Raw genomic sequence first — 144,179 nt, 5'->3', positions numbered from 1 at the left:
TTAGTCAGCTGGGAGATGAATAAGAGCCAAACTTGAACAAGCAAACATTTGCCTTCTTCTCCACAATACAGCTATTTCACTTTGCATGGCTGAAGACATAAATCTCTCTTCAGTGGCAAGCAAACAGTTTCAGATACATGGCACTAGCTAGACGTCACAGGACATCAGCTGGATACTTGTGACCCTGAGTGTTCAAGAAAAAAGCTACAATCCATCTTAAAACAACAGAAAAGACAACAATTTTATAATGCTTCAGCAGCAAATAATAAAAAGCTGTAATTCTTTCTCTGATCTGGTCTCTGACTAAATATCAGCTTTAAAAATGACTTCCTACATGTTGTTCTGCACACAACAGGAATTATAGTTACTGATTGTAACAACCAATTGTTGCAGGGCAAGTAAAGAAATAGGGGTTTCAAGGAGGTATAAAGCAATTTAACTTCTATTGATGCCTTTATGGGATGACAGGGAATATTTCAAAAGATATCCCATGAGGGTTTAAAGAAATAAGGATTCTTTTGATATTTTCTTGATGAAGGAATTAAAAATTCTGTATCTTTTTGGCTGTCTCATGTCATAAAGGATAAGAGTGGGAAACAATATTCTGGATCTTGATCTTTGTCTTCGGACAGTATGATTCAGGAAATGTGAAGCTGTTGCAGTTCCTTGCTCTTAGACTCACAGCAAGATGTCTTTCATCTGTTTTAATTCCAATATTTCCTAGAGGTCGTTTATTCAATGCCCTAAGTACAATTGAGCAACAGTGCCTCAGTCAGCTCACAGCATGAAGCAATAATTTGAAGAGGTATGCAGTAGTCTTCCAATTCTTGCATGTTAGCTAGGTCAGTGCATGTACAGGTACTTTGGCATGATTTGGCTGGTAAAACTTGGACATCCATGTTAGTGATTACTTTTCTGAATTCTGTGGGAGAGAAACCTGAGTCTATAAGTCAGAAGTGAGCCCACAAGGAGGTTTCCCAGGTGTAGATGACATGTTTTGCAGTATGTATGCAAAAACCACTTAGTCCATTCACATAGGAAGGAAATCATGGGTCATGCAGTGCTGCTTGACTGAGGAGGGAAGGGGAAAAAACAGACTTCTCAGTGTCGTTATTGCTCCAAATCTCTGTGGTAAGCTGCATTTGAGTTTAGAAAGGCAGGTCCTGTGCTACCTTGTGCTTTGTGAAGCAGGAGGTGTGTCAGGAGGCATTTTCTGTAGGATGACAGTATGGAGAAGATCACTGGATGACATGAGTGTAATGGAGTCCTACCTAAGGGAAGGGTGCCTTCAACCAAGCTGCTCTACAAAACTCTAAGAACAAATGGAGATACATGCTCAGCTTGAGCACCTCAGAGTAGTCAGGAGGATCTCTCATTAAAAGCAACAGTCCAGGCATTGTCCCACTTCCCAAATAAACATTTCAAGTCTTTTGCTATAAGCCTCTTAACCTAAATAACCAGGAGTAGGGAGAAGGGTTGTGGATGTAAGGAATAGTTGAGGATTTGGCTTTGAGCATGTCTAGGACATGACATTGTCACTGTGTTCCTGAGGCATATATCTATGTACTTCCCTACCTCTCCCAGTTTTAGGCAAGAGAAGAGGTGAAGTAGAAGCATAAAAACAGCTGCCTGAGGAATACATCAAGAATCAAATTTCATCTTATTTTTTCTTAAACTGAGATTCGCTTGGTAACCATGCAGAAGAATTTTAACTAAAGTAGGATTGTTTCTAGTACTTGCTTTTTAACTTTCACTTATTTACAAGATATTCATTGCAAAGGATCTGCCCTAAGCAACCAGACCCTCTGTTGTTATAAATAGTCAGTTGCAAAAATGTCCAGGAGGAGAAAGCAGATGGTATGTCCAGGAGTATAACGCAATATATACTGTGATCCACTTACTGTGTCTTCCCAAACTGTAGGTGAGATACTGTGTGAGCATCTGTTAGAGATGTGGGAGGGGAGACAGCGTGAAATGAAATGGATTAATAAAAACACAGAGAAAAGTACACAAAAATGTTTTCTGGTAATGAGAATATAAAAACCTCAGCAGCTCCCTTGTACCAAACATAATGCTCCCCTTTGTATGCGCAGTACATAAAACAGCTCTCCCCTGCCTTTGGGGCTTCCTGCTGCCAAATGCACAAGCTCTAATGCTGTGCTTTCGCATCAGGAAAGAATAAGTGGCCCAGAGACATTGCTGGGGTGTTGAATCCAGGCCGACATATACGTTAGGCCATATACTCTTGTGTTTTCCAAGTGTTTGCATTTGGATTTGTTAGCTGCTGCAACTCTTTCTGACCTTTGTGCATTTAAACTTTACTCAGACATCCACTGGCAACTGCATCCACTTACCTCTTGTGGTAACTTTGCTGCCTCTTTGAATGCTCTTTTGGAATCTGCTGGTCTGGAAAAGATGGATTCTTTTGCACTGACAATGATCTTCAAGCAAAGTGTATGCAAATTCCCCACATTTTGCTTTTACAGAACCGTGAGAATATTCTCTGATTTCAGCACAAGGCACAGGGACATGCAGGGTATAGTAAAAGGCAGAGTTGATAGAAGAGGGTGATAAAGATATTCCTGTATTAAGATATCTTTCCATTAAGCTGTATTTCAAAGAAATTGAAAGGCAGTGTTGCCTTCTCCTCTGTTGAGGAAGAATCATTTTTCTTTGCATCTTCTTAGTCACTACAGTATGTAGGTAGCTTCAATGTTTTATCTGGAAACATTACTGGCTTTGAATTGCACAAAGCAGTATTCACCTGCAACAGAAAGAGGTTCTAAATCAAAATCCTAATTATCACTTGAACAACTCTCTATGGAGACTATGGTCTTATCTGAATAAGAAAGCTGAAATCTATGTGATTTTGGAAATTAAAAATATAAAATAAGAAGTACTGTAGTCTCCCTTTCAATTCAAAATCTTAAATCTTAAAATACAGCTCAGCTCTGGAAAACAACTCTGTCAGTGCAATTGTAGGATTCCACAGGCACTGAGTTTCATTGACAAACAGATTTTTTTTTTTTTTTTTTTTTTTTTTTTTCATTTTTGTAAGTTGTCATCCTCTGTACAGATACTTTGATATGGATTTGTGGTAAGAATTAACTATTCCCTCATTGTCCTGCTATCAACAAGTGACATCCCAGGAGCCAAATGACCAGCTGCAGTGTAGTGCCCCAGGGACATCCCAGTCTTCTTTGCATTGACAAATCAAGGACACATCCACAGACTGTAACTGTCACAGAGTTACCTCAGATCTGCATGACCAAAGCTTAGGGAAGAATCCTTGGTGGTATCTGAGAGGTTGGAATGCAGCTTGTTGGCGTTTGAAACATTTGGCCTGCAAGATCAGGAAGACTGAGAAAGTAAACGTCTCATAGATGAAAGACAAGGAAGATCTTCCATGGAGATGGAAGATGGAAGTGAATGAGGTAACTTTGTACTAAATATTTTCACCACTGAGTTGCCCTTTAAGCTAAAGCTTGAAGAAAATGCCAGTTTCAGAAGTGTGTGAAACCTGGCTGCTTGCTGTACATGAATTATAGTGCAAGCTATGGTTATGTGATTTCCTGTCATTGTTTCCTACTGCATTCAGAGCAAAGTCAACAGAAATTAGCTTTCATTGCCTATTTTCAAATTAAGAACTGCTTAATCCCCATCCTCCTATAATTTATGAAGAAATTGTGTATAATAGCTTAGAAGTTATCAGTCATCATTTATGAAGAAATTGTGTATAATAGCTTAGAAGTTACAGTCATCATACATGTTACCACATACAATGGGCAAAATTAGACCTAAAATTAAAAATAAAAGTTTATATGATTTATGGTGTATTTGCATGTCTTACTTCCATTTCTTGGTGGAAAGAATAGACCTCAAAATAGCTGCTGCATATTTCAAATTAGGTTTTAGGGGTTTTTTTGAAACTTCCACCTGAACTGATTAAAATACTATGTTCTCAAAACATACAATCTTTTCATGGAGGGAAATTAGTTCAGAATTAAGCACAAAAAACCACACATGCACAAAGAAACAGCCAGTATGCAATTCGCACTTTAGCTCTTCCCAAACATCAAAGAGAAAAGTCTTCCCTCAAATACTGATTGTGCCACTTTAAAAATGCATCTTGGATTCTTCATGAAGGAATGTGGTTTGAGCAGAGTCAAGCACATGGTATAAATTGTTTTCTTTAACTAGCTGGGTTATGAGCTCAACTATCAGGACATGGTCTTAATTGGCTATCAGATTAAGTTCATGCAATCAAATAAATGCAATCCTTGACACTAACACAAAGAAAACTCTTAACCACTTACCCATTACTCTACTGATCTTGTTACAGATGAGCTCTCCGCATAATTCTTGCTAAAAACACATCAGTCTGAAAAAGGAGGTGGGATATGTGTCTTATTTCCACTGTGCTTATGGCAAAATTCGGAGTTACTTTTGGGAAGAGATAGGTAAAAACTTAATCACATTTATTTTAAGAAAGAAAAATGCATGGGATATTGAAGTAACCAGATGTCAGGGATATTTTAAATCCCGATTCAAGAAAAGTCTTCATTGCTACTAACATATGCACTACTAGCTGTGGGATCAAAGAACTCAAATGCTATAAACAGTATATTTCAGGAGCCTAATTTAACCTCACTTTCTTTTTTAATGAAATTATCAGATTTAGTGCAAAAATTTTATCTGAAAAGTAATTACAGCAGATTCCAGCTTTTATCGTGTGTAATTAATTACTCTTTAACATGCAGCCAAACACAAGCAAAGTTGCACATACCGAGATCTGCACTCTACTCCGCAGCGGTGTGTAGCAGCTAGAAGCCAGATACAATAGGCAAGGTGAGATCTGTGAAGAGCAATATAGATTAATTACACATTGGCATAGATTCATTCAAGACACACCAGTTCAGATCCAGAGAAGTGAGGTTCTGATTAGGAAAGAAAATTAACTGGAGTGTTTTATGTAAAACTTCCTTCTCTTTGACCACGTTTATGGATATTCAGTATTTCCCAGTAATATTTCAGTATTTCCCAGGCCTTGCAGACACTCTGGGGGATTTCGTTGAGCCAGATGGGAATGACAGCAGCAAATGAAGAATGCTTGGGTAGAAAGTAGTAAGCTTCAGTTTTATAACTTTGTGAGGAATGATAGAGGAGGTAAATGAACAGAAGTGGGATTGGATGAGATCTCAGCAGGCCGCTCACTAGGACTTAAAATGATGGAACAGATATAAAGGTAGGATTAGGGACAAGGAGAAAAAGGGTGAGAATAAAGGTTGAAAAGCAGCCAGCATCAGAAGTGTTTTAGAGGCACTGAAATAAATACATGAATAGGAAATAGATCCGTAAGACGGAGGAAGATGTGAAAGAAACTGTGTGTGAACATGATCAACAGAAGACAACTATTTCATTGTTGAAATTTGCAAGTTGCATGTGGAGAATGAAGTATTAGCAACAAAAAAAAAAAAAAAAAAAAAAAAAAAAAAAAAAAGAAAAGAAAAGAAAAGAAAAGAAAAGAAAAGAAATGGAAATATCATCAGAAAATCTTAACAGCTAAAAAGCTAACTACATGTATCTTATTTTAACAACCTACAAAGCATTTGTCATGATATTTTCAATAAATTACTAGAAATATTTCAGCTGGTCCATTTCATTTGTTTTTGAGTCAGAGGATAAAAGTATGGCAAAATTCCCATTGATTTTAATAATGGCAGAATTTCCCTTTTGATTCCACACTCACAGTTCAATAGCTACCTTAATTACCACACACTTGCATGTTATGCAAGAACATGCTTTTAAAAAGTATGAAGCAGCTTTTCCCAAAGTGCATCTTTCTGGAGAATTTGTCCAACTATGAGATGGATGGGTGTGTGTTGCATTGGCTCAGTGGTAGGGCTTAAAGGGCTGTAGTGAATGATGCTACATCTCACTGGTGACTGATCCCTAGAGATCCTCTTCAGTGTTAATTCTAGGGTCAGTTTTCAGCATTTTTATCAATGACCTGGATGCAAGAATGGAATATTTCCTTGGCTTTTCTGATGATACTAAACTAGGAGGTGCTGTTGACTCCCTCAGGAGATGAGAGGTGTTGCAAAAGGTTTTAGTTAGATTGGAGTATTGGGCCATCAGCAGTGGCATGAAGTTCAACATAGCAAAATCCTGGGTGCTGCACCTGAGATGGATGGAATGAATACTGGACACAGGCATAGACTGAGAGGTGAGTGGCTGGAGGGCAGCTCAGCAGAGGGGGACTTGCAGGTGGATTTTAAGTTCCTTGAAAGCATCCAGAGGAGGCACCAAAGCTGTTAAGAAGACTGGAAGGCATATCCTGTGAGGAGGGACTGAGGACACTTGGGCTGTGCAGTCTGGAGAAAAGAAGGCCCAGAGGTGACTTCATGGCTCTCTGCAGCTCCCTGAGAAGGCAAAGCAGAGGGAGGTGCTGGGCTCTGCCCCTGGTCACTGATGGCAGGATGGGAACAACACAAACCTATGACAGGATAAGGTCAGACTCAGCACTGGGAAACATTTCTGTACCGTGATGATAGTCAGACACTAGAACAGGCTTCCCAGAGAGGTGGCTGATTCCCTGTGCCTCTCAGTGTTCAAAAGACATTTGATGTCTTTTTAAAGCATTAATGTGCTTTAACTTTTGGTTAGCCTTAAGTGGTCAGGCAGTTGGACTCAGTGATCATTATAGATCCCTTTTGATTAAACTATTCTATTCTATTCTGTACTGTTTTTCCTGACAGACATCTGTAGGAATTACAGAACTCAAATTTTGTAAACATGCAAACATACCTTCATTTTACTTCCAGTAGTAGTGAAAACAATTGAATCAGCAAGCTACTCCTATTAGTGAAGATAAGCATATGCATGCACAAGTGTTGTAGGACTGGGTTGAAATTATGTAATTGCTGTATCTGATACAACATCACTGCTTACTTTCAGATCTGATTACACTTTTTTTTTTTTTTGTCTGAATGATGAAAGCTTGTGCCATTTAACTCCTGACTTGGGTGCAATTCTCAGCAATATCAGTTATACAAATGCCTTTTATCAACTTCTTCAGCTTTCTGTTTTCCTGTGAATGTTTCTGCTGTGCCATAGGAAACATGTGAGATATTTCAAATGTAGGTTTTCTGCCAGCTGGTGATTTATTCCATTGATTACATTGTCATGTAATGGGAAGAGGCAAACCATTTTAACTGCTCATATAAACTGCAGTGGTGAGCTGGATTCTTATTTAATACAATAAATTTAGTTGCTGCCTTGTACAAGTTGTCTAATTCACTCTACACATTACTGCTACAGTACATTACATTCACTTTGATCCCATACAGTATATTTGTACAATAATGGTGGCCACTAACTTGTGTTTGTCTAAATAATTCAGGGGAAGGGAAGCATATGCAATTTGCTGCTGAGCGATTTTGTTTATCTGTCCTAATTCGATGCCAAATAGATATTTTATATATTAAAAACAAAGTATAATCCTTGTCTTGGTTTACAAAGGTTATGTTTTGTTGATGTTTGTGTTTCTTACATTTTAATACACTTTAAAGTAAGACTTTTCTAAACAATATCAGAAATTAGCACTATGTTGATCCACAAACAGTAAAATAATGGCTTAAAATTTTGCTTTAAAGATTTTCAAGGTCTTTGTTCCAGTTATCCTCTAGATGTTTAAATGGATATTTTGGGAAGACAGGTTCAAAAGGCACAACATGGTTGAGAGTGTGAGGTTACTGATAAGAAAAAGAGTATTTCATTTTGTTTTCCTAAAATTTAAGGTTGTCAGAGACCAGTATAAGTTGCCAAGATCTCTGATCAGTATGAGCTAGCATAGGTAAGGAAATCACAAGCTATTGAATTACCTGTCATTTGAACTCTTACATGAACGCTTTTACCCTGTCACTTTTGCAAAGCAAAACAGTTTAATTGAGGAGTGGAAACTCACCAAACCATAATGAAAACCTTTGTCTTCTTCCAAGTGAAAGCCTCTAACTGGGCCAGGAAAATCTGCGATCCAAAAGCTCAGAACAGGAATGATCCTAGATTTTTGAAGTCCCATCTTTATCATTGCAAAGCAGAGGGCCTAGGGTCTGAGTCTGTTGTGGGGTTACTGAGCTACCACCACCTATTGCAGTGCTGTGAGGCTTGTGAGCTGTAAGTTACCTATAGACTTAAATGCTTGAAATCTTTGCACTCATGGCTGAAGGTGGAAATTCCTTTCCAGGAAAGAGGGTTGCAAGAGGGTTAAGAAATAAGATTGTGCTACCTGTAGAAAAAGTAGGAGGCACTGCATTTTTGCCAGGTCTCCTTCTGCAGTTTTCTGTAGATATTCCCAGGCTGATCACTTTTTATTTGTGCAGGGAAAGTAGCCTGCAGTATTTCTGTTCATTTAAACAAACAAACAAACAAATTAAAAAATTAAAAAAAGGAAAAAGGAAAAAAAAATGAAAGAAGGAAAAGAAAATGAAAGAAGGAAAAGAAAATGAAAGAAGGAAAAGAGGAAAAGGAAAAAAAAAAAAAAAAAAAGAAGAGAAAAAACTAAAGTATTCTTATTTGTAGGCACCATTCCTCTAGGCTCTGGTCAGGCACCAGCCAATCATCTTGCAACCCTGAGAATGCTTTGAGTGCTTTTTTTTGCTTTTTTTTTGCTTTTTTTTTTTTTTAATCTAAACAAGGCGATTTCCCTCCTCCTCCCCTTTGTCTGATACTTTACTGCACATTACATTATTTAGAAAAATGTCACTGGAGGAACACTCTGTGTGGTCTCATAAAATATTAACGACTCCTGAAAGAAAACTTGAAATCAAGATGCTCTTTCATGCTGGGTTATGTACTCCCTTTTGTTGGCTATTTTTTTTTTTTTTTCCTTTTCTTTCACACAATATGAATTTCTTCAACCTACTTCTTATATTTTTCATATTTCTTTGGAGGGAGAAGGGGCTTCAGGGAACAAATGATGTAATGCTGATGGTAATAAAGAAGTGACCTGTCTGCTGCAACACCTTCTACAGATACCAAACAAAAGTCATGTGCAGTCATATTTTTATAGGCTAATGCTGATGAACAAGAAAAGTGAAGGAGGAGAAGGAAATAAAAAGCCAGAATAAGCTGGTTTCAAAGTCAAACACGGATGTTTGGCAATGATTGATTTAGTGTTTAAAAATATATCTGGAGAGACAACAACTGGCTGTAATTCTTCTAAGGAGTGGCAAAGAAAAGAAAAAAAAAAAAAGAAAAAAGAAAAAAAAGAAAAAGAAAAAAAAGGAAAAGAAAAAAAAGGAAAAAGGCACCTGCCAAAAAATCACCATGTAAATCGAAAAGCAGTCTGCATGGGGGAAAAATAATCTGACCAAAAACTACGAGAAGGTAAATCTTCCCATAGTAAAGGCCTATACATTTAGAGGTGGATGGCAGTCCTGAGTAAAGAATACCGACATTTTAAGTGAAACATTTGCTGGCAAAGTGGCCGTCGAAAGTGGTTATTGAATGTCTTACGTGAGAGCAAATTGTAGACTAGAGGTCTTTCTTATATTTTGTAGCAAAGCCAGCTTCCATTGATACCACCTTGATGTCAGCCCCTTTCTGCAGCCATTTGTAAAAAGGCTTGTGATGCGAGATTGACGACTTAAATACTTCATCAATCAATGCTTTAGCCAATGTGTTCTTCAGTGATTGGTGGAAAATTCAAGTAATCCATCTTACCCCATCAACCTTGTTCTTTATTCTCTTCAGGTATTTTCATTTTTTTCCCCCTTCTTTATTTGTTCACTTTCACTACAATTTGAAAGAAACTCCAGGCCAGAAGGGAAAGGCCTGCTGCTGTCTTTGAAAACCTAATTGTTGCAGTAAAACACTTTGGTGCAAAGTGCAACTGAATTAACTGAACTTTTAATGATCCTAGAGGTGGTCCTGGTGCATGTGGACCAGCAAAGCATAGGGTAAGGCTGCAATATGTGCCATTCTGTCAAATTAAATATGTCAAACATCCTGAATCATTTATATAATCAACAATAAGGCGCTTATTTCTGGTGAATTAATCTGCTAAGTAGCTTTAAGGAAAGAAATAGGTATGATACAAAGCTAAACAGCAAGTGTAAGGAAACAAAAAAGGGTTTAGGTTATTCATTTTGGCATAATGGAAGGACATCCTTTGCTCAGAGAGTGAATATCCTTTGCTTGTGTGTGAATATTTATGTTGATATCTAGTACTCCTAATTTTAATCTCAATAAGGATTTAAAATCTTAACTGTCTGCTGGAAATTTTAGTATAAATTATAAAGCCACGGCATCAATAGGCTTTATTCATCTGGATTTTGCTTTTGCATCTAACGGAAAAGGTTTCTAACAAAGGAACAACTCTCCCCCTTCTTTTTTTATCCCAGTTATAAGTGATGGTTTCCTGAAATATATTATTATTATAGAGACAAGTACTAAATCACAAATACATCCTGACTCAGAGGAATGTGTTTTTAAAGGCTTAAGGTTGTGAAGCATTTATGAATCTACTTAGTTTTAGGAATAGGTGTAGTTCATTTATCTGTGCTGAACCTAATAGTGTTTGAGTTTAGAATTTGTTTTTGTGGAAGATAAAATTAAACTATATTTAGGGAAATACTCCCATACATTTTTTTAAAATTGTAGTGAAAACAATTTAAGAATATTTTATAAAATATATTTATTTGTCTTCAAGCACGTGGAAGACATCTCAAACATTGTCTTTCCAGTAAGAAATTTTATTGCATGTTTTTAAAGTACTTTTGACTGGATTTTAATTCAGATACTGGCGAACATGCTGACAGAGAACCATAAGCTTCTAATACTGATATCTGGTTTATTTCGGGCTTCATGAACAGCTTTTCATTGATCACTGTCTTAATCTCATTAGTTTTAGTGTAACTGTAGTCAAAAGTGAGAAAGCAAGTGGAAAAGAATCTAAACTACACTGGCTAATGGAAAACCTAAGTAAGCCTCTCGTTAAGAAAAACAAGAAAGAGAGAACTAAAAAAGAACTAAGAACTACAAAAGGAAAGAGTGAGAACCAAGAAATAAAACTTTTTCTCTGGATTTACATTAAAATGCTGTGCAGTCAATCAGTGTTCAGCATGGTATTGCTGCATCATTAAGTGTCCATATTTTTATGCAGTTTTTAGTGTTGAAATGCCAAAGTAGTCCCAGAAGCTCAAAGCAAAATAGAACAAAATTTTTCATGATATATCTTTACTCTTTATCAGGACAGTGACAGAAATTGGGCCAGGTGGGGAAGTGACTACTCATCTTCCACACATTTCGCCTTTCATTTCAAAGCTCTTGATGCACTGATGTTCTAAGTTCATGTTTAAGAGACACTTGATACTCTTTTGCCTGAATAAAAGCAGATTTCTTTGTGTGTATTTGTGTGTTCATAAATGAGCTGCTTGGTGAATCATTCCTGTCATTAGAAGGTAGATAAACTGCAGGGAGGGAACAAAGTCATCATTTCTACCTCTGTGAAAATGATGGGGGTTTTTTAATTATTAAAATGCAATTATTTCCATTATTGATGAGCGTGATACTCAGGACAGCATCAATACAAACTGTCCAGGACACACACTCACTTGGATCTCAGGCTGGTCTGGCTGCAATAGAGTATTGATGCCAGTGTTTGTTTCACTTCTAATTCACATAATGGATGAGGACTTAAATACAATCCATGGCAAATTAGTACCTAGGAGATTGGATTTATTTATTTATTTATTTAATGCGTTTATTTTTGTTACATGTGAGCCTTTCCGTGATATCAAAGCAGGAGACTTTCTGTATTAGGGCAACTAAAGAGCACCAGAATTTGAAACATAAAATCTTCTTAATATTTGAGGTGTGCTTTCTGGGCCCTATGAAATTTGCCACCAATACAGGTGTCAAGTTGCTTTCTAGCCTCTGTATTTTTCTCACTGCTTCAGTTTCTCATTGTTTCAATTTCCCCCTATAATATGTGCTAAATAAATGTATGCATGCATACATTCATTCATACATACACAAACTTTTGAACATATAAATACATGTGCGAATGTTTTCATTTTCCAAAAATTTCTTGCTGCTTGTGTCACATTGTGCTTGCAAATCACACTGACAGACTGGCACTCTTCAGAGTTTGGCTTTGTGAACAGAAGTGTCACTTCATTCGCTTGGACTTGAGAATGCCATGTTTTACAGTCTGCTTTGCTTGGTTTCTGTGGGAAGCAAAACCTGGGCCATTAGAGTAGAAGAGGCTGACATCTTCTTTGCTGCATCCTCTTTCCAGGTAGCTGTAGAGGGTGATGGGGTCTCTTTCTTCAGCCTCCTCTTCTCCAGAATAAAAAACCCTTGTTCCCTCAATCACTGAGTAAAGGGGGATGTTCAACAATTTAGTTGCACTGTCTACACTATTTCTGATACAAGCCAGGATGCCACTGGCCTTCTTGGTCACCTGGATACATTGCTGGCTCATGTTCAGCCATCTGTTGACTGACACCTCCAGGTCTTTTTCTGATAGGCAACTTTTTAGCCACTCTTCCCATAACCCGTAACACTACATTTAGATTTTATGATGCAAGTGCAGCACCCAAAACTTAGCCTTGTTGAGTATCATACAATTGCATGCGGACTATTGATCCAGTCCAGAACCTGCTGTAGGGCCTTTCTACACTCAAGCAGATCAACATTCCCCCCCAGTCTGATGTCACTATCAAACTTATTTAGGATGAACGCAATCTCCTCATCAAGATCATTGATAAAAATATTAAAGAAAACTGATCCCAGTACTGAGTCCTAGGGAATGCAACTGGTGACTGTTGACCAAGCAGATTTAACTCAGTTCATGTTACCTTATGCTTGGACATACATAAATCTAGTTTTTTTACCCAGAAAACTGTATATCTGTTCAAATCACGAGTAGACAGTTCCTCTGGGAGAAAATTGTATCAAATGCTTTGCAAAAATCCAAGTAAACACTATCTGCTGTATTTCTTCTGTCTGCTAAGCATGTCATCTTATCATAAAAAAAAAATCAAGTTAGTCAAGTCATTGCCTTTCATAAATCCACGCTCATGTAAAAAATGATATGGCATAAGGAAAGAGCCTCAAGATTTGCAGGCTTAGATTGCATATCAGGGAAAAAAATATTTCTGGAAGAAGTAGTTAGTCATAGGAACAGGTTGCCAAGGTGGAGTCACCATCCTTGAAGATATTTAAAAAATGAGGGAATGTAGAGCTTAGGGAGATGCGTTAGGGGTAGACCTGGCAGTGCTAGGTTAGTAATTGGATTTGATGATTTTAAGGATCTTTTCCAACCTAAATGATTTTGTGACTATATTCTAAAAATGGCTGATAAAAAGGTTCCCTTCCAAATAAACTGAATTCTATAGGCCTTTTCATTTTGCAACAAAACTTAGCTTCTGTGCTTATACTTTAAGAACTGTAATTCCTCTCTTGAAGAAATTACATCTGCTGATTCATACAGGCACTCAATATAAGCAAAATAATATTATAAAAAAGCAACCAAATAAACACCTTCCAATCAAACAAATTCAGTTTTTCTTCCTTAAATAGCTCTATGCCCATTTATGCTTTCTACTAAAAGCTGAAAATATCATCTGTACATAAGCAATGATAAATACTGTTTTTAACCAAAAACCTGATGTAGGCAGGTTTTCTTATAGACAGGGGATTTGGTTAAATGCACAAAAGCAACTGAGCAAAACAACCAGTACAATACTGTATATCAAGAGTAATTAAAAGCCTTCATTTAAAATGTGACAACCAAATCATTTTATATTAGAGAGAGAAACCCCTATCGACATTTGAAAATAATGAATAAACAGAATGTCAATTCACTAACATTTGCTATTTAGGCTTTGATGCATACTCTTAGCTCTAAAATCTGCTCCTGGATACACACAGGAAATTCCTATTGAAGTCAGTTGGAGTTGTTTATGTGTAGTTGGCAGCGAATTTTGGCCCTCTGACATTTTTTTAGTGTTCATTTAAGAGAGTACAGACTAGCATAAGCATCAGTTTAACCCTCTGTTTGAAGAAATTGCTCTCAATGGATCCAAACCTCACTGCTGTGGCCCATTCTCTTAGTGCAGATCAAACCAGATCAGTTTCTGTACCACTCAGACAGAAGTGGCAATGCAGTTGATGCATAAACTGCTTGTCTAGGAACGCATTAATGATACAAACAGATAAACTAGCGGGTTGAATTCATCCTCTCTATCACTACAAAGTTTAATCTACTTGTAGACGTAATACAGATATACGCCATCTCACAACAAAGCGGTACAAACATGGATGAGTCAGGGACTCAAAAGATAAGTAAGAGAAGCAGATCTGAGAGGCAGTGAGTGCATTTTCTGTAGGTATTCCAACTCACCTTTCTCTAAGGAACCTCCTTAGACTTCAGCTCTGCCTTTCACTTGCCACCTTGCCAATCCCCAGTTCAGCTCCTCTCCCTTCCTCTCACATCTTGGTCTGCACAGCCCTGAGAAAGAGACTTCGGTTTTCAGGTCTTCAGCTTGCTCCTCCAGTGAACTGGCAAAATGTAACTGTGAATGGCAGGGCTGCCCATGGATGATGAGTAGCTCTTTATGAGCTTAATGAAATATTGGTAGAAGAAGCAAAACCTTTAAGCAGCTCCAGGCCCTCAAGGTGCAGGTTCTCTGCTTGGAAAGCTGCTCATCTGGGTCAATATGGATGTTTGCATCCATCACAGCAGAAAAATAGCTAGAGAGCAATGGTTGTGCCTGCAGGTCATAAGAATTCTTCATTATCACTGCAGATGATCGAAATAATGCAGTGCATAGAAACTAAGTCACAGTACTGAATTTACATAGGAGCAAGGAGAACTGTGGAGACTGGTTTTAGTTTTTAGTTCTGCCTCTACTCTGTGCACCTCTTATTTGAAATGATGGTTTGTTTTTTTCTCCACTCGCTAATACACTTGAATACATTTTGTACTACATGTTTTCCCTTACAATTCTCCTTGTTACATTCCCAACAAACATATCCATACTGTTTGGCAGTATAAGAAGCAAAGGAAGCAGCCCAGCATTTGGTGTGCAATTAGTAATCATCCCTTCCCCTTATAAAGCAATAGGGGTTTTCCCAGCCAGGACACCCACATACATTCTTTCTGTGCTTGGGATTCTTCATTTACCTAAGCCTCTCAAGACTGATGTTTGATGATGAGCCATATGTATATGTGTATGCATATGTCCGTGTTTCATGTTCTGCCTGAACATCACAGCAGTGCAAAGCACTACAACACTGTGAACACTGCTGGATATGAGAGATCCAAAGAGAAAATGAGAGCTACTTTGAGCTCACTCACATAGAAGACCTCTCCATGCCTTCCTTCTTCATTTGGAATCTAAGATTTTAAACATAATACAACAATGATTTGCTCACCAGAACCAGGATTGTGGTTGTATTAGTAGGGGTAAATGCTTCTTCATAAATGTTTTTTACTTTAGTCTCAGTTTTAAGGCATGAAAAAGAGCTCTGTTTCTCACTATGTGGGGTCTCACCTGTGAGGAATTTATTTTTAAATAATTCTCTGATAAAAAATCATACAATTTTCATGGTAGTACTTTAATTGGTGTTAATTTCTATACACCCAAAGCAAACCACTAAAATACCATGTGAATATTCTTTTTTAGATTTCTTTTTCTGATTTTTAACTTCTATGTTTTAACAAGTACTAGCCAATAACAGATTTGCCGTTAGATTTAATGGATAAATTCACAGTTTCAAACTGTTTTTATGACATCTAGCTACACCAAGGTGGAAATTCTACTGGTAAAACAGCAATTTTAGTACTGCATTTACAGCCAAAAACATTTTTGTCACTCCTAAATTGACAAATTTCAATTGCTGCTTATTGGTAAAACCAATTTTTTAAATTACACAGTAAGAACATAACAGTATCTGTCACTGTGTAATTAAGTCCCTTAAACTGTTTGCTATATATAGAAATACTGTATTACAAAGTGTTAGCTACTGTTAAAAAATTACCAATTACATTTATAGGGAAAACCATTAAATTGATTTACAGCACAGCAGTTAATTCACTGTGCTTGTGATAAAACTGCTAATATGACACAAAACTTAGTTTACAGTTTGATTCTGCAAACTTAGGAAAATTATAAACAGAGGTACAAAAAAGCTAATGAACATCTGAAATACTTTTATTACTCTTCTGCTGGAGAGACAGTTTGCTGTTTTCTAGCACAAAGCAATTCCTTCAATACACTTTGAAAAGAGTTAAAGAGAGTCTGACTGTTCTTTCAAGGATCCAGACCAATTTGAGGCCAAAATGTACTTTGATTTCTAAATTAATGTCTAGTACTGCCTCTCTGGTCTTGACCTCATAAATGTGGATGGTGAGGTGGTGTGTGTCAGCATACAATGCATTTACTATCAGCATGTTTTAATTTTTTAACGTCTTCTTTCACAGTTAATAATGAATATGTGAACTTCTCAAAGAACATTACTTCTGATGTTGAATAGTTTAAAGTATCAGAACCGAAGACACAGCTTATATGTTGAGGTGTCAAGGTTCTGTTAAAATGTAAAAAAATTATTTTCCACTGCATCCTGTCTTCAACATCCTAATGTAATCCACAAATGTTTACCATTTATGTATACTGCACACACACACAGAAACAAACAAAAAAACAGCAGAGCAATCTGACATTAATTTTAGCCATAGTAAAACGAAAATGAGTGCAATTTAAAAAAATAGTACCATAAAATAACAAAGTAAATACGTATCTCAGCATTTGCATTTTGTTTTCTTTTAGACATCCTCATTCTTGAGTCATCCCTTAGACAAGAAATCATCATCAGCTTTTTGGAAATCTGTTATCTAAAGTGAGAGAGTTCTAAGCCTTGTTGGTGAATTCAAGCCCTTCCTACAGTCAAGGGGAAAATCACACTTGTTTCATCCTGATCTAGAGTTATTTTAAATGTAATGTTGTTTTTTTGTTTTGTTTTGTTTTGTTTTTAAAGCCATGGACACATTAGAAGAAATGTATATGCAAATGTGTGAGCAACTGCACATTTTTATTAATGGACATTTAGCCCACTGTTTACAGTGATGACTTCTCACTTCTGAGCAAATAGGAAAACGAATCTCCCCCTTACATAATTAGAATACACCAGGACTCAGGGTTCACAGCTGAGGAGTAAAGAAGGGCAAGAAATAAATATTTGGCTGTCTTTATACAAAGAGAATCAATCAAGTATTGTTGATGTACAAGCTTCCTTATTTTCCAAAAGCACTTCAATTTTTTTAGGCATTTGTTCAGTATAAACTTGAAGTTAAAGAAAAAAATCAAACAATTTGATGAATACTGAAGTTTTTCTTACCTGTCCAAATCATTCATCAGAATGAGAGGAAAACCTCCACGACCTGATCCCTCATATATAAATGCAGTATTGCAATTTCTGGACAACAGAAACTTCATATTAATAAAATCTAATTAGAGACCAGACTGTAGATACATGTCTAGTTTTGAATGACATGTACAAAAGAGAATGGATCAGCTGGGAAAAATGTCATAATTCTGTCCTTTATTGGCAGAATGACCCATTTTACTCAAGGCAAAACCATGCTGAGAGTTGTCCTTTTCCCAGTGCTCTGGGATATGGCTCTCCTACAGGCAGTTTGAAGCAAAAGGAAATGACTCATTTGAAATCCAGATACTTCTCAACAAAACTTACAATACTCTGAAAGACAAAGGATAATTATGAGGACCGTGGCAGTGGCTGACAAGATCAGTTTTCAAAACCAAAAGCCATTAGCTGAATTGTTAAAACTGAAGAAAACAAGGTGTGGTAAATTTTGACTTTTTGCTGTCAATCATTTCCTTCTACATATGAGATAGTACGTATACGATGTGGGTGATATAGCAGCATCGTTAATAAATGAAGCTGGTTGAAATTTTCTGTACTGAGCCAGGAATAAAAACACCACAATCAGAAGAGGTCAGCCCCCACAGAAACAGCAAATTATTGTTGATCAAAATACAAAATTAATTTTTCTAGCTCTGGAATGACGACGCATTCAGATTTTAAATGAAAAGGTAATAAAATAATTTCACTGCCTTCAGAACCCCAAGACTGGCAGTAACATAACATAAATGTGAAAAGAGTATGGTCACTTCATTTCAAATTCTGCCTATTTTACAGCGTAAAAGTTAACAGCTATGTGTGAGACAGTTGATTTTCTTGTGTAAATCATTTGCTACTGGCATCAGTCTTTAATTCAATGAGCAATATTAATTTGCTTGTGTTTCTCTACATTTCCTCAGTATGGATTATATTTTTGCATATTATCTTTATTTTCAACAAAAGAGAGAATAAAACCCTGATATTTTACGTTTTTTGAAATCCAAAAGTGGGACTCAGCATTTTTGTCATAGTTTTACCTTTAAGGCATGACATGTGAGTTAGTCACTGACTTAAACAATTCACGTAGTTTCAATAATATAACTTTAGATCATTCTCTTCATGAAATATGGAAAGTATTACAATTTAGCAAGCTTTATCTTATCAATTAATAAGCCTTCTTGTGCCTGCTTATTTTACTATAAAATTTTAAGCCAGAAATCATTGTGACAAGTTAATGATCTTGAGTTTAATGTTTAAACTGGGACGTTACTTGGGTCACAGTATGAATGAAAACAAAAATCTTTTTATAAACTTCCTCCCTTTTGGTGCACACAGCATTTCCCATTCTGTGCCTCTGTGGGTGTCAGCTGGTCCTTGGCAGTAGAAGACATGTTCTTGCATTCTCAGACTCCATGGTTGTCATCTATAGTGAGGAGAACAGTTAATAAAGTACAATAGCAGTGAGTTCTTCACCAGCTACACACATTTGTTGATACACTGTCCTGAAGGGTTTGTGATTTCACTCATTAGTTATGCAGCAAAAAATCTGAATCCTTTCAAGCATTACAAATGTCAGCTCTAACAGAAGCACAAGAGCTTAAAAATGGATCAAAGCTGACTTTTCTGGCTCCTGGTCTGCCTCACAAAATTCCTGATTTGTGTATGTATGAATGAACACAAAATAGGAAGACACAAGTTTTAACAAGAGAACTTAACCTTTTGCTTTCACTTAGTTAGGAAAAAAAAAAAGATAGACAAAAAATTAAGGTCTATCCCGTGTAGACAAAAAAAATCTGTAGTATGGGAGCTCAAGAAATTCAGAGATTTTTACATGCATGCATAATTTTATTTCCAATATGGTTTTAATATGATAATTTTGATCTAATGAGGAGCTTTTTCCATTATTTTTTTTTCTCCTTTTTCTAGTTAGCATTCAAATCAGAGCACCAGTGACGCAGCATCCTTTTCAGATACATTATTAGCTTTGCTCATAGTATCATGTCTTGGGTCATATCTCCTCATGCTCCTAAAGCTGTAGCTGCTGGCTGTTGCCTCTTTGCAGAGACTGCCTGGAAGCCCCAGAGGAAGCCCGGAAGCCCTGTATACATCCTCTCACTGAATCAGTGTGAATGAAGGATGTGAGGAAAGGAAGCTGCATAGCATCACTTCTGAGAAATCACCTCCTCCCGTATTTTCTGAGCGTGGGCACAAATGAGGAGACGCTCCAGTCACACTGATTTCTACACGTCAACGCCTTTTCCTTTGCACATGCTGACTAGCTCCTTTTTGATCTTTGTGCATTTCACTTCCACTCTAATATGTCACATAATATTAACAGACATAATTAACTGAGAAGTTGATCCTGCTCCCATTCAGGACAAGAGGAATTGGGCTTTGAGTGAAAAGGGGAGGAATAAGAGTTGGTAGGGTCAAAGGTCATCCAGTTTAAAGAAATTTATCTAGGTTCACTTTAAAAACCACATAAATCTTTCTCTCTTCACACTGGGGACAGACAGCTAGGGAAGTAAAAGGGTGGCAAAAGATATGCAGACAGTTTTTCATCTGGAAGCAAATGTAAAAAGAAGAGAAGCCCCTCTCATTTTATTTTTTTGCCTATTTCTATCACTTTTTGTTTTTCATTTCCCCTGTGAGGTGTAGAAGGGAAGGAAATAAATCAGCTTGTATTCAGACTACAATTATTGCAAACTTGCAAAGATCAGAAGTGCCCAACAGACTCCTACAAAAACCTTCTTGGGCAGTTACATTGCAACACATTCTGTTGTGTTACAGCATGTTCATTCATCATATGGTCAAACACCAGGTACTGAAGCTCATATGCCAGATGCATATCCCAGCAGTTTATCTGCATTTCAGAAAGGTTACTGTGGAAGATACATCCCCATCATTGCCACTGGAGAATAACCAATGTGTATCTACTTTCCACTCCCACCACACGTACAGAAAAGCAACTGCATCATGATGAGGGAGCTTACCTTTTAATAACTTGATGGTTGCACATTTGGTCATGTGAAGGTACAGGGAGAGCATGCACCTTCAAAGAAAGGTCACCAAAGGAAGTTCACTTCCAAAAATGTTGTCTGGCCCAGAACTTAGCCATTCAGAATCTGTAGGACTCCCAGAAAAAGCTAGGAAGATCCAATGACACTTGTGTTTACAGACCACAGACAAAAAATTGTGAGTGTCCCCTCTTGGAGCAGCTCAATCAGCTGTAGCTTAGAAGATGAAATATTGTCAAAAGGTTTATGCACTCTAGTCACCTACCACAGCATAGGACAATCTAGTTTATATTCCAAGAAAGAAAAGTCATAAGAAAGACTGATGCTTCCATGACTTCTTCTATGCTCCCTGCCCCTTTCTATTTGTGCAGAGTTTATACAGGACAAACTAATTATTTCCTTCCTCAAAACAGCTTTCATGTCACCTCAACCATCCTTCCACTGATGGAAAGCTGAAACAGAGCAACTGTAAAGACAAAGCCTTTGATGTCAGTGCAAAGGAACTTTGGCTAGTGAGCATTTTTCATATATATAATTTGGTATTTGAAGAATCCTTTGACAGATTCATGATGCATGAACAGATGCATGAAAGATGAAAGTTTAAAAATATATTAAAAGACTTTGTTTTATGTTCCAGGCTGGTTTCTATTCAGTTTACATCTACTTAGTGTTTTATTTAATAGTGGGGACTGAAATAATAATACAAAATATTATTACAACAGAAATCTAAAGTAAATTTTTGTCTTATAGATAGATATCCATGGATAACACCAGTAGGAAAGAGCAAGAACACCCCATTTACTATGCTATTAATATTAGAGTGATTAGGATACAACTGTTAAACTTCATTGCTTTGATTTAGATTTTAGAACTTGACAGAAGGTGTAACCCCTTTTCTGCAACACAGTCCACAGTCTGCAAAAAGGGTATTTATGTCCAGTGGTATTTGTCAGTACTGGTGGTCAAGGAGCTGTGGAAACTGCTGCTGTCTGAATTTTTCCTTCAGAATTTCTTGGCACTTAAAAAGTTTCAACCTTGTCACGTTTTCAAGGCTACTGTAGGATGGTATCAGTATATACTTCTTAAGTCTGCCAGAGGAAGATGCTGATTATTGTAAAAGGGAAACATTTTCTTGATGTCGGGGTGATGTGGAGGGAAAGAAGGAGCTAAGGGTCATGGTTTAGCACTAAAATGGCTGCCAGGCTTATAATGGCAAGTACTAAGGAACTCCAGTGTGTAATATATATATTTCTTTTTCTGACAGGATGTGCACAATATAATTACACTCTCTTGCCGTTGGTTATTTTATTTGAGCCATGCTGTTTAAATCAACCTTTCCTGTGATTTAACTGGGATTTTTTCCTGGCAGTAATTTCAGTTCTTTTTAAAGGAAATTCAAATATAATATAATAGTATAAAATAATTAAGTAAATATATGGTCTATTTCACCAGGAAGAGAGAGATGTTCATATGCTGTGGAGCCAGAAAAAGTAAATGCTTATTCCTGGATATTTTTTTTTTTTCCCTTATGTGTGTTTGTGTGTGTGTGTATGAGAATACATATCAAAACATAAAACCTTCTGTACTTTCGAAAGAATATACAGTTATGAAGGAAAATAAGGAAATTGATCCTTCTGGTAGGTTCAACTCTGAACCAGCTGCAGTACATTCCAAAAGAATACTTGATGCTAGTTTGTAAGTCTAGCAAGCACTCCGAGTGCTATAAAACAGCAACAAAAAAGTAAAACTTCTGTTTGTTCACTGAGGGTTAGGGCTTCTGTCTCATGGTCATATCCCTCAGAGCTGACGTTAGGATAATGGATCCTGCTGTAGGCCTGACATCAGGAAAAAGTTGCTGGTGCAGAAGCGCAACGGCACTGACAGGCATTGGCCAAGATCTGTGTCTTGACCTTTTTTTTCACTTGTCTGAAAGGTGTTTTATTTGTAGGATGGGACCAGTCAAATTTCAGCACCTTAAGTCCACACTATGAACTTCCTTCTCTAATTCCTTAATTTTGGTTCCTGCTCCTGCATTTTCTTTCTCTGTATCAAATCGTTCAAACAGCCAATACAGAGTTTGAGCTCTGTTCTTAAAGAAACACATATTTCAGCTGATATAAGGCCAATTTCTGTTACAGAAACACAAGAAAAATACTCCCAAACAGGTAGGAAGGTGCTTCTGAGATAACCACGATCTTTTGGTAAAAGTGATCCCATTTCCCCTCAGCTATGTCCTAAATTATAACTCATATATGTATGATAAGAGCATAAGGCAGGAATTTTGCCTATGAATTAGGCAGGGAAGTTAAATGTGGAGAAGAAAAAGGAAGGATTGCCTACCTCACCTTTCGCAGACAATGGCACTTTTGTCATTTTGCCTGTGCCTTAAATAGACTAGATTCAGTAGCTTTGAATTCATGACATTCCTTCTCACACCGCTCTCCAGCTCATAATAAGCTAGTAGCTTAGCAGTCTTTTTTTTCCCTTTTTTTTTTTTTCCTTTTTTCTTTTTTTTTTTTTTTTAAATTGGCTAGGAAGGCAGGCAAGCTTTACAACCAAAACAATCAATTTCAAGCTGCCGAACCCAATCAGGCCAGTTTGAGAGTGACCCTTTAAATTGAGTGTGAAATTGGGAGATGGAGCTCCCCTTTCCTTCTGCAGAGCTGGTGGAGAAACCATCACTTCCTTTTGTAAGTGGGTGCATTAATAGTTGTGCTGTTCTTGCAGACATTATGTGCTAACAAAACTATGTGTGCCTGGTTCTGTAGCAGGTTACAGGGGAAAAACAAAGCAAAGGCCATCTGGCTCCACCAGTTAGTATGTATAATGTCCAGATACTAATGCTTAATGCACTTGTAAATATAAGTTTTCTCTCTCTCAGGGTCTGATTTTAATTTGGGTAATATTCCTGTTAATAATAACATCTAATTACAACATCCATTAAAAGTTAGTAACATTAATTTAACAGGGAGAAAATCTAATAGAGTTCTTAGAGTGGCACTGGCATTTTTCCATTAAATTAATGTTACAAACTTTTAAAAGGATGTCTTAAATAGACATCATTAGTGGTGGGAATATTAAACAAATTAAACTCAGACCTTTAATATGAGGTGGGAGCCTATTTATGAATCCGAGTAAAGGTGTCTGCTATGCCTTTCAACCTATTTAAAATGTTCAACAGGAAGCATAAGTTTGTGCAAAATTCACGGTACCTAAGTTTCTTCACAGTAAAGGATCAAATGAAAGTCTTTTTTTTTTTTTTTTTATCTTTTTTTTTTTTTTTTTTAACAGTATCTCTTTTGCTGGCCGTGTGGTCTACACATTACTTGCCTGACTGCTGCTGTTTTTCTTCTCAACAGTGACCCTTCTGGCCTATTAAGTTTCCTCCTTTGGGTTATTTTTGTTGTTGTTGTTGTTTAAAGAGTGGGATCATGAATCCAAAGGATGAACGGTCCCTCCTACTGCTAGGCAAAAGCCTTGATGGTTTTGAAACAGATTCCTGGGTTGGGCTGAAGAGGGACAGATTGATTCAGGGATGCATAGATTTTAAAATGCTTACCGTAGTTTAAATTCATATTGCATCTGCAGTAAGATAAGCTACACAGTTAAAACATGATCCTGCTTAGACAAGCCAATGAAACTGTTAAATAGATTAATTTTTTAAAGGTAGCCTTTGGTTTACTACGGGTAGAACATTTTCTATGTGAAACACTGGATTGCAGACTCTTTTACTCTTGAGGTGACAATGAAAGGAAGAGCTACAAATGAGAGAAGTTAGATGCTTAATGTAATACTGGGAAACGATCAGCATGTGACAGTCTATGTTGTGCTCCATGTATAACACAAACATTATCTACTGTTAAATGCTTCAGTACAAATACAACAAAATTTAATGAAACAGCAGTGAGAGCAAAAAGAGTGGAGCAGTGCAGCATGGTCAGACTCAGCAAGCTGTAACAAATGCAAATCCACAAATTTTTAGAGGTTTTTAAGCAGACAGCAGCAAATACACTTACACTCAGAGTGTCTGGAATAGATACCAGGATAGGCTCTATCCATGAGCAGCTAGTGTTTGACTTCACTGAGCTTGTGCTACTCTTCTGACTGCATACTGTCAGAAATATATTTAGAGAGATCCGATCTACTGTAAATACTAAGATGGGCGTGCATTCAAGCTTACAATTACTCACAACTCATTGTATAGTACATTAGGCAAAAGGCTAAACAATCTGTTGTTTTCACATTTGCCTTGATATACAGGTATGCTTCTCCTTTTCGCATTTGCCTGCGACCTTTCAATCTGTGAATTTATAAACTGGTTGAAGCAGGTGTACTTGAGGTTCCCATGAATAAACCCTGCCCTACTGGATTCCAGTCATCCCTAAACTGGTGTAGACAGGATGGTGCAATCCTCTCCCAAACCAGGCCCATGCAGACCCAGAACTTGGATGTGAACTTGTGTCCAACGGTTCTGTTGGATTTCAGGGCTCATGAGCACTACTTAATGGTACATCTGCATTTTTACCTTTCTCAGGCAGCCTTGGTGTTATCTTCCACTCACAGGGCTGACACACATGGATTTTCTGGGGCTCACAAGTACTTGCCTGGACACTGAGCCTTTAAGGAGCAGAGGTGGCTTTGCATCACCATCCCAAGAGCATTTTGCTCATGAAACACAGCCAACAAACATGAAAAACTGAGGAAACAACAGTCACCTAACCTCATTGACTTCAGTGTTTATTAATAATAATTACTTGGAGGTGGGAGAGCTGTCTGGAATTGAATCCCTATTCCTGCAAGCCAGATTGTTCACCACTCAAAGCTCAACAATATTTGACAAGTCTTAATTAAAAGTAATGTGGTTTCATTTTTCTTAAAAAAAAAAAAAAAAAAAAAAGGGAGAGAGAGAGAGGATGAAGACTAAAGATTTAGAAGTAAATCAGTATGTTATATAAGGAGAAATAAAATATTAGTTTAATTTGGAAGTATTAAAAGTTAAGGAAAATATAGGAAAAAACAAATGCACTGGGTTATGGAATAATCATGTTTTGATGCTGCTGGGTAAATTGAATGACAAATTGTAACAGTGAGCTTCCAAATGGATTTATTTTTAATCCTTTTGGTATCTATTTGGTTACACTTTTCAGATGAGATGAGAAAAGAGGTTTTACATTACTCGACTGCTGAAATACTCCAGTGTCCAAGTAGTTTAGTGATACTGTTTGAAAGAGGAAAAAAAGCCTAGTATGCCATTAAACAGATTGGTTTTCTTCTTTTGTTCCACAATAAGCTGCTGTTAGTTGGGAAAATATACAGCCATTTGTATCGTTCTACAGCCAGAAATTTAAGCAGTGATTATATAGTGCAACTTTATAAACAATACAGGGTCTCAAAAAGACTGTAGAAACTTATGTTACCTAAAGTGATTAGATTGTCATTACAGAGATATTAGAAAAAAAAAAAAAAACAAAACATTTTACAGTGTTGAGGAGAGACTCTTAAAACAGGAGAAAGAAAAAGAAAAAAAAATCCATAAACCAACAAGAATCAAAAAAAGACAAGAACATTTTGTTCCTGAGCTTTCTCCTATTATTCTTTGGACTAAATCATCAGGCAATTTCAATGCTACTAATTTTAAAAATTGAAGGCTGATAAAGTAAAATGTGCAACCTTTGTAAGTGCTGTTGTTTGCTTTTATGATTCCCCTTTTTACTCCCAGACATTACCTAAAAATGATTCAGCGTGATCTTCTATGTTCATGGTCGCACACATTCACACGTAACTTCAATGTGCCTGTGAGACATAAAGAATGATGAATAAAATCCCTAAAAACAACCAGTAAACAACCACCTATTCAATTCTCCCTCACCCAGGTTTTTCACAGTGTACTAAAGGCATTACTATTGGCTGAGGTACTCAACAACTTCTTTCCCTCAGCCTCTGAGAGGATGGAATGTGAGGACTAGGGGAGCAAAGTCTCTCCCTCTGCAAGCAAAGATCAGGTTTGCAACCATCTGAGGAACCTGAACATCCATAATTTTATGGGTCCCAATGAGATGCATTCCAGAGTGAGAGAAGTGACTAATGGAGTCACCAAGCCTCTCCTGATGACATTTGAAAAGTCTTGACAGTTCAGGTGAATGCCCTGGTGACTGGGAAAAAGGCAGCATTACACCCATTTTTAAGGAGGGCAAATCCAGGAAGGACCTTGTCAAGCTGCAGATTCCTTCCAAGCCTGATACCTGAGAGTGCATCCACTCCAGGTACAGTCACTGTTCAAGACCTGCCTGGATGCCGACCTGTGCAACCTGCTGTAGGGAACCTGCTTTGGCAGGGGGGTTGGACACGATGATCTCTGGAGGTCCCTTCCAACCCCTACAATTCTGTGATTCTGTGATAAGGTATATAGTAAACTCTGCTTTGAAATGAGAAGGTAAAAAGTGAGAAGTAGAAAGGTAACTTCCTTGACTGAGCCTAGCAGGGAGCTGCAGAAATGTCCTTGGTCTGGCCTTTCTTCTTCTTACTTCTTTTTTAAAGGGAGAAAGAGCGCAAAGGCAATCCAGTGAGACTGCACTTAAGGCCTAACAATGTAATGACAGCCTTTGGAAACAGCTGTGCAAGAAGACCAACAGATTTATCAGGTATGGTGTGGTCTTACTGCAGGTCTGCCTCAGTGAAATGGTTTAAGCTCTTTTACAGCTGCTTAACCTAGGGGAGAATGGGAAGGGGCAGAGAGAGGCTGGGAATTTCACTATCAGAGGCTGCAACACTCTGCTCTCCCATGAGAATACTCCTGGAGTCTGATCTGTTTAGCAATGCAAGAGATAGCTTGTCTATTAAAGCCAAACAAAGGGTATAGAAAAAAGATAACCTGCCTGAATACAGCTTATTTGGTGGAATTTACACATTTCTGTAAATGAATTAAATTGCTAGGTACCGAAGTGATGTATCTCAGCAAAACCCATTCATTGGAAACCAGAAACAAACATAAACTTCCAGCCAAATTCTCCAGACCTTATTTAGTGATTATTTAGTCTAAGCTCCCAGCAACTTACATGGAAATTTTGCCTGAATAAAAACTGTTGGATTTGGTTCACTGTGAGAAGGTAAAGACCACAGCCATATATATCTTCACAAATTCTCTCTCTCTCTCTTTTTTTTTTTTGATCTTGAAGCATTTAATGAGGATTTTTTTTTTTTCCTTCTCTCTTTCTTTTTTTTTTTTTTTTTTTAATTTCTTAACTAACAGAAATTCCTGTAGGGTAGTTGAGAACGTTCCATTGCATCCATTCTTTACAGCCCATCCATTTCCAGTGAAGCTCAGATTCCACAGATTGCAATAGCAAATCTTTTAGCTTTAGCAAGGTCCTGACTTTTATTCTTACATCTGAAGCAGATTAGAGGAATGGCTGATCACTGTTTACAATGCGTAAAGCAGAGGAGTTTGCCATGAGTGCTGTTCTTTTCCTCTGATGCTATGAGGTATCAAACAGAAAAAATTCTGGCGTCTCAGAGGTACTCAACTCTGAAGTTTTGTAGACTATTGCCTGCATTGCCTTTTCCTCTGGGTGTAAGACCAGACTCCCTGAATGCAAGCTTTCATTCACCCATGATTTAGAAACTTCACCAACTGCTACCAGTAACCAAACTCTTGGCATTTATGCTACTGCTGCCAGGCCTGGGACAATATCATGCTTTAATCCTTTCAAGATAGTAAATATCATACTGAATTTATTATTATTTTTTTTCCTTTGGACATACACACTTTTAATGTTGTTTTTTCCTCCATGTACATCCTGATGCTATGAAAACGATAGCGTCTTCATGGCAGCTGGAAGTCACTTATTGAGTCCAAACACAAATCCTTTCCTCTTAGTTCCAGAAGAATTAAGATTTAACTCATAGCATTTTTCCTAGTAGCCACAAGGATGTTCAAGGACACGTGCCCAAATTCACTTTTCACCAGCTAATATATGTTTGAATGCAATACAATGAAGCCATAAAACCATGTCAGTTTCTGTAACAGTTCAGAAAAATGCAAGAAATGAAAATCTGAAAGCTTTCTGTGAGGCATGTCATTTATTAAAGTTGCTATAGAATGAATTCCAATATTACAATCTAGATCAACAGTAGCAGTACTGAAATACAACTAAAACAGTAATTAGTATGGTTATCATTCTTATTATTTTGACAGAAAACTTCTGTGTATGGAAAACACTAATTGTTTCTCCTTGCTTATATTAAGACACCAAAAAATTCCTGTCAGTCTCATTATTAGCGTTAAATAGAATTTTTTGACAGCAGTTTCTGTGGGAGATATTGGAAGTCAGATGATACCCTGACAATAATTTCATTTTCTTGGAAAATAAATTTAAAAGAGAGAGAGGAAGAGAGAGAGAAAAAAAATATGAAAAAATATATAAGATAGCATCATCAAGTATTTAAGAGAAATACATATACCATATTGCTGATGGAGGAAGGAAGCCAGCAGCCTTATTGGAGATTAACTTAGAAATACAGATTTTGGCTATTTTAACAGTAAGAAATGCACGTGTAAAAGAATCGTTGTGTTTGAATGACAGAGGGACAGATCTAAGTCTCCATCAAGCCAGACCTATAGAAATCACTGAGAAAAAATCAACACAAAAATGTTTGGTGCCTGCACTGTGAAATTCAGTATTTAGAGCCTCTATTGGAGGATAATTCCTTGAGAGTTGAAAAGAAAACAGAGCAGAGAAACAGATTCCTGAATCAATACTGGAAATCAGTACTAGAGAATATGATGAAAAGCTAAAATGCTTCGTACTTGTTATGAGTACCTTGTGCTCCATGGTAGCTATATTTTATCTTCTGAACAGGCAGATTATTATCACCTATTTATTGAAAATCAGGAACATAAGGCTTGTCCCTTTGTAGTCATACTGAAGACAATGCCCTTTCCTTTCAGGTTACCTCAAATACTGCTTATGTAGTGCTTGCTATGAATTAATTTCAGATTTTAATGCTTTGTTTTTCAAAAGAAAGGAGGTAGGAATTTTGTAAGTCAGATAACTTTCTTTTTTTTTATTTTTGTTTGTTTTTGCTTTGTTTTGTTTATATGTATACTGGAAATTTCCTATATTTTGCATTGTTCATATTTTTAGACAAAATTCTCCAAACTTACTATATGTTTAGTTGAGATACATGCTTCCCAGTTATCAGAGACTGATTTTTACAAGAAATAACAGTAGATGTGACAAATCATGCAGCAATCATAAGAATTTTTCTTCTTTTATGTAAATGTGGTGACCAGAGTGCTCTGTTGAGTGTTCTCAGAAAGGTCATTGAGGGCAAGAGATGATATAAACAGTCATCTAAGAGCTTGGCAAATCAATCATAATTAACATTCAGAGATACTTCCTGCATGCAAAGCCCCCAGAGGGAAAGGTCACTGGAGGGGATCACTGGACAACGTGAAGACATGGGAGCAAACAGGTTTCCTCTCTCCGGGCCTCCCTTTGGATTGATCAGTTTCTGCACTCACTTTCATTGCCATCTGATGCTGGAGCTGCTTGGGGTGCTGTGGGGAGGGAGTGGGCAGGTTAGATGCATAATTCCTCAATCTATGAACTGTGCAAACCTTCACACTTCTGTCATGTCAAAATATACTCTGGATATTGTATGTCTGGATATAGTATGATAGTGCAACAGCTAGGTGGTAGTCTGTTTCCTTCCTTTACAAAGCCACAGATATTTTGTTTCAAGACACCAAGGATACTAAAGGCTAGAACAACCCCATGATGTGTAACAGTGCTGATAACCTCAGGCTTAGGCTCTGAGAGGCACGAACAGAAATGGGAAACAGAGTACTCTGCCATTGCGAAATTTGGCTGCAGCTCCATACTTTTATGTTCCAGTGAAGGCTGCAGTCCTTTGGGGGGGACCTATGTGAGAGAGAAACGTGCACATACCTACAGCATTCAAGAGGTAAATATGCCTGGAAACAGATCCACCTTCACAAAGAGTGTATTTCCAGCATCCTCAGGTCGTGTGGCAGTCTAACTGAGCATGACAGGAAGAATGAATGTGACACACTTAGTCCTCACTGATGTGAAGAGTGCAACCCAGATTCACGAAATCCACGTGTTTCAATACACAACAGGCCTTCTCTGTAGATCATCATTTAACATTTATCACAGGACCAAAACCACAGGCTAGATCTTTAGATTAATCACCAACTTCCACACAGTTTAGATCTGACAGAAAAGTACAATACAGCCAATATGACAGAGACATTTTTAAATTTGTGGTTCCAGTAAGTCAATTATTTAAAGTTTCTTCTACACAAGAAATTACTTTTAAAAAAAAATTATTTTAATACACTTAAACCCCAAAAATATGATAAACAATATGTTGCTATTACTAGAAAAGCTGGAAGCCCAGGGGCTGCTGTGATAGGTGCCTGCCATATGCATAGTGACAATTAATCTGTTCCTACTGCATCTTACAGACCCAGCTGTTTAAATTTAGGTGACCAGCTTCGTAGCGACAACACCTGAGCACAGACCACTGTGATATTGCTTTGTCTTGTCCCTTGTCAACTCAAACCCTGATTAGGTTCAGTTCCACATGCATCCAAATCTAGGCTGTGGATATAACCTGCATTCCTGCCTCCACTTCAAGGCTTTTGCCCTTATTACTGGAAAACTGTGCAAATAGCTGGGGGATGTCTATTGCAGCAGCAAACAATAGCTGTTTTATGGAAAACTGGCATTTCCTCTTAGCTAGACATTGTGAAGATGGCTGGCATTAATTCATAAATGTGGATTTCCATGAACTAGTTGAATGTCTAGAATTTGATCATGGACTGAAATGCAATATTTTGCTTCAGAAAAATTTATATTGAATATGATTATCTTGGAATATATGCTATGTAGTATAGCAAATGGGAGGAAAAAAAAGTGCTTGACAACAGAATTAACATTATTCTGATAACAGTTCTTATACTACATGCTCCTGATTCTGTTCTGTCATTTCCTTCTACGAGCTTCATGTTGAACTCAGTGATTATTCTGAATGTATGTATTTCACAAATCAAGCCAAGTTCCACTTAGATTCTGAACAGAAATACGCTTACTATGTAACAAACCCAATGAATGCATAACCAATTTAAATGCAATTTAAACACTATTATAAGGGTGAAGCATAATTAATTTTAAAATCATATTTAAGTGTTTTTTAGTTTGTGATCTCCTGCCTCATTTAACGTGAAGAGAACACCACTAAATCATTTACTTTGCACATAGGGGAAGCTTACTTTCTACTCAAGTATTTAGCATTTTTATTCCTTTTTGTTTTGTTTCAAAACCGAAGATTTTTCACTGTTGCCATGATTACATCGTAAACTGTTTAAAAGCCCATGTTAACAAAAGAATCCTGAAGGAATGCTGAAGCTCTGACTCACATCAGTTTAACAGCTTTGTCAAATTTCTCTAGCTTGAATCATAGAGCAACAGAATCGGAGAATATCCTGAATTGGAAGGGGCCCACAAAAATCAGTGAGTCCAACCAACTCCTCGCTCCACACAGCACCACTCAAAACTCATACTCTGTATCTGAGATTGTCCAAATTCTTCTGGAACTCCGATACTCTTGGAGCTGTGACAACAGCATCAGGGAGCCTGTTCCATTGCCCAACCACCTTCTGGTACAGAATCTTTTGTAAAACCCAGGCAGATCCTCCCCTGACACTCTATGCTGTTCCCTCAAGTCCTATCCATGTTACCAAAGAGAAGACATCAGCACCTGCCCCTTCAATCCTCTCCCGAAAAAGATGTAAAAACTGCCATGAAACCTCCCTTCAGTCTCCTGTTCTCTGGGTTGAATAAACCAACTGACCTCAGCTGCTCCTCCTATGTCTTTCCCTCTTGACCCTTCACCATCTTCATAGTCCTCCTTTGGGTGCTCTTGCATTTAATATACCTCCCAGTCCTGTTCCCAAGTGATTTATGAAGACACTAAAGAGAAAGAGTCCTGGCCCAAATTGAAGCCCTACTGAAATCCACTAACAAATAATCATTAGCCTGATGTAAACTCATTTACTATGAGTTTTTAAGCCTGACTTGTCATCCAATTGTTCACCAATTACTTTTTTTTTTTTTTCCTGGCTCAAATCTGGCTAGTTGTGGGTCCCTTTTGGAGCAGCTGGAGCTGGCTCTGATCGGACATGGGGCAACTGCTCACAGAGTCCACCTCTTGTGGCTACTCCACTGCCAAAACATTGAGTCATGAAGCCAATGAAGCCATTACACAGGCATTTGATGAAGTAGCATTGCAACACAGTCACATAAGCGGATCTAGTAGCTGTAAACAAGTAGAAGCTGGAAGGTTACAACTACACAGATGAAGCCTTAGCATTCTTTCACTGGCTCATGAGTACCATACTCATTTGTATAGCAAGCACCACCAACTACTTAAGCTTAGATACAAAGCACATAAGCACATATACAACTTGCCATGTAAACTAGCATTCAACCATGATGCAGTTTAAGCAGAAACATTGAGAAAAAATTTTTGAATAAGACAAACACTTTTCTGGATTGAGTCTTCAGGGTACATTTTGTCCTAGGATAAAAAGCACTGGACAGCTTAAAAGACATACATGAACAGAAGTTGCTAGTTTCTGATGTGTTGTAGTTCAGCTGTCTCACAAAATTTATCACATGTGATAATTGTCATTTAAACATTATAATATACTATAAGACAGTAAAAATAGTAGTAGTAGTACTTCCTCATACTTGGAACACATCCACAGGAACAGGGCCATATAGAATAGAGTCTTTCTTTACATGAATTCAGATTATGTAATATAATGATGGAGAGGAATGCTTGTGCCACTTTTGCCAGTTCTGAGCAAAGAACTACTTAGATGGGTAAATTAGTCCACAAAAAGAATACAGTTATAGCAAAAATACATCTGATATCTTACACTGCGTTGCACAGTGCACCAGACATAATATAATAAATGTTTGTACAAAGACAAACAAGCTTTAGCTGCAACAATTGAGCAAATGATAAATAGTAGCAAGTTCTCAGAAATAATGGTAAGAAAGGATTTTTTGCATAACAGGTACTCAAAGTGATGCCACAAGAAATGGCGTTGCTATTTGAATCCAGGCAATTGTCATGAAGTGGTATCTAAAGTAATAACTGTATATTGTTTTCCAGCATAATTCAACCTTATAATGCTTAATAAGATACAGACCTTATAGGCAGATTTTGGAAACATCTTTGTGTCTTGCTGAGCTCTGTGAGGAACAAAAGAACACAGAGAGAATGATCCCACTAATGTGTACCCTACACATTATACCCTATGTGCTTCTTTTTAAATATTCCACTGTACTTATTGTGGTTTAACAGGGCAGGAAGCTAACCATCACAAGTGCTTGCTTACTCTGTTTCAGGGAGGTGGGAGAGAGAACTGAAAAAAGAAAAAAATCAAGAACTCATGCATTAAGGACAGTTTAAATAGAGAGAAAAGACAAAACAAAATGAAACAAACAACAGCAAACAAACAAAACAAACAAGAAAACCAACAACAAAGTAAGCAAACAACACAATTGCTCACCACCTGCTTGCTGATGCCCAGCCAGCCCACAAACAGTCCACAAAAGTAGCAGCTCCTCAACTAAACTTGTTTTATGGCTGAGCATGACATCATATGGTATGGAATATCCTTTGGCGTGTTTGGTCAGTCATCTTTTTCTGCTCCTTCACAGCTTCTTTTATAACTCTTGCCTCCTCATTGACAGAACAGCACAAGAAGCCAAAGTCCTTCAGTTAGAGTAAGCACTGCTCAACAACACTTTAAACATTGTCAACATTATTTTCATCTTAAATCAAAAGCACAGCAGCATGCTAGCTACTAGGAAGAAAATTAATTCTACCCCAGACAAAACTAGGACACTATGATAATAAAAACAATCCATAGCAGTTAAACAAACAAACAAACAAACCAAAACAAACAAAAACACACAAAATTGTTCTTTTCAAAGAGGATGTCTGCACCACAACACAGAACATAATATTACTACCTTAAAAAATTCGGTCAACAGTTTCTTTTATTGTAATACACCTTACTGGGAATATTAACGAAAAAATCAAAATTGCTGTCCTGAATTGGCTGAACAAAATAAGATTTCTAAGACCCTTACATAGGGACACATATACCTGCAAATTCTGGCAATCCACCTTCTGTTTGTAGATGTTGCTTACTGCAATATATATGCAACACTGAATAAACCTCTTTGAAAATAATCAACAAACACACCAAGCCTTGCTCCTGCCCCTGCTCCTGCTCCTGCTCAATCTGTGGGCACTTTTCAAGATTCTCTTCTTGTTATTACTCAACAGTACTCACTATGATCAGTGAGTATCATCTTTTTCAGCTTCTCTCTAAATCTAAAACGACTTTTATTTATTTATTTTTTTTAATGAACCTGGAAGAAGAAACAAAATAATGAAAGAAGAAAAACCAAAGTAATGAAAAAGATCTGTAGAGCCTATTAGGAAACAGTTGGCCATAATGGAGATATTTCCTGGTCAGATGTGTGGCTTGGTCAACAAATGAAAATCCTGTAAAACACAAAGGAAAGGAGAGGTGGAGAAAGACAAGCTTTAAGCACAAGCAGGAAAGTGACATTACCTATGTTCAGTCAGGCCATTTGCAGAATATTCTGCTAAATCTACTTCAAGAGGAGTCTGATCAATTTGAAATGGTTCAGAAAAGAGCCATAAAAAATTAAGGTCTGGAAAACAAAATCAGGCTATTCCATAGAGATTTTAAACAACAAAGGTGTTCGACTAATAAAATAACCATAATCCCAGTGATGCAAGTGAGCCTCTGAGTCTTCCATCAACTCAAATTGCTAGTAGTTCCCTAAATTAGTATCAGGTTAATTGCTGGCACAGAAACAACTTCTGCAATGCACTGAACATGGATGGATCACCCTTCATAGCTGGATGGCACACGCAGCACAGGGATATACAGTGCTCAAGTCAAATAGGGATGAAACTCAACTACACCATTACTTCTATTCCTTTATTTCCACAAGTAACAGTTTGAATGACATTAGCTTTCTCACTGAAATGAGATTGTTACACAGGATTCGTGTCCTTATTCTGTCTTGAATAGCATATTTGTTTGTTTGTTTGTTTGTGGGATAAGAGAGGGGCATAAAGGGTTAGAGGGGAGTTGCACATGCAGCATTTGTACTAATTATCTCATTCAATACTGTGTACATGCCTGGGTTAAACATCTACATACACACAACGTCTATAGAGTAAACTTTTTCATTTACATGCACTATATTAAATTGCACATGAAAGTGTAGATTACGTGTTTTATGTAACAATCTGCTTTATTCTTCTGAGTTGATGAGAACTCAGAAGAAAAGCCTATGCAAAATTAGAAGTATATGTATGCTGCTACTGAAATGAACTTTTGCATAAACATATGTTTTCACTCACTGGGATCTGAGACATTGTCTTTATATATTAAATTTTGAAAAATAAATGTGTGTAAATTTAAGGATTTTTTTAAATACATGTTTGTATGGTAAATACATTTATGTACAAAATCATTCAGAAAGTTCAGATCATATGAAATTTGCAGGTGAGGTATCATCCACACCACAAGGAATGGTGTTTTCCTACACTACCTTCTTTATTTTCCTTCTGAATGATTTCCATATCACACAATTGATAGAAAAATAAGATTTTTTTGGGGGGGGGGAAAAAGGAGTTAATAAATGCTTTAAAATTTCCCAGTTTCTACGCCTGTTCTTAACTCAAGGCAATGTGGAAGCAATAGATTTCTATTATTTAATTTGTTATGTGTGTAGTTTCAAAACCTGAAACTTTTACTCTGTTCTCAGTAATTATTGGCCACCTTGGAGTCCTGTTGTGTCAGATTACAGTGTGGAATACCCATTTCTCAGGAAACCACCATTCCTCCCTCAGAAGGGGCCACTCACTGAAAATCCCTTCACAGGCTGCTACAAAAGCTTTTCTGCCATTCTTCTTCACAATAATATATATTTTACCCTTCTGAGATGAAAAGACGAAGGGGCTCAAGCTAAGAAAAGTTGACCAGGAGGCTGGTGACAGCAGTCATTTGAGATCCTTTCAGAGATGCTCTCAAGCATAAATATTTAATCTCCTTCGTTCCCCCTAGTGTGAATAATTTTTTTCCCCTTCAAGTATCAAAAAAAAAGTTATTGAAATGCATATAACCCTGATATTTGATCCATGGCCTTTAAGGGTCAAACACACACTGACCAAGCTCTTAAAGCCTGCAGAACTTTCAGGTGGTCAGTTTGCACACACCAGCTCATCAATCAAGCAATAATCAGCAGGACAAATGGGGAAGATGCTAGTACAGACTACTTAAAAGGCCTGGGCAGCTGGTCCACTTCAAGAGTCCCCTTTATAACATTTCAGCCTTTAACCCTCCGTGTTTTGAACAGAATTAAGTACACTCATTAGTTCTAATAGTTTATCCCCAAATCTGTTTGCATTAGCAAACAAAACTCTGTTCTTCGACATTCCTGTTCTAACATTAGGATTTCTTCTTCTCTGTTACAAAGTGCCTTGGAAACACTTCACCAAATTTGGTTTTCATTTAAGGCATGCCACATGTTCCTTCCCCCAGCCCAGTCTTGTCTTTATAATAACTAAATTGGTAGATGCTGAAGACAGAAAAAGACACATCTATCCTAAAGAACTTGCCCATCACAGAAACAGATTACAATAAAGCCAAAATAAAAATAAAAATGTTGATTTCTACATGTCATGAACTGGGCTAGTACTTGTTTGCTTGGGCTATTGTCTGGAAATTTTGGTGATTAAGCTTTCAGTAATTTGGAAATGCTGATCACATCTGTTTATCAAGTAATTTGAAATGATTGTTCTTAGCTGTGCAATAGAATAGGGTGAATTGGTTGGCAGCACAAAGTCTGAAATAATTCTGTCTCTCACCAAGGAACAAGCAAAACTGACAACCTCCTCCACTCCCAGTATGTCATAATTAGAAATTAGAGCTGCATCAAACTGTTTGCTACAGCTGTAAACTCCAGCAAAAGAAAAAAACCCTCAAAAACTATCTGTCATTTACCTAATAGGCTTCCCATTTACTGCAAGCATGCTGAAATCAAGGATGGGACTTCGGAACAGGCAGAGAGCATCATATTTCCAATACTCTCTTGAGGTTAAAAGCCTACTTTAAAGTACCTTTCATTCTTTCCTCATTACATTTAAGAGTAAAATGCAAAAAACTCTTGCAATATAGAAATGAAAATATGGTGGATACTTTTGTTTCTAATGCTGAAAGCAGACAATGGAAGCAGACCTGAAAAATGCAGTCTGGGAAAAAGTAAACCATAGAAATAACAGAAGGACTCAAAAATGGAAGCTAAGATGAACTTCAGAATTCAATTTCCTTCTGAAATCAAGTTAGTATATTATGGATGACCTTTTTTTTTTGCTTTTGTTTTCGTTTTTGCTTTTATTTTGGAGGGTTTTTGAGTATTCAGTGCTTAAAGGGAGCTAATAGACAAGATGAAGACCAACTACATGCTCTGATAGTGATAGGACTAAAAGAGAGTGGTTGAGATTAGGAGAGAATTCTTTGTGCAAAAGGTGGTGAGTTACTGGAGCAGGTCGCTCAGGGAAGCTATGGATGCCCCATCACTGGAGATGCTCAAAGCCAGGTTGGATGGGACTGCCTAAAGGCCTTGAAACACATAGATTAGATATGAACACATATTAGAACACACAGATTAAAATCTTAGTAAGATTTTAAATAGTAGTAAAAAGATTCCAGATATTGGGTGTTAATTACAAATATTATTCAATTCTTAACACAGCCAATGGAAAGATTTCAGAGCAGGTTAGCTTGACTCAAAACTCTCTCAATTTTGGCTTGAGAATGGAGGTACTCTAGGGCTCATTCCCAAAGGGCAGACATAGAACCCAACTGGCTCTGCAAACTTAATATTATGGTTGTTTAGTTGGTTCATGTACAGCTCCCACAAATCACTTCTGACATGAAATTAAAGCTTTCTTGTCATTATTTGAGTTATTTGTTTATTTGTTGTTAGGCTTTGTTCGTTGACTTTTTAAAAAGTTTTGAGAGAAACAAGTAGGGAAACTTTAGATTCCCAAAATTGTAGCTTGTAAGTGTTATAGACATGTAAAATATCAAGAAGCTACTTGATATCTTTTATACTGTTTATGAAATAAAAAATTAGTACTTGTGCTTATCTGGAGTATTTGTGTTGCTTAGAAGAAATGTGTTGGTTAAAATTTGAGTGCAAGGATGATGAGATCTAACATTGCTAATAGAACTGTGGTAATAAAAATGCTGAAGTAAGTTTTCAAGAGTGATTTATGTCGGCCATACAGTTTGATTAATGAAAATGTATGAAGAGATGTGAAGAAAAAGTATGAAAGATGTGAAGAGAGCAGGTTATTAACATTTTCCCCAGTGCAAATGTATTTAAGGTCTCATTCTTTGCTAAAACTTATGAAAAAACAAAAACAAAAACAAAAACATGCAGCAATCTGAAGTGTTCACTGCACACTGAGTTTAGTCATAAAGAATATTATCCTATGCCTGTGTTTCCACTGAAGTTAACTAAACTCTAGAAACCAACCAGCAGAGATTACAATTTTTTGACTAGGAGCTATTTTACTTTCTGAAATAGGATGACTAAGACCTTACTGAGTCAGTCTGAATCCATTACCAAGTGATGCTTCAAGAGTGAAATATGCTACAGAAAAAATATTCTGTCATTACAGCTAGATGTAACAGGTGACCTTACAGGCACAGAATGAGGTGGCAGGCATGTGAAATTTGTGTCACTGTCAAGCTGTTTGTAAACCAGGCCCACAGCCCAGGGGCCCAGCTTTGCAAATGTACACATAATCAAACGGAAAGGAGGTAAAGGCAGGGGGTAGGAAGAAGGGTAAATATCCCTCTTTTCCTGTCACTTCTATTTGAGGATCCTCAGTAACTTTTCTGCTTCTAGCTGACTAGAGAATTAGGAATCCAAATCTGCAAAGTAAAATGCAAAGCTGTACCTGTGCTACTGCTGTGCAAGATGCAGAGCCTGCCAGTTGCCCAGGTGTCTTACTTCAGGTGAGCCAGGACAATTCCTTAAAGAGATGTCCAAAGAAAAGTAAGGCAACTAGTGGATTAAGTCCAAAAACTGGACAGCCTTGCTGGACATTAGCCATGCTACATGACACATCAGTAGATTACTTGGACTCTACAGCTTGTGCAAATCTTTCAGGAAACAGGGACTGTCCAACATGCTGATTTTCTTCCCAGAGTTTTCATCACTGTGCTGAAAGCTGAATATTACCCGTGACACCCTTGTCCAAGTCATGCAATCATCATTATGAAACCTTCTATGATAATAAAGTGAATTGCAGTAAGATTTCCTCATGGCACTTCTTTTGTCTGATATGACTTGTGAATAGACAAAATACAGTAGTTCTCTATAGTAGTTTTCCTGCTATTTAAAGAAAGATCCAGCACTTTAACTACAGACTCTACAAAACAGCATAATTCTAGGTCTTATCTGTATACGTATCATTTTAGCTAAGGTAATGAAACACGACCCATATCTGTAAATACAGATCATCTTGAGTGAGATCACGTGGCATGTGCAGGACTAGGAGATCAGGCCCAGCCAGCATGGGTTCATGAAAAGCATGTCTTGCTTAACCAACCTCATCTCTTTCTATGATCAAGTGACTTGCATGGTGGAAGAGGGAAAGGCTGTTGACATAGTCTACCTGGACTTCAGCAAAGCCTTTGACACTGCCTCCACTGCATTCTCCTGGAAAACTTGTCAGTCCATGGCTTGGACAAGTACATTCTTTGCAGAGTAAAGAACCAGCTGGAGAGCTGAGCCCAAAGAGTGGTGGTGAATAGAATTAAATCCAGATGGCACTTAGTCACCAGTAGTGTTCCCCAGGGATTGGCATGGGAGTCCATCCTATTCAGTGTCTTCATTAATGACTTGGATGAGGGGATTGAGTGCACCCTCAGAAGTTTTGCAAATGACACCAAGTCAGGAGGAAGCATTGGATAGGCGGGATCACTGGCTGAGGCCAGTGGGAAGAAGTTCAACAAGATCAAGTGCTGGGTTCTGCACTTTGACCACAACAACCTAAGACAAGAAGACAGGCTTGGGACAGAGTGACTGGATGATGTTATGGAAGAAAAGGTCCTGGGGTATTAGTTAATGCTTGGCTAAACGTGATCCAGCAGTGTGCCTAGGTAGACAAGAAGGCCAATGACATCCTGATTTGTAAAAGAAATACGTCCACCAGTGGGAGCAGGGAGGTGATACACTCAGTAGAGGTAAAGCCACACCTCAAGTACTGAGTTCAGTTTCAGGCTCCTCAGTACAAGAAAGTCATTGAGTCCCTGGAGCAAGTTCAGAGAAGAGCAATGAAGCTGGTGAGGGATCAGGAGCACACCTCTTATGAGAAGAAGCAGAGGGAACTGAGATTGTTCATTTGGAGAAGGGGAGATATTACAGCTTTCTGCAACTACTTGAAAGGAGGTTGTAGTGAGGTGGTGTCAGCCTTTTTTCCTGCATAATTAACCATAGGACTAGAAAGAATGGCCTCAAATTGTGCTAAGGGAGGTTTCAGGTTGGATATTTGGAAAAATTTAATCTCTGAGAGAGTGGTCAGGCACAGGAATGGTCTCCACAGGGGGGTGTTTGAGTGACTTTCTTGAGATGTTCAATAAACATTTAGATGTTGTGCTGAGGGACACAGTTTAGTGGAGAAATATTGATGGTAGATAAGACAGTTGGAATGGTTAATCTTAGAGGTCTTTTCCAACACTGGTGATTCTATGATTCTATATCAATAATGATACTTCTGTGTGAGTATAAAGCAGGGGAAGTAACAAGTTGTGATTTAGTCCATATTTTTCATGTTACGTGCCATACATTTAAAATCCTTACTCCACCTTACACAAATAGCTCACACATTAATGTAGTCTAGTTATATTTGTCTCATTCAGTTTCAAATCCTTGACCTACCAATTTTTAAGGTATTCTCCTGAAGTTTTAATCTTGAAATTTTCACTGATACAAGGGGAAATTTTGGATGATGTACAACAATCAGGCACTAAAAGATTGGCTGCAGATTGATTTTGTTGTTTGTTTTGTTTTTCAATTTTCATTTTTCAAATGACTTTCCAGAAACATGTATGTTTTTCCTTGTGTGTTTTACTTCTCCTACTTCTACTGTCTTTATGGACAGAGGAGTTTGCTCAAAAAAAGCTTTTTAAACTACACTTACTACTGGGCTTTGTTCCTTCTCTTCACCTCCCAGACACCAGAGAAATACACTCCAGTGCTTGAGATTGGGATTTCCTATTCATCCTGATTAAAACAATGCCAGTAAAGTTTCCCCCACCAAACCATGCGCCTGTTTTGAAGAGGCAGCAGCCACCGGCTCTGGTTTTGTTGAGGAAGAAAAGAGGGCATCGCAGCTGTAAGGCAACACAGACGTGTGAAATGGGTTTCACACGCTGCTCAGCTACCAGTGGGGTGGCCATGTATGATTCAGTCAGCGTTAAGTCAAGAAAAGGAAAAGCCTTCAAAGCCACGCCAGCCATCACCTCTTACAAACCCTAAGTACCCCTTTTGACTGCAGTTGCTTTGCTGAAAATAACACATTTAGTCATTTGTCATAATTATAAGAGTCCCAATGACAAGGAATGCAGGCCCGCCTTTTAGCACTGCCAAGCCTGTTATAATGCAGCCAGCGGGGGACTGCTGCTGTGAGCAAATCACAGCCTCAGTGCCAGTTAAATTCCAGCCGAAAGGTCATACGTGACCTTTGTGAGCAGTTCATCGCAGATGATTGATCTGCTCGCAACAAAACTAATAATTACACAGCTCTTCATTTCCATTTATCTTCGTAACATCAGGTTTACCCCAGTGTGAAGGATCCAGACCATGGCGGAGTAAATTGGTGAACCAGAAACCTACTAAAACCCCACAGGTACAACTCAGACCTTCTCTGCCCCACAGCCTCCCCCCTGCATTAACTTTTTCCTCTTTAAGATCTGTCATAATTCCCCAAAACAAATGTTTTCCTCCAGGTCTGTGTGTTATTTCAATATTTCCATTTTGCACCTTCAAGTGTAATCTGTGAAACTCAACCAAACTCGTCTTGTTTGCTGTCTCCAGCCATTCTCAGTGTGCAAGATAGCGTTATAGCATGCTTCTGTGACTCAAAAATCTCAGTTTTATTAGATATATTCATTTAAACAGCTTTTCAATAAGAAGAACATAAATATATATATTTTTTGTCTTCTCAGTTTCCTAGGCTCCTCAAAAACTTTCCAACAAAACGAGTGCGGAATCTTTAAAAAGTGAGGATGCAAAACTCCTGCAGGGACTTCAGGGTTTGCCAAAAAACCTCAACAGGAAAATGTGTGCCCCACTTAAATGTGGGAAGGGATGTGTCAAGGTGACAGAGGGTCGAAGGCTCTTTTGAGGGTGTACGTATGAAGAACACCCACGTAACACGGACTTATCCCTAAATGACCCCAGCCAGCAAATGAGAAGATATCAACACATGGGTTCTATGTAAATGAAGTACTATTGAGCATCCCAGTGCAGCTGATATAGAGGAAAAATGTAATCGCATATTCACACACAGGTACAAATTTAAACCTAAGCAAGGGCTGCAGGATATGTTTACCACATTTTGAAATGCTTGTTCTCAGCTGATGGCTAAAGCCAAACCAACAATTTGCTACTAGGGTGCCCTTCTCCTATATACTTTACAAAACAAGAAGAAGAAGGAGGAAGGTACACAGATCAACTAAGAAAGAAAAGAGTTCTAGTAAACAATTTATCTGTGCTGCCTGGGTACAGATTACATATACATTAGCATGCTTTATGGAGTGTCAAAAATGCTCTTTTAGGTTGTACATTTCTGACAGCCTAATACTTCTTAGGAATCATTTCTGATCAATAAGTTGGAAATAACATTTGAACCTTTTTTATTTAGCAAGTAGGGAGAAGGCTCTGATGTTTGCATTTTTACTATTGAAAACTGTTCCAATTCTACTTACAAATGTTCAGTTAGTAAAATTTAGTCAGTAATAATCTAGCACCGAGTAGCATCTTCCTCTATTAACAGTCAGTAAAATTAATTGTCTTGTTAAACAGGATAATGTCTTGTACCTGTATACATTTCAGACTTAAAAACTGTGTTACGAAAATCTTAGTGGCTAAATCCTTATGGCTTTGCTTTAGATTTGTGTAACCTATTTATTTGTCCAAACTGCTGTTGAATTCAGAAGTAGCGTCCATAAAATCCCTGAGGTTAGGACCACAGCATTTAGCCAAATACCAGGAATATCTTATAAGACATTACCAAACAGCCTTAAAAGAGAAGAAACAAGACTAAGAACGAGCTCAATCTTCATTTGATATAGAAAAAAAATGCACTGTTAGGGTCTGCTAAGATTGTCTGAGGATCCAACTTTACACTCTCAAGTTTGTTACTGTTTTGCTGATAGCACAACTTTCCTTTAGCTCATTCATAGTGAATAAAACTTTATTTTAAATTGTGCCCTGTTTTTACTGCAAGTAAAACAACTGATCTGCCCTTCTCCCAGCAAAAATCAGTGCAGGATTCCAGTCCCTAGCAGCTGCTGCTGACTTTAAGCACCATATATAAGGTATTAAACCACCCACTTTACGTTCTAATAACATTAACAGTCTCACATGAACCAGGACATTTAGAGTTAAAGCTGAAATTCTCTCCTTAAGCCACCACATTGTGTCTAGGTACAGTATTGCAGCACTTAATCAGGGGGCCTCTGAGCAGTGGGGGGTTCATACCATATGTGCTATAATGCCTTAGCACAGCGGGGTGAGTTAAGGACAGAGTTTTAGTCTTAACTCTGAATTTCTTAGGTTCTGCCAGTCTCATACTTAACATTTTTGGGAAAAAAAAAATAAAAATAAAAAGCCATATGTGTGTCTGGAGAATTGCTACTCCCTTCCTCCCCTCTTTTTTTTTAAGTGTTTAGTAGGTAGGGGAAGAAAGAGGGTGATTTTTCAAGAAAAAAAACAAAACAAAACAAAACAAATATCTAGTGCCAACCGTCTATGGAGTAAGCATGTACAAGTTGAAATACTGCAAACATTTATATAACATCCCAATACAAGTTAACTTAGTCCAGATGACTGATGATGTTAAAAATACAATTTCAACATGAACTTAATAGTTTTTAAGCCATTTACTGAAATTATAGTGTTTGATTTTCTGTAGTATCTTCCAAGTTTCAGCTTAGAGTTTGATGACCTCTGCAATAATGAGATGCTTACATTTTTAAAATCAATGTTATTTGTGCTGAACACTTTTTCATCTTTTTCTTGGCAACCTTGCTAGCAGATACGTATTTGCTATGCATAAAATCAATTTCAGATTTAAAACTGATCCTCAGAGAAACACCATAAAACAATCTGCAAGGTGAGGCAACTAAACTTGCCAATGAAACTTTGAATGCTGCTAAGACAGCTATATGTATCTCCTAGTGGTGTCATAAGAAAACAGAAAAATTGACTCTTATTTCTTCTTGATATAACAGAACATAAAAAACATTTGAACATACAGCATTTACACATCCTCAGATCTAAAAAGGAACAGTAACAGAAACTGAATCAAACCTATAACAAAAGCTGAATAAAACCTGCACAACTAGCATTAGGTTCTTGAAACAGCGTTTCCATGAGGTCCATCTTGTTCACGGTAAAGGTGAATTTATTTTCTGTTTCATCTAAGAGTCTACTATTCCTATGGCAAAATAAATCTTCACAGTACTTACCACCCACCTTCTACTCAAAATAAATTGGCCTATGAACCACAACCCCTTTCCACAAGTACAGGGTAGATTCTTCTGCTAGAATTATTTATTATGGCTGCGTCATCTGCAAGTGAAATCAACGGAACAGAAAATGAGCATCATCCAAGGGGTGTTGCCCTTCTCTCAGTAGAGATAACATCCGATACAATGAATTGTACCTCTTTGTCTAACAATAACTAACTCACCTGATGATTTTTAGTGTGGAAAATAGCAAGGTCTGGTGGGAATATTTGAGAAAGACACACAAAGAGCACTCTCAAAAAACACCCCCGGTGAAAATACAAGTTCACCTCTTGAGAGAAAAGCTCATTAAAAACTAGCAGATCTCAGTCATTTTATTGCAAACCAATCAACCTGAACCTTAAAGGAGTCTGACCTCACCCAGATTCATGGGTCTTCTGTTTTCGACTTTACCTGCTAGTGATAAGAATTGATTTCAAAGGTTCTAAAATTAGCTCTTTGAATCAAAGGATTGTTATAGCATGCCTCGGCAACGTTCCAGTTTTTACATGTTTTGCTGTTGTGTGTTCTCTGATTGGAAAAGTGTAGCCCTTAAAACCAGGGATCGGTGACTGAGTTAACTTTTCTCCTGGAGGACTACTTGAAAATTGACTTCCTCATAAGTGAGGGTTGTTTCCCTGGGATGCAGGTGGAAACTGGATTGTAGTTCCCATAAAGTTAACAAGGTCACTTTGCTGGGCACAGGCCTCATGTAATTTAAGTTGCCCATTGTCAATGTACATAGGTAACATTCTCTGCTACTACAAATAAGCCCTTCAAAACCAAAGGCAGTGATCTTTTGCAGTTTTAATCCACCAAAAATTATTGGATTAAAATTGTCCCAAAAAGCAAGAAACAGAAAAGATTACAAAAAGAAAAATAAATCTAAATGCTCACATAGCAGGATAAGAAACAAATATGTACAGTGGGGAAAACTAATGTACTGAGAGGAAATTTTTCGATGTATTTTCATCTAAGCATACTCATTACTCATAAACACAGACAAGGAACAACCAAAACCATAGACATGTGAAGTTACTAATCTGGAAAGAAGGCAACTCCTATGTCTTGTTTTCATCTTTAACACCTTTTAGCTTCTTTTCCCCACACTTCTCCCCTCTTTGCTTTTAGGCTGGAAGAAACTGTGAAGTGGTAAAAGGGGTTTGTGCTCATAAAGTTTTGATGGCTCAACCATCTGGCTAGGAACACTCATAAAGGAAGCACTGCAGAGGTGAGGGAGGTCGGAGGCTACACAAGCAGAGGCTGAGGTGGGTCCTGGCACCTAAATTCTATCCAACTGGAGATAAGGTGTTCTTGTCAATCTCCAAGAAAAGTATCTGCATGGGTTGCTGTAAGCATCACTTCTTTCACATGCCTGCTTTCATAAATCTATGGAAACATGAAGAAAATCTCTCTACCCATATCCTATTGTAATCATTTCCATCTTCTTCCAGTGCTCAGCTCATTAACAAGTGACCTGAAGGCAAGGAATAAAAAAAAACGACAAAAAACTTTTGTATAATGGTGCCTTGCTGTTTAGAGACTATAAAAGTAAACAGGCCCAGTTCACTTAAAGAAGGAAAAAAAAAAAAAAAAAAAAAAGGAAAAATAAAACACACAGAAATGTTTTGGCAAACTTTGATTATATTTATCTGATTATAAAAATTAGCTGTAATATGATCTTCCATCTGCAAGTTATTTTTCCCCTCCAGAAAATGTTATCAAGTTGTAAACAACATTCTACACCACAGTCCTGTGATATATACCCCCAAAGGAATATATTTTAAACCTGTACATACAAAGTTATAGTCTTCCACTGTAGAGATCACCCTGACAGCTGATAAGTGCCCAGCATCAGGCTTTTGAATTGCAGGCTTCATTAGTTTTAAAATGGTAACAAAGGAGGATGCGTCCTAAAAAGTGTCATCCTTCATCTAAGAGGGTTGTGCCTGACACATTAGGAATCTGTATGCTCAATTAACCACTGGCAGGCTCATTTTTTTCTGTGCCTCTCACTCAGCCTCTTCTTTACCCCATCTCTTACCTACTCCACCCTTCCCTCTAACTAAAGCACAGAATCATAGAATGACTTAGGCTGGAGAGGACATTAAAGATCATCTAATTCCAAACCTCTTGTCTTGGGCGGGGTAGGCTTGCCTATCACTAGATCAGTCTGTCCAGGATCCCATTCAACCTTGCCTTAAATGTCTCCAGAGATGGGGCATCTACAGCCTTTCTGAGCAGCCTGTTCCAGTGCCTCATCGTTCTCTGAGCAAAAAGTTTCTCCCTAACATCTAAACTAAATCTATCTTCTTTTAGTTTAAAGACATTTCTACTTGTCTTATGGCTATCAGGTCATATGATCAGCTGGTCCTTTTCCTGCTTGTAAGCTCCTTTCAAGTTCTAGAAGGCCGCAATGAGGTCTTCATGGAGCCTTCTCTTCTCCAAGCTAAACAAGCCCAACTCTCTAAACTTTTCTTCACAAGAGCAATGCTCCAGCCCTTTGATGGTCTTGGTGGCCCTCCACTGGACCCACTGCAACAGTTCTACTTCTTTCCTGTGCTGGTTGGACACAGTATTCCAGGGCTCAAAAGACCAGAGTAGAGGGGACAATCACCTCCTTCTCCCTGCTGGCCACCCCTCTGTGATGCAGCCTAGAATATTGTTGGCCTTCTGGTCTGCAGAAGCACACTGCTGGCTCATGTCCAGCTTTTCATCCATCAGAATCCCCAAATCTTTCTCCACAAGTCTGCTTTCAGTATGCACTCATATCTGGGATTGCCTTTCAACACCTTTACTTGGCCTTGTTAAACCTCATTAGATTCTCATGTGCCACTTTTCAAGTGTGTCCAGGTCTCTCTGGATGGAGTCCCTCCTTTTTATTGTGTCAACTGCACCACCCAGCAAACTTGCTGAAGGTACACTGGATCCCCCTGTCTATGTTGTTGATAAAGACGTTGAAGACCTGTGGTGATATCACTCATAGAATCACAGAATCACAGAATCACAAGGTTGGAAACGACCTGCAAGATCATCTAGTCCAACCACCCTCCCATTCCTATTAGTACCACAAGCACTAAACCATATCTCGTAGCTCCTCATCCAGGAAGATGACTCATGACCAGCTTCCACCTGGACTTAGAGCTGTTGACAACAATCCTGTGGCTGTGACCATCCAACCAATTCTTTAACCTTCAGCCCTTGCACTGATAGCCCAGATACTGAAGTATATGCAAATACTCAAGCACAATATGGCTTAAGGAATTAACGTTCTTGGTCAATTTCCACTGGATAGCCTATGAATCTTTCTACGGCTTTTTGCTTTTGATTACCAAAACCAGATCCTTTGATGTTATAAGTTAGATCATGAATTCAAAATCTATATTTGGAATTAACATAGTTCGGTGATTAAGATATAGTATTTATTTACAGCCCTTGTGATCACAAACAGTATCTGAGGAAGCAAAGTAACATGCTTTTCTTTTCCATAAAAAAGGACAGTTTTATCAGCCTGAGACCAGTTTATTAATCCAGCATTTGAATCTGCCCATTATTTTTTTTTCTCATTATTTAAATATATCCTTAATTACATAGGCAGCCTTCCAGTGCTGCTTTCAATAGTCACAATTTTTTGTGACTATTTTTGGTGAGAGAAAAAACATGAGGGGAGGAAACAACAAAAGAAGAGAGGGATAGTTAACTGGTAACAAACACAACAAATCAGAACAGAAAGGCAGTGTCCTAAATGGTTAATCCTCCATAACTATTAGCATACACATGATTAACTGTATAGTAGACCTGATTAAGTGTGTCTGTACATTATGCTAATCCCTGTATGCCTATTGGCTGACCTGATAAATGGCACACCAGCCTCTGTGTAGCAATGGGAGGATGATGTGCCAGTCTCATAGGCTCTCTGCAAAGAAAGCAGGGGAAAATAAGAGAGCAGTGTACTACCAGTTACCCAGGGCATGGGAGTGAAAGGGAGTGGGGCATACTCTTTGTGTCTGGACACAGAGTTTGAGATACAAAGTTTAAGAGAATGAAACTGCTTTTAGATTTTTCTTCCTAAAATTTAAGTTTGCCTTCAGTTGGTTTTGGGTACTTATACTAAAGTTTGTCCGTGCTTCTCCCTGTGTACTAACCAACATCCATATGAATAGGACACATACCATGGGAAAATATAAGCATTCTGTACTACTGCTTTTAAAAAATTCTGTCTAAAAAAGTACATTATCACCAATCTTCTGCTTTTCTATCTGTGTTTTGCTGAATGCATAGAGGATGTGGTTTTCAACCATACTTTAAAATCTGTTTACTACAGATAGCTTTTAATGACTGATTCAATGTATTTCTAAAGTCTGTAAAGGAGACATCAGTGGTATTTTTGGGATTGGGTGCTTAAGTGCTCCAACAGTAAGAACCTGAAAACACAATTCATTGATGTCTCACCCTGTCTGCCTGTAAAAACAGATGATGTAAATTTAGCTATACTCTCCTGCCTGTTATTGAGTTATTGACACTGAAAGTCAGCAGGCTTATTAAGCTGAAAGGACTTGCTAAATGGCTTCAATTGAAACTTAATATTTAGACAAAGATGTTAATACAATCCCATTGCTTGTCTTTTTTCTCCCAAACACCTGGGATCTGTACATATTAGATATGCATCTAAGTGTCTAAAAGAAAAAAACTGCATGTGCATGTTGCTGCAAAAAATATGAATTGTCTAGAAACCCTTTTTTTCCTTATTGATACACACCATCTGTTCTTGTTCAGGTATGTAAAATTTTTAAGCTATGTATATTTATCCAGAGAAACCTAAGTGCTGTTAAAGTGCTGACTAGTTCTTTTCTTTAAGTTTCTCGAACGAGGCAATCACATGAGGTCAATCTACTTGTAATGGATCAAATTTACCCTGTGTTTATATCAACTTCTATTGGAACAAGTCTAGAATCTGCTCCCATAAAACACAGTTCCCACAGATGTACGAATAGGCCATCATTGGTGTCAAAAGTAAGGAGTTTGGACTGAGGCATCACACCAATTATACCAGTAGAAAATTGTGAAACAGTGTGCAGAGATTAAAAAATGCTGATGAGTTAGTCTTTTAGTGCTGTTTTTGCCCTTCGTCATGTGAATTCCTGTATGATCTATAACTCAAGATCTTTGGAAAGCTGTGTTCGCTGAACACTGTCAATACGGGTGTGAGAGTTCTGCCCCAGCCCCTCTGCTTTACCTCATGATGCTAGCTCTAAGATCGTGTCCAATAAGCAACTGTTTAAAAGGCAATCAAGAGAGAATGCAAAATATGAGAAGAAACACATCATATCAGGGAGAGGCACAACAATGATATAAAGATATAACAATTTCACAGTGGTGAAATATCTTAAAATGCTTAAATTTTATTTAATACGTGAAGCAGTTATTTACTTATTTACTTATTTAGCTTTGCTATTTAATTATTATTACTGCAATGATTCAAGCAATGTTTATTTTCACTGTTAGTAATCATTCCTATAAAGTTGGGCTACCTACAATACATATAGCATATGGGAATAGTAGCTGCCACAAATTGTTCAGAAGAATCCATACATCAAGGACAGAGCTGCCTAAAGACAGCCAACATGACTTGCTGCAAACTCTGGCAAACAGAGTCCTAACTCTGAAATTCCCTTTATTCCTTCCTGTGGTCTACAGTCTAGAATCTTTTCCTGAAAGTAGCATAGAACAAGTTCATTCTTTTATAGTGTGGAAGGTATGGACACATGGGTGACAGTAGCAGCATTTTTACTTGTACAAGTAACTGATTCTTTGAAAAAAACTTTAAACAAAATGCAATATTCTTGACATAGTTTGTTTAAACCCCTAATTTTTTATACAAGCCAGTAGCAGATGGGACTGCAAAGTACAGCAATTTTCTTTCTCTTTTTAAGTATCTTCCCTACTTACAGGTTTCTTCTACAGTTTCATTAAAGACTCATCTTGTTCAAACACTCTGACTTCAGATGACTGATTTTCTGTACTACATGCCTGTGGTCAGCATGTGGACAATTTTGAGGGGACTGGAGCACCTCCCCTACGAAGACAGGCTGAGGGAGCTGGGCTTGTTCAGCCTGAAGAAAAGAAGGCTGCGGAGTGACCTCATTGCAGCCTTTCAGTACCTAAAGGGGGCCTACAAACAGGAGGGGAATCAACTCTTTGAAAGGGTTGATAACCTGCAGGACAAGGGGAAATGGTTTTAAGTTGAGGGAGTGTACTTCTGGGTGCTTTTGTGTCTTGTGAAATGATTGCTTGGCCTTAGATATGAGTCAGGGACCAAGATGCTCAGACTGTTCATTACCTGGGCCTACACCCAAGCTCCAGGCAGGTGAGGAGCTCTGTGAGCACTTTGTGAGTTTAGATGTCTCTTGAGTTGGCAGCATCTGAGCATCTAGGACCTAAGTAGCTGTGGCTTCACACTGACTTGGATGTGCAAGTCATTGCCTCTTCCTAGTAAGGGAAATTTGTTTAGGCCACAAAACTCAGCAACAAAAATATGTCCATATGTCCCTAATATACAGGGATAAATTTGTGTAGATAATATATATATGTAAGAGTAGCAAGGAAGATCACAACTAAATTTGAGCTTTGGTTAAAGTTACCAATTGGATTATGTTGCAGTAAAATTCCTGATTCCTGTGGATTCCCAACTTCTGATAAGTGAATTAATTGCCAGTGCCTTATAGAAGTGTTTACACTGATTAGTAGAAGCATTAACAGACATCTACTTAAGTAAACAGTACTGGTAGGCTAATATGCATTGAGATGCAAAATCTATTTCAGTTTCTTGCTAAAAAGGCTTAACAGTTTGTGACCTTGCAATTGTCTGATAGAGGTGCTAACGATACTTCACAGTGTTGTTTTTTAAGGATGGAGTCAATTAATGCCAAAGAAAACAAGCAGTTTACTTATTTTATGTGCCTTTAACATGTCTTTTCCTCTGGTTTTAATATATATATTATATCATATATAATTTAATGGAAATTAAGCCATAATTTCCTCTAAGATGTGTAACACAGAACAGTTATAGCTTGATTTTAAACATGATATTCGGTTGATTGACACAGAGAGTTCATGAGACAGGCATACAATTTACTTTTATTCGAATTTTCTACAAAGCATCTAATGTTTTCTCTATCTAAATAGTAGCTTTTGTATATGTTCAAGTGGAAGTACTATTTTGAATGGACACAGCAAGTATGGCACGTGGAGATATGAGCCAAGCTTTCTTATATAATACTTTATGAAAACTTGCTTTACTTGAATAAGTCAAAGCTAGGTCTCTAGTTTGCAAAATATATTCATTCACTGCTTGCAGTTCTTTGGCGATTAGTGTTTCTAAGTCTTCATGATTTAATCCCAATTTTTCAAATTTTAGTCAAGTCCTGTAAATAGGGTTTGGTTTGTTTGTTGTTTCTTTTTTTTCACAGAAGAAGCACCAACATAATTCTACTGCAAACACCTCAACTAACTGCAAAATAGTTTTCTGCTAGTATATTTGCTGCTAATGATCTGGCTTTGCAGCTCTTTAACTATGGTATTATTATGGCTAAGAAACAGGCTTATGAAGCTTAAAAGCAAATTTTTAACTAATACTGTGAAACAATCACTCTCCTGGTCATCTATGTACAAAACTCCACTAGTTCTCCTAGATAATAAGGTAAGCCAACAACCTCAGAGTCTCCCCTCCTCATCCCAAAGGAATTCCACTGGCTTCTTTATGCTGCAGTTTTATCACGCACCCATTCATTTCCCTGCTTGTGAGGGGAAGTTGCACTTGAAAACACTCAGCCTTTTATACAATAAGAAGAAAGGAAAGATTGAAAACTCCAAAAGCCAAGGATACCCACAAGGTATGCCTTTAGGCCAGTGCACTGCTGTTTAACTCTGGGATTCATTTGTTCAAATATTTCAGGTGAGCTGTTGAAGCATAACAAAAGAACGATGTGGGCTTTTAAATAACAAGAGCCCACACAGGTTCAAAGTTTGGAAAATATAAGGCAAAAGCATGACAGCAAGCAGAGGAGATTAATCAGAGCACGCTAAGAAATATATATACACATAGGTTTATTTTATTCCTCCACATTCATTAGAAACAGAAAAAAACTAATTTCCCCAAGATAGACTGCTCAAATACCACCCTTTCGTGTATATTCTGAATTCTCACATTACTCTCTACCTGACCTTGGAGTTCACATAAGACTTTGAGGAGATATATAAAAAGAGGAGAGTCCTTAGTAGCTAAAGAATGGTTGACAGCACCATTAAGCTGGCAGCATTTGCTAACAGCTGTATGAGACATGCTGCACATTTCCCTCCAAACTGGAAGTAAGGTAAATGAGAACTGAGGAATGCCTATCAACTATAAAAAGGTTTGTACAGAAGTTCAGTGTGAAATTAGCTGCATTTGGTGGCCTGGCTCCCGGATACAAAGCTTCTTGCTTGGGAGCATCAAGAGGCCAGTAGTCTGACAGAGAATATGTTCAGGCATATGTATGGTTAGTTTGGAATCTATGTTGTAAGAGTTTATTTTTGTATGCATTTTTGAATAAAATATTGAGAGCATTGTAATATATATATATATATTTCAAAGGAAGACTAAAATTTGTAGATTAACAGAATAAGTATTGCAGGACTTGAGAAAGCACGGGTCAGGTGTCCCTAGAATTCTATTTGTTTTCACCTAAAAATAATCTGTCCTTAAAGTTTAATATTCTGTATTTAATGTTTTTCTTTGTGCCTTTCCAAATCAATTAAGATTCTCCATCTTCCTGAGAATGGCACTGTTGGAAAAGTGAGGATTTTTTTAAATTGTCCCAGAGTAAAAATAAATAAAACGAACTACTCCATGCTGTGAACAAATCAGAAAGTTTTGAGCGTAAAGAGGAACTTACGTGAAAAAAGTGAACAGTTGCATTGGCATCAACCCATGATAATTAAAGTCACTCTAGAAATGGCTGAGAGCTGAGGTTGTTGATAGGGTGTAAGAGGTTTTTGATCTGGAGCTTTTTTATATTGCCTCCAAGACCGAAATGTATCACCTACAATCATGTGTGTTTTGGTCTGGAAAGTGCAAGGATGTAGGCCGTTCATTTTGTAACCTACACACCTAATTGTCTGACATGGAATCCCCCCTTTCACCATGACAGCATTCTTACCCTTCCTCTCCCATGTGTGCTATAGCAGCAGAACAGCTGTTCACCTCCTTTCATCTGGGATTCTGCTTTTGTTTAGCCTTGACGACCACAAATCACATCACTACAATGGCCATTCTCAGTGTACCAAAGGCTGAGGGAAAAACAGATCCACTTGAAGACTCTCACTCAAAAACCCTACAGAAGGAAGTGGAGACCAGTGCTTTCTCATTTCCTAGCCCAAATCTTTTTCTGGCCTGTAATCCATTTTTTGCTAGTACCTGACAAGGTGCACATTGAAACCGTGGCCCATGTGCTGGCTGTCAGTCGTGGCTAATGCACTTTGCAGGATAAAGGGCAAAGGCAGGTGGTGCTGGAGATGTAAAAGCAGAGGCTGCAACCATTGAAATTGTCTCCATACTAATTGGCAAGGAAAAGGGCACTGATAGGCATGGATTGTCAAGATGGCTCCTCTGACCCTTCTGCTTAATCCAAACGAGTAATTAATGAGTGTGTTATGATTAGCACTGCAGTAAACTCTTCACTAGACAAATACTTTAAAGCTCACAGGCTTTAGCTCACCAGCTGATTGCCATTTGGCTAGCAGATTTGTTTCCCTCTGAGAGAGAGAGAAAACACTCCTATTAGTCGTGCAGGGGGAGAATAAGGCTAAAAAGTAAAAATAAAAATCCTAGTAAAATGACACCACCGTGAAAGTGGGAACACAAGTTCTCTCAGCAAAGCTGACAAAACAAGTCATATAGGGCTGCTGTGTAATAGGAGCAGTTAGCAGCTGATTTAACTGAAGGATGGATTGTGTACTGAGTTTCAAAAAGAATGTAAAAGATATACTTAAAGGCTTATTTTCTCCTCCTCTGAAAGAATCAGCAAAACAGGAGACAGGAGCTGTTAGCTTCCCTTTTCAATTCTGATGGATTTGTAATGGAAAAGAGCTTGTATCCAACACCCCTAGGTCTGGCTCCACTAAAAAACCAACAGCCTGAAGAAGGATTAGTTTTGATACTAGCCACACCTTATTTAATTAGGATTCTCCACTAACTTCCTATAGGTTTGGGACTGCTGAGATTTTGCAAGAGAATTTCTGCATTTGCAGTCAGTTCAAGGAGCACGATGTTGCCCTCAGCTGTCTCAGTTTAACTAAGCCTTTGCAGCAAATAAGTTCTAGATAGGATGACCAACACGGGAAGACCAGATGCTCTCTGTTCAGACCTAGGTAACATTGGGATAGAGAGACAACTGGCTCATGAGGGAGCTGAAGAAAAGATGGAGACAAGCAGCTGATCTGCCTGAAGGAGCATCCCAAGCACATCCAGGTGGATGTGGGAAGAGCAGGAGAGGGAAGCATGTGCTGCATACGCTTGTAGGTTTTCACCTCCATTAAGGACAATTTCTGTCTCCACACTCACCAGCCAGTCATTTTTTGTCAACACTGGATTATTAAAAATAAAATATATTAGCCAACTTGCAAAGCAAATTTCAGACTTCCCCAGGCAAGTCTAACTCCATGTGCTAATTACAGAGACTATAAAGAAGGAAGACATATGACTACTACCTATTTCTGCTGCTGTCCTTAAAACAAATGTAAAGGACAATTAACAACAGATTAGCTCCATGTCCTAGTTTGCCACGTGAGGATGATCAGTGACCTTCTCATTTCATCTTCATTAGTGACTCAGGCCAACGGACCCATTGCTCTTTAATCATCACCCGTCATCCTTTGCTTCAACACATGGAAACAAATGATGTGTTGCCAGGAAGGTCATAGGTCAAATATGAGTTTTGTTGTTACTGGAGTGCAAACTAGAGGCAACGGGGTCAACTTTGGGGCAAATCTTTGCAGCAGTCTGTTTGAGCAGAGAAACTATTTTGAATGCATGAAGCATGACACCCACTGTGTTTTTGTTTTCTCCTTGCAGCTGGAATTTACTTTAAGATTTTCTTTTTAATTTGCTATTTTTTAATGGTTTACAAGAGAAAAAAAAACAACAAAACAACAACAATAACAACAAAAATACAACACAGGGAGAAATGACTGGTGCTGCACTTTCTTTCCAAGAATGAAAGGTTAAATTGTAGAGATAGGATAACTGCATAAACGATATTACATGGATTTTTTTTTTTTCCTTTCAAAGCTGCATGTTGTTCATAAAGTTATGAATGCTGGAAGCTTTTCAGACTGCATCTCTTCATGCTGCTGCTACTTCGGTGCTACTTTCCAATTTGCCATGGATAGCCTCTGAAGACTGACAGGGCTGAAGGCACCCAGTGCCAGTGTAAATGAGCCCCATTCATTTCTTGCCATGGGCATATGGCATGTCATTGTCCTCGGCCACCGAGGCAGAAGTGATGCAATTTGTTGGCATGCCCTGTCACAGCGCAAACTATCTATCCCACTGAGCCCCTAGAAAACAACAGAAGCCAGCAAAGGGCAGCCAAAAACTTCACAGCTTTATCACAAGAACACACATGCACACACCATCCTGGTAAAAGAAAAAAAAAAAAAGGGGAATTAAAAAAAGGAAAAAGAAGCCCTGTTCTTTTTTGTACCTCTGTGGGAGTTATTGTTTTTCATCTTGAAGGTCTCAAAAGTTGTTGTCTAAGCATTAACAAAGTCTGATCTTTTTCATCTCCCACGACTCAGAATTAGGCCTTCTTCTATTTCTTCTAATTGTAAAATCTAACTTTAGCCTTATGCCAATGAACTGTGAAGTTCAGCAAGTTTTCTATGTGGCGCACTTAGTGAGAAGTCACGAGTTTAAAGAAGCGGCTAAATTCCATGCCTTCAATTGGAGACACGATACCATACACTGCCTAGAAACTATTAAAGAAATCACATCCACTAACTGAGCAGAAACGAGCTTGTTTTTTTTTTGTTTTTAAATTAACTTAAACTTGGAGCAGTTCAGAATTCACAGCAGAACTTCAGGATTACTTAATGTTCCAGTTAAGTGAAACTGAAGAGAAGGGGGAAAAAAATCCGGTCACAATACAAAGCAACAATAGAGGAAAGGCTGAACACAGAGAAATTCAAATGGGGAGAAGAGAGAGAGGGAAGAGTTAAGAAAAAAGCAAGGGGGTGGGGGATGGGAGGGTGACTAGGGAACTTCCCAGTAAGAACAAAAAAGTTGGATTTATTCTGTCCTCATTTGCACCTGGCAAGCACAGTTGTCAAACGCTGCAAAGAAAAAAATAATTGAACAAAGCCAGAAGCACTGCAATGTTGGGATGGTTTAGATCAAAATAAAGTGAGCATTAGACCCATCTTCCTGTCCAAAAGCCAGCCACCTGTGCCAGTCCGTTTTCTGGAGAGAGTTCCATGCTTAGTGTCTAATTCAGTATTTCCTACATTGAGAAAAATATGCTTTTCATTTAAATCTGCCTGGAAGAAAATGTTGGCTTAAATGAAGGAAAAAAAAACTAACATTGAACAAACTGTGTAAAAGTCCAGACATGTTTGAGGGTTTTCAAAACATACAAATTCTAGCATGTTTCTGAATGCTGATACAGGTATTCTGCATCTGTAAGATTTACAACCTATTTCTGCCCTTCATTAATAAGGTGTGCTGCAAATAAGTTGTGTGCAATAAGTAGTGCTGCGAATCAGATAATTAGAGGTGAATGTGATCAGATTTCCACTGTAAATTAAGTATGTGATAGAATGATAGTGTGAGTTTTACAAGGGCAAATTTGTACCTATAAAACGAAGTCAGGTATACTAAAATTTAGCAAGAGTAAGGTCCAAGGTGAAAAGTTCAAATCTAGATCCAAACTTCTCCAAAGCTTTTGGTATGCAATGTTCAATTTTAACGTTTTGATTTGAGCCCATTTCTAATTATATTACTAGATTCCCATAAACTAAATCATATGCAACATTTAAGCTGGGATGTTCAGGCTGGTTAGATTTAGAAAACAAACTCATGTTACATGTCAGAACTAATTTTTGTAGAGGCAGAAGTATCATTCTCCATATGGTTCACATTTCCAACTATTGACTTTTTGCACTAACTAGGCCAAATACAAACCTGTGTGACATATGTAATTACACGTGATGCGTTTTTTTTTATTTCTATTGAATTGAATATCTATGATATTCAGTGCAGTTTTACCAGTTTTATTTTACAGTGCGAAGAGAGTTGTGGAACTTGTTGCCATCTTCCTTCAGAAATGGAAGAAAAACAGTTCTGTCCAACAATCTTCAAGGTTTCTGTTCGATGAAGTAAAACTTTCATGTACCTGATGAATTCAATAGTTTGCATATCTACTGCAGCAAACATCCACTAGGTCAGTATTCTTACCTTAAGTTTTCATTAAATAACACAAGCACCTACCAGAATGAAAGCTCTCATCTCCAAAGGTGCTATTGTCCATGACTGGCTGGTAGCAAAACCAGAGAATTTTATTTTTCAAAAGAAGAATCTTTTTTTCCTCACTGAAGATAATAATACAATTCTTTTTTCTCATTGGATAGAAATACAAGTGAAAGAGTTCAGGTTTAAAAGCAGTTAGAAATTCTCAGCGAGCAAAAGTCCACAAACCTACTAAGTCAGACAAAGTTTGGAAATATGAAAAAATGAAAGCTATTCCATATTTTAGCAAGTCATTAGTAAATCTAAATCCAGTTGATCTGCACTGGAGCTCTTGTGAAAATTTCTGGAACTGGAGCTTTGGAAGATGCATAAGTTAAAGACTTTTGCAAGTTTGATTTTAATTTTCAAATATTCACATCAGGAATCATCTCTTCCTGCCTGACAGAGAATTGCAGTGGACAAAAGTAAAAGAAACATCACCGGTTGGCTGCGAATAAGTAGGCTTTCTTTGAAACAAAAAAATGAGTTCTGGGGAAATTTACAAAAAATTTCTTGCCATTCATATCACACAGAATCACAGCATCACAGAATTGTAGGGGTTGGAAGGGAGCTCCAGAGATCATCGAGTCCAACCCCCTGCCAAAGCAGGTTCCCTACAGCAGGTCGCACAGGTTGGCATCCAGGCAGGTCTTGAACATCTCCAGAGAAGGAGAATCCACAGCCTTCCTGGGCAGCCTGTTCCAGCGCTCCGTCACCTCACTGTAAAGAAGTTCTTGCGCAATGAGAATATGAACTAAATGTAAGAAAAACTGCTGATATTGGCCACATAGCAAGTCAATAAGAACTATTACAGAAAGCATGGATTTTATCATTACAGTAATGTCTAACTCAAAGACATATAAATTAAAATCCTGGCAGGGGTGGAGTGGCCCAGTCTGTTTGGCCAACACACTGACCATTAATGCTACAAAACATTTTGAACAAAGCTAGCAGTGTCACAAGTGCAGAGCCACAAATAAAAATACAAACCTTATCTCCCAAAGGTACAAAAAATATCTAAAATACCTTAAATGACTTATTCCAGTAATAATGAGCTTGGCACAGTACCATCTTAATAGCCAACTGGGCTTTGCAGCCCACATCTGCACCTCAGGTCATTGTTCCCTTCCCAGCTGGTCAGTAATCTAGAGAAGGGTACCCACAGGTGAAGTTGTCATACTTCAGTTATTGTTGGTGGAGTAATGTAACAGGGAGAGAAGCTGAGTATAAGTAGGTTGGTGAAAAGAGTAAGAAGAGCAGGTAAAGCAATGACAATGAATCAGTATAACACCTCCAAAGACAATAATCAGTAGTTTACCTCTCCTCATCTGCTAGTAGGACCTACTGATGAAGAAGGAACAAGATGCTGACTTCAGAGTTTTCTAGCTTTTTTGTTTTTTGTAAGACAACAGTGAAAAGTGAGGTACTGCATAGTGATGTGGGTCTTCTCTCCTAGAGCTAAGTCTGACACTACCAGGAAAATAGGGAGTTTATATTTTAAGCACAGAGAAAGAAAAAAAGATTGTGAATGAAATTTGAAGTGTCTTCAGGAATGCACTCTTTCAGAAGACCAAACACCTCCCAGCTTATACAGACATTGGTATCTGAAAAGCTTATCTTATCATGATATTAAAGGTGAAAGCATCTTTTGGAACTGGGTACAAATAGTACCAGAGGAGAAGCATATAAAAAACAGTGTTAAGTGTTAGTAGTATATAGACATTTATGTAGAAAATAAGGATAAAGGGAAATAAGGCTTAGAGTAAGCAGTGAACTGGCTAAGACTAGTAAAAATGAATCCTCTGAAGTTCATCTGAAAGAACTGAAAACTGTACAGAAGAATGGCATTCTGATTACTTGCTAGTTGCACAGTTTTGAATTTTAATGTTCAACATTGGTGCTGTTTATGAAAGCATCAAGATAAAGTGTTTATGTCCCATGAGACTTGTTCATATACAACTTCTAAGTCAGAAGAACACAAAATATTATTTGTGAAGTTTTTAAGTTGTTTGTCTTGATCATACGAAAGAATTCAAGAACTGACAGAGATTGAGATTGACAGGAAACTGAGAAACTGAAAGTCTTCCAGTTACTATTAGGAAAAAAAAATGCACCTAGCAGCATTTACTGGCCTCACAAACTTGACTAAAGAAATTAAATTTAGCATTACTAAAGTATTGGTGATAATATTTCTGCAGTTAAAATTTTGTGATAGTGAAAAATTTGGCAAAACAATGAACAAGGAAGAAGCTTTCTTGCTCATAGAATGAAAAGACAAATCCATTGCTATACAGCTGATTCCAAGTTGAGACATTTAGGAAACAGAAAATGGAGGCTATTCTTTACTATATTCTTCAAATTAATCTAAAAAGCATATCACAGAATCACAGAATTTTAGGGGCTGGAAGTTACCTCTAGAGATCATTGAGTCTAACCCCCCTGCCAAAGCAGGCTCCCTACAGCAGGCTGCACAGGTAAGCGTCCAGGCGGGTCTTGAATGTCTTGAGAGAAGGAGAATCCACAACCCCCCTAGGAGGCCTGTTCCAGTGCCCTATCACCCCTACTGAGAAGAAAACCTGTACACATGGTATGGAGAACACACAACACAATGAGGTTTTGGTTTGATTCTGTGGAGAAAAACAAAAATGCAATTTTTGAGTGAAAAACAGAAGAGATGTGAGTGCAACTAGGATCCTGTCTCTTCACGATAAGACAGATGCTACATATATAGGTTATGCCCACTTTCTAAAAAGATCACTGAAAAACTGGAGAGGGTGAAGTAAAGAGTCAGAAAATTTATTTAAGGCCTGAAGGATTTGTTTTACAGTAGGAGATGTACAGGGCTCTATCCACTTAGCGTGTCAAAATGAAAATTGAGAGGTGGTTTGATTATAGTACGTTAAGTGCCTTCATAGGAATAAAATACAAGGTAGTAAACATCTCTTTAATCTAATAAGGTAAGAAATAACGAAAACCAATGGCTAAAAGCTGGAGTCAGACAAATTCCAATTGGTAATAAGCCACAGTAAGAATGATTAACCATTGGAACAAACTACCAAAGGAAATGGTGGATTATCCATCTCCTGATTGCTTAAAATCAAGTCTGGATGCTGTGATAGGTAGAACAAACCACAAGGCAAATTTTTCTCTAAATCAAGTTACTGAGGGAAACAAAATATTTTCACATATGCAAGAGGTGAAACTAGTTACTCATTCTGCCCTTAAACTATATTTATGTGTAAATAAACCTATTCATTGACTTAGAAAAATACTTTTTCAGAGCTAACATTTCTAACCAAAACTCACAGTGAATATCCCTCACCCCAAATGAAAACAAAACAAAACAAAACAAAACCATTGATCCTAGATCAGTTACATCTGCATGAGGTATCTTTATGTTTGTGTCCATCTCTTTTGCTCAAATGACCACGGAGTTCAACTTGTATCAGTTAAGAAATTATATGTCTTCTAAACCCAGTACAGATGTACTAGCCAATGAATCTTCAGAAGAGTATTTGTGTTCTCTCTTCGCTCTTCTGTGTTCAGCTGCTTTGAAATGGAAATTGAAGAGAGGATGAACCACGTAGCAGTCACTATACCTGACTGCAAAAATACCAAGGTTCTTCCAGTCTGATACAGATGCCGAATGCGAGGGCTTGGGCATGCTAAAGTGCTTATTGTAAATATTCTGGTGTTTCAAGCAGAGCGTACCTTTCTTTCCAAAGAAGCTTCTAAACTAAAACACTAAAGAATTTATAAACTTTATAAAGTTTATTTATAAACTTTATAAAGAATAAAGTGTTTTTCATAGAAAAAGATTTTTACAAACAGACCATCTTCAGATGGAGAAAATGGTTAAAAAAATATACTGTAGAAGTGTTTACCCTCAGTAGGCTTCTACATATCTTGTATTGTTCAACGTAAATATTACAGTCTGTATAGAACATAAAGATGCAGCAAAAAAATCCCCCAATAAAAGACATGGCTCAGATTCATGTTTTAAGATATTTTTATAGGGAAGAAAGGTCTCACCTTACCTCTTCTTATTATGCGTATAGGGATGAATTCAGAAATGTCACCAGTGAAGAGTACATTGCTTCAATATATCAATGAAGCATTTTTATCAGCTATATACCTTGGTAGACCTATGACAAAGGAGTGGAGAGTAGGAAAGGAAAGCCAAAGTTAATTACTTGGATACTTTCCCTTCTTTTCTAAAGCTCAGTGAAGCTTACGGACTCTTAACTCCAAGTCTTGATACATGAGCCAAAGCACTAATTCAGGAACTCTGGTCATTTGAGAGGCATCTCTTTGATCCAAGAAGTAGTGACTTCAGTATTAAGCAAGACTGAGCACAATAGGAACAACCTTGCTTGTTCCAGCCAGGGGTACAAGCACATTGTTTAGATTAAGAATGATCTAGATTTTCAGAATCCGCATGCCCAAGTCCAGAGTAAAATTTTCAAAGGTCTCTATGTCATATGTAAGTACTATAGTTTCAGCAATCACGACACAAGTCCATCTGGCTGCCTTGCCAAGTAGAGGTTAGAGAGATGGGCTTTATATATCGGCTTTGTTTTCCACTAGTATCTATCCATACAAGAAAATGATTTATTTATTTATTTATTTTTAATGTAGGTCCCTCATCTACTCATGAGAACCCTTACAAAACCTTATTGTTTTTTTTTTTTTTTTAACAAACCTTAGTAAGTATGGGATAGATGAGTAGACAATGAGGAGGGCTCAGAACCAGTTGACTAGCAGAGCTCAGAGAGCCATGATCAGTGGCACAGAGTCTAGTTGGAGACCTGTAAATGGAGGGGCTCCATAAGGATCCATATACTTGGTCCCAATCTTTTTAAATATCTTCATCGTTTATCTGGATGAAGGGATAGAGTTTGCTGATGATATGAATCTAGGAAGAGTGACTGATCACCAGAAGGCTTTGCTGCCATTCAGCAAGACCTGGACAGGCTGAAGAGTTGGGCAGAGAGGAATCTACTGAGGTTCAACAAAGGAAAGTGTGGGGTACTGCATCTTGAGAGCAACAACCACATGCATCAGTACAAGTTAGGGGCTGGCCTGCTGGGAAAGAGCTTTGCAGAGATGGACCTGGGTGTCCTGGTGTACAACAAGTCGGCCATGAGCCAGCAGTGTGTCCTTGTGGTCAAGAAGAACAATGGTATCCTAGGGTGCTGTAAAAAGAGTATGGCCAGCAAGTCAAGGGGCGTGATCCTCCCCTTCTATTCTACCCTGGTGTGGCCACACCCGGAATACTGTGTCCAATTCTCCTCTCCTCAGTTCAAAAAAGATGAGGATCTTATGAAGAGAGTCCAGCAGAGAGCTACAAAGATGATAAAGGGCCTGGAGCTTCTCCCTTGTCAGGAAAGGCTAAGAGATCCAGTACTGTTCAACCTGGAGAAGACTGAAAGGTGATCTCATCACTGTTTATAAATATCCAAAATGAGGGAGTGAAGGATATGGGGCCAAGCTGGCTTTTTTCGGTACTGTGCAGCAATAGTGCAAGGGGCAATGGGTGAAAACTGGAACAGAGGAAGTTCCACACAAACATGAGAAAGAATTTCTTTACTGTGAGAGTGACAGAGAACTAGAATAAGCTTCCAAAAGTTTATGGAGTCTCTTTTCCAAAAGTTTATGGAGTCTCTTTCTCTGGAGATGCTCAAGAACTGCCTGGAAGCTTTCCTTTGCATCCTCCTGTAGGGAACCTGATTTAGCAGTGGGGTTGAACTTGCTGATCCCTGGAGGTCCCTTCCACCCTTGATTCTGTGAATTTCTCTCTGTTTGTAGTCACTACAAAGTGGGCTCATTTAAACTGAGGGTTATGCTTTCTGTCCTTTATAAAGATGAAATGATCATTGAAGTTCAGCTGCTGCCACTTGTCCCCAGGTGCTACGATCACTTTCACAAAAATAGTAGTTAATCAAGACTTGCTGGATAGGCCCAAGCCCAGAGGAGAAAGGAGACAAAGTCTATCAGATTACATTAGAATTTTGACTGTACATGTCACAACTGATATATGTGGTTTAAAACCATACATATAAGTCTACGAGAAAATGAAGTAATCAGCTATAATAATATTGTTTTAATATTTGTTTTTAACTAACCAGGAAAAAATCTACACTCATCTTGAGGTCAACAATAAAATAGTCCTCACTAGAAAGGCACATTTCTGTTGTTACACCAAATGGAATGAATCATATATCAAACAACATATAGTGGGACTGAATCGATCTCCTCTCAGTGCTGAAGATTTACTAGATGCTGCCTTCCTTTTTTCCATTACAGTTATGCATCAAGTGCATTCAATAAAAAGTCCTTCCCTTAGAATTACTGAATATACATAAAGGGAAAGAGTTGCTTATTACAAATTATTTTAACTGGTAATTCTTGTTGGGATGAAAGCTTTAATTTCTGATTGTTCTAGAAGTCATGCAAGACTGGTATCAGGTAATCAATCACAATTAGATTAAATCACAAGATTTAAAAGTCACAGCAGTTTAAAATGTATTTGAGCACATAGAGATGATACCCTGAAACAATTTCATTTTGTATTGCAGAAATAAGAGGAGAAATAATCTTATTTCCAAATAAAATTAAGTATTGTAGTGATGAAAACTAGAGACTAGATAAGCATGGAACCCTTTAATGATAAATGTTCAGAGAAAGTAGGCACTCTGATAGACTTCCTAGAATGGCAGAAATGGTACATCATCACTAACTCTGACTCAGCCAGCCCACCAGATGCTATGGGGTCAGCAATAGGAACAGTGCTCATATCTTCATATCTTCTTAAATTACATCAACAGCGGAATCCAGTGGACACTCAGCAAGTTTATCAAGCTGTGGGCACATAGAGGGACAGGATGCCATTTAGAGAGGTCTAGACAAGCTAGAGCAGTGGGCCCAGGAGAAACTCACTGGCTCAACAACATGCACTTGAACTGTGGCAACCCCCACTATCAGTATACAAGGTGGGGGAACGAAAAAACAGAGCACAGTCCTGCCGGAAAGGACTTGGAGATACTGGTGGATGGTAAACTAGACATGAGCGAGTAATGTGCCCTTGCAGCCCAGAAAGTCAACCTCATACCAGGCTGCATCAAAAGAAGCGTGGCCAGCAGGTCGAGGGAGGTGATTCTACCCCTCTGCTGTGTGCTGGGGCCTCACTTGGAGTACTGCATCCACATGTGGAGTCCTCAGTACTGGAGGGACATGAACCTGTCCAGAGGAGGGCCATTATTCTAGACATGGAACATCTCTCCTGTAAGGACAGGCTGAAATAAATGGAAGTGTTCAGCCTCGAGAAGAGAATGCTGCGAGGAGACCTGATACTAGCCTGTCAGTATCTAAAGGGGGACTAAACAAGGGTCTACCATGTTCTCCATGAACTTATCAGGTAGTCATCTTCTGGATCAGAAAAGATGGTACCGTCTTCTTTAGTAAGCAATCTGGCAGGCTAGCAGTCAGAAGACTATTCCAGGTTAGGCCCAAACTGAAGATCCAGAAAATAAATTATGTATTTTTCAGTGAATTTTGTTGTTAAACTGGATTGATTGAAATGAGACTCCACCTGAAATGTTTGAAAAATACAAAAAAAAAAAAAAAAAAAGCAAATATGTAATATATTTTTCTCCAAAGAAGTCTTTCTTAAGCGTAGAAAATCTCACTGTCCATCACATAGTCTGGTTCTTAGTTATTCTGAGGAAGAGTTTGGCTTGCAACTACCTATGTCTCTGTCTCAGGTTACTGAGAACCAACAGCTGGAATTTCAGTATAAATTACTGTATAAGTTGCACCAAACATTACTATTAACCATCTATATTTGTGTAGCCAAGATAAGGATATAACTTCACCAATTGAGACTTCTTCTTTCTGAGATATTGTTTTATGTTGGACTAGTTAATAGAGTCAGCAAATAGAAAGCATTTACAAACTCTTTTCCAGGTCTCAGGACTCTGGTAATATGTTCTTTCCCACTTACATGTTTTAAGTAACAAAAGATAATAGCGCTCTTTTAAAGCTGTGCTGCTTATAAACTACATTGCATGTAAGTCCCATTAGGTTTGCATTCAGTAAAGATTTTTTTCTTAGCTCTTTGAAATTATTTCTGTTGCAAGAAGTCTTAATAAGATGTACCTTCCAATGAAAATATTTGTTGTGTATGTCATGATAAAAATCCTGGGATTTGGATACAGGTTTAGTGTAATTAAATGACTTTATGTGACCATAGAGCGTTTTCACGTAGGTTTAAATTTTCTGAAGAGTTCAGGTTGAAGCTATTACTTAAGCAAGATTTCAGCATTTCCAGAAACAACTAATCTAGTTCTACAAAAGATATGGGAGTTTCTTTGTCACTCAAAGTCTTAAAATTATTCCTGAGGGTAGAATATACTTTCCTTCAAGACAGTGTCAGAACTGTCACTGATTTGTAGCAGGGTAGGAGCTCTGATTTATTGTTTCCATGAGCAACACAATGGGTATATGTTATATAGCAGATCAGAGGAGATAATCATAATGAGCCTTTTTGGCCATAAAAATCAACAGAGTGATAATGCTATCATGCTTCTTCTATAATGCTGCTTCTGTTATTGATGTCATGAGTGGAAGACTGAGACCAAAGATGGATATTTGAATTATGATTTTGAAATCATGAAAGCATGATTTCAAAAAGATCAGATTCAACCAGAAGTAATGCATTAAGTAGACAGACGAGGCAGAAGAACTCTAGAAGTAAGGAGAGGGAAATATTGGCTGTTTGGACTCATCTACCAGAAGCAAGATGAACAACTTCAAAAGTTCATGCTCTTCAATCAGGTTTAGAGACAACCAGGACAGTAAGTAGCTAGATAACACAGAGTAAGAGTGAGAGATGTAGGTGCTGTGGTTTTGTTGAACCCTTTCTAAGCACTTGAATTAGATGTCCAAGTTGAGTCCATTTGCCACAGTCATCCTGTGTAGTCAACAGAGAAAGAGAGCTAGGTATATTCTATATACAATTCAGAACCCATTTTGGCTGATTAATCATTCTGCAATATAAATCTCTCTTTTATGGCCATAGGATAGGAAAGCTAACTTCCTTTTCCTGTCCTCAGTTAAGTCAGGATTAATCCAAGATAATTTGTGAAGGCAACAATACACAACACCCTGTCACTGCCACTGCAGTTATTAGACACTAATCTAAAAAAGAGAAAAACTGGTGTTTTCTGGTTTACAAATGGTCAGTATCTAAACTGATACCTACTAGATCACTGATGAAGTAGATGAGACCTACATTTCCATCCTGAAAATACTTCTAAGTAGCATGAATGAAGGGGGAGGATCACCTTCCCCAACCTGCTGGCTTTGAAGTGGAAGCTTCTCATGTTTATTATGGTATATATTCAAAGGAATAGAGAACCTATGTCCAAGAAGCTTTTAAACATATACCCAAGTCAGACAAAGGGAAAAGTGATTTAACTCACAGTGTACAGATCTATGTGCTGCTGAAAGCATTTGTTAGTTTCTCAAATACAGCCTCTAAGGAAGAAATGAACCATACTCTTCAGAGAGTAAACCAAAGAATGCCTCTTATTCTGTAGTTCATAAGGAAACAATACAATGGCATGCATCAGTACAAGTTAGGGCTGACTTGCTCTACAGGAAAGAACCCAGGTGTCTAGGTGGATTGCAGGTTGGCCATGAGTAGTGTGGCCCTGGAGCCAAGAAGGCAGTGGTATACTGGAGTGCATTAAAAAATGGTCAGCAGGTTGGGGAAGGTGATCCTCCCCCTCTACTTGGCACTGGTAAGGCCTCATTTGGAGTACTGTGTCCAGTCCTCAGTCAAAAAAAGACAAGAAAATTCGAGAAAGTTCAGCAGAGGGCTACAAAGGTGAATTGGGGCCTGGAGCATCTCCATTATGAGGAAAGGCTGAGAGACCTGGTACTGTTCAGCCCGGAGAAGTCTGAAGGGGGATCTTAAAACTCTTGCAAATATCTATAGGGTGGGTGACAAGAGAATGAGGCCAGGCTTCCTTCAGTAGCATGCAGCAACAGAAAAAGGGACAATGAACAAAAACTGGAACACAGGAGGTTCTATCTGAATATGAGAAAAAAGTTCCTTACTTTGAGAGTGACAGAGCACTGGCTGACCATAGATGTTGTGGACTCCGGATGCTTTCCTGTGAAACCTATTGTAGGAAACCCACATTAGCAAAGAGGTTGAGCTTGATGAACTCCAGAGGTCCCTTCCAACCCCTAACATTCTGTGAATCTGTGAAAGCTCAAAACATTCAGTATTAGGTAAATAAACTGTGAAAAACTGAAAAACTAGAATAGCAAATTTTAGTGTCTGTGTTGATTTTGGTGCTTAAATTTTGCTAAACATAAAGTTTAATTCAGTCAACAATTTGATATCAATATGATAACAAGGGTTTGAAAGTGTATATTTGGGAAAACAACATACAGACAAATTCTATTTTTGAGCTAAATATACCCTCAGTTGTGATTTGAGTTTACAGTTACTCAGTTCTCATTTTATCAGAAGTGATGATAGTATTTCTAAGTTAAAGTGGAGAGTTATTACAATAACATAAAGAAATTCTTGCATCAGATCCACAGTTGTGCTACAGAGAAGGAAAAGAAACAGCCTACTGAAGTTCCAAGCCTTTGGACAGGGTCCTAGACTGTTTTTTGAGAAGCTGTCTGAATTGTCTTATTACATGATAATAGTTTCATCTTAAATGAGTAATTATTTTCTGGAGGAGTAGATTATATATATATATATATATACACACACACACATACATGTATACTTTTATATACACATATATATGTATATATGTATAGATGGTTCTCTAGTTTACTGCAGTTGATTTCTTTATGTTTCTTAGTTTTACAGGAGGGTCAAGTTCAAGCAAGCAATGGAATTTCAAAGAAAAAGTATCACATTTCACTAAGTTCTATTTCAAAGCCATGCATAAAGCATCTCATGATTTTTATGCCGCAACATAAATCAACAAAGTTTACTCATAACCACACTGAACACTATATGATAAAGGATTTGTATGGTTCAGAGATTTGTTATTTGTATGTTACTTAAGCATATCATAAAATGACTTCAGTGTCTGTCAACTGTGTGTATTTTCTGAATTTCTCATTGGGAAATACAGGGATCTTGTCTCTTTTCTTTTCTTTTCTTTTCTTTTCTTTTCTTTTCTTTTCTTTTCTTTTCTTTTCTTTTCTTTTCTTTTCTTTTCTTTTCTTTTCTTTTCTTTTCTTTTCTTTTCTTTTCTTTTCTTTTCTTTTCTTTTCTTTTCTTTTCTTTTCTTTTCTTTTCTTTTCTTTTCTTTTCTTTTCTTTTCTTTTTCTCCTCTCCTCTCCTCTCCTCTCCTCTCCTCTCCTCTCCTCTCCTCTCCTCTCCTCTCCTCTCCTCTCCTCTCCTCTCCTCTCCTCTCCTCTCCTCTCCTCTCCTCTCCTCTCCTCTCCTCTCCTCTCCTCTCCTCTCCTCTCCTCTCCTCTCCTTGTTTTGTTTTCCCTAGTTCTAGTATAACTGGGATATTTAAAGAACTATCATTAAAAACTAGTTTGTTTGTTTGTTTGTTTTTTTGTTTATTTATTCTCATGGGATCCTAATTTTCCCTCATGTTAACCATTCTACACTGACAACGACTTATTAATAGTCTGTTTTTCTTCCTTTGGAATTGAAAGGGTGTGGAAACCCAGTCTAATTTTAATTCCCTAATTACAATTCTCTAGAGATTTCTCACATAACAAATTTCTCATTCTGTGTAGGAAGGTTTAATTTAATATGACATATATATATGTATGTGTACACAATGAAGTTATGGCAAAATAAAATAAGTACTTTTACAATTATGTTGCAATCTTCCAACTAAAGACTTCAAAAACACAGTTTTTATCAAATGCCATTTTGTACTTCTACATGGGAATTATCTGATTACTTAATATCATCTATAAGAGCTGCTCCAAAAGTAGTGCATCCCATTTTATTATGCTGGCCCACAATGTCAGAAGTGGATTGGTATATTGCTACCATACTGGTGATATGGTAGCAGAGATTGCACTTTCCTGCCAATATTCTGTTGTATTTTGTTGCCTGTTGACAGATAGCAGCAGAGGGCAGTTTGATAAATGGGGTCTGACATGGAAGTATATATGAAGCAGAGGTATGGAACTGAATTTGTCCATGTGGAAAAAAATTGCAGACTTTAACAGCCACTGATGCTTGCTGAACACTTTTGGAGATCAAACAGTGGGTACTGACACAGTGAGGCTGTGGGTCATGTGTTTCAGCAGTGCTAAGAACAACGAAGAGATGAACGAAGAGAGGTGTTGAAAGTCTATTGATAGTGAAGGAAAAAGAATAGTGCACTACTGATACATGGGATGTAGCATAAACCATGATGGAGGACAGCTGGACAAAGCTTCTTGTGTATATCAACTACAGTACTCCAAGACTCTGACCTTAGTGTTAAGGGGAAGATTTCAACCACCCATTATATCTCTCAAGAAAAGAGTTAATGGGTAGGATTGTTCCACAGGCGATAGTAGGGGAAAGTACTTGGGGAACACTTTTAGTGGTGATTCTAAACAAATTCAGGAGAAAAAGTCAAAGGAAGAGAAGTATTCTGTCAGATCAACACCCTTATCTGACTTGCTTCTCAATTGCCAACCTAGCACGGGACATTTGGGACATTCAGGTTTGGGATAAGTGCTAAGGACTGGCCTTTTCAGTAAAAGCTTACACTTAATTAAGTTAACAGAAACTGAAATTTTATTTTAAATCAAACTTAATTATTTAAGTTTGACTTTTGAATCAACTATATTTAAAAAGTCCTCCTTGCATACCTCATAAGTGGTAGAAGTACTGTCTGTGCTGACGGAGAACTTACAGGTGAGATACGAGGCTCCAAACTGGAACAGTGCTGGAGTGCTGGGGGAGGAGGTGACAAAGTGAAAGATGACCAGATGACTTAAAATTACAGAGTATTAGAACACCAGACTGAGCAGTGTGTAAAAAGGAAGAACAGAAAAGGAAAATGGCAGCACTCCTCTGTATGAATAAGCAGTGGATGTGGCATCACTGAGAAATTTCATATATCTGAAATTCAACAGGCCTTGGACACTGACCTGAGTGATATTTTTGTCACTGAGATAGTTAATTTAGTTCCCTTAAGAAACTTCTGTGAAAACCCCAGTGGTTTCAAATATGAATATGATCTATTGGTATGTAGGGTTTTGCAAACACGTTTAAGTAACTTAATGAGGAACTTCAAACTGTTAACCTAGGAACAAAGGTAAAAAATGTGACAAGTTAATTGATTCAGTTCATTTAAACCTTCTGTCTCTAGGTAATAACTCTTTGTGAAATGAACAGGAATACAGCTGACCTTTGAAAATGGAAGGATTAATCTATAAAATAATACAGCCCTTTCATGATTTTCTGCCCTTTGTTTAAAGCAGAGGGAAAAAAAAGACAAGCCTGAGAAACATTTCTAAAACAAAGTAATCATTTTAGTTTCTGGATATATATATTCTGGATATATTTATTAACTAAAAGTATAAATTAGAAAACAACAGAATGTTGAACCTATAGCTGCAGTAAGACCCAAGGTATTCAAAATATGCCTGTTTCATATGCAGTACAGATTAACAGGTATTACACATTGAGTCTAGTTGTACTTTTAGAGGAGGCAAGACATCGAGATAAAAAAATACAGCCTTTGTTTGCAAAATAAAAATATAATTGTAAAATGGAAAACATGAAAGAATTTCTAATAACTGTATTCTCTATGTCTAAAAAAACAAAAAAACAAAAAACAAAACAAAAAAAAAAACAAAAAAAACAAAACAAAAAACCCACAACATGACAAAATCTCTGTATGTTCCAGTATACTACAGGCAGACATCATCCAGCTCCTTTCTAAATGTTGGCAAGGGAGTTTTCTTTCCCTACTCTGAGAAATTCTAAAATATAATGAAACTACAGCTACCGTACTTTCGAAGCTCTTGGTAGATATTTTCACTTACTTTGTCATTTTCAGGGGGAAAACAATGGTGGCATCTGTGCCCTGGTGCTAAGTGCTCATTTGCATGCAGAGGCAGAGAGATATCCGTTTATTATCAATTTTATGCGTTACTTCATTTCATGGTGTTAAAACAATTACATTCAAAGGGTTCAGCAGTCCACAGCCAAGCTATTCAGAGCTCCAGCAGCATCATATAATAACGTTATTCAGGGACAGACACATACATCATAGTTTACTGACTTAGAAGTAAAAAACGGAGGGAGAGGGAGAGAGAGAAACAACTCCTGTAGAGCTGGATACGGAATTTGTAAAACATCAGAGATACTACAATTAGCAGAGAAACTCAGGGCAGAAGGACAAAAAATTTATTAACTTCTGAATTGTTTGCTAAGAAAGTTGGCTAATTTTCTACACAAAACAGTTCTCCTATAAAATTCTTTACTATATATACTCTCACCTTTTATACAACACTCTTAATCAAACCTCCAGTTGAGCAAATAAGCAGAAAATGTGCATCTCCTTTCAAAGTTTTCAGAGCACATACCTTGGAACAGCAGTTTGGTGTGAAGAGACTTGTGCTGAGAGTTCTCTCTACATGCAATCTGATTATCCAGTTACTCCTGTCAAGGCTCTGCCAAGATCCCACGAGGAATTTACATTTGTCTATCAATTTAGATTAGCTAAAACAGCTGTCTGTGCTAAGGATTTCAAGCTTTTAAAATGAGGACCTACTCTCCAACACCAGTCAAAACTCCAAAATCAAACAAAAACTGTGGCTCAGTACTGAATAAATTTTAAAAAGCACATCCACCTTCAGGGTTTTCTTTGTGGAGTTTGGTGAGATGTTTGTTTCAGCAGAAAAATGTTTCAGCAGAAAACAAACCACTTAATGACCATTTGCTGATATTTTAAGAAGTATAAGAAAAAAAAATCAAATCAAACGGCTTTTAATAATACTTTACTGCCAGAGGAAAATAAAATCAAAGCTGTCACCATAAAATAAAATAGCAATTACCAACTTTTCAAATGTTCTTTTTTTAAGAATCTATTTAATGGAAGTGACTTGACACACAAGAAAATCATTTTTGAAGTGTTCTATCATTGAGAAACCATGAAATTAGGAGACTGGAAGAGGAGTGTTACTGTCTGGGAGATTGCAGACAACCATTTATTGAAGTATTTAGAAGTCTCCTATCAGTTCTGGCCAGGGCTAGTTGATAGGCACATAGTGTAGTGACAAGGTATGGCTTTACTCAGGCCATACAAGAAGTGAAAGTCCTGAAGAAATTGGCTTGACAACAGGGAAAAACAGCTATTTTCTGCTAATAACTTTAAGGTAAAATATAGCCTGAGGTAGTTCTCTGGCTACGGGTCACTCTGAAAATGATGGGAAAATATATTCTAGCCAGTTGCATGGCCAGAAGAAAGAACAGAGCATGCGGTTGAGCTGGGGATAAATCTAGAGAATGGAGTAGTACAAAAAAGCTCACTGATTCTGGAGCTGCAGAACCAGATCGTTCTCTTTCCACCTTTTCTCATGGGGAGTGTCTAATGTACCAACTCAGCAGAAGGCAACAGTTTCCCCAGGGGCTCCCAGCACATTTCTTCTGCTCCTACTGTCCTAATGGCCACCACTTCCTTCTGAACTGTCCGTCCCTTTTCCTGCCATAATCAGCTCCTAGCATTCAAATAATCACTGTGCAAATACCAGCCCTGCCATGCCACACCTTCATAGTCTGTAAAACTATGTCAGAAAGTAGATAAAGACTCACTCAGCAGGCCCATGTTGATTTCTCATTAGTCCCTAGCTGTGTCATGTCTAAATGTCATATCTAGCCAGTTTAAGGCTATCATGGCTATCCATTCTACACTGCAGTCAAGACACAACATATACCTTAAGGGCAAGGAGAATGCTACCAGATTTATCAGGGTACATGAATTAAGCAACACCCAGAACTAAAACATTTGCTCTAAGTTTTATATCAGTGGCTTCAAGTTATTTCACTTTGAAGGTCTCATGAGCTCAGACACAACTTTGCAAAAATGGCTCTGTACTGCTTGTTGCTCAGCACGTTGTTCAGGGATCAAAGCATGAAGAAGTATGTGGTATGCATACTTCTGTAACTCTCAAATGATTTTGTCCTATATATCTTTAAGGAATATTAAAAAAAAAAAACGCACATTCTATTATTATTATTAACATCTTTTAACTCTGTTTTAAAAACCATACCCCTATGTACTGTGTTACAGATCAGCATTATTTATTACAGTTCAGACCAGCATTTTCTTTCCTTCTTATACAAAACATACAGAAATTAATCATTTTGCATTTTTTAATATCAAAAAATAAATGCAGTTTTAAGACACTTGTGAAATTAAGAAAAAAAATTAAGAATACATGTTGAAAATGTGTTCTCAAGGGAAAAAAAATAGCTGTATCATACTAAGGGGATGTATTTAATCCCCTGTAAGAGGTTATAGACTGTACAAATAGACAAAAGTCTCCTGATGTATGCTGACTCTATTGGTTATTAACAATAGCTTCGCAGGAAGAAGTCTAAAAGGTAAGGTGTGCACAGGTTGCATCTGCAGTCATTGGCAACCCAGTCTTAAGACACAACATTCTGTAGACACCAACAAGAAATGTTTGTAGCAGATGGTTTTACTTCAATCTAACCAGAATCTTTAACTGTCAACAATGCATTAAAGATATCTGTGGAAAATTACCTAAACATATCATATGACTACTTTGATTGAGAAAGCGTTGTAATAATGCCTGTGTGCTTTTTGCTTTCTGGTAGTACTGGAGTGGGTACTGCAACTCCAAACAAGAAAAAAGCAAAACAGTGAAAAGTTTGGATGAAAGATACTTCCACTGTGCTCTAGGTACCTGTAGCTCTCTCTTCCTCTTGTCCTTAAAGAAGGATGATGCTTTGTTAAAATGCAAAATTGTATTACTACACAGTACTTTATGTCCTATATCACATCTACAACTAGAAACAAGCAAACTATTAATACTGTAAAAGAACTTTGTTCCATTTAAAGCAGAAGTCAGCTCAAAAGTTTAGCATGGAGGTTCAGATCTAGAAACTGTCACGAAGTGCTCCACATACAAAAATAGGTTTACATGTATATTTGGCACACTTGTTGGAATAAGTTACTGCAACTCTACCCGTATCAAGGAAGTTATACTAGCTTATCATTAAAGGCATTTTGGCTCTGTGAATCTACGAAATAAGAGATCAAGAAAGTCATTGGAAGCATAGCATAATATATATTTGTTAAACATGCAAAATTGCCCACCTGAATTAATTAAAAGAAAAAAAAAAATTGTGAAACAATGAACTATATGAAGCTTCTGTCATCCACAATAGAGGTGCACAGCAAATGTTTAATCGTTGTACGTATTCAGTACCATACACAGTAAAGATACAGTTCTCATTAATTCAGGAGTCTCCAAAATAGCAAATACACAGTGAGTGTAGCAAATACATTGCTAATGGGACAACACAGTCTTCCTTTTTTCCCTATTTTGATTTTCTCTCGCTTTGGATTTTTATGTTGCTCAACAGTTTATTGTTAGAGCTAAATAATCTTTCCAATTGAGTGCTGTTATATTCAGGTAAATGTAATATTCATTTGTGTCTTTTAAGATCTCCCCAATGCCACAGCGTGCACCTTTCTGGGGCTGTTAAGTCACTGTCAGTTTTCACACGGGCCTGCGACTGAAACACTTCCATGCATAAAGGTACTCAGGGCAGGCAGGTGGTAGGTTGTTAATTCACCCCCTGCTCATTCCTAGAGGTTATGTGATAAAATGAGACACATGCTTTAATGTGCTTAGTGCTCAAAAACAAGACGGTTTCAGGACAAAACAGCATCCTTGCTAGCAGTTGGCTGAGACATCAAGAACAAGAAGAAGAATTTCTAAGACCTTATTGGTGAACATATGGCAGATGCTGATTTCCTTACTAAATCAGATGATATTACTAGAACTGGGTCATTATGCACACATTGCAATCTATCGTTAAGCCCAACAAAGTAATATTTAGCTAGTGTTTTAATTGTACTACTGAGATTTATCTCTGCTTTTCAAAGAAAAAAAAGTCCAGAAAGGAGGGAAGAGTGGTGAGATTTCAATTTTAATAAAATGAGATTGCCAGTTTTGACAAATGGAAGTAACAGCTTATTCAGATAATTTTTGGATATATACATATTTGCACATATTTTTTCTGTTATTTAGACGACAGGAAATGATTAAACTCTTCATTCTCTTCCATCCCTTCTCTGAAAAGTAAAGTCTGCTCTGAAAGTAATGCCTCTTATTTTATTATGTTAGTCCACAACATCAGGGGTGGGTGTTGGTGGTATGGCAGTAGAAGTTAAACCTTCCAGCAAATATTCTGCTGAATTTTATTGCTGCACGACAGATGACGGCAGAGGGACAGCCTGACAAAATGGCATCTGACGTGGAAGTGCCTATGAAGCAAAGGTATGGAATTAAATTCCCGTGTGAAAAGAAATGGCTCCCATTAACATTCATCGACATTTGCTGTACTTTTATTGGAGACCAACCAGGGGATGTGAACACAGTGAGATGGTGGGTGCTTCATTTCAGCAGCAGTGAGAACAATATGAAAAACAAGCCACATTCCGGACTTCCACGCAGACTTATATGAACACAGCATGCATTTTCATTGATGGCGAAAATGCATGGCTAATGTTGGTGACTTTGGTGAAAAATGGTATTTTGTAGTTGGAGAATTTGCTCTATTGCATAGTATTATTGTGTCTTTGTATCTGTTGGTAGTTTCCATAGAAATAAATAGGATACATTACTTTCAGAGTGACCTACATACATTTCTCTTTCCCATATATGTTTTCATAATGCAGTTTGGCAGCATATGTTTTCAAATAATTTTTTTTTTATCTACAGAGCCTAAAGGCAGGCCATTATTACCTGCATTTCCAAAGGACATGAGGACACTGTGATGCATATGCGTATGCTATTGAGCTGATGAAAAACAGGAAGGAAATTAACCTCTTGGCCTGGAAATCATGGAGTCCCTCACAATGCTACTCCATATGGTGACAATCAGTTAAAACAAAGATGCAAAGATGCATCCTTCTCAGCTGCTGAGTAATCATACAGTAAGTGTTGCGGGTTAGTTGTGTTTTTTTTTTCTTTTTTCTGGTTGTTTTTTTTTTTCATGATCTTTCTCACCTGGTTTCTGAGATATGCAAAGGCTGCTAGGCCAAGTATGGTTTTGCTGTAGCTAAAGTTTAGGACGCAAGACAGAGAGAAGGCTATGTGATCAACTGGCCATGCAAGGGCTGCTAGGACAAGCATAGTTTAGCTGTAGGTACAATTTAGGTTGCAGTACAGAAAGGAAGGATGTGTGATTCAACTGCAAACCAGTCACCCCAAACCCGTTAAACACACTCATTTTGCAATGCGTTAAGTGAAACTGCTCATAGAAATCCCATATCTGTCTCCAACAGCTGGAGATAAAGAACCCTGTTTTCTTTCCTGTCAGAGTTAATAAAACAAGCAACTTATTAAATAGCATTTTGGCAAACACAATGGATAATGAATCCTATTCGATAGTTAAAGACTTTTAACAATTAAAAAGATTTATGAGCCAAGTGCTGCAACCCTTGAGTGCCTGAGGAGCGAACATGCTCCTGCACAGCTAAATGTGGGACGGGCAAGGCCTAGCTCCAGCATGACTGGCTGAAGGTGGACGTGATGTGAAGCCCTTGGAGGACAAGGAATTGGCATGAGGAGGGCCTAGCAGGTAAAGGATGCTGCTTGGGCTCACAGGAACAACAAGGCAGTCACACCAGGAGCCCAGCCCTTTGATCGGGCTGAAATGGCAGGGTACGTCAGATAGTGTGGCCCCACAGCCCATTGTTCCTCATCAGCTACAGTACATGTCCAGCGTCTGGTTTGTCAATCATCTGATTCAATGGCTGCTTGCCTGGGAAGCTGCTGATGGGGGCCTAGGGGGGCTTGCCAGATCTTAATTACCGTACCTCATTAAAGGGCTTCTCATTCATATTCAGCAAGGAATCATTCGAGCAGACAGATATGTCTTTGTTAGATGAGCTGAAAAACATACTTTTAAAAAATCACTACCTTTTATATATTTACATTTATTTGGTTAAAGAACTCCATTCTTTCTGCTTTCTAGACAGAGGAAAAAAAGGGAAAGAGAACAGGAAAGAAATACGATGAACAGAAAATTAACTTAAAGGAGCTTGCATTTGTAACCTGACGGTCTTTTTCTTTCTATAGATTTCATAGCGTCAAATTCTTCTTTCATTTCTACTCAGTTCACAAAGATACACTGATTTGTGCAAGGGACAAACTTGCTTCTAAGAATGCAAAGCTGGAAGAGTTAATATTGGCTACTTATCTTCTGGCAAAGGCTTAATTAAAAATGTGACTACTATAATTTCCTCACAGAAAAAGGTTAGGAAAATTTTGCACGCTTTCCCTAAACTTGTGCCTACTGTGTAGGCAATGCTAGGGTTATGACTTGTGGTTTTGTTCTCTCTGATGTGTTCTTCCACCATAGATTAGATTAGCTTGTATTCATTGGCATGTCTAACTATATCCCTATCCTTCTCTGAGCGAATGGTATACAGAGGATGGAAATACCTTTGTAATTTACACAAACGATTCTACCTGACAGCCCTGACTGATAGTCATAATCATTAGTTTTAGTATAGGTTTTAATTAAAATTCCAGTATAAAAAGCATTCCAGACCAGGATGGACCAAACCAGTGGCATATACCTCAACTGCTGTACACTAAGATACTTCTTGCTCCCAAAATGAGGCATTGGTATTTTCCTGTTTTTTTGATTACTAATTATATTGAGCTACTGCATCTGAGAGGGCATGGTAAACCTTTAGTCAGGGATACCTTGGTTCTGGGAGGATTGCCTTTTCCATATTTGTTTGAAAAAAAACCAACACAAAACTTAGCCCTTTGAGCATTTTGGTGATGAAGACCTTGATCCTGCATGTCTAATTTCCAGGTCATACGACACCTGATGTAGCCATGTAGGTAATGTTGACATGCCATGAAGAATGACATGTAAGGTCATTTGATCCAGTGTAAAATTGAGTCTGAGACCTGTTTACAGATGGATGATCTAGAGTTAGAAGAATAAGGGCACTAAGGAAAAGAACAATGTATAACAGTTCTTGTCCAAGGCCATCAAACTGTACAAGATGCAGGTTTTCAGTGCCTGGCATTTTAGGCTGAATTCTTTTTTGCCTTTGAGTCTGCAGAAATACAGCTAGACATGAAGAGAGGGCTGTGAAGAGACCTTGTGTGGTTAATATAGTTTTCCCTTATTCCTTCCTCAGAAATGGTTTTAGAAGAAATTAAAAACGACATTTGCCTAAAGGCAGACACAAGGAAATGTAATCCTGCTTGGCTAAACTTTGGCCAAATTAGGAGCATTTGATAATAGCGTCTTTTGTATATAACACAAAAGATTTGGCACCTTCAGCTGTCAGCAGAGGAATACAGAAGTTGGAGACATCATATTGCTGGTTTATGACAGGGAGCAGCCAATCAAACCACAGGATTTTCACAATGTATATTGACAGCTAATAACAGCCCAGCTAATTAGAGCCTCTCTGCCAGAAGAGTGCATCAATCCCATAATTGAGAAATAAGTGCATCACTCCAAGTCAGTAGTCCCCACACTCTGTTGAGCTGATGCAATTCCATCTCAGTATAATAAGGCATCGAGCCTAACATTATGTACACTAATAAAAAATACTATCTTTTTATAATGTGATCAAATTTGAGTTCCTGTTGGGGCAATAACCTGGAGTTCCCTGATATCTCTGTGTTTAAAACCTCAATTACAGCTCTATATTCCACACAGTTTTGCCTTGAATATATAACAGATGTTTGTATTGAGATGAATGCTTTGTGGACCCAGAACTGTCATCAGACCTCTCATAATCGCATTTTCACCTATGCATATGGTGTACACCTGTGGCTTGTTGCAATTGTACTCAATTGCAGTGTGAGAGGTTTAAAGACAACACTGTTTTATTATTTGTAATTGTTTTCCATCTGATAAGTCATACTTGTTAATGCTTTTTTCATGCTTATTGTGTAAAGCAAATCTAGAACTACAAGAAATAAAAGGCTTATTTTAAAGCTGCATGTGCCTCAGTATTTTGCATAGAAAAATGTACATTACAGCCTGGTAATATACTTTATAAATATGAAAATATAGTTTCAATATGTACCAGATTTGAATATTATGAGAAAGCATCATGGGACAGTGGCAGATTCTTCTGCTAAACAGAAGGATGCTAATCAAATCAGTCCAGAGTGCAAGGTAGAGGTATATCACATATATGGGGTTTGCTGTTTATTTGTATTTGTAAAGCTAATATAGTTTGGAAATGCACTGCCAGAAAAACATCAGGTCTATTTTTCATTCCTCACTTACAGATACATCTAATTGCCTGTGAAATGTCTAGGGTGTTACATTTCAACCGTGATTTCTACACACCAAAATCACCTAACATTAGAACAGCATGGGATGGGATGTCAGCTGCTGTACTACACCAGCTCTGCCCTCAAGAAGGTGAAACGTGACCTATCTGGAAACTGGATCTGTATAATTGCAGAATTTATTATGAAACACGGGGCAACTATTGGGATGTATACTTTGGTCAGTGAAGACCACTCCCACAGAAAAATCATGGAATGGTTTAGGTTGGGAGGGAACTATCTAGTTTTAACCCCTGCCATGGACAGGGACACCTTCCTCTAGATCAGGCTGCCCAGGGCTCCATCCAACCTGGCCTTGTACATCTCCAGGCATGGGGCATCCACAGCTGCTCTGGACAACCTGTTCTGGTCAACCATCATAGTGACCACTATGATAGAACCACTATGATGTCAACCATCATAGTGACTAATTTTCTCCTTAAATCTAATCTAATTCTCCCCTCTTTTAGGTTAACAATTACCCCTTGTCCTACCACTACATTCATGGTTTTACAATTGATTTATCCCAACACATAGCCATAGCTGATGGGATTCTTTCCTCCAAAATAGTGCACAAATGGAAATTTTAAATCTATTTAACTGAACTTAAGCGCAAATAAGCTAGTTTTCTTAAATTGCACTTCCAATAGACAAATATTTCTATGAATTAATTAAAATGTCAATAAACTATCTAAGGTAGCTCACGTTATCTAGCTCTTTTGCAGAAACTGGATATTAAACTATTTGGGGCCAACATGCATACCAGCGTATTTAAAATATTTTTAATTGTGGGGCCATAATATTAAAATTCGTAGTCCAGAAGATGAAGAAGCTCTTGGCAAATGTGAATAATGAAGATTACTCTCTTAATTACCATATGCTCAGTTGTGCCTTGTTACAGTACAATTATGCATGGAATTTAACCAACAGTGAAGTCATGGGTAAGAGACCTATGCTAAAAACTTAATAATAGTCTCAATAGGTCTGCATATCTTTTCTACAACAGGATTTTCAGGTGTGTACAAGCAAGATGTCAGTTTCTCTGAACTGTATGAAGTGCACCTTTGTAAGTAAAACATGTTCAAGAGCACTCCGAAAGTTTTAAACGATTATACCATGTGGCTTGTTTGTCAAGATCAGCTAGCAAATTGCTTTCAGTGCTTTTAGACTTCTTTTGTGTTCAGACAGTTATGCTAAAGAGAAAAGCCCTAATAACCAGCCAAACAAAATATGCACATTTATTAAAAACGTCTCTTAAAAAAAGAAATATGACAATGACATCTTAATAGCAGAGTTTTGTATCTAGTCTTATACAGAAGAGAAAAACAGGCCTATCCCTACAGGTACAAGAAAATGTGTTATGCTTTTACTATGATTTTATTTTATTTTTATTTTTTACTGTAAGAAACACAGAAAAGAAACTAATTGTTATAAAATATTTTGTTACTCACAAGTCTGAACTTTGGACCTAACCAGATGAGCTAATGTTAACATGAGACTAGATAACAGTTTCACAGCATCCTCTTCTACCATAAACAAGGAGAAAAACACATAGCTGGAACCCGGATTTAAGCACAGGAGAAATGCAAGGGCATATATGACTGTTTCAGCATTCAGTGAAAGCTACTCTGTGATCTACTACCTCTTATGTAGTCTCGTAAGCAAAACAGTTTTAAGAGTAAATTGGTTCAGAAACAAGGAGGATTTTGTGATGTGCTCTCAGAGATTTTTTGTGGTAATGATATTTGACAGTATATCAAATAAGTAAAGAAATAATTAAGAGAAAGTGTTAGAAAATTGCTGGGAAAGACCTTAAAATGATAAGCATTTAGCATCTCAGTAACAAAAGCAAAGAAAACAATCTTCACCACATACAGAGCACGACATTTTGCAGAAATTACTAAGTGATCATTTTATACGAGGAAGCCTTCTGATTCAAGCTACTGGTCATTTCACTCTATGAATTCCCCAGTTAACGATCTTCTCAATGGTTAAAATTGTCTCCATCTGATTGGCAACTTCTATAACTTAGGGAGCATGAATAAACACTGCCTCCAGTCAGGCTCCAGAACTTTTAAGTCAGGAAGAATATGCAAATAGCCTCTCATTTTGAGTAGTTTCATTACTTGATATTCCAGCAGTTCATGAGGCATATTTTGTCAGCAGGAAGATACATATCTTTACCCTTTAGTCCCAACACTGATATTTTCTGCTACACATCTCTGATGTTGTCTATGTCAAAATCAAGCGTCTTCTGAAAGCACAACCACTTCCTTGTATAACTTAATATCTCACTTTTTCAGAGAAATTCTTCTCTGACAGGTTATGATGCAAAAATACACTGAATTCTTGTTATCTTCCTTCATCAGCTTTGTTCTTCATTTGCTCTTTTTTTCTTTTTTCTTTTAGTGGCCACAAGTACCAAATATGAAACAAATATGGTTATCACCTGCTGCAGTCATGCATCTAAACAGACCTCGCAAGGAATGAAAGAACTATTCAGATGTTTGACTATAGGAAACTCTGGTGCCTGGAAGGCCCCTGAGGTCTGAGGGCAAAGACAGGTGATGAGGGTGCAAATGTGCCCATCTCAATGAATTTTTTGAGCTAGTGGCCGGGTAGCCTCCATCTTAACACTCTGCAAGGGGAAAAAGCTAAGCTGGCTTCCAACCTTGAGGATACAGAACACAAAAATACATGGATGGAGGGAGACTGGACTCTTGTCTTTTCTTGGAGCAGAAAGATGAGTCACTCTCTTGCCCCCAAAGTGTCCCTGTGCAACAGATATGAGGCTTTAGGGCTGGAAAGAGAAGACATAGATAATGGTTCAGACCAAGGAAGGTACAACCACATAAAGTTGGTCCAACCAAACAGTGATTTAGTACATACAACAGGGGGGATTGAAACTAGATGATCTCTAAGATCCCTTCCAACCAAAGACATTCTGTGGTTCTATTTGAAAATTGCTGTGCCAAATCACTGTCTCAGAGAATATTGTTATAGGCTATTTTTAAATTTACAGAGAGACAAGTGTGTTTCCTCTAATCTAGCAAGGGTATGCTTGCAGAGCTCCCTTCCAATCCAAGCTGTTCTATGATTCTTAAAAGAGTGATTGCTGGAGTAAATAATTTTTATTATTGATATAGCAAAATCTTCTTCAGGGTGAAAAACAGAATTGCTTTACTATTACATAAGTCCATCCTGTGAAAGACCTATAGAACACACTACATAAAGAGATGAAAATAATATTTATTATCCGCCTTATTCATCCAATTATTATTGTATTATTGTACAATGTACAATATATATGTACAATGTATTGTATTATTATACAAAATGTAAAAAAAAAAAAAGAAGAAGAAGAATATTATTATGTAATAACCTAACAGAAATGTTTGGAATAAAATTACATTGCTTCTAAAGGAATGAGAGGATCTGAATTTTCATTGCAATTTATTATACACTGATACGAAGTTTGTGATGTCCTGCCCTCTCACTTTGGGATAACAGCTTCCTAGAGAAAAGAGACTGAGGAAGACAGTTAATCTCTGTCATTCACGAGTGGTCCAGAAAAACAAGGCTGAAGACAACTGCTCTGTATTGGTGGGTCAGTGATGTTTAACTGAAGCCCTACTGGGAAAGGATTCCTGTGTTCCTTTCTTTATTTCTTAACAAAATAGACACCCTAAAGGTATACTCATCTGCAAATCCTCCAGCACTTTCTGTCTAGAGAAGTAACAAGAGCAGAATCTCTTCTGTACACAAATAACCTGATGAAACAGATGCAAACATTGATGGTGCAGGTAAAAGGAATTTTTGGGGTCAGAGAGAGAAAATTCTAGTATGCAGAAGTAGATCTTTGCACTGCTCTACTGTGAACTATCTGCCAAAACTTCTAGCTGTAAAGCTAAATAAGAGGCAGGAAAATCCTCCTCAGAAGCTGCAGGACCTTTAGATGAAAATGTATCAAGCGTTTTTTACTGTCTTTTTAAGTAATTGGAGGTCAAGTTTAATATAGATTTGGTAGGACTTAACACCTGTCAGAGAATGAAAATTTTGCATGATTTTAAAGGTACACTGCATGCCAACCTCACTTGATCTCTTAGTGTTCTTTTATTTATTCACATGATTTTAGAGATCTAGACCTAAATTCACTGGCCGGGGATCATGATAGGCATCTATTCTATTTGGATCAACTTGATAGGAAATAACATACATGAACATCCACAAATCCTCTTTTTCACCCAGCCACAATGTACCAGGTGAAAATAACAGAATCCTGGATCCATGTCTACCTGTAAAAATCAAGTCACTGATTAAGTGCCACTTGCCACTTCGGTAACTGTGGGATTCTGTCTCAGGGAGTCAGAGAATCTCAGAAGCATAGGAAGGCTGAGAATCTCTTGCTCAGTCAAGACCACTCAGAGCATGATGCCCAGGACCACGTCCATGTGGCTTTTGAAGATCTCCAAGGAGGGAGACTCCATACACCCTCTGTCTGTGCTCTGTCATCCACACAGCACAGAAGAGCTTCCTTATGTTCAGATGGAACATGCATGGTCCACTTTGTGTCTACTGCCTCTTGTCCTGATACTGGATGCAACTGAAAAGTGACTGCCTACATTCTCTTTGTATCCTCCATTTGGGTATTTATAGACGTTAATGAAATTAACTGAGCCTCCTCTTTCCAGGCATAATAACTTCAATTCCCTCAGCCACTCCTCATCAGATACATTCTCTGGTCCCTTCATTATCTTTGCAGTCCCTCACTGAACTCTTTCCAGTATGCCCACATAGCTCTTGTCTCATCAATGCTAAGCAGAGCAGAATCATCCCCATCCTGGATGGACTGACAGTATTTTGCCTATAGTAGCCCAGGATACCCTCAAAGCCTTCTTTTCTGCAAGTGCACACTGCTGGCTCATGTTCAGTTCAATGTGCACCAGTACCTGCAGGTCTGCTCCTGCAGATCTTCTTTCCATCTTGTTGACTCCCATTGCATTCTTGTTCCTCAAGTTGTTCCTTCCCTAGTGCAGAAGTTTGCAACTCTCCCTGCTGTACTTCATGAAATGCCTGTTAGTTCATCCCTGCAGCCTTCCCAGGTCTCTTTGGATGGTAAGAAAACACTCTGGCACCTTAATTATATCTCACAGTTTTACCAAATGCAGACTTTCTGACAGTGTGCTTCAGAACAGACACTGTAGTGGGATTTGATCCCTTTGGAGGCTGTGTGTTCAACTGATTTGCAGATTAGGTCCACATTTTTGCACTATACATTTTTTGTGTTAGTGTATTAATTTCTGCAAGCTTTATTTCAAACTCTTTCATATAATTAAACTTATCAAAAGAGAGAAACATAATATAAGACTACACGGTAGTGGCATTTCTAGAAGGTTTCTCAGGTCCCTGCCCTTAGCAGACTGTATAAATTTTAGTTAACTGAAAAACAAGAAGTTTGATGGAACACTTTAGGACAATCAGGTCGTTGTTTTTTTTTTTTTTTGTGATTGCCACTGATGAATGATGAGGTAAATATGCATAAAGTGACAAAATTCTCTCCAGGGTGTTATGAGAAACAATGTACAAGCATTATCACAAGCAGCCTTCCATACAGATGTGTTGCCTTCAATAAGAAAACGGGGTAGAAAAAAAGATTAAAGATTTCAATGTACTTACTCCTTTCTACATTTATTTTGCAAAGAATTCTTCTCTTGAGTATAGAGCTGTTCTTGACTTTCAGAGTGATAGATTAAAACCCATGAACTTGCTATATTACATTTTTGCCTGTAAATCAGAGAAAATTATTTGATTACCTTAATAACTGCCTGCCAGTGTCTCTATTATGAAAGAGAGTGAAGTAAATAGATGCTTGCACCTGGCTTACCAAAACTTACAACTTACTGATACTGTTTTCTTCAATTCCATGATTACTGGAATGCCTCTTATTTAAAGAAATCTGTGAAAAAATCCAAAAAGATTTTGTTCCTTCATTCACATCCAGATGTCTTGGTCTGTGGCATGTACAGTTAGAGCTTGGACTGATTTATTTAGCTTCAGCTATAGCCACCTAGAATTTTCTTTGTAAATAGTGTATGAAGAAACAAGACTCAGCTCAACTCCTTATTAACATGTGCTTGTCTTTGTATGACTGATGAAATACACCTCTGAAATTGCCACCATTTGCTTTTGTTGTTATCACTTTTTTAATAGCAAAGAAAACAGCATGTGCAAGATAAGGAATTAAGTAATTGATGCAATGTTCTTTTTTTTTTTTTTTCATGTTGAAATGGTACATCACATCAAGCATGCTTTTGGATTACAGTGATATTTTGGAAGGAGAAGACTGTCTTAATAGCATATGCTGTGGTTTAAATCAGCAGGAGGCTGAGCACCACCCAGTCATTTCTTCACTCTACCCCCCATCAACTATCCTGATTCTGTTCCTCCCCAGGTCCTTAGCCTTTTCACTGTGAATGGCCTTGGCTCTGTACAACACTGCTCAACAGCAACTGTAAACTTCAGTGTGTTAGCAACATTGGTTTTCTCCTAGAACCAAAATGTTTTTTAAATTAGTCTCTAAATTGGAAATATATGGATTTGGGTAGCAGACTATTTGGTGGATATACAACAATTTCAAACACATTTTTTGTCAATCTGGGAAAATAAGTTAATAAAAACAATAATAATTTGCTGCTTTTTCTAATATGTGGTCATTCTGACTTGAAGGAGATGTTGCTAGTTTTTCTCAAAAGTTTACTCTTTACAGAGTAGACTGCTATCCTGACTGACACTGAATATCTTCTTACTGTTGAATAATATTTTATTTAAAAAGTTGTGGTTTTTTTTTTTTTAATATTCTGCTATGGAATCACAGTAGAATTTCAGGCATATTGTCAATGTCAAAAAAATAATCATATTGACACTTAAGAGATATGACAATATTGTTACAAAAGGTCACAGGATATTGAGAGATCTATTTATATGGATATTTACTTTGCAGATTACAGTATACTTGAAGTGGCCCAGACATGCATTCCTTGTTATTCATACATCAGTCAGAAGTAGACTGTGTAGTACATCGCAGACTTCATTTTTTCCAAAATTGCCAGCATTCTTGATATTCAATACTGAAATATTGTTTTATATTATGAGCTGTGTTTTCATTGTTAGCACACTGAATCTTGATGTTTTTTCTATCCAGAAAGAGTAGATTGACAGAAAGCTTCCCTCAGCTGAAAGGACAGATGAGAGAAGCACAGTACAACTTTTATTTTTCCTCAAAGATTTCATGCTTTCCTGCTTGCTAGGTAATTTTGCACCCTCTTCTGGCCAAGACTTTCCATTTTTAGACATATATAATCTGAAACAGGTGAATTCAACCTTAAATTATCCAGCATTAGTATCAACTGTTAGTATTAATGCACAGAATATAGGCACAAGTGTTGGATGCAGGCAAACTTCTCCCTGCTAGGCCAACACCTATATCCCAAACCACTGAGATGCCAAATATCAGCTGCGATCTGACTCTTTGTATTTAAATGCTACATAGCTACGTCTAAGAAAGAAAAAGTATATGGTGAAACGAATGCATTTTCATGAAATAATCCTCTTCTACATCTTCTTGCAGTCCTCTACCCATCACCAAGAAAAAAAGTTTTCAAAATTTTCCAAAGGTTTTCAATAATTACAGATCACATTCAGCACTAATAGCGATAATTCATTTTTTAATTAAAAAGAATTTCTTCTTAGCTTGTGCACATTCTACTATTCTAATTTGACATTTCTACTAAAATGCTGAGTTGTGTTTATGCTTCATGTTCTTCAACTGTTTAGCTTCAGCACTTCATATGGACAAAATTCTAAATTTCTAGACAAAATTTAGAATTTCTAAATCCAAAATTAGAAATTAAGCAAAACTTGGTGTCTCCTTATTCAATAAACTATGAATTCAGAAAATCCTTTGGAAGTATTTATTGAAATTGCATCCCTGTTTTTTGGGGAACTGGGGAGATGTAAGTTGTTCTGGTGCTGTGCAGCTGAGTTTATCACCAACAAGGAGTTATTTACATGGCCAGTACAGAAAATAAATTCAAAATCCAGGCTGGCAGTGCTGGACAGGGATTTGAAAAACTCCACTGGCTAAAATATTACTAATATTACTAATATTTCTTGAAAGCAAAGCTAGAATTTTTCTGAACATTTTTTCTCTTTTCCCAAAGACAAAATATATAGTAGGCACTAAACTGCCATTTTATCCACAGTCAAACCTTCATAGCCTACTTAGTTATTCAGTAATTGTTTTCTATTCTTTCTCTAGACTGCAGGTATTAAAATTAAGGATCATCCCTAAGAACAAGAACTGAATTGTCATCCCGTTTTACAACTAGTTCCACAGCCTAAGGTACTACTCAGAAGGATTAGAAATAGAAGCATCTGGCCTTAATCAGTGGCATCAAATCTGTTGCTTTTTTTCTTTCTGGAATATCTTAATCTTTGATTAATACCAATCTTGTCATGCAAGGGTTGAAGCAGGATTTGGGATTTCACAGCCTCTGGATACCTGTGTGGAAAATCACAGTGGAATTCTGGGTTTTGAAACAGGAGGCTTTTTATTTATTAATTTTTGGAAGAAAATAGCTAATAGAATCTCAAACTGTCTGACTTATTTTTACCTGGTAGATCTGGTTACTGATTCATGCTTTCAAAGAGAGAACGTTTTGTATTGTGTTTTTTAAGTTTATTATGTGCTTACTTGGGGAAAACTGAGAATAAATCCAGTATTTTTTCCTTTGTAAGATCTTCGTGTTATTTTCAATTTTCAGAATAAATATTGGCTAACCCTACCTCAAGCTCCTGGATAGCCTGTAATATAGGTACACAGTGGTTTACTTTTGGGTCAGTGAGGGTTCTCACAAAAAAGTAGTCTGCCTGGGACTACAGAATGCAGAGTTACAGACACTTTCCAAAGCTTCTATAAACTTGATATGGCAACTGTTTTTCTGCTGTTCTGGATGATGAAGGCAGGGCTTGAGGCTTGCACAGGATCAAAATGCCATCATTTTCACAACAGTAAATTTCACTGGTTCCAAGCTTGTTGCAGTCTCCTTTTTATTGCAAATACATCAAACTGTCTCAGGTATATCTAGCATGTCAAGGCTGAAAAGAGTTCACACATCAGGTACTGACTTTGATGGGGTCCTGAGGTGTGCGTGAGGGGCAGCTGACACAACATACAACTGGTCTTTCAGATGCACTTAAAACATTCCGCTTTTCCGATCCTTTATTTTATTATTTTGTTTTATTAACAGTCAGTGGAGTGTGGGATAGCAAAATCAAGAAGATATCCGTGTGCTTCTTTAACATAGGATTCTTAGATTTCAGGGGAACTAGGCCTCTCTCTCCTCTTTCCCTAAGCAATTTTTTTTCATCTATTTCTAATAAGCAAAGTCCCAACCTGTTGCTGGCTAGATCAACTTACAGTTAAGAACTGTTTTTCCTCTACTGTTACTTACATTTTTAAGTTGTAATTTAATTTTCTGAATTTTTTTATTTCTTAAACCAAACTATAGGTTTTGCTGTGGTAAAAGCTGTGACATATATTTGAGAAGTTCAGTCTTGTCTGATGTACATCATGTAGAATTTTTTTCTGTAATTCCATAACATTGTATGTACAAAGTGGCATCTTTTCCCCTTTAATGCACAGCCCTTGCATTCTCACCTCATTTTCCCTCATTTCTCAGCCTGACTGCAGATTTGGTTCAGAGAAAAATACCTTGAAAAATATATAAGAATGATACAAGCATAATTATTTGATGATATTAACTTCTCTTTAAGTTGTACTTCTGAACTATCTATGGTTTCTGAATCTTATTGATCAATTCTGTGCTGTTAAATTTACCTATTAAATTAATCCTCCTCACACCTGAACAATACGTACATTCAGGCAGACAGTGAAGAGTAAACTAGTGCTTGTGATTCACAGAAGGAAGTTGCTGGCAAGCTGTCATGATAAAATTTGAAATAACACATAGAAGATTCTCTGCCTTTCTGTAATTCTTTAGGTGAGTTTTTATATAATCTGATTTTCATTTGTCGAAGTATACTGAAAAACCAAGCCTACAAATAGTGAGAAAAAGTCACCAGATTAAAGGGGCTTTGAAATGAAGCTAGAACAAACGCTTGCAGAGGTATTTTTCTACATCTAGGGAGGTCATATATTTAGGATTTCAATGAAGAAAATATAATTGTTCTACTCTCAGATATGAGTTCATCTTTTCTTCATACTTCCTTTCTTTCCCTTGAAATGAAAATATACCTGATGGTAGTGGCAAAACACAAACAATTTTCATGGATTTTTAGTGGAAAACTGCCGTATTAAACCATGATCAGAGCCTCTTCTTTCCCCTTTATTAAACTGTTAACTATATTCTTCTCCATAAGGCAATGTGCCCAAAGGGAAGAAAATATTTATGAGAGGTCCAGCTGGCAATACTGGCAGGTGAATCAGTTCATCATACAATCTGAGTTAAACAGCATTAAAGTTATATAGATGCTAGATCTCTGTTCTGGGGCACACACACTGAGGAGGAGAAAAAGACAGCACCCCAGAGAAGAATGAAAGGTACCATTACTATAACTTGTATGACAGCACGATCGTGTTGATTATTCTCAGCATCTTATTTCAGTTTCTGTTTTAATTTCATTTACTAAAAATGCCAGCATATTTTCTGAGCTGACAGTCACTTACAGGATTTAGTAATAGATGCAGAGTAATACTTAATTACTTCTGACTTCTTGGTATCCATAAATCTGAAGTTCATTAAATCAAATTTTTTAGTGTCTTTTCCCTCTCCTCTGCTGTCACTTCTCACCCTTTGCCAGTTAATAACTTTGAAGCTCAAGAGGTCACATTTCCTATTTTACCTAGGGTCTATCCTAGCTTTATTAAATACTCTGAATGGAATAAAGCAGTAAATATATTTCTAAGTAAAATGGAGGATGGAGGAGTTGAAAAGTGGAAGATAAGTAAATATATAGTATTGGCTAGATATAAAGGATAGATTCAAAGAGTTTAAGGCCAGAAGGAATCATCTGATAATCCTATGTCTCAAGGCAGTAAATTTATCCCATGGTTATCATAGAACCACTGAATATTTTGAGTTGGAAAGGACCTGTGAAGGCCATCCAGTCCAACTCCTCTGCAGTGAACAGGGACACTGCAGTTTGCCCAAGGCCTTATCCAGCCTTGCCTTGAAAGTTTGCAGGGACAAGGCATCAACTACAACATTAGGTAACCTGTTCTGTTGTCTCACCATCCTCACTGTAAAATATTTTTTCCTTGCATCTAACTTAAATCTATCTTCTTTGAGCTTATATTCATTTCCCCTTGCTCCATCCCCACAGACGGTGCTCAAGAGTCTGACCCCTTCTTTCTTGGAGCTCCTCTTTAGATACTGAAAGGCCACTATCAGGTCACCTCACAGCCTTCTCTTCTCCAGGCTAAAGAGCCCCAGCTCTCTCAACCTGTCCTCGCAGGAGAGGTGTTCCTTTCTTTGAATGCACTCCAACCTGTCCATGTCCCTTTTATTATAAGGACTCCACATCTGGACATAGTACTATAGGTGAGACCTCACCAGTGCAGAGTAGAGATGCAGGATCACCTCCCTTTATCTGCCTGATCTGCTTCTTTTGATGAAGCCCAGGACACAACTGGCTTTCTGGGCTGTGAGGGCATCTGTATGTTGACAACATAACTTCCAGTTGCCTAAAACTAACTTTCCAAAATGGCACAAAATAGGACAGTTCCATCTTCAATGATATTCCATTCTGCTGTGCAACCATCCTCCCTATTATTACACTTCAATTCACGTTAAAATTTGATGTTGACATCTTCTGGTCATTGGATACTGCCAAATCCCTCTCTGCTAGAATACAGCTCTCAATACATGCTGTCCACTTATGCCATTCTTAAGAACAGATCTTAGCCAGCCTGTATATTAGAATCTTATCAAAGCTAAGAGTATGTTTTAAGATAGAGTTCCACAAAACAACTAAAAGTAAACTTGAAAAGTATGAAACCTGTCTGGCTTCATTTTGCACACCAAACTCCAAGTTCAGACCAGGTCTGAGTTTCTCATGGAAGCTCCCGTTTTCCAGAAAAGACACTAGTCTATATCAAGAGAAATCAGAAAATGGGAAGTCCAGCATTTCTCCGAATACTTTCACAGCCACTTAAGCATGCTATATTTTTAATTCAAATTTATGTTCTGATAGCTTTCATCCACTAACTTTTGTCATGTTTTTCTTTTTTCGGTTAAAGAACTTATATTTGGCATTTTCTCCCTCTGAAAATTCTTATACCTTGGAATTGAGTCACCTCCCACTTAGTCTTTTGATGAACTAATTAGACCAAACTCTTAAGTGAAAGCTGAAGTAAACAGCACAGAACAACTAACTTCATCTAGTCCTCTGAAACTGCAGTATGCACATTAAATTCTACAGGAAAAACAAAAAACAAAAAACAAACAAAAAAAAAACAACATAAAGAACTGAGAAATTTCGAAAAATCAAATAGAATCACAGAATCATAGAATGATTAGAATAATAATTAATGATATGATGAAATAATAATAAAGATCAGTAATAAAGATTAAGCAGATCACCTATTTTTGACAATATCCGGTAGTCTATTTGTATTTCATCTTCCTGAGCGTGTTCAACTGCAATAGTCTTCCAGCAGACAGTGGTTATTTTCTCACTAGCCACAAAATGATGTGAATAGACAATAAATACAACATATTGCAAGGGTAGCACATTTCCACTTTCTGTATAGAAATCTTTCTACTATGTGAGTGGAATACAGCACTTTCTATCTTTAGTGAAAAATCAATTTCAGTATAAGGGCCACAGATTTAAGACTCTGCTTGTGTACATGATGAGTAACAGAACTACAGAATGACACAACCATGAGAAAATCACAAGAGAAAATTCCACCTTCGATTAGATAACAGAGAAAGGAAAACATATTTGAGGCTTTGAAAAGAACTGTACCTTTGACTGTGGAAACTTGACAAGAATACAGATGCAGCACGAGGTCAAGATCCATTTCTTCACACTGACCCTATATTTGACCTCCTTGACAGCCAATCAATCATATTTTCCAAAGCTAGTTCTGTGCAGTGGATAGTACCAGAATGTTTGAAATTTGTTCTGAAACTCCTTCAGGAGGAACACAAATGCAGCCAAAGCTAGCAGAAACAGGATTAGAAAGTTTCTTCGCACATTATGCCTCTGTATTCCTGTAACAGCTGTGAAAATATACACAAACTCAGCAGTGTCATCAGCAGTCTGTGCTACTATGATCACATTATGGAATGCATTGACATATTTGCTACTTTCTAAGGTCTCCCCTTGGTAGCTTTGGGAAAAACAAATAAACAACTAAAAAAAAAATAAAAAGTAGGCAAAACATAGAGAGAAAATCAAGACCTGGAAATGTGTACGGTAATAACTTAATTATGACTGTTTCACCTGGCAAGTGTTGCTCTGCGTAACTTCTATCCATCAGTAAAATAATACCATAAAGCTACCGTTGGACTTGCAAGCCTCTAGGCCAATTTCCTGTTGTATTTACTTGTTTTAAGTCAATTATTATTACAATGCATTTCCATACTTTTAAAAATGTCGAAAAGATCAGTTGCCACATAAAATCATGAAGACTGGAAAGACAAAGTAAAAGAAATCTTAAAATATTAACCATTTGCAGGCAACAAAAAGTTGGCATGAAGTATGGATAACTGTGCACTACTTGTAATGCTGTGCACACCTGTTCACATAGGCAATGCCACTTGATTAAATATGCTCTTCTACAGCAAGAAAAAAAAGACTATTAAGAAAGGACAAAATGGGCTCAAATGTAAAAAGTGAATACTCTGTATCTTTATGTGCTAGTTTGAAAAAAAAGAGGTTGGACCATGGTTGGATCATGCTTTAAGAAATTAAAAAACTACTTCTTATCTGAAAGAACCAATCCCTAACTGATATTTTCCTGTCCTGCTACAAATATGATAATGATGATAAATTATTTATTATTATTTATTAAACACTGATGGTCCCACATAGTAAGTGTTCACTTTATTTCCTATATAAGACGTTTATCACAATAGTTATTTCTAAAGTTAATGACCACTACACATCTTTTCCACAATGAAAATTTTCTGGTCTTCAAAACTGAATGCTTGCTTTTCTTAAAATCATCGTCTCTGAAGTTTTCAGTGTTCTTTTGTGAGTTATTTTGGATACTATGTCTGCATTACAAAAAAAATATTGTAGGTTGAAATTGTGGAAATAAAGTAGTTTCAAATTCTCTAGAGCCTATAAAATGCACATATGAATGAATCTAAACAGTTACCAGGAGAAGCAAAGGGAGGCACTGTATTTTCCTCTGGATGCATTTCCATTGCTTTCCCCTTGCAATGCTTTCTGTTTCATTGTTTACAAAGCAACTTATTAAGAGATTATACAAGTAATAGCATAGAATTAAATGTATGGTGAGGTACTTGAAGCCTCATACTTGTCCCAGACTCCCATTCATTTACTAACTCCTTTTCCCAAACCAATCAACACAATTTTCCTTACATTAATTAAATTCACAATATTAGTTTCCAAATGCCTTTCCCACAGGAGATATCCACAAAACTGTTGATGTTTGTACTGAAAATAAGTAGCTATACTGTAAAAGTTATCAAATAATAGCTTCTTAACTGACCACTCCTAGATGCTACTTAAATTTTCTTCTCCTGCATTGAAGGCTTATTTCATACAATGCTATATTTAGTATTTATTTGGTGAAAAGTGTCATTTATGGAGATTTCCATACAATTATTTACCAAAAACACCATAGTATTAATCTTCTTAGATATGTTTAAATATTTAAGTGAAATGATATATTTTTTTCCATTAGATGTTGTGGACTTCTTTTCAAAGCAGAAAACTTAGACTTAACATGTCTCAAAAAATTGGACCTGATCTTGAACAATAAAGCCAGACTTGCAGAATAGATGAGACAAACTGTCAGTGACCCTTCTTGCAGAGGTAAGAACCTGTGCTGCAGGAGAGGATGATGCTCTCTTTTGACTACTAGTCATTACTATTACAATATTTCACATAGTGTGCCCTAACTTCTGACTCCCAAAGGCAAATGTTTTTCTCCTGAAGTGCTAAATTTGACTATCACTAGTTTTGACTACATAGTCAAAAATGTTGTGGTAGTTAAAATATGATGCAGCCCTTTTCTACTCTTACTTCCAGTAAATTATCTCATTGACCTGCAGTGACAGAAAATACCATGACGGCTAACTTGTGTGTAAATAAATGCTTCCTTTCATTGGTTTTAAATATAAAAACATGTGATGTGAGAGTCAAAGAGCAGAGCTAGATGAACTGCATCAAAGAAGAACTGCATGACAAAAAGAATCATCAAGAATCCAAAGAAAATAGTTTTCTGATTTCTCCAAGTTTCCTTTGAGAATGAGCTGTTTGCTTTTTTTTTTCTCCTAGCTTGAGGAAGGCCCATGAACTGAAATGTTGTAAGGCTATTAGGAAAACCCTGATTTTGTGCCTATTAATAACAGACTAAAAATTAACAGAGAACCTGGACTCAGGAGTCTCCAACCCAATTTCTATTCACCATTACAAGGGAAATGATACTTTATCATTCTTGTTTTGTGGTTCCCAACAGAAAACCATATAATAAGCAATTTCTGGTTACAAAAAGCATATTTGAGGTCTAGTGATTATGTAGCAGAAGATGTCTGTCTTCTACAAGTTACTATGAATAATCAGCTGTTGCTCATGAAAGGACATAGCCTATATAAAAACAGACAATCAAAGGAAATAAACAAACAAAACATTACAAAACCGAATCAACTCCAACAATCTCCACTCTTTCAATTGTTTGGTTTAATACTTCCAGAATATAACATGAGATTATTGACGTACCTGATTTTTTTCAGGTGTTTGAGCTGCATGTTAAGTTGTTGGAGCAGGTCCAGAGGAGGGCCACAAAGGTGATCAGAGGGCTAAAGCAGCTCCCTTGTGGGGACAGGCTGAGAGAGTGGGGGTTTTTCAGGCCTGGAGAAGAGAAGGCGCCGGGGGGATCTTATTAGCAGCATTCCAGTACCTGAAGGGGGCTTACCTGAAGGAAAGCTGGGGAGGGACTTTTTATAAGGGCAAGTAGTGACAGGATGAGGGGAAATGGTTTCAAACTGAAAGAGGGTAGATTTAGACTAGATATTAGCAAGAAATTATTTACTGTGAGGGTGGTGAGACTGGAACAGGTTGCCCAGTGAGGTTGTGATTATCCCCCTCCCTGGAGGCATTCAAGGTCAGGCTGGATGGAGCTTTGAGCAACCTGGACTAGAGGGAGGTATCCCTGCCTATAGCAGGAGGGTTGGACCTAGATGATCTTAAATGTCCAATTCAACCCAATCCATTCTATGATTCTATGAGTCTGTGTTTCTGCTTTGCTAATGCTATTGGACGTTGCATTAATAAATTCATGTTTACGAACTTACTCTGGGTTGAGTCTTCCTTCACATTGAACAATTTTATTAAATTTATTAAGTTAATGTTTCCATTCTGATCAAATGTGAAATTAATTTTTCTTAATTAATAAATTAGAAAAATATGCATGATTTTTTCCCATTAATTCATGCTGTTATGGTATCTTCTTTTATACTAAGCATAGGACTACAGGAGTATCACAGGCTTCCTTTAACACGCAGAATGGGTCTAATAAAACTCAATGTAACTCTTGGTTACAGTAAATGTCTTCAGGGATGTCTTATTTTAAGAGTTAACTTCAGCTATTTATCCCTTTAATAAATGTACTGACCTTTTCCCAATTTCTAAGAAGAAACAAGCCTGAAGTTTCAAAGTTATTTTCAGAATAAACAGACAGGTAATCTGAACAATAGAGGTCTTTACTTCGAAATGTCATTGCAATGTCTAGTGCAGGCAGAGAGCACTGTGGAAACGGAAACAGGTCTGTGAGTTTTACCGCCATCTGAAGTCTTTACTTTGATGACCTGAAGCATAAACGGAGATTCTTTTCCTTTCTTTTTCATTTTTCAATTAGGATTCTGGAAAACAGGATGCCTGGGCCTCAGGGAAACCCATTGCAGTTCATTGGGAGAAAATGTTTATGATTGATTTAACTTATTTTTTTTCAGCAGGGGATTGAGCAAGCTGTATGCAAGTAAAAAATATACAGAGAACAGTGTTAAGCTTCAAAGAGAATGGAGGTTGGAAGGGCGAAACACAGTTTACTGTATGGAACCTCCTTTTTTTTTTAATTTGCCTTGATGGAAGTTGACAGTTCAGCCTGTATTTCAGCTCTGTCCATGAGCAGTGAAATGTGTGAGAAACCAATACTCTGAAAATTCTCATATGCATATGAAAAATCATGGTATGAAAAGGGGCCAAGGGATTAGGACAAGATAAATTTATACTAAGCTTTACACATTCCATTGACAAATTTGCTGGTTTTGCGTTGTTGCCTCCGACCTCTTGGTTACCGAGGGGATGACATTAAACTGGGAGAAAATGGCTTATTATGTGTGATAAATTCAAACAAAGATGACGCACTTTACCCACCAAGTATATCTAAGAAATTGTGAGGAAATGTCAAGCATTTCAAAAGAGAGCTGCCGTAAATTCTGATGCTGGAGACTTTAACAAATTTCTGCCGGAGTAGAAAGGTCTCTTTGTTTGGACTCAGCTGACACTCAGCGTGTGGAATATTATGAGCTAGCAGGTCACATAAAAGCTACGGGAGAAAGAAAGAGAGCTGTGGATGTGACAAAACTCAGGCACTAGAGGGCTAAGAACTGGCATGAAGAGTTAGCAGTGACTCGGAGCCGACAGTACATGGAAATAAGCTCTCACACATCATAAAGGTTCAAAATACAAACATCCATCTCCTTCTGTTCACTCTCAGTTGTTCCTGCTCCTCTAGTAAATGCACTCATTTTTCAGACAAGACTTGCTTGCTTCTGATTCTTTTTTTCCCCTTATGCTTAGTCTTATGCTAAAATTTTAGGAGAGAGAAAGAATTGGAAGAAAAGGGCGGAGGGATTGAAACACCAGAAAAACTCCTGTCCTGCTGATATTACATAATTGATGAACAAATGATCACATGTTGTGTCCCTGATTCAGGTCAGGAGGTGGCAGGAGGAGGAAGTGCTGTCAAATGTTTGAAAGAAAAAGGAGGTAGAGGAGTAGCAATGAGACCCCCTGCCACTGTGGCAAATTAGCTATTTCACAGCGATGTTTACATTATATAGCGCTTTTCACATTCTGACCCCTTGGGTACAGGGAAGAAGGAGAGGGCAAAAATGACAAAAATGATAAGCTAACGGAATGAAGAAGAGTAGTGAAACAAATCTGTAGCTCCCTTTCTCCCTTCCTTGCTTCTGTATTCCCAGCATGACTGGGTGCCATGGAAAAGAGCTGGTGGTAGCCTCCTTGCCCCATAATACACCTCAGCAATGGCCCTTGCTTGTGGCTTTGGAAAGGTTTATGATAACGTTACCTTCAAGCAGGATAACAGCATGACAAGACACAGTTAATTTGAAATGTTTATAGACTGTGGCAAAAAAATCAATAAGTAACTTACAATTCATTATGGAGAGAGGTTGTTTTAAATTTACAACTTTGTTTTAAATATAAAATATCCTCCTTCTTATTTATTTCAAGAAAAGAAAAAAGAAGAAAGAAATAATAATCCAAGCAATAAACGCAATACACTTCTGCCTCCTGGATATTCCTCAGTTGATTCCAGAGATATGCTGTGCCTGCCAAAATGAGCCATGTCTGTTAGGAGATGACATTGTATTTTTCTAGCCTCTCCAATGAAGAAATATTCATTACACCCTGGAAAAGAAATGTATGCACTATGTAAAACACCTCTGATTGGGATTTAGCCTTATCAAAAAAGTAAATAATACATAGAACAATACAAATTGCATTGAATTGAAGCTTTGCCATTCATTACATTCTTTTGGAAGGGTCTCTCTGCTCCAGCTCATGGGTCCCTCTGCTTGGAGAGGCATATCTGCTTCTTTCATATTTGCAGTGTGTCAATAACAATCAGTCACCAGCTTAACTTGGGCATCTAGAGCCTGTCAAGAAAAAGGATCAATGCGAGAGCTATAGCTCTGTGCCACCAGTGTTTTTCAACAAGCTCTGAATTCTACAGATTAATAATCTTCTCTGAAAATGGTATGCAAAATTTAAGTAATGAGCACAGTGGCCTGCAAAGGCATTTTTGGTCTTTGTAGTGGTTCTTACATACCATTATATGGGCATTTATACATGACTAGACTATGCAAATAGTGTACGACCAGAGGCTTTATTATAAATACATGTATATTACAGTTTCCATGCCTGAGACTTTGAGTCTGTGGTTAATACTAAAACGAGCATGTGAAAAGAATAAAAAATGATGCATCTGAATCATTCTGTCTCCTACAAAAACAAAGGAAGTTGGTGAGGCCTACTCCGGCTGACAAGCATTGGTGACAATGGGAGCATTAGCCCAAGGCATTTTAATAATCCTAACTATAACGACAAGCTGGAAAGTTGCCAGAATTTAAAAAGAAAGTATTTGTAATTTCCTTATTTATCAACCTAGCATTTTAATTCATAAGCTTATTATAAAATAACATCAATAAAATAATAAATTGATAGTGATACATGGTTAAATACAACCCTTCCTTTACAGAAATCCCATTACTTTTTAAAAACAATGATTATTTTATTGTATCAGGTTAGCAAAATAAAATTTAAATTGTTGGGGTAGAAATCTCAAGCATTTCCACTTGAATTGGCCAACTTTACAACTTAATTTGTCAGGAATCCTTTTCCTTTACAATTTTATTACATTGACAAACAAATCTCATCCCCTGCTAAGGACCACTTTATAAAAGACCACGTTCTTTTTGCCAATTTCTCTTTATGCATTTAAATATTAATTTTAATTTTCCAGTTCAATCCTTACTCAACAATTGCAAATAAAGAAACATATGTCCTTTTTCACATCTGTAAGTCTAGGTCCATATGATATGCATCCCAGAATCTTAAGGGAATTGGCTGATATAGTTGCCAAGATACTCTCAACAGCCTTTGAAAAACTGTATCAGTCAGGTGAAGACTCTGGTGACCGGAAAATATTGCACCCATTTTTAAGAAAAGTAGAAGGACAAGCAAGGGAACTAGCAACATATCAGCCTCACCTCTGTGCTGAGAATGACCAAGGAGAAGATCCTTCTGGATGCTATGCTAAGGCACATGGAAGAAAGGGAGGTGATGCAGGACAACCAGCATGACTTCACCAAGGGCTACTCCTGCCTGAATAACCTAGTGGCTTTTTATGATGATGTAACTGCATCTGTGGATAATGAAAACGACATGGATGTCATCTGTCTGGACTTCAGGAAGGCCTCTGGCATGATCTCTCATAACATCCCGCTCTCCAACTTGAAAAGAGGTGGATTTGATGGTAGCCTGTTCAGTGGATGAGAAACTGGTTGCAAGATAGTACTCAGAGAGTGGTGGTCAATGGCTCAGTTTCCAGATGGAGGTCAATAACAAGGGGTGTCCCTCAGGAGGCAATACTGGGACCAACACTCTTTAACATCTTTACTAATGACATTGACATTGACTTGATTGTCAATGACATTGATTGTCAATGGCATTGACAATCAAGTGCACCCACAGCAAGTTTGAGGATGACACCAAACTGTGTGGTGCGGTCAACACACCGAAGGACAGGATCCAAACAGAAAGATCTAGGCAGGCTTGAGCAGTGAGCCCAGGACAGTCTCAAGAGATTCAACAAATCCAAGTGCAAGGACTTGCACCGGGGTTGTTGCAACCACCAGTTGCTATCAGTACAAGCTGGGGGATGAAAGGATTGAGCACAGCCCTGACAAAATGGATTTGGGTGTACTAGAGATGGCAAGCTGGACATGAGCCAGCAATGTGCCCTCACAGCCAGAAAGCCAACCGTATCCTGGGCTGCATCACCAGAAACACGGTCAGCAGGTTGAGGGGGGTGAGCCGGAACCTCTACTCTGCTCTCCTGAGACCTCACCAGGAATACTCTGTCCAGACATGGCGTTCTCATCACAGGAGGGACATGGACAGGTTGCAGGGCTTCCAGAGGCGGGCCACAAAAATGATCCAAGGCGTGGAACAGCACCCCAACAAGGACAGGCTGAGAGAGCTGGGCTGTTCAGCCTGGAGAAGAGAAGGCTCCAGGGAGACCTGATAGCAGCCTTTCAATATCTAAAGGGGACTATAAGAAAGAAGGGGATGGACTCCTTAGCAGGGCCTGTTGTGACAGCACATGGGGAAATGGTTTCTAACTAAAAGAGGGCAGAGTTAGATTTCATTTAAAAAAATATTTTTTACACTAGGGGAGGTGAGGCACTGGAACAGGTTGCCCAGAGAAATGGTGGATGCCCCACCCTTGGAGACACTCAAAGTCAGGCTGGACCTGGCTCTGAGAGCCTAATCCAGCTGTACACGTCACTGTTCATTGCATGGGAAATTGGACTAGATGACCTTTAAACGTCCCTTCCAACTCAAACAATTCTGATTCCGTAATTCTTTCTCAATACAGGAATCCCTAAAATGCCTTGCTCTGAAATAAAGAAACAAAAAGGCTGATTTTTATGTTTGGCAAGGTGTGACCACAAGACTTTCCACAATTCAGAATCCTTGACATTCCTTCCCTGTTAAGACACACATTGCACTTTTCTGTAGAGAAAGTATATTTCCCTACATATTTTTACATAGAAACATACATATGCACATAGAGAACTGTGAGGATAACAGAGAAGCCCTTGTCCAAAGCCTGAAATTTCTTTTCCTAAACTAGGCATTTATTCAATTTTTTTTATATGTATGATTAAAAATTAAAGAAGTCTAGATGGTGGTCAGAAATCTTTGTTCTGGTTCTCCATGTAAATACACACTGCCAGAGTTTCAGACTTAAGATTACTGCATCTCATGAAAATTCTGGGCTAGGTGAAAGGGGGAAACCACTACTTTTCACTTTCTCAATATGTGCAAAACCATAAGTCAGCAGAGTTTGTCCTTCTTAATACCCGTAGCTGTGTCCTGGGACAGTATTGATAAGAGAAAGAAAGGAAACGTTTGTGGTTTAGAGCAGTCAGAGCCAAAGCAGCAGGAAGATCATTAGTGAGGATGGAGCTGGAATGGCAGTGAGAAGAAATGAGGACAAAATACTTCTGCAGTTTGCCAGTAAGAAGAAGTGTCATTTACTAGTTACTTGCTTTTGTGATCCCTTCTCTTACTTATGCTTTTATGGAAGCATTATTTGCATTCAATCTTTTTACATTACTGCAATAAATTGACAGTGGATCAATCTTTATTCTGGGTGAATGAACCAGAAACTAAAATCTTAACTATTATACTACCTCTTTTCCCCTTTCTTTTCCAGTATTCTGTAAAAAAAAGAAAATGAGAAGGCCAGAGAAGAAATGCTATTAGCCCCACCCTTGCTCTGATCTCAGTCACAATCTCCACCTTCCCATCACCAGCAGCTAATTACAATTTTGTCCCCTGATAGTTCCCTTCCAGTTGGGTCTGGCACCCTGATCTACATACTCTTTTACAGTCTGATGCTTGTTTAGGTTCAGCAACTATGTCAATTGAGGGCACAGGAGTAGTAAGATCTGTCCTCGTTTCTGCTGCCCAATCTCATTCTCAACCACTGTATCCAGAGCAGCCACTATGGATCTACTTTTGCTTATATAAATTCTATAGCATTCTTTATCTACTCTAGAAAAATGTTCTAGAATAGGTGGAAAACTGGAAAAAGCATGTAAAAACTAGCAATGTATTTTATTGCAGAAAGCACTAAACACCCCCAAATAATCAGCAACACTATCAGAACTACCTAAGTTTTAGGTGAGGATTACAAAAACAAAGGTGTAGTTTCTTTTAATAACTTAACAAAGAATATTTATCTCTGAATTTTTGTATTATTTTTTTACCTAATATTTTCAAATTAAACTTGTTCTTATCTAATTGTCACTGTCATGTCAATGCTTGGTAATGAAATATCCAACAGAAGCTGAAGGAAGGCATTGTTCTAATTACAAAATGGAAGTATACCTCCAAAAGAGGATTTGGGTTCTAAAAAGAACAAAGTCTGCCCTAAACATTGGACATAGTTTGATATCCATAGAATCAATAATGTTGTTTACAAATAAATTCAAATGAATTTATTTAACTATTTGTCCCTATCTGGAAAAAAATCCTCAATACAAAAAATAAAGAAACAAACTATTCCGGTGTTTGTACTGGAAACATGAAGGGTAAACACATTTATTCCCATTTTTCATAGAAGAAACAGAGGAAGATCAGGGAAGAATGAGAGTCTCATGTTTACACAGTTGTATTTCATTTAACAAAAGTCCCTGATGTTGCAGAACACCAAGTTGTTGGTTTTGTTAAATAATTAAAGCTGTCTAGGAATCTGTTTCACAAGGCAGGTGAAAAATTAAAAAGTTCCAGGCAGGAAACAGGAGATCACTGTAGTCTTGAAAGCAAGTAGATACCAAGTAAAGATTATGTAGCAGCACTCACTAAATTTTTTAATGCCTTCCAACCAAAGCTGAAGCAATGAAACAAGGCAATTACACAACAGCAACACAGAACGAGAGATTCAGTGGTCATGCCCTGCCAATAATGTTCTGGGGATAAACTGAAACTCCTGATAAGGTGGAATAATTTAGATAAATTTTAAATCATCATCAGTATGTTTACACTTTCCTTTTGATTTAATTCTCTCCTATGTCTGTCTGTGGCTTGCTCTCTACCAAAAGGCATATGACCAATATTTATTAGAGGAAATATCTTATGTAAGCATGTCACAAGGCCTCTTCATGGAAGTTTTGTTTTTACTTCTCGCATCTTTCTTTCAGTATGCAATGTAACAAAGAATTCAAATCAAAAGCTCATAAGTGAATTGTATATATTAATTTTGTTTTGGATGTTTAACAGAGACATAGTAAATACAAAGACATGACAATATTATACTAAACACCTACAGAACATATTCAGGAGTATCAGAGGCAATCTCCACTTCTTGATAATTCTTCAATCACAGAATCATAGAATCATAGCATTGCCAAGGTTGGAAAGATCCTCTAAGATCAATGAGTCCACCTGTCTACCTATTACCAGTATTTCACATTAAACCATGTTCTTCAACATAAAATTTCTTGAACAGCTCCAGGGATGGTGACTCTACCACCTCCCTGAGCAGTTTGTTCCAGGGCCTGATCACTCTCTCAGAGAAGAAGTATTTCCTAATGTCCAACATGAATCTCTCCTGGTGCAACTTGAGGCCATTCCCTCTAGTCCTATAGCTGGTTATGTGGGAGAGAAGGCTGACCCCCACCTCACCACAACCTTCCCTCAGGTAGTTGAGTGATAAGGTTACCCCCGAGCCTCCTCCAGACTAAAAAAATCTCAGCTCCCTCAACTGCTCATAAGACTTGTGTTCCAGAACACTCACCAGCTCCATTGCCATTCTCTGAACATGCTCCAGGTCCTCAGTGTCTTTCTCTTGTACTGACAGGCCCAGAACTGGACATTGTACTCCAAGCGTGGCCTCATCAGTGCTTAGTAAAGGGGAAGTAGGATCACTTTCTTCAGTCTGCTGATGATACTCTACCTAATGTAACCAAGAATACCATTAGCCTTCTTAGCAGCAAGGGCACACTGCTGACTCCCTGGTCCTTTCCTGCAGAGCTGTCTTGGTGCCTAGGGCTGTTCCTCCCCAGATGCAGCACTTCCTGCAATTCCTTTTGAACAAGAAGTTTTTTATTTTGTCAGCCCAGCTCTCCAGTCTGCAGTGGTCCTCTTGGATGAGTCAGTCTTTCTGTCCAGTTATGTGTCCTCTGTGAGTCTGCTCAGAGTGCATCTACGCAATTTCTGATCATTAATGAGGATATTAAACAAGACTGAACCCAATATTGACCCTTGGGTATTCTGCTCTATTCTGGCTTCCAGCTAGATTTTGTGTCACTTACCACCACCCTCTGCACCTGGACATTCAGTCTGCTTTCAATCCATCTGACTACCTGCTCATCCAGCCCATACTTCATCAGCTTTGTTATGAAGATATTACAGGAGAGTGTGTGAAAGGTCTTACTGAAGTTTGGAAAGACAGTATGTGCTGCTCCCCCCTCAACCATGAGGCCACCATGAAGCCTTTCTTCATTCTCTTCTTTGGACTGAAAAAATCAAGGGATCTTAGCCGCTTCTCTTACGTCTTGGCTTCTTGACCCTTCACAGTTTTTGTCACACATCATATGTTCTATAATAATTTTATGTCCTTCTTATATTTCACTGCCCAAAACTGCACTTGCTGCTTGATGCGAAGCTCCACCAGTACAAAGCAGTGTGAAACAGTCCTTTCCCTTCATCAGCTGGCAGTGCTGTGCCTAATGTATCCCAAAATATGTTTGAACCTTTTGACTACCAGAGCATGCTGTTGACAAGGAATAGGACAAGGGGGAATGGTTTTAAAACTGAAACAGGGGAGGTTTAGGTTAGATATTAGGGGGAAGTTTTTCACACAGAGGGTGTGAGGCACTGGCACAGGTTGCCCAAGGAGGCTGTGGATGCCCCATCCCTGCAGGCATTCAAGGCCAGGCTGGATGTGGCTCTGGGCAGCCTGGGCTGGTGGTTGGCAACTCTGCATACAGCAGGGGGTTGGAACTGGATGAGCACTGTGCTCCTTTGCAACCCAGGCCATTCTGTGATTCTATGATTCTGTGATTCTATGATTCTGTGATTCTATGATTCTACGATTCTACGATTCAATTACTCATGTTCAGTACATCATTGACCAAAATCCCCAAATCTCTTGGCACAGGGTTATTTTCCTTGCTTCCACTGCATGCAGAGAGGTGACCAAGAGATTCTTGCACATCTGCACAGGCCTCTTGACATTTTTGTCTTCCCTTATCTTCATTGGAATTGAAGGAGGTGATCCAATTAACCAGTTTTCTCATGGCCCTCTTAACTCCAGAGCCTTATTCCCCAGGACACTGTTAAGAAGATCCTAAAAAAAGCCAAAGTCTACTCTCTGGCAATCCAGGGCTGTGATTCTGCTCCATGCCCTCCATTCTGCCCTAAGGATCGTAAACTCCACCATTTTATGATCACTGCAATCAAGATTGCCTTTGACTTTTGCCTTCCCTGAAAACCTCTCCTTGTCAGTGAGAATGAGATCCAGTGTACCAAAGCAACTCTCTTCACTGGCACCTGTATGACTCGGAGAAGGAAAGAATCTCATGGATTGCCTTTGCTGTATGCTTTATAATGCTTTGCTGTATTACCCTCCAACAGACATTGGGGTGGTTGAAGTCCCTCTATTTTACAGTTGTTGGTAATTTTTTTCTTTATCTTTTTTTTTTCTTTCGTAAAAGTAAAATTTAAACCAGACTGCTACCTAATTCTTCTGTCACTGAATACTCCCATGAAATTTCAAGCACATTGCAGCACATTATGCTAAACTTGTTACTAGTACACATATTTCACAATTGTACATTTGTTCTGAAGATGATATAATCTGTTCAATTTAAACAGAAAAAGATGGTCAGAGTAAATACTATAAGCATTTTCATAAAACATTATCTCTATATCTCTAGAGCAGATATACAGGTTTGTTATTTATGCAATTTTTAAAATGGATATATGAATCCTCAGGTTGTCTTGCATATCAAATCATTAAAACCCATATAATAAGCAATTCATGTTACATCTTCACTAGCAAAAACAGACTTACAAAATGATATTTATATTGTTGTGATAAAATACATAAATCCCACAAGAGAAATGCAAGTGCTGAACTGTGAACTTCATTTAAATGCTCAGCTATCTATATATCAGTTATTCACTAACACTTAAATATAATAATTAATTTCACAAAAAAATGCTATTCATACTCTACCATCTCATTAGGAAGTTCAAACATGGCTTCCCCAACCCTACTCAGTTAGAATGTGTAAAGCTTATGAAAATATATCTAAATGAATGGCTTATGTTCCCAAAACTCATTTGCACAGCAGCATCAAATACAATTTTGCAGTAGTTAGTCTTTTAAACCAGAGTGAAGGGGCATTTTCTTAACGTCATCCCTAAAAACAATTATCATTACACAGAATAACGTATTACAAATATGTAGGATGTCACTCCATGTACACAGTCTTATTCACCATTATATGGAGGTTAACAGACTTGCTTCATCGAAGTTCCATGTGCTTGCAATGATGATATTTTCTTAAAATATGGGTTTTCACAGAAGGTATTTTCATATACAAATTCTGAAGTACAGGTGACAAAAAAAAGAATGCATAAGCAAAACAACCTGTAACTTAAATTAAACTTGGGCTTTAAATCTTTGTCTCTGTTCCCTCTCTAATTAGGTTTCAAAATTCCATCAGTTTTTTACATATCCGTACTGAAATATTTGGAAAAACTAATGCTTAAATGCTTTGAACACAACCAAAAAGAGTTCTTTCAAAATCTGAGTAAATACTTATGTACAACTTTTAATTTACTTCTGGAGTTTTACCTACCATAATTTAAAACAACTTGATTCTTTTACATGAATCTCATTTGATTTGACCAGGCAATACTATGACAATTAGATGCCAAAAATCATTATATCAGAATGAATATTAATATGATGGTGACATAGGAAAAGAATGAAAGGAAGACAGAATTTCACATATAGTTTGTTTAAAAACTGTAATAAGTATGATTGTAAGAAAGGTCCAATAATAATTTTGAATTTTTTTTTTTTTTCCTGTGAATCAGAAACAGGACTGCATCACATTATTTCCCAGGAGAGTTCTAATGTCTAGCCAGGGCAGAATAGAGGGAGTCACCTTCTTTGACCTTCTGGCCACACTCCTTTTAATGCACCTCAAGATCCCAGGATCAGATATAGTCATAACTATTATCCTTTTCCTTATCACTGTCTTAGGATGATGTAAAAAGTTATGAAAGTTCATATAGAAGAGGATGATAGAAGAGTTCAAATAGAAGAGGATGAGGTTACGTTCTGCTTTCAGGCACTATTTGGGGAGATCTTTTTCAAAGTGGAAGTCATACGTATTCATTATTTTTTTGGCTTATGGACATTTAATTCCTCTAGTACAATCGTTGGATATTCACTTAATGCAACAGAATTATTGCTGTGTTTTTTCCGTAACAGTACCACAAAGTTTCATTTGTCCTGATTATTTTGTTCTCAATTATTTGGAAAAAAGATTCTCGAACAAATAAAATTACTTCTGAAATATTAAGAACACCTTTGTGCTTCTCAACTGTTATTGAATGTGAAAGAAAAATCCATAGACATTTTTGGTAAACATAAGAAAAAAACAGTAAATCAAGCTGTTATTTTGCAGCAGGAAATGTGGTTCAGGCTGTGTAACTAGTGAAAAGCAGGTGACCCACAACTATTTCAATGTCTTGTGCATCTCATAGTGTCTCCACTAAGGTTAGCAGGCATTCGTCACTTCCAGATTCTACTTGCTGCATTTATTTACTAAAACAAAACTCATTTCAAAATGTCATAAGAAATGATCATAATTTCTTCTGTTAATGTATTGCAAATAATTCCTTCCACAGTCAGGATCATGTGTACCTAGTTTCAACCTAGGAGGAATTTTCATCAGATACATAAGTTCTGGAAAATAAGAGGTTTTAGTGGAATTATATCTTTAGATTAATTATAGCACTGCTATCAGGCATCATTATACTGTAATAGTTTACCAAAAATTCCCAGATAGCAGCAGATTACATCAATTGTAATATGACATTTTATGGTATGTTCTACAAATACACATAATTTTTAATGGTTACAATGTGACTTACATAAAAATAAGCACAGAGGACACCAGAAGGCAACTTGTAAGAATGCATCAGCAGGCACTGCAGTCATTTCAGTTCAGTACTACTTTCTGAACTCTGCTGCATATAGTCATGTTTTATCTATCTATCTATCTATCTATCTATCTATCTATCTATCTATCTATCTATCTATCTATCTATCTATCTGTTTGCTTGCTTGCTTGCTTGCTTGCTTCCTTGCTTGCTTGTTTGCTTGTTTGTTCCTTCTTCCCTTTACTTGAGTGACATACCACTTAGTATTTCTGGTTCTCTAAAATCTACCTAGTCACAAAGGTAGTACTGTGTGGTTACTACTAAATGGCAATTCGTATTTTCCTCACCTCTCCAAAATTGTTACTTTATTTATTTATTTATTTTATAGCATAGAAACACAAGTTCAGATTTTGCTTTCTGGCATGGAACAGAACATTTTAAGTTGGAAGAGATCTTTGTAGATTCCCAGGGTCTTTTCATCACTGGCCTTCTGCTGGTGTACGAAGGGAAGGCAACTAATCATCTGCTTAGACTTCTGCAAGGCCTTTGACATAATTCCACATGACATCCTTCTCTCTTAATTTGAGAGATATGGGTTCAAAGGGTAGACTATTTGGTGGATAAGGAATTGGTTGGAAGGTTGTAGCCAGAAGGCCGTGGTTAACGGCTCTATTTCCAGGTGGAGGCTGGTAACAAGTGCTGTCTCCCAGGGTTCTGTCTTGGAACAGGTGCTCTGAAATCTTTATCAGTGACATAGATAATGGGATTGAGTGCGCCCTCAGCAAGGTTGCAGAAAACACTGAGTGCTTTCTGATATTACAGAAGGAAGTAATGTCATCCAGAGGGACCTTGATCAACTTGAAAGGTGGGCCCAGGTGAACCCAATGAGGCTCAACAAAGCCAAGTGCAAGGTATTGATTATCCCTCTCTACTCTGACTTTATGAGGCCCCATCTGTAGTACTGTGTCCAGACTTGGGGCCCCCACCACAAGAAAGATCTTGAGCTGTAGGAGTGGGTCCAGAGGAGGGCCACAGAGATGAACAGAAGGCTAGAGCACCACCCCTACGAAGACAGGCTGAGGGAACCTGGATTGTTCAATCTGGAGAAGTGAAGACTCTGGGGAAACCTTCCTGTATTTAAAGGGAGATTATAGATAGGAGGGAAATCAACTTTTACATGGGTAGACAGTGATAGGACAAGTGGGAATAGCTTTAGATTAGATGTTGGGAGAAGTTCTTCATTGAGAGAGTGGGGAAGTGATGGAATAGGCTGTCCAGAGAGGTTGTGGATATCCTGTCCCTGGAAGTGTTCAAATCTGGGGGCTGGAGTGGGCCCTGGGCACCCCGATCTAGTGCTTGATCTCTATCCATAGCAGGAGGTTGGAATTAGATGATCTTTGAGATCCCTTCTAACCCAAGTCATTCTGTGATTTTATGATTTTCATCTCTGTTCTGAAGATACCCTGATAAAGTATGTATGGCCCACAAATTTTAATTAAATACTATTGCTCCAGCTACAGACCTTTACAGATGTCACTTACATTACATGCACATATGTCACACCACAAAATGAAGTGTCTTGACCAGTTCATCCATATTGATTGGCTAATGATAGTGACTATCCTGAAAAATAGGGGTGTGTAGCTGAGAATTTGCTCTATGAAGCAGTGTTACTGTGCTATTTGAATCTGTTGTGATGTTGTCATTTCCATGGAAAGAAATAGGAAGCATCACTTTTGGAATGACTTTCGTACCTTCAAGGGATTTGTTCATAACTCTTCACTGTAATATTTCATTCACCTTACAAAAGTGATGTTCACCTCATCTGAGGCTAGAAGGCACAGTTCAGATGTCTACCTTAGGAATACATACAAAGTAAATTAGAAGAACCCATTTCTCACCATTGGCTGTACAAGTAATTTGTATAAAGACACTAACATGTGAACAGATTCTGCCCTCTGCATGTATCTATTGTTCTTGGTTTCAATTCTTTTTGTGTGATTTGACCTGTTTTCTCATGTACAAAATAAACCTGGTATAAAATTCTGACCCAGTGGAAGTCAATGGAAAACATTGGCCTACTCAGTCTTGCCACCTCCGTTTATCTTTGAGTTTACAAACCTGAAGAAATACAATGACTGCCAAAGAAACTTCTATAGTCCTTGATTTTGCCCAGATGTACATAAAAAAGCTAGAATAATCAATGTATGCAACTAGGAAAAACCACTTTGCATTCCTTGACCGACTTAAAGCAAGAAGAATTCAAGGTTCTAGTTTATCAAGGCCACTGCAAGAGCAATCTCATGGAAACACCTTCACAGAGAAGTATAAAAGTTGTTAATTTGAATATTCATCAGGCTACAATTAAAAAAAAAAAAAAACAAAACTTTGAAATTAATTCTTTTTCTTTCCCTTTTTAATGCAATAGAATATAAAAATGCTTCAAAAATATTAAAAAATAATGGTATAAATAATGGCCGTGCCATTATTTTTGAGCTAAACAGTTAAATGTTTTATACAGGAACATCAAAACCATATATGCTTCAAACACCCAACATTTTTAAAATGGCTTTCAGATAAAACAATTTATTTATGCAATTAACAACAACATGCAATTTCTAATAATTAGCCGATAATAGTTATTCACAAAGTACTTTATAGAATTGCTTTCTGAACAGCATTCATTCTGTAGGGAACCACAGAAAATTAGACTATAAAATCACCAGAAAATGTACTGCATTAACGAGAAATTTCTGTATTTTGTTTCCCCTGCAGATTTATGTGCATGAATATTGTAAACATTTGTTTTGGGGATGAGATATCAGGTTCTATCACTTTCCATTTAAACAAAGAAATAAACACTACAGCAGAATATTGTAAAAAACAAGATTGTATTTAAACTATCACTTTTCAGCAAAAATCTATGAAACAGTCTTTTCTTGTTGCTGTTTTACATGCAGTACATCTACCAAAAATAATCATTAGTTTGTTCTCAAATAGTAATAAGCTTGGGGCATTTTTAATGGCTTTTTGACTACTGAGCATTTTGAGTAAAAAAGGAAAAGGAAAAGAAAAAAGTCTAGAAACAGTATTTCTGTGAAAGTTCAAACTTTCACCTGATTTGAGGCTCTTGATCTCTTGATACTTAGAGGTGAAGTGTCCTAGTCTAAGCTGAAGCCAGGAAAGCTGGGAGCAGATTTAGTTGCCCTAAGTTCAGCAAGGTTTATTTAAAAGCATTTAAAATAAGAGTCAAAGGCTTCATTTTACTAAGTCCACATGTACAGATCTACAACAATCTCCCTTCTTTTACAGATGGCTAAAGAAGAATGAGGCTATTCCTTTGGCACAAGTCCACTTTTGAGAAAAAAACAAGACATATATTTTTTGTGGTTTTTCTTTTAGGTCTGAATAAATACTCAGATGAAAGGGACCAGAGGGTTATTTATTGACCACGATAAGCTTTGGTATCACCAAAGCATTTAAACTTTAACATTTACATTGTTAAATGACGTATGGATATGATAAATATTTATTTATCTATATCTGGATAAATAGTTTTGGGGTTCTATGCTCTCAGACATCCACAGCTTTGAATTATCTGAACATATGGAAATTCTAAGCAAGGCTCTGAGTGCTATCTGTTGCACAACTGGATCTACTATAGACTGGACATAATGTAAAGTGACAAATAATCATTCTATCAACCTGTTTTCTCTATATTAAAGGACATGCTAAACCAACAACACTGCAGACTTTGAAGAATATTTATTTATTTGGAGCAGCACAAAATAAAGTATTCTTTAAATGTTTGTGCTGTTGTGTGTCTGCCAGCTCAGGAAGGTGGTGAAATACCTACCAAATAGTCCTAGAAAGAGCAGCACACATAAAGCCAAAAAAAGCTGGTTAATAATGAAAAAAAATAAATAAATTGAAATTTAAGCTTTATTTTGAAGACAATGGGGAATAGTAACGAGCTGGGGTAAACAACATGAGCAAGATCTGAACTGGTTTCCATTAGCTCAAACTTTTTCCAAATTAGAAGAGGTGGTTTCTAATCATAAGATGAAGTTTTAAATAATGTAGCAGTGGTTATGATCTGAGGCTCAAGGGTAAAAACAAATACCAATGAGGAAACAAATACATGCATTCAATAAGGGAAAAATGAAAGGAAAATGATGAAAATTTCTGAACAATTATGTTGAAAGGAATGTAAAACTTAAGAAGCAGTTAAAAATACACAAATAATAATAATAAAAAAGTAAATGTCATTTCTGTTAGTTAAATTTATACTTTGTAACCATATACCCATATATGTGGACTATCAATTTTGAAAATAACTTCTTGGTTCATTAACAATATTCCTGATTCTTCTGCAAGTGATCAGGACTAACCTCGCATTGGGAGAGGGTATTGAAAGTCAGGATATTCAGAAGAGGAAGTTCACCCCTTAGTCTGGGAGTTACCATCATTTCCTCTCACTTCAACAATATAAACACATTTTGCACGATAACCTTCAGATTCTTCCAACAACAGCATTATTTTGCTAGTTGATAACACAACTTGGGAAATTCACAATGCTCCTGTGAATTCTTGGGGTTCCCAGAGCCTGAGAGCATTTCTGAATAACTTCTGTGTCATTCAAGAGCATTTATTTTTACATTTTTTTTCTGGAAATAGAAGCCAGTTACAATATATAAAGGCTGCTCCAAAAGAAAAGACTATCATTTCATTATGCTGGCCCATGAGATGGACAGATGTTGGTGGTATTGTAGTAGAGGCTGAACCTTCCTGCCAAAACTCTGTTACATTTTGTTGCTGTGTGACTGATGGCAGCAGAGGGGCAGTCCAACAAAATGGCATCAAACATAAGCAAAGTATGTCATTGAATTCCTCTACGTGGAGAAATTGGCTCTCACTGACATTCATCGATACTTGCTCTGTTTATAAGAACCAAACAGAGGATGTGAGCACAATGAGGCTGAGAGAGGTGCACTTCAGCAGTGTGAGAAATAAGCCACGTTCCAGAAGGATGTGTGCTTCTGTCACACCATGAAACGAAGAGTATCCTGATCAGCTCACCTGCACAAATCAACTAATAGTTGTGACTGTGTTGAAAAATGCTGTTTGGTAGCCAAGAATTTGCTCTATCAAACAGTGTTATTCTGCTCTTTGCATCTGTTGTGCTTTCCACAGAAATAAATAGGAGACACTACTTCTGGAATGACCTCAGTAAAAAGGTGACAGCTGGTATTTCTCTAGATTTAGACCAGGAACAGAAAAAAATTCCACAAACCATAAATCTGTTTGTATGACATGCACCGTAGTTCATTTCTAGCCAGCACATCAATTCTATTATCTATTACATCTATACAAACAGGATGAACAAAATGCTCAGGACTTACCCGCTTTACCTTGCTGATGACTCTAATATACTTTTGAGTACAAGTGTTCTCAAGTATCTGTCATAGAAAGCAGAATTCATACTTTCACTTTGGGGCCTAATAGAAGTCCCTTGGTCCTATAAAACACTCCAACAAAACTGTTAGCTCAAGGAGAATGACTTTCAGCCTATAATCTAGGTAGCTGATCTTTCACAAAATCTATCTTCCTCATTAGTAAGTAAGGGTTTTTAGATACTAACCTAGACATGTGTATCTGTCTAAGTATATTGGAGAATGTAATTCTTGAATCATCCATACAACCATAGTTCTGCCAGCATCACGTTTCAGCAGAAGCTGGGACACAGAGCTTACATTCCCCATTAGTACAGCCAGGGCAGATGCAAATTAGATAAATGTATGCCTGAGCTTTTGTTTCGAAACTTCCTATGGAACCCAAGAGAAAAAGCCATTGGTTTTATGTTTGGTACAGCCTGAGCATGCAAGAACCATCAGTAAGAATTTTACTTTAAAAGCTAGTTGACTTAAAAGTCCCCCAAGTGGAAATGACATAACATAACACCAACTTATGTCATATTACTATCTATCCTAAATTGTGGATAATACTACTTAACTGATAAGGCAGAAATAATGGAGCTGAAAAAATGATGGAACTTCAGAACTCTTTCTACTCACATTGTGTATGTATTAGCATAGAGTACTCTCACATGAAGACAAATAGCAATGAAATAAATTTGAGATCGAGTTCACTACCAGCTATTTTCTCCGAAGATATCCCTTATATTTCATTAAGAAATACTCAAAGAACATAATAAGTTGGCTAAACCAGAAAAATATGCCTACAGCTGTCCTAATGACAGCTTTCAAAAGCATTTATTTAGTTAGTAATTCTTCCTGTTTCTAGTCACAGAGTTATGCATAAAACTATTTTTTTTGTGGTTTTACTTGAAAAACAAGTAGATAACTGATCCAATATAAATAGTTCATGCAGCCAAATGCACTATCCTTTTTGGCAGATACAGTAAATGAATACCTGACAATTTATCTCATACACATAATGTTTTCTTCTTCTGAAGTACATTTGTATTTGTTGTTGTTGTTCCCCCTGCCTTGTATTAAGGCTAGCATGCTTTGAGCAAGAACTAAACACGTCCCTTTTCTCATTCTGAATAACATCTTCCAGCAGGAAGAATTTGTTGATCAAGGTAAAAAATATCTTTTCTGATGGAGTTATCATTACACAATGGCATTTCTACCATTCCAAGTTATGCTTGGCCTTATGACAGATCAAGAAGTCAAACAAGTAGCGGATGCTGCTTATCTCTATCCTCTGTACCAGAGCACAAGATATAATATAAAGCATTCATTTCTGATGAGTTCAGCAACAGCATCTCTAATCAGACTGAGTAGTAGACCAAATTTTACAGCAACTGCTGATGGAAGAGCACATGTGGCAGAAAGGATTCTCACTAAATACATGCATCTGCATTCTTTGTCTTCCTCTTAATGTAGCATTGTACTGAATTCTAATGCTATTAACTATTAGCTGGAATGTTACTCACTATGATATGAAGATAACATGCCTGCTTAGGATAAGTAGACAAATTCGAGAATGACAGCAAAAAGACTAAAGAACCTCTTTTTGCCCAATCAAGTGATAATTTCATTTGCAATAACTTTATTTTATTTCTAAACCAGATATTATTTTTACACAAATGCTAGATGATAGAAAATCCAAGATTTCTATTCTTGTATTGCAGCTTTCTTACTGATATGTGCTTTGATTCATCTCATGCACTGCAACTTTATATGCTATCCAGATATGAATATAAGGATGACTGTAATATTCTTTCTTTCCAAAGTTACACACTTTTGAAACCAACTTCTGAGTTTGAACAAGAGAAATTAGGCAGAATGTTTCACATTAAAATCATTACTCACAAGAAGAAAGCTGCAGCTCAACGAATCTCAGAGGTTTGCTAACAATTTAGACCCTAATCCTTGTAAACCTATGCACACAATTTTGACTTTATGAAGGTAACATACTTCAGCCCTGTTCATGATAACACGCACTGAAGTCCAGCAGTGAACTAATTTACTCTTATATACCACCACTACTTTGTGAAGCTGCCAATCCTCCCTCTAATATTGAATAAATCATAGATTCATAGAATCAGAATCACCAAACTTGCAAAATACCTCTAAGATCATCCAGTCTAACTGTTGATGACCAGGTCTCTATTCACGTGTGAATATGCTGAAAAGAGCTAGTGATCTTAACCATTATATGCAGTTTCTACTATAAAGTTATAAAGCAACAAAGTTTCTACTTCATGTAAAATAAATGACATCCATAACTTAGCAGCAACTACAGCTCATGATGGGAAAATCAAAATCAGCAGTGTTAGGTGTTATTAACCAACATTTGGAATGTAAAAAAGGCAGGGAAAGTAGTAGATAGAAGTTGGACTACGAATGCAATTAAACATTTGTTAATCAAGCATTTTCATTTTATATAAATACAATGAATGTTCCCTTTCTATCCTCCCCCATAAAGAAAAGCAGATATTTTCCAAGCCCCGCTCCAGTTAAAGTACAAAATCTAGGACAAAGCTGGCTGTCAAGACTGCATCTTTGGTGTCACTTATGGGAGCCTGATGTGGGGAGTGAACAGTTTACTTCTTTCTTTAGAGCTACTCTCCCTGCATTACCTCCTTCTTCCCAATTCTTATGCTCTGTCACGTTAAGTGACAGTCACTCATAGAAGAAAACAAGTATCTAGCTTCACAGTAACTGTAGTTCCATTGCCAAGATGAACACTGCAGTATCTATCTAATAGCCTTCTGCAATGTGAAGAATAGTGGACAGATGAAGGGAACATATGGATATCATTTACATTTACTTCAGCAAGGCTTTGAATGCTTTCTTCAACAACATTCTCTCTAAGAAATGGAAAATAGGCTGAATTCACCTGAAGGATAATTACTGCTAATGTCCCTCAGGGGTTGATAGTGGAGCCAGTGCTATTTAATATCTGCATTAATGACCTCAGTGATGGGTCTGTGTGTACCCTCAAGTTTCTTGGAAGTGTCAAAAAAGAGTTTGCCAGATTTCTTTCTGCTTGAGAAATTAACTCTGTTCCCATCACTTTTCTCAACACAGAGAACTGACAGAATATACACAACGTATGAAATCAGGAATGTACATTTCAAGAAAATTGTGTACCACTGTGGAGAGAAAACTTCCTGGTCACCATGCAGTGTTAAAAGACTTGCCAGAATTTCTCTTTCAGGAAGCTTCTAAGGAATAATGTCTTCAGACAGTATTATCTTCAAAATACTCAGTGTTATCTGTTCTGAACTTTTTGATTTGTTATATAAAATTGATTTTTTTTCCTACAATAATAATAATAATGATAATAATAATAATAAACACTTAAATCAGCCTAAAAGATACATAAGCTGAAATTTAAACCTGTTCAATGGTATGATGGATTTGCCAAACTGGAAACTGGATCAGACTCTTAGAGCAATGTATTTACTATCTGTTTTTAAGATAGTTCATTCTAAATCACATGGTCATTTTATCCTGATGCATTCACATTACCCTGTCGGAGTGCTGTGCCCTGGGGATAATACTCATGAAGACCAGTGTATCTTGCAAGATCATCCTAAAATCAAAATAAAAAATGTCAGAATGTATCCTCAATTACTGACTCAAACATGGAATAAATGAGTTGACTCCTCATTTTTTTTCAGACTGTTATAATTACAGGATATATCGAAGACTTGGACCTTGCTGATGTTTTCAGATGTATATGACAAATCATCATATAGTAGCAGGTTTTTAAATATTCACTGAGATGAGCACTATGAATCCAAGATGGAAATGTCTCTTACTGTTCCTGCATTGCTTAATACTGTCTTTGCCACATTTAATGAAAAAGACAATAAATAACGTTGTATCTGCAATTTCTTCCTTGATCAACTCACCTTTGATATTAGAAAAATAAGTTAGAGGGCTTTGTTCATTATATTCTATCACATCTGCTTTGTTTACAACTGGTAATGTACCTATATTCTTAACTGTCTAGTACTTTTGGCCCTAACAGAAATGTGGAAGAGGAATAAATGCAAGGTAATATGCTACCGTTACTTTAGTTACTGCAATTAACATGTTTATTTTACAAGCATATACTCACCTTCCTACAAAAACAAGGGAAAATCTCTGACTTTTTTCTTTGCAAAAAAAAAAAAAAAAAAAAAAAAAAAAAACCACCAAAAAAACCAAGCACCTAGAATACAGCATTTCATGAAGCAGGTAGAAAATTGCATATAACAGTGATACACCTTTATAAGAAAGCACAATAGCCTACATAAGGAATAGATACGTAAGGCTTCACTCATTATCCTATAGCACTGTAATGAACACCACAGAAATGAAGTTCAAATAGGGCCATTTGGATGACTGGCATTGCATATATTTAACTATTTAACTGCAAAACTGGAATTCAAGAATTCTAGGGTAAATTCTCAGTCTGACCTCTCCGTGCTCATCTATGCAATGTCATCAGCCTCTTCTCCAGCTATCTTCTCTGAATACAAGAAGTAGAAAAAAGTAAAATTCAATCTTACTGGCTGCTAGATTCAAGCAGATTAGAGATAAGAGAAAAAATCATGACTTTGCAAAGTCTGTCACTGTCTAGCTATTATGAAATTATTAGCAAAAGTACGTGAGAGGAGAAGCTGAGACAAACAGTGATAAAAGGAAAGCTTTTATCTATAAAAATTCTATGCAAAAAACAAAATGACAGACCCTCTTGACATCCATGTTAACAACTACAGTCTCATTTAAGCACATACAAAGCAAGAGGGTTTTATGCAACTGAACATCCTTGAGAGAGCACCAAGGTAACATTCATTTAAAGAAGCTTATTACATCTCTGTTGATTAACCATTTCTGGAAATATTTTCTAACCTGTATTTAGGAATCATCAGAATACCTTGTTTGTACAAATTTCTAAAGTTACATATTTGAATAAAATCTACATAAATCTTTGTTATGTTAGCAGTATTATTGTACCACTTCAGTAATAACCAAACCAACTAATCCATCATCCCAAACAATTTCAGCTATCATTTCTCTGTTGTTGGTTTGTTTTTTGTTTGTTTGTTTGTTTTTTCTTTAACTAGTACTTTAGACTAACATGGTTTCACACTAAAGGCTGGTCAACTTCACCACATTGCTCTCACCCCCTTCTTCAAAGGAACAGGGAAAGAAAATGCAATGAAAAAAAAAGCTCAGTGGTTGAGATAAACACAGGGTGATCAATCATGAATTATCACAGACAAAACTGGCTGAGCACATGTAGAATCTAAAACCAAATGATAAACATCTTCCTCCACCCCAGTCTGCTCCTTTGGGGGCTCTCCATGGGCTGCAGCTTCCTTCAGTCCACATCCACCTGCTGCACCTTGTGCTCCTCCATGGCTGCATGTGGAGATCTGCTCCACATGTGGCCCATGGGCTGCAGCCAGGCTGCAGGGAACTTCTGCTCTGTGCCGGGAGCACCTCCTGCCCTCCTTCTGTAATGACCTTGGGAAGCTGTAGGTCTCTATTGCCAGGGACCACCCCCTCAGACTCCCTTTTGCCAAAACCATGCTCTGTAAGCCCAGTACAGCTTCCTAATGAAATTTGAACTTGCTAGTAATACCTCCTATAAATTATCATGCTTACAACACAGCTATTAGTCTAATAGTTGAAGTCCTGCTCAATCTGGCTCTTCAGAAGCTAATTTCCGTGCTTATATTCAGCACTGAAAAATCATCATGGCAATTAAAATAAATAGTACTTTAAGGGTATTGAACAAATCTGAAAATCATTTTATTTTTGTGAATTGTTAACTAGATGCCTCCTCATAACTAAGCTTCTTACTGGGAACAGAATTGGAAGATCTCAGAGAACCAACTTCAGAAAACACATGATTGAGAATGCATCATTATTACATGTCATTTCATCATCCTGTTCTGGTTTCTCCTTTCCATAAGGACAGGAAATGGTTTTTGAAAAGTATCACTATCAAAGGTTCATTTAAGCCCATCGTTCACTCATGAATTGAACTGTTTAGCTTGGATGATAGGAACTAACAGGCATCTAAAAATAATACAGAGTATATCTGGAGGAAAGGCTACAACATCTAAAATTGCCTATCTTGATTCTCAGGCAATATCAAAAGTTCTATGTTTGACTGTCCTTACTCTTGATAAGTTTCTTTATCCTCTCTCTTCTTAAGAAAAAACAAAAACAAAAACTTTTTCAGTTTGCTCACCTATGCAAAATAAACCTGCCACAATATAAAAAGGAGTAATAATACATCTTGCTTACATATGTAAATCATGGTATAAAAGAAAGAAATGCTAAAATCTTACTGTTACATATGTTTGCTCTCAAGAAAGAAATTAAATTGTATAGATATACACAGATCAGAAAAGCAAATCTGTCCTTTCACGAGCCCAGCAAGACTGAATCAGATAGAAATAAAATGGTTTGATATTACCATATTTTCCTGTATATAGCCTGCTACTCAGATAACCCATACATCTTTTTGAAAATAAATTCTCATACAACCCACACAGTCAGATAACCTACAATTGTTTCCTCTTTTCCCTTCCAAGGCATCTATGTATCTAGCAAATTCCCCTGGAGACTTCCTGTTGCAGTAGAAAGGAAATGGGGAGGGGAAGTAACAGAGGTACAGAAGGTGATGATTTTTAAATGGAAAAAGAATAAGTTATAGTGAACTGGAGGCTTGCAGAGGACAATAAGGAAACAATTGTCCTTCCCTGTATTGGAGAATAAAGAACCATAAAAATCAGTTTTCATTTTATACTACTTACACTTACGCACAGCCCTGTTTCTGAGAATGGTAAGTGGGTCCTTTTTTTTTTATTTTATTTTTATTAGTAATAGCTTATCCATAGGTGCTAACAATTGAAAATATAGAACTTGTTTTCCAGCCACTTCATCTATTGCATTTCAAACTTCATAAAGTTACAGTCACATTTTCAAACTTGAAAATTAAACTAAACACATTATAGCATTTCCTAAAGAAAGTAGGAAACCTGCTACAGTTTATCAAAGACAAAACTGAAGCCAAATACTGAAAGAGCACCTTCAGTTGGTAGTGGAGGTCACAGATGTAAAGCAGAGCACGGTTTAACATTTACTTCTTCATTGCACAGAGTATGCACCAGATCCAGTCCCATGACAATGCGCAAATCTGAAGGCAGAAGAATTTTTTACCAAGCAAAAATGCTAACACCTGTGGAAAGGGAAGGTGTGGAGAAGAGAGAAAGAGAGGAAACAGAAAGAAAAAAAAAAAAAAAAAGAAAAAAGTTTAATGAACTATCAGGGCATGCAATAAAACTGAGAAATCCTATTATGTTCTTCACCATAATCTTTTTCCAGTCCTACTGCATCTGCCTTTATGTGCTCTTCATGTCATCACCATGTTGCAAGCAATCTGGGGCAGGGCGAAGTAATGTCTTCCAGTTTGTTATATATGCTTGTAATTATATGATGGTTTCTCCAAAAGTAATGCCTCTTATTTTATTACGTTGGTTGTGCAATGCACAGCAGCAGAGGGACAGTCTGACAAAATGGTGTCTGACATAGAAGTGCATATGCAGCAAAGGTGTGGAATTGAATTCCTCCATGTGGAAAAAATGGCACCCACTGACACTCATCGATGCTCACTGAATGCTGATGGAGACCAAACAGTGAATGTGAGCACAGTGGGTGGTGCAGTTCAGCAGCAGCGACAGTGGATCACCTCCGCTGGTGCAGATTTTTGCAAGTGTGGCATGCAGGATCTTGTTCATCACTGGAAAAAATACATAGCAAATGGCAGTGACTATATTGAAAAATAATGTTTTATAGCTGAGATTGTGCTCTATCAAATAGTGTTATTCTGCTCTTTGTCTCTATTGTAGTTTCCACGGGAATAAGTAGAAGGCATTACTTTCAGAGCGACCTACATATGTAATACTAAGACATAAACGGAATAAAGAATTGATAAAAAGAATGACCATGGTGAAAATAGTCTGCAGCTTCTGACTTCAAGCTCTGAAGAGGTATGGGTACATCTCATCTCTCCAAATTCAACAAATGGCTTTTGCTAAGTTGCTGAAGGTAACCACTGTCCATGTCTGACATCAGCCTTCATATTTTCACTGGTAAAATAAATGGTTTCTGTGTGAGACATAAACCTATTTATCTTTCAGACACTAAATGTAATAGTGCACTCCTTCACACCAATTTACATGAGTGCTAATCCCAGTGAAAGCAATGATCTGACTATTGTGGGAGAACACAGTGTGGCCTCTTTTTTCCCTTCCTCTTCTTTAGAGGCCGGAAGGGATACAGTTGCAAAGCCTTCCAGATGTAGCAATGGTTCCTGTCATGCTCCTAGTCTACTAATTCCATCTGAAGTATAGTGCAAATTCTTAGACTTGAAGCCAAGGTGTCAGTAACCTCAAATACCTTGTTAAAAAGTCAATTCTGTAATGTCTACAACATATGTAGTGGAAGGATTCACATGATTCATATGATATCAAGGGTAACAGATATTTCACTTCAGTTCAGAAAACTGACTGTAGTTGCTTGTGATCCCTTGAGAACTCTCATGTGTACACAGTTTACAACTACAGTGTTGTACATTTTGACTACTAACGCTCCAGACCAAATTTCCACATTTTAACATCCTCACAGACAAAGTTCCAGATGTGCAAATCCATCATCTATACTTGGACAGTGGAAATAATCTGTAATGGCAGTGTAATATAAAACATTCTCTTGACAATGAACAACAAACAAACAAACAAACAAACAAATCCAAATGGCTTTGCATGGGTTAACATTTTTCTTAGAGATGCCACAAGAGATGACTAGATAAATGAGGAGTAGAAAGAAGACATCACTTTGACATCATGTCACATTAACACAGTATAGAACAGAACCAAACGAAATTAAACTACATTGTTTTTACAATAGCACTGAATTTTCTTCACAATATAGTCAGCTTACTATGTTATGTAGTATTTCTTCAGTATGGCTGCTGAAAAATCTCCAGCAAAAGATAATGCAGCTCTGTAATTCATGGTATAATCTAATAAGAAGCCATGCAATATCCATTTAGTAACTAGCAATACATTTTTAATTACTATTTTGTGCTATATTTATTATGATGGAAATTGTTGCTCTTTTCTGTAATGATGGAAAGGGTTGGGCTTTATACATATGATATTTACATTATTTCACAATAATTTTAGTTCATTGAGCTGAATTACTGTCTCTGCATTTACCACTTGGATTTTATTGCTGAAGTATGTGTTTGTGGATTTGAAAACAACACTAGACTTTTATTTTACTGCATTTTTTTTAACTTTGTGATGACAACAGCCCTGAATTAGCTATATAAGAATGCGAAAATATTTTCCAAAAGGAAATAAATAACCTTTGGGTTCTTTATCCAAAAAGAACACTCTGATTTGCGGTTCACAACATATTATATGAGTGGAAGAGTGGAAGAAATAAACAAGGGGAGCATAGTAAGAGTAACTAAGAGATTTCTTCATGAAGTAATTTAACTGGTTCAAGCTTTAATGTTGAAAATTTTACAAAACCCAGATGCTGACCAAGAAGCCATGAAATTCTACATTTGAAATTTGTGTGACTTCAAATGCAATTTCTTAGTTTTGTGCCACAGCATCAACACCCAAACGCCTTTTGTATCTAGCTTGTAGATGGACACAGCCAAGAGGACATGGTTACTCCAAGACTCCGTGTCACAATGCCTGGGAAGGAAACGCAGTGCTGTACTGACATCCATTGACTGTACCTGTGCCTCTCCTATTGGATATTACTTCAACCTGACTTTAAGTAAGAAAAGTTCTGAGGATTAACATATAATGTATGAGGCAGTTCACAGTGGAATTCATAAAAGGTGGAAAAATGAAGAAGCAACTGTCAGAATCATTTGTTTATTTTAAATTAGTGCTGCTGTGAAGCGCAATAGAAAATAGAGATAATATCCACTGCGACAGAAAGTAGAATAACACAGGCCTATAGCAGGCCTCAATCCTTTACCACATCATGAACGTTTATCTAAGCTACCCTTAAAAGATCATGACAAAAATTCCACTCTAACTGAAATTTCATAGCATGAAAATTTTATACTTGTTATTTCATTTCTATTCATGTGTGCAGTTATGTATATATAAAAGTTTGCTGATAGTTTTCCCTCTGCTCTTTTCCCTCCAAATGATACAAACAAAGCTTTCCAACTTTTCTCAAAGTACAATTTCCTAATAAATGACTAAATCTTGATGCAAAATAGTTTGGCTATTCTGACTTTGCCTAGTCTGTACACATCTTTTGTGCAATACTTCAAAATTGATATCAGCCAGGACATATTTTTACTGATTTAGAGGAGGGTGAAAATAGACTGTATATTTTAGAATCATAGGATGACAGAATTGTTTGAGTTGGAAGGGACGTTTAAAGGTCATCTAGTCCAATTTCCCATGCAATGAACAGTGACGTGTACAGCTGGATTAGGCTCTCAGAGCCAGGTCCAGCCTGACTTTGAGTGTCTCCAAGGGTGGGGCATCCACCATTTCTCTGGGCAACCTGTTCCAGTGCCTCACCTCTCCAAGTGTAAAAAATATTTTTTTAAATGAAATCTAACTCTGCCTTCTTTTAGTTAGAAACCATTTCCCCATGTGCTGTCACAACAGGCCCTGCTAAGGAGTCCATCCCCTTCTTTCTTATAGTCCCCTTTAGATATTGAAAGGCTGCTATCAGGTCTCCCTGGAGCCTTCTCTTCTCCAGGCTGAACAGCCCAGCTCTCTCAGCCTGTCCTTGTTGGGGTGCTGTTCCACGCCTTGGATCATTTTTGTGGCCCGCCTCTGGAAGCCCTGCAACCTGTCCATGTCTCTCCTGTGATGAGAATGCCATGTCTGGACAGAGTATTCCAGGTGAGGTCTCAGGAGAGCAGAGTAGAGGTTCCGGCTCACCCCCCTCAACCTGCTGACCGTGTTTCTTGTGATGCAGCCCAGGATATGGTTGGCTTTCTGGCTGTATGGACACATTGCTGGCTCATGTCCAGCTTGCCATCTCCAGTACACCCAAATCTGTTTTGTCAGGGCTGTGCTCAATCCTTTCATCCCCCAGCTTTCATCCCCCAGCTTGTACTGATAGCAACTGGCGGTTGCAGCAACCCCGGTGCAAGTCCTTGCACTTGGATTTGTTGAATCTCTTGAGACTGTCCTGGGCTCACCTCTCAAGCCTGCCTAGATCTTTCTGTATGGATCCTGTCCTTCGGTGTGTTGACCGCACCACACAGTTTGGTGTCATCCTCAAACTTGCTGTGGGTGCACTTGATTCCACTGTCAATGTCATTAGTAAAGATGTTAAAGAGTGTTGGTCCCAGTATTGCCTCCTGAGGGACACCCCTTGTTATTGACCTCCATCTGGAAACTGAGCCATTGACCACCTCTCTCTGAGTACTATCTTGCAACCAGTTTCTCATCCACTGAACAGGCTACCATCAAATCCACCTCTTTTCAAGTTGGAGAGCGGGATGTTATGAGGGATCATGCCAGAGGCCTTCCTGAAGTCCAGACAGATGACATCCATGTCATTTTCATTATCCACAGATGCAGTTACATCATCATAAAAAGCCACTAGGTTATTCAGGCAGGAGCAGCCCTTGGTGAAGTCATGCTGGTTGTCCTGCATCACCTCCCTTTCTTCCATGTGCCTTAGCATAGCATCCAGAAGGATCTTCTCCTTGGTCATTCTCAGCACAGAGGTGAGGCTGACATGTTGCTAGTTCCCTTGCTTGTCCTACTTTTCTTAACAATAAGTGCAATGCTGACTTTTTTCACAGTCACCAAGGACTTGACTGACACAGAACCCAGTATTATACTCATTTTTTTTTTTCTGTAGCTGTATGACATTGATGGTTATATTCGGTTTCTTATCTTTATCTGATTCCTCAGATATGTTTGGCAGTGAGGCTGATTAGCCAGATCTCCTCCATTAGCCATCTTGTACTTTCAGCTGTAGATTACTCCAAAATGTATTGCTTCCCTTGTATACCTGGTGAACAGCATCCTGCTTTTTTTTCTTTTTTTTCTGCCACCCAATTTTTTGAGATAAATTTTGAATTCTAATGTATTTTTTTGATGTACTGAAGACTGGCTAGAAGACTGATTTGAATTTCATATTTAAAAAGTACTTTTCACAGTGGCCACCATTATTAATGCATTGGTCATTACATCAAATATAGTAACACAGTTGAAAAACTGTATCGCTGCACGCAGGAATCATCCTTTGAAGTCATCCTGGTGGCAATTTCTTTTATTTGTTATGGTAATTGTGCCGGGTCCAACGTGATCATTAGGTGACAAAAATGGAAGGTGGGATTATATTCTGGATCACAGTCAGTGTGAGACACTTGTGATCAGGTGCTTATTCAGACCTTTCATCAGCTGCAGAACACAAGCAAAGTCTGTGTGTCTTCTTTCCCTTCTCACTCCTGGCTGGAGAATTTACCTTTTACTTGTACCCTGATATCATGTCCTGCAATGATAGTCTTTACAGGATGTCATTTATCTTCAAGGGGAAGAAAATTGCAAGGGTATCAAGTTTTCTTATTAGTAGAGGGTTTATTTATTTGACCACATATGCTGCCTAATGTTAATTATGTTATCATTGTGTTTACATCCGTGCTATTAGATATTAATTACTTCTAACAATCTACAATATGCTAATCTTTGTATTTCGATAAAATTTAACAATCTATCAAAAGTGATAGAAAAGTGAGGGTTCATTATCAGAACAGAGTTTCTGAACCATATGAAAATAAATAATAGCTATTTCATCAAGGTAGCACCTGACTTCAAAGTACTCATGACTGTAAGGTTTCGTACTAAGGTGAAATTCAATTAATTTTTAAATAAAAGGGTCAAATTATTTCCTGAGTTCACTGAAGTCAATGGATCTAACTGTACATCTGAATGTGGCAGAATTTGACTCCATCTGATGCTGCAATATATATAAACACAGATGATTCCTTACTGCTAGCCCAAGATCATTGTAGTAAATTCATTACTGCCAACTATAATCAGACGAAATTAACACTGTTAGGCAGTATTGCAAGTGTTGACATGTCCAGCATACAACATAAACATTGATTTGAACAAAGTGCAGTGTGAGAGCCTGCCACAGATGGAAGTTTCCCTTGGCTGATAAGTTCTTAAAATAAACAGTCGAAAAGAAGCAGATTTTTACTGTGACTGATAATGTATTTTTTTCTGGATGCACTGCTAAACATAGCAATTGGAGTTAATAGGTATCTCATAGCCATTCCCTCTAGTGCTAATTATCAATGGAGGAAAGAAAATAACTAATTCAGGCTAGTGTATTTGTCTTACTAACCATTACTAGTAGAACGAAAATGCCTCTTTCAAAGAATTTTGTGAAATAGCTGATGCTAACCTCACATCCATGTTGTGTAATTGTGGAGATATAGACATATGAATAAATCCTGATATTGTAATAATAAATGTTGATTATTTGAATCCATACAATAGGAGTAATGGTATTGTAGAAGATATAATAAAATCTTGCAAGTAAATAACTGAATTAATTGTTTTTAAAGTCAGACCTGGATATGAGATATTAATTAAGAAAAAGCTTAAAGCATCAGCTGAGATTCTTGTTTTGCCTGAGCATGCACGTTGTATAGTAATTGCATCTTTACCATAGTATGAATGTAGCAGATATGAATACCTTAGCAATTCTGCAGTTATATTCAGTGCTTTCAAGAAGGCACTTAAACCAAATTGTAATTCAGTTATTTCACCTTCAAAAAAGATAAATCTTTCTTGGCTCCATATTTATTCATCACATTGCAGAGAAACAGGTAAGGCTAAGTTCAAACAGAAACAAGAGATTTCTGCATCCAGTACTATTTTATCCAAGCTAATCTGATATTGTGCTCTTCCCACAGGTGGATTTTGGTTTGGGAACATCCTGGTAGTGTTACACGAAGCAGAAATTTGTTAGTTGCCTGACCTCCGTAACCTTTTTATACTCCAATGAATCTACTGCAATCAGGCTTTAGGTTCATAGGAAAATACAGTTTTAGAGTACTGAAAAGGAGAAGGAGAGGAGGAGGATTTACTGTCATTCCAAATATTAGCATTTGAGTTAAAAACTTCTTCATGATCACAGCATGAAAGCAAACAACACCTTAGATTTCTGAAATACATCTTACAGTACAGCTTATCTGATTCATTTCAGCTACATTTCAATTGTGTGGGTGCTTTCTTTCTTCAATAGACACATAGAATTTGGGATGAAAAACTGTCATTTGAGTTATCGGTCTTGTCATTTGCCTTTGCTATCAACTATATTACATAGAAAATTTAGACAGCTGCCTCTCAAAATCAGATTTATCCCTAACTAGAAGTTATCACACTTGTTTTACGATTAGAATCTCCATTTCTATTTCCAGGTTGTATTTATTTCTGGACATTCTGCAATTCATACCTTTTATTTTATTTATTTATTTATTTTGGTGACAGAAGAGTACTTTTGCTGTAATAACTCTTTGCTTTTATTCGTGTTGACTGACACAAAATTTATAGGTGACAACCTGCATTTTTTATCCTCCATATTACTATGCCGAGTGTCTCTTCGTTTATGTAGTTCATCCTTTTCATGACAGTGTTCGTAGTACCTTATCTACACATTTTCAGTTGAATTCTTTTTTCTGCGTATGAATAATGACAACTTTAGGAATTATTCTAGATGAGATAAGCGAACTTTGTTGCATGATGTTAGCATTTCTCCATCTAAAATGGATAAATCTCCCCTCATGTCTTTTAAAGTATTTTTTGTCTTTATTTTTTTTTCTTTAAAACTATATTATGATTAGCTTATACTCAGAACATCCTGAAAGTCAAGTTTCATTCTGTATTGCTGTAAGTCATCTCATTTTGTCTATTCAATTCCTCCTCATCCCCCACCCCTCTTGGGCTCTATGTGCATAATCTTTTTTAAGATTGACAGTGTCTCACAATATTTTCCTCTCTTCAGATTTGATCAGTACAATCCCAGTATTTTGCCCATGTCACACATGAAACTATTAAATAAATCTAGTCTCAAGACTAATTCTTGCTTCTTCCAAGAAATTCCTTCTTCTCAATAATTCTGGTAGACTTCCCCATCATTGGCTATTTAGCTATTTCATGTTTCTTGTACTTCCATCTCCACTGTTATGTTCCATGTAGTTCTACATTAACCTGTCACATTAATTTGTTTTGTGAAAGCTCAAAATGGCTTACTAGTTTCTTTTCTGTAAAATATAACTCATTTTATCAAAAAGGAAAATCTGCTTCTGATGAGTTAGCACTGTTCTAAATTATATTTCTACAGAATTATGTTTGACGTATTGAAATACTGAAATACTAAGACATAATAAATTTGGAAGTAAATTCATATCTACACATACTATTTCTTACCAGTGTCTTCATATGGGAAGTAAATCAATGATTCTCTGCAAAGTTTTGTATCCAAATTTGTAATACTTTATACTGCATGAAATGACTTAGAAAATACTCTACCATGCAAACTTTCTGTTCAGGTTTAGACTTCATCAGTATTTTCCTTCCCCCTCAAAGATACTTCTGACAGAAATAAATGTTGTCTGTTGCTATGATTCAGTGCTAATCCACAGCTCTGAAAGATTCCCCATGACAGTTTGCCAATGAAAATGTGTCAAATCTGTGCTCTGTTGCGCATAAAGTACAGTCAGAAATGACAGCAAAAATCATTTTATTAACTTTATAAAAAGTGAATACTTTAAATCAATTACTACTTACTTACTTACTGTATTTGAATGATATATCTTGACCAGAAAGAATAATTTGATAAAAGGTAAAAGCCATTATTATTGTGTCTACAAATATGATACTGTTATGGAAACAATGAACATACACAGAAAGTTATGCAAAATTTCTTTTTATTGTTTTCATCTTTGTTTGCTTGAACTGCATTATAATGTTTGAAGAGAAGAACATCTCAAAAGAGCTTCATTTCACAAAGCTACCACTATTTTAATTGGTAGATGAAATCTATTTTCTTTCTATTATTAAAAAAAATTGATAAGCAAGTCTGCCCATAGTCAAGCTTTCTAATCTACAGCAATAATCACAATCATTAGTATCTAGCAGTTCATAAATATCCCTTTAAGATACTATTTGATATTCTCTATAGTCTTGAGGGAAACAATCAGGATACTACTGATTCAAAAAACAGCTAAATGTATTACAATAAATTTGCTTTCTCTGGGATGCTGGATTGGCAACGTATGAGATGTTGAATAAGAAAACTGATACCACTGCTTATCTGTCCGAAAGCTAGTGGTGTTAGGAAGCCCAGTAATTGAAAAATGGATAGCACTGATATTTGAACCTTTTTATATAACCTTTGAAGTGTAAACCTTTTGGGGAATAAATTGCTTTTTGTAACAAGAACAATGTCAGATCCCATATTTAGAAACCATGCACTTAATTCATTTTCAGACACAGAAACTCCTGTTGTCTTGTTCGGAAAAACATTGCAAAATGGATTAAGCTTCACCCTGGAGAGATGATAACCTAATATAAATAACTGCAGGCTGATCTTTATTAGTTACTGAACAAATATTGCCAAATAGGACAGGCGACCTTCAATGATGATTGATTTAGGATAAGTCATCAACAGCCTTGTCTCTAGAGAGTAACTTTGGGGCGTTTTGGAATTGTACTTGTTATTTTGGGGTAGGCACTGATACTAAGAATAAGTACATCTTCTTTGATAGCGAGGTCTAAAGCTAATATGATGACAGAGTAATGAAAACTTATTCTAAGGTGGGCAACTGCTAAGCATTTGTTAGAACTAGTCAAACAGTCTTTGCTGGGGACCCAAGTCAGCCACATCTTCCCATGCTCAAAGGGAAAGCCTAAACACTTCTTAGAACCACGGTGAGGATTATTAAAACAAAACAAAACAGAACAAAGCTAGATGAAGTATTACCTATATCTAGATGTCTATATTTCCCAGTGCACTGGAATGGGCATCAGATGAACTGAAGTACTATTGATTCATTTTATATTCTTTCCTCAGATTCTTGCTGGATATGAAGTAGAACTTTCTTGGTTTGTAAGTCAAGACTTGGGTACAATTGTAGCTGTATTGATTTGAAAAGATATTGTATTTCAGTGAGGATCTGTAAGAAGTTCCATTTACAAATGGTCTTCAATTATATTTACTGTAATAATCATTTTAACCAATAAATAATATTGATATTATGAAGAAAGACACAAAGCTGTACTTGAGAACTCATACTGAAGAGCTATCTTGGCTGCATGTGGAGACCACTGAATGAAATAAAACTAAATATCTACTGGTGAATTTGTGGAGCACCCATACATAGTAATAAACAAAAGTTCAAATCAATTAACAAACTGTAATAGTTGCAGAAAGATATAGATAGAAAATGCTAGGTTATTGGTTTTATCACAAGTACTTTCAACATTTGCAAATATGCTTACAACTTGTGCAAACACGTTTTGAAACCTCAGAATCCTTGGTTAGCTGATGCATTACTGGACTGTTATAATCTTAGGAATGATTGCATAAGAAAGTAAGATTTGACAGCTGGAAAAAGGAAAAAAAAATATAGAATTATTGGCTCTAATTTTAAAGTGCCTCTGTACAAAAGTAAAGCCACTCTGTATTGTTGAATTTCTCCTTCTTTTATCACTTTATATGTTCAGAGATTTTTTTCAGCCAGAAAGCAGTAGTAAACAATTGGTAGAAAGTAGTAACTACTGATCTAGGAGCTTTTATGTTCTCTTCTAATTTGAATGCTTTAGTATTGTTTCAGCAAGTATAGAGCAATTTTGGCTCTTTCTGTAATATGTGCATGCTCATTCTTCATCACAATTCTTAATATTCCTCTACCTTGTTCAGGAGATAAAAAAGAATAATAAAATCACAGTTTGTCTCAGTGTTTTTTTTTTTTTTTCATTTATGAAACAAAACTGTTTCTCTGTCCTGTAGATTTTAAAATCTCAGAAGCTGAAATTCAACATATTTCATTTTGTGTATAATTAAATTTACTATTGACACTGGGATGATATTCCACAGAAAAATTGCATGTTTACATATGCAGTTTGGATTTTATTACAATATTGGACTATTGCATTAGTATTAGAAAAATAGAGCATAAGATTAGCTTGAAAATTGTATTTAACTTGTCAAATACTGCATGGATTGTGTGTTTCTAACCTTTGATTTCACACTGGGCAAGGCTTTTGTTGTCTCTGATTTAAAAATTGGACTGTTTCTTCATACTCTGATATGAAAAACTGTGAAAATCCTCTTGATGGCTACCCCATGCAATGTATGAATTCTCAACAGCAGATGCAACACTAGCACAACAATGTTCTTTTTGCAGTAGTCATAGAGGAATGTATTCCCAGTAGTGAAAGTTAGTATTTTTAATGTTAAAAAAAAAAACAAACCACACAAAAAACCCACAAAACTCTAGGAAAGAGGAATTCTGCATTAAGTAGCTTAATGATAAACTTCCAGTGCCAAATCCAAGCCATATATTATTCCATCAATTCATATGTGAACTTCTATATGGCAACCATAACTAAACCAATTTTCTAATAAAAAAGTAGCTTTTAATTAATTTATTTTTTTAATATATAATACATCTATTTCTCGTATATTTGCTTACCAAGAGACCTTTAAAATCTCCAAATCTACCTTATTTTTCCTTGGCTTGGTATTTTGTCAATATATTCCGTTATGAATATTTGGTCCATCAATTTTGATTAGTTTCCTTTTAAATCCACTGCTTTAGGTTTCCTATTGTCCATCACTGCTCTTCTACATTCTCTTCCTGCTTTAAACATGAGTCTGCCATATGAATCCCTTAGTGTATTTGCTTGTTTCTTCAAGAACTGTTATTGTGAAGTTAGTGAAAAAGGTCAGGGTGATTATTTAGTGGGAAAAATCGAATCTGTTGGAACTTTACTGCTTTCCTCTAAGAAATCTGACTTATTTATGACATAAGGCATTTTAGGGCACCTAACAGACTTACTTCTTTTTTTATGATACTTCTGCCTTTGTGTAAAATTGTGCTATAAATGATATTGACAGTGTCATACAGTAGTACTGTATTGTTTTTAAGTTGCATTGTTTCTGCAATTTATAGTCAAACAAGTCAAAGCTCTGACTATCTGCCCTACTTGCAAACTTGCAGGGTCTTGTCTTAAATTTTTCTATATATATTAAAGAAACTTTTAGCAGAGACATGTAGTGTAGCTCAAGGGAAGGCGTACTTTTGTTTCTGGTTTGAATCCATTGCTCTTAAACCAGACACAGTATAAACAGAGGTACAGACGTGTAGAGAAAATGTTATGATTGGAATATTTTTCTTAATGGACCATAGATAAGCCTATTGGCTGCACTGCCCCAGAGACTTGACTGACAAGTGGAATAAACTAGACAGTTTATAGATGAGAACGTGTGAGTTGTCCACTTCCTAAGAGATATGAGATAAAAATTAGAGGCTGGTTCTCTGACCTCCAAAGAAATAACCAGGTAACAGCTACTCAGAGTTTACTGGAAAGGTTGATTTGTAGTGCCTTTGGCAGCAGTAATGAGATAAAAGGGTCCTTTAAGGGCTTGTTGGTCAGAATTATCTTCAGATTCTCAAGCAAGATTTATTTTTTTACCTGTAATACTGAAATTGATGAAGATCCTTTTCCCTGCACCCCTCAAAGCTGACAAGTCAGTTTTGCCTCCCGACATTTCTCTCCTATCCAGCTTCCCCCAAAGCCTCTGACTCTACAACTTTGGTTTTCAGTTCCCATAACAAATCCTGGAGCAAACTGTCCAGAGGCTACAAGACTTCTCTCTCTCTCTCTCTCTCTTTTTTTTTTTTTTGTTTTGTATGGTTACTGCTGTTCAAGAGCATATGCTGCAAGAATTTCCATAGGTTACAGTTCATCGCATTGTTGAATGCTGTGCATATCTAGGTCTGAAAAATACCCACCAGGTTTCATAAAACCAAGCAATGATTTCACGAGCAAAAAGAACCGAACAGTTTACTCACAAAGTAAATGTAGATTCCCTTTTAAGACCTCCTCAGAATTGATTGCATAGAGAACTATTTTTCATATTGTCTTCTGGTAAAATCCAAGTGACTCCACTGTCATTGTTTCAATCAAGATAAATGTATTTTCAGAGGCCATTAATTTTTGTAGAAGTGAAAGTAAGATTTTAAACTTTGGTAGGTGACCAGACTTCCTCCAATTTTTTTAAGTGATTGAAATGTATTGTATATTCAGTATTTACTTGTATTCATTTATTCTTCCAGATAAAATTAGGTTTAATTTTCTCTAAGCAACTGGAGAATGTTCAGCTTTCAAGCATACAAAGTCTGTGATCCGAGAATTAAGTTGATTCTTTTGCGTATAACTGATGATCAAGTTTTTGCAAATCAGGCAGTCTTCAGCAATACAAAGGTGATGGCTGCAGCATTTACAGTGGTAGCCTTGGGTGCATGCTGTGTATAATGTGACGAGGAAGATACTGCACATTTTAGGAATCTGTTAATCACCACTGCCGCTATATCCAGTTCTATATATCCTTCTGTTTGTAGTGATACTGTGTAGGGTTAAACAGGCCTTAATTGTCTGAAAATTTCCTTCTGGTTGATGTTACTACAACTGGAGTACAAGAATAAACAATTTTATCTTGAATCACTGTTCTTTTAACATTACATCTTTGGGTTTACCCTAAAAAGTGCTGGGAAGATAGTAATGAGAAAAATGTGCAAGACATTTCTGCAAGGTATAAAAATCTACTTTGAAGAGGTTGTGAGAAAGGTAAAAAAGTCTGCCAGGTAATTGTTAAGTAGCTATTATTTGTGTGCAGACAAGACTGTGCGGAGTTTTGTCAACAGCCATTTCTAGGACAGTATAAATGCATTTCAGATTCCAAAAATAACCACACACCATAAAGTTATGAGAGAAACAGTAGTCTCAGCATCTCAAAGGAGAACTCCAGACCATGATGGAATTATGCACTACAGGTTACTTGTGCCTGTAATATTGAATATTATATTCAATATGGCTTTGAATATAGGCTCCTAACGTGAACATCACAGCTTTTCTGTAAAATTCCTGGTTTCATAATTCTCTTCATTAAAAAAAAAAAAAAGAGACCGAGTTATTTAATATAAAAAGTAGTTTCTCTGCATGCTATGCTTAACTGACTCAGTAGTCATTATTATAACTGGATTATCATTGGCTCAATGATAATTTTTGAAGGGGTGGCTGCATAAATGCTTGATCATCTTTTCAAGCCATTAAACACTCTGGGCATCAGCCTCTCAACAGTAATTCTGAAATGTTTATCCCAGCTGGGTTTGCAATTCTTCTTTGTTCAGGGTTTGTGATCTGTATATACAGTAGATTTGGGGAGGAAAAAAAACAACTACAAAGAAAAACCCCAACACAACCAAACACCAACAATCTACACAATATTGCTTTCCAAAGGAAGAAATGAAAAAAGAAAACAGTCTTCTCTACAAGACTGTCCTTAGTGACTGACAAATAAAATATTCTCCTTAAAAAGCAGTTATGTTTTTGTTCATTAAGTCTGGACACCTGGAGTAAATATCTGTTTCAGATTTCCAGGCACCCTATTACATTTACTTTTAAAAATTAGATAAGACTGTTCCACTTGGTTGCTCTTTGTATAATTAACCTTAGTTAACTCCCAATCTTTAAAAATCAAGTATGTTATGAAGTTCACATCATGAAAAACACCAACAAATAAGAGCAAACATTTTACTGCATCTTTAGGTCAACAAATAGAATGCAATATCAGATTTCTAGTTTCTCAACAAATTATCTAAGATTTAAAATTCCATAAAAGCAATTAGTGGCACTGAATGTATTCATTGCCCTTAGGTCTGTTTGATTTATTTTTTTGTAAGATTCAACAGGCTTTTTCCATCTCGAGGGTGGATGAACACCAAGCGTATGATTCTGTATGCCTAAACCACTCGGGATAAAATATCACTGAATGTCTTCTCCCCACCCTTCCCTTATCCCACAGGGAGATGTGAGATTGGACCTTATGCCTCCACCAAGGGGACAACAGGGAGGAAGGGCAGCAGGGAGCATTTCTCCCCATGGGATGCTCACTGACCCTGGGGATAAAGTCGACCTTGTGCACCCCGTGTGGCTGCCTCTAGTGCCCAGCCCAGTACCAAGGAACACCAGCCTGGCACAGCCATGCAGAGCAGCACCAAGCCGAGCCAAGCCAGCAGTGGCATAATCTACTAATGGCTTCTTTTCATTTCAGCCCTCCCTGAGAGACTCAGTGGCAGATTGTAGACTCAATTACTCTCATGTCAGGTGATTATCCTAGGTCTTAATGTAATCTTCCATTCACACATACCATATTTCAATTACGGCAGCTATGAAACAAGCTGTGTATTCAAATCACCAATCACCTTATCACTGCTGAACAATGTCAACTGTAAAAAACGCCAGCTGAAGGCAATTACACATGTGTTGAGAACCGATTATGATTACTCTCTGTGGTATTTGTGATGAGCTGGGGAATGTTCTGAAAATTTAATTTAATGACAATATGCTTGCTGTACAATCCATAATACCTCCTGAATCCAGCATGGGGCTATTAAAACTGATAGGAGCATATTATCACCGAACTGAAAAGCTGGGTTGGGATGGTTGCTGGATGTCTCTACAGGGAATGATAGGTAATTTCTCCACATATTTCTAACGGCTGAGGCAGACAGCTTCCAGTTCCAGCTGCACTCTGAAGGTGGTCCCCTCCCCTCCCTTTCTCCCTTGCAGAGCTGAGTTAAGGTGTTTTACCGAAGCCACTGGAGAGAGAGGGGAGGGGAAGGGAGGCGAGGGGGAGATGGGGATGGAAATGGTGCGTGGCCCAAGGGAGGGCTGCATCCCCAAGGCCTTCAAGCCACAGTGTTGTTTCCCGGTGGGACTTTCTCGAGCTCATTAACTCCTTTTCCTGATCTCCCCATTTCTTTTTTGGCCACCCTCTCCTCTTGGGGTACTTCCAATGAGGAGGGTGACTTGGTGGCGTCTGCATCCCCATCCCTGTTGCTAGGTGACCGCTCTAGCCAGCGCTGCTCACACCGATCTCCCCAGGCATGGCCTGATCCTTCCCACAGGCTTGTCCTAAAATATCCCAGATGTCTCCACGTATGCAGCTAAGGTGAAATTCCAGTTGTGTGGCTCACAGGCCTGTCTGGCAGAGCCTATATTTCCAACAGGTAGCCAGCCTGGCGGGTGCTGTCCCACTGCCCTGCAGTGCCGTGCTCTGCTCTGAGCACATCGCTTGCGGTGCTGCTCGCCAGGATGAAGAGGAAACACACGTCTGTCTGTGTGTGTCTGCCTATTTTGTGTGTGTGTGTGCAGGGGGAGGGGGTGCTGGCATGCAAAGCTAATACTATTTATTGATCTGAAACGGTGAGATTTTAGATTAGGCTTGCAATTCATTTCAGAAAGCTGACAACGTTCTCTGCATGGGCAAAACACAAAGGTCTCTTGTTCTTTTAAGGCTGTGGCTGATAATGCCGTGCCGACTCTGCAAGCTCTGTGGCTTTACTGTCTTGTCTTGCTGCGTATCTGGGGCTGCTTAATGAACTTAAAAGCCTTCAATCAAAACAAATCATTTCCAACACTATATCAAAAATATAACTGAATTTGAAGCATGTGATGCCATTCACCTACTGCAAAAAAAAAAAAAAAAAAAAAAAAAAGGCAGTTCACATTTGTTCTTGTAAACAGGTTTATTATTTTTTTCAACAAATCAGACTACTGTGGCCATTTGCCCTTCTTTGTATACAGGATGAATGTGCGGTGGAGATTTATTACTCTGATCGTGGAACTCAGCTACATGCTTGCTGTTTAAACCTGGTAATCAAATAGTTCACAAACACTCCCAAGCATGCCATAGGAATGAAGGTATGTAATTTTTTAAGACACTATTCCACATAATGCCAAATCTACTGGCTCAGCCATCTCTTTCACTGAAGTCAGCTTTGCTGTCGTTGGGATAAAAACTTCTGATCAGATGTGTCAAGAAGGTATTGTAATCTGCAAACCATAGTACTGCTTTTCTTTTGAATCCACTTATGTGTCAGAACACAAGCATGTAAAACATTGATAGAAATTAAATAAAGTTGATTTAAATAAAAGGCAAATTGGAAAAGCCAGATGGAAAAATTATAAATATTTAAACAGTATGCTTAAATTATTAGGATCTATTCTTAAAAAAGAAACAGCTTTTGTTCATGAAGAGCCTTCAATTATTATATTTTATTTTGTAAAAGGCAAATTCTAAAAATAAAAGGATATAAATTGGATTAAAGGAAAAAAGAGTAAATCACAGGAGAAAAAAATATGCTAGCAGAATAGGCAAAGGTTCAGGAAACTTAACTCAGACCAGCTTTTGCTAAACACTTTACCAATTTTCTTCATTTGCACTATTTACATGGTCATATAACATAGTATAGTGATTAGGATTATTTTAGCAACAGAAACAGGATTGACAGTATTAACAGCAATGATAGTAATTATAAAGAACAGCAAAACAGAAATAAACGTAGTAAATGAACAAGGAGCCCTTATTCTAACCAGCTAAATAGCCCTTAGTAAAATAGCTTTTTCTCTTGAGGATCAAAATGATGTATCTAGATTTTGGATTAGTGTATTATCTAAGTAGTCACTGACCTTAACCACTCTGGATCTGAGTTTCATCTAGAAGAAAACAGTGCAGGGCACCTCTGCTCTTTGCTACGGGCATACGGAATTCGCATCACATGCATTTGGCACTTGCAAGGAAAGGGGTTTTTTTTTATGTGTAGTAGAAAAGCAGCATGCAAGCTGATCTCTGATATCCTTCGTATCTCAAAGTCAAGAGAAAACCAAGAAATAAATCTAAGAACACCACCTCAAGTCTCTTGTTAATCATGAAAGCTGACGTTTCTACTTGTATGTTTTTTGCAAAAAAGAGCACAATGTGCTATAAATGAAGGGAGCTGCAGCACAGTGGCATAGCTCTAAACTTTTTTCAATTATCAGATCATCATCTGACCTGCTTCATATAAGCAACAGCATCTGAACCCCTACTATGCTTAAATGCAAGACTTTTTTTATAATCAACTTATATTTTATTTGGTTTATTAATCTGGTTATACTTTCTTTTTTGTTTTGTTCCCCCTTTTCCCCCAGGGATCCATAAAGCGTCTTTATCAATCCTACATATTCTGTGTGTACCTTTATTTACTGTGATCATAAGTAGCTACATATAAACAATAGAATCACACTAAGAAATAAAATTAAAAATTCAGGCCAAAATCTACAATTCAGGGCAGCTTAAATTTCCCCTGAAGTTGAAGGAGCAAAGATGCCATAACAGGTATCATTGAGGTTAACACTGTTTCTTTTTTTATTCAGTAGGTAAACTGGTATTATTTGGAGAACTGCTGTTGCTGCTGTTCCTTTCTTTCTTCCTCTCTTTCTTTCTTTTTAAATCTTTCAAACACATTTTTAAAAATACTTTGGAGTTTTACAAGTAAAACGTTGTTAGCTAAATACTCAACACAATGAAAAGCTTTATTGATTTTTAAGGAAAATGAATCTACTCTACTTATTTTAAAAATCAATTTTATCACCTGGACTCAGGCATACCGGACTTCAAACAAACAAAAACAGACAGAGAACAATCCTTCGTAACCTCTTCCATGACCCTAAACAGGCAGAAAATGTAAAGGCCAACCCATTTTGTTATCTGAATTACATTTCTTTTCCCCTTCTTTGATCCTGCTTAATGTATAATTCTCTGCCAAAAAAGTAAGCTATCTGATTACAAACTGTGCTACTTTTATTGCCTGAGGCAGTTGTTAATTTTTGCCATAAGTCAGGCAGGATAGAGTCCAAAAGAACTTGGAGCTTTTTAATTGCATGGTGTACCACTAGCTGTTGCCTCATCTCAGAGGAGTTATTGCACCTTGTAGATAATGCCCTTTTCCCCTGCAAGCAATGAAATGGGTTCTCCCTACATCGATGTATTAATTAGATTTCAAGACTGTTTCAAAAATTATAGCTTAAGTTGCAGCTCGAATATTTCAGAAGTTATTAGGATTGTCTGGCTTATTTATTTATTCATTTTCTAATTGAGAAAGAGGAAGAACTAACCTTGAAGACTTTTTTTGTTGTTGTTTTAAAAATAAGATAGGGAAAAACTCCAACTGTAGACCTATAGACCTTGTCACATTAACTGAATATATAAGCTTTGATAGCACTCCAGGTTAAGTTTGTCAGTTCTGATGTTGTAAAAAGTGAATGAATTGGCACAACATGCAGAAATCTCAGGAAACCTTTGAAATTTCTTCAGCTGGCTGTATATCAAGCATACAGTGAAAAAAGGAAATAGAAGGAAAGTAGAAAAGAAGGGCAAAAGGCGAAATGGTTTGTGTCCATTTAAGAAAAAATCAATAATAGCATAAAATTGATTTAGTGCTTGTCATAAAACATAAGTAAGTGCTGGAAAATAGAGAAAATTGAGCTTCAATTTAATCTGCACAAAAGCCACACTGTACTGATGAAGTGATCTGAGGAGAGAGCTACATAAAACCTAAAGACAGATACTTAATTGTCATATTAAAGACTCTCTTTTCAGCCTGCTGGAGTCGAGGGGTAGGACTCATTAATCATGTGGATAAGGGGCATTGAAATCAAATCTCAATTAAAATCTGTTCAATAATGTCTCTAATATGTTTTTCAAGCATTAATTTTTTCCCATCGATTCTACACCCCATAAATCAGGTATGTTGCAGTGCATGTAATAGTTTATGGAGGAGAGGATTATGGTTTTATGAAGTTAATGCAGCAGAACCATTTAATTTACACAGGCTAAAGTTTTATGTTTGTTGATCATTTCTATTGTTTTCCTTGGGTAAAAATTCTTTCAATTAGAATTCCTGTGTGTGTGCACACATACAAAATATCAGTATGTATCTGTGGAGAGGTGGAGAGGTTGCTTGGCCATATTGCAAAGCTGAGTCCTAAGGAAGATGTTTTTATTAAAGACTGTGGTTTTGGAGGGTAAGTTAATAACCTCCCAGGAAAGAAACAACCATCTTTTGTACTATTATAGTACACGATGTCTAATGATATTGCAGATAATAGCACAGCTACTGGGGAGTCAACTTTTGTCTTTTAAGTGAATCAAAGGTACTTTCAAGATGCAGCAATTATGCTCAGTTTTGTATGAGTTGTAAAATCAGTTAGTGAACAGTTCAGGAGATAGAAGTTCTAAATCTTTTTACCACTGTAGCAGTGTTAACTCTTGCTGAAGTCTCATTTCAGCAACTTTATTCTTCACCCACATCTCCTGATGGGTGCAATTGGCTGCGTGGTTCTTCATTTCCTGATATGACAGATATTGTGTGGGTCTTGTTGTATACTGTTAGAAGGCTGACCTGTCAGCTGTGTTGTATTGGTAAGGTGAATACTGTTTCATTACTCTTACTTACACAACAATGATAACTCATTTTTATTTCAGTGATACAGCATTAGACCATCGTTCCTAAACACTTTCTATGACTGGCGGACATGCAAGCAGTCAATATACTTCCATCTTAAATATTATGAGCTATTGGTTTTCATTATCTTTTGAATTACTATTGGTGTGTGGCATATTCCAACTATGGTCTGACTGGAAGATGCAGAAGAGCTAAGAACCAAATTCCTGGTTATCTTGGAGTATCTGGTAGAGGCTAGGACTTTCAGAGAGGACAAGTACTTGTCACAAAGAAAAACTTGTGGCTGTATTGGAGTTTTGATGGTCATAGCGTGGACAGTGAGAGGGACAGTTTCCTCACCACGATGGTCCTAAAAGCCTTTTATCTCACTGACAATTCTCTGTCTGAACAATTAGGTTCAAAACCTAATTAATAAAAAAAAAAACCCTCACAAATAGACATTAAGGAATTGTTGTTCATAATTTTATAAAACATGCTCATATTCAGGGCATTTAGAACTTTTGCACTTTTT

Source organism: Tympanuchus pallidicinctus, unplaced genomic scaffold (genome assembly GCF_026119805.1).
Source record: "Tympanuchus pallidicinctus isolate F22 unplaced genomic scaffold, pur_lepc_1.0 scaffold31, whole genome shotgun sequence".
NCBI lineage: Eukaryota > Metazoa > Chordata > Aves > Galliformes > Phasianidae > Tympanuchus > Tympanuchus pallidicinctus.
This window is presented reverse-complemented; position numbering follows the sequence as displayed.